This window comes from Labrus mixtus, chromosome 12 (genome assembly GCF_963584025.1).
Source record: "Labrus mixtus chromosome 12, fLabMix1.1, whole genome shotgun sequence".
Lineage (NCBI taxonomy): Eukaryota > Metazoa > Chordata > Actinopteri > Labriformes > Labridae > Labrus > Labrus mixtus.
The window spans coordinates 4,312,723-4,450,260 of NC_083623.1; the positions used below are offsets into that span (position 1 = coordinate 4,312,723).

General features: G+C 40.8%; 8 protein-coding genes across 12 annotated transcripts; 3 read left to right on the plus strand and 5 right to left on the minus strand.

Moving 5' to 3' along the window:
• Nucleotides 1-8,004: 8,004 nt before the first annotated feature.
• ttll2 (tubulin tyrosine ligase-like family, member 2) lies at nt 8,005-13,088 on the minus strand. Its single transcript, XM_061051577.1, has 3 exons — nt 11,987-13,088; nt 10,237-11,603; nt 8,005-8,862 (listed from the first exon to the last, which is right to left on the minus strand). Exons 1-3 carry the CDS (start codon nt 12,206-12,208, stop codon nt 8,532-8,534), a joined length of 1,920 nt encoding a protein of 639 aa, XP_060907560.1. The 5' UTR covers nt 12,209-13,088; the 3' UTR covers nt 8,005-8,531.
• Nucleotides 13,089-13,574: 486 nt separating this feature from the next.
• Nucleotides 13,575-20,233, minus strand: LOC132984694 (hatching enzyme 1.2-like). Of its 4 annotated transcripts, none has more exons than XM_061051581.1 (13): nt 20,062-20,233; nt 19,822-19,872; nt 17,436-17,486; nt 17,243-17,257; nt 17,100-17,156; nt 16,957-17,003; nt 16,154-16,233; nt 15,996-16,036; nt 15,782-15,896; nt 15,487-15,659; nt 14,426-14,507; nt 13,741-13,862; nt 13,575-13,653 (listed from the first exon to the last, which is right to left on the minus strand). In XM_061051581.1, exons 1-13 carry the CDS (start codon nt 20,093-20,095, stop codon nt 13,637-13,639), a joined length of 885 nt encoding a protein of 294 aa, XP_060907564.1. In that variant the 5' UTR covers nt 20,096-20,233; the 3' UTR covers nt 13,575-13,636. The 4 variants fall into 4 exon arrangements, with proteins under 4 accessions (XP_060907564.1, XP_060907566.1, XP_060907567.1 ...); XM_061051583.1 differs by having other exon boundaries at nt 16,154-16,218; nt 20,062-20,232; XM_061051584.1 differs by having other exon boundaries at nt 16,154-16,185; nt 20,062-20,231.
• Nucleotides 20,234-23,924: 3,691 nt separating this feature from the next.
• igf2r (insulin-like growth factor 2 receptor) lies at nt 23,925-81,606 on the plus strand. The gene is made up of 51 exons (XM_061051579.1): nt 23,925-24,155; nt 26,432-26,571; nt 43,629-43,747; nt 45,674-45,772; nt 47,037-47,169; nt 47,462-47,570; nt 48,968-49,073; nt 49,610-49,769; nt 51,548-51,737; nt 52,588-52,691; nt 53,087-53,251; nt 53,619-53,762; nt 53,928-54,083; nt 54,191-54,328; nt 54,937-55,087; nt 56,640-56,808; nt 57,026-57,141; nt 57,370-57,523; nt 58,783-58,959; nt 59,067-59,162; nt 59,281-59,382; nt 59,761-59,923; nt 60,409-60,585; nt 60,688-60,834; nt 61,041-61,219; nt 61,400-61,487; nt 61,806-62,015; nt 62,097-62,227; nt 63,038-63,141; nt 64,130-64,263; nt 64,406-64,602; nt 64,779-64,905; nt 65,104-65,235; nt 67,836-67,995; nt 68,721-68,829; nt 69,400-69,481; nt 69,618-69,751; nt 70,454-70,603; nt 70,697-70,855; nt 71,220-71,430; nt 72,717-72,869; nt 73,043-73,277; nt 73,790-73,926; nt 74,275-74,392; nt 75,577-75,723; nt 75,853-76,037; nt 77,646-77,832; nt 77,948-78,100; nt 78,190-78,259; nt 78,342-78,635; nt 79,029-81,606. Exons 1-51 carry the CDS (start codon nt 24,013-24,015, stop codon nt 79,185-79,187), a joined length of 7,503 nt encoding a protein of 2,500 aa, XP_060907562.1. The 5' UTR covers nt 23,925-24,012; the 3' UTR covers nt 79,188-81,606.
• Nucleotides 28,084-31,537, minus strand: LOC132984693 (E3 ubiquitin-protein ligase TRIM21-like). The gene is made up of 2 exons (XM_061051580.1): nt 31,378-31,537; nt 28,084-30,196 (listed from the first exon to the last, which is right to left on the minus strand). Exon 2 carries the CDS (start codon nt 30,187-30,189, stop codon nt 28,549-28,551), a length of 1,641 nt encoding a protein of 546 aa, XP_060907563.1. The 5' UTR covers nt 30,190-30,196; nt 31,378-31,537; the 3' UTR covers nt 28,084-28,548.
• LOC132984691 (E3 ubiquitin-protein ligase TRIM21-like) lies at nt 32,955-36,422 on the minus strand. Its single transcript, XM_061051578.1, has 2 exons — nt 36,250-36,422; nt 32,955-35,068 (listed from the first exon to the last, which is right to left on the minus strand). Exon 2 carries the CDS (start codon nt 35,059-35,061, stop codon nt 33,421-33,423), a length of 1,641 nt encoding a protein of 546 aa, XP_060907561.1. The 5' UTR covers nt 35,062-35,068; nt 36,250-36,422; the 3' UTR covers nt 32,955-33,420.
• A 1,533-nt stretch (nt 81,607-83,139) lies between the features above and the next one.
• LOC132984697 (solute carrier family 22 member 2-like) lies at nt 83,140-91,927 on the plus strand. The gene is made up of 11 exons (XM_061051585.1): nt 83,140-83,708; nt 85,627-85,730; nt 86,933-87,087; nt 87,174-87,342; nt 88,176-88,290; nt 88,674-88,774; nt 89,040-89,254; nt 89,342-89,450; nt 90,535-90,647; nt 90,768-90,867; nt 91,178-91,927. The coding sequence occupies exons 1-11, from the start codon at nt 83,307-83,309 to the stop codon at nt 91,272-91,274; spliced, it is 1,680 nt and encodes a 559-aa protein (XP_060907568.1). The 5' UTR covers nt 83,140-83,306; the 3' UTR covers nt 91,275-91,927.
• Nucleotides 91,928-94,080: 2,153 nt separating this feature from the next.
• LOC132984699 (solute carrier family 22 member 2-like) lies at nt 94,081-104,136 on the plus strand. 2 transcript variants are annotated; one of them, XM_061051588.1, is made up of 13 exons: nt 94,081-94,281; nt 96,712-96,965; nt 98,037-98,084; nt 98,819-98,922; nt 99,305-99,459; nt 100,641-100,809; nt 101,112-101,226; nt 101,349-101,449; nt 101,545-101,759; nt 102,337-102,445; nt 102,550-102,662; nt 102,901-103,000; nt 103,922-104,136. In XM_061051588.1, exons 1-13 carry the CDS (start codon nt 94,179-94,181, stop codon nt 104,007-104,009), a joined length of 1,674 nt encoding a protein of 557 aa, XP_060907571.1. In that variant the 5' UTR covers nt 94,081-94,178; the 3' UTR covers nt 104,010-104,136. The 2 variants fall into 2 exon arrangements, with proteins under 2 accessions (XP_060907571.1, XP_060907572.1); XM_061051589.1 differs by lacking the exon at nt 94,081-94,281 and having other exon boundaries at nt 96,347-96,965.
• plg (plasminogen) lies at nt 104,135-118,316 on the minus strand. The gene is made up of 20 exons (XM_061051586.1): nt 118,298-118,316; nt 117,722-117,828; nt 115,913-116,048; nt 115,165-115,271; nt 113,349-113,463; nt 113,118-113,257; nt 112,431-112,551; nt 112,207-112,325; nt 111,043-111,205; nt 110,687-110,805; nt 109,874-110,033; nt 109,035-109,228; nt 108,803-108,951; nt 108,281-108,374; nt 107,563-107,677; nt 106,851-106,925; nt 106,613-106,753; nt 105,438-105,544; nt 105,027-105,172; nt 104,135-104,535 (listed from the first exon to the last, which is right to left on the minus strand). Exons 2-20 carry the CDS (start codon nt 117,768-117,770, stop codon nt 104,374-104,376), a joined length of 2,412 nt encoding a protein of 803 aa, XP_060907569.1. The 5' UTR covers nt 117,771-117,828; nt 118,298-118,316; the 3' UTR covers nt 104,135-104,373.
• Between the last annotated feature and the right edge of the window lie 19,222 nt (nt 118,317-137,538).

The window sequence follows — 137,538 nt, forward strand, 5'->3', positions numbered from 1 at the left end:
CAACAGCAGCTCAAAGAGAAATGGGCTGGGAAGTTGCCTGCTGCCAAAGTCCATGGAAAAATCAAAATGATGACTGCAGCTACAAAAAACAAACAAAAAAAACACAAGTCTGGACGCCCAAAACCCCTGAGAGTGTGTGTGAGTCAAACTTAAAGCAACTTTTCAACATCTCCCTCACTGTGAGGGACAGCCGAGTTCCCCCCTCAGGCATGTTGTTAGTTTTAACACGTTAAAATGACCGCGCGGAGAGAGTCTTACATGTTGAAACGTTATCCTCCAACTGTTATGAAACAAAGACATGTTGTTATCCCTTCCAGTCCACGGAGTCAAGTCGAGGAAACAGTTCAGGCTCAAAGCAGGTCAAAGGTCGAAGACAAGTTACAACAACAGCAGCTTCTAGTGTTCGCCTCGACGCCTCGGAGGTGCAGCTCGTTTCCCATGCATTCCTCGGACAGAAACAGTAGTAGCAGATGAAGTGACGGCGACGGAAGGATGGATATAACCCATCCTCCCAGTGTCACCAGTTTCCCAAGCTCCCCTCCCCTTCTCCCGGCCTTGGCCCCCAGGACTCCCAATTTAACCTTTCAGAGGATGTTGTGCCAGTTAGGGAGATGGCTGTTCTCAAGGATCCAGCTGCTAAAACAGGAGCTCAGTCTTGATTGGGGCCCCAGCAACAATTATTTCCAGTGAGCATAGACTGTATAAAACATGGCTGTATTCTCAGTGATGTCACCCATTGCTTTCTGAAGAGAGAGAGAGAAGTTCTGATGAGCAGGGGTGCAAACGTGTCACCTTTCAGTGAAATTTGCCGTTTTGGATCCCAAATAGGTCATTTGTGTGTGTGTGTGTGTGTGTGTGTGTGTGTGTGTGTGTGGGGGGGGGGGTAAATCTAATTTACATAACGTTATTTTTCCATGAAAACACTGTGGAAAGATTCAAAGTCTGGTTAGCAAGCCCGCCTTTCTGTTAAACATCCTGTCTGATCATATTTACTGTTTGGTAGCCAAAGGTAAAGCGTGTGCTAGCTTGAAGGTTCATTATTATCTCAGGCAACATTAAAGTGACAGCTGATCAACACATGTAATAAGAGAGGGAATATAAACTTAATGAAAACCAGCAGGAACTAAACATCAGGTTCATATATTGATAATGTTTCATATTTAATTATAGAAGATATTTGACAATATTGTCATACTTGATGACTGCATTATGTTCTGTCAGACTCTGCTCTGAGAGATACCTGCATAGTGACTGTCCTTCACATCACCCCTTAGTGGAACATGGTAAGCCCTGTTCTGCAAATACATCCCATTTATAAAAAGGGACTGAAGGTTGGGAGCATCATGGGTTTTTCATGATTCACTGAAGCTTTATCAAACAGTTAAAACAGAACATAGATATCGACAAGCAATTGTGTTTTTCTTATTGTTTGCTTCTTTAGTCTGAATGCTAAAATCTTCTGTAAATTCACATTTTAAAGCTGATATTTAAAATAAATCTTCCTGGGGGAGCATGCCCCCGGACCCCCCTAGAGGGTTTGGATCCATGTCACCTTTTTCATCCCTGATGAGTTTGCACCCCTGGATGAGGCAGGCCTTAAGCCTCCTGGCAAACAGCTACAATGCATACACTTAAAGGTCAACTCAGACCTAATTCTGCATACCTGTTACCTTAAAAAAAAAAAAAGAAAAAGAAAGAGAACAGTTTTAAGAAATTATAACCAACAGTTTTACTAAAGAAATAAGCTAGAAAGACCAAAACTGTTTGTGTACCAAGCTGTCATAATGTTCATCTATTCTGTAAAAATGGAGATTTGAATACTGGATCATAACGTTGATTCTTTGGCTCTTGTATAGATCCCCGAGTGGTCACTTTAGGAATTGCAGTTTTTTTTCCCCTCTTTCCAATTGGCTCCATATTTCAAAACAAGAGCTACTTGGATAAAAACTCATGATGATGATTTTGATACAGTATATCAAACCACAAAACTGATGGATTCCACACCAGCGTTGACCGTAATTAGATCCAGTTGAATCCAAGAAATTCCCCAAATGAAAAGCAGATTTCTCTCTCTTGGCAACGCCTGCACGTATCAGGCCGAGGCAAAGACGGTGGTTGGCAGTCTGCAATACAATGAGGCTTTTATCGGCCTACCAATTCCAACCTCATCGAACTGATCGAAGCTCAGATTTTCTTTTTTTGTTGGATGGATAGTGGTAAGTTACAGTAGCTCCTCAGAGACCCTTTAAACACTAGAAAAAGAATCCCATATCGCCATAGTAACCAGAAAACTTTTCTAACTGAGGCATCGAAACATGGCATGCAGCTGTTTCATATTGATGCAAATAAGTTTTGAATATCTTTGGTGTACAGCCCATTCAAAGCCACATGTAAATAAACTCTAATAACAAACATTTCAGATAAAAACACTGTTCTCAATGTCAACAGAACTTCATCAACAAACCTATAAATGACGATACAGTTATTCCCCTGTATGAAGATTTAAACATAACTGCAGCCATTTTTTAAATACTCTTACCTAATTTAATTAGCCTGAAAATCAGCAACAGATAGTTACCACTCATGGAAAAGATGTCTGCCTTTCTGAATTTCTTTGCCATGGCTCAATGCTCAGTGTTTGTTTTTCTGTCTGATCAGGGAAAAAGCCTCTTCAGTATTCTACTTCTTAAATCTTCTACCTGTAGACAACATCAGGCTTTTTGAATAACCTGATGTTGGCTATTCTGCAGCCTGATGGAAAAGGATGAAAGTACCACTCGAACCCGCTCGTCCCCAGCAATGGTCACGTCTTTTCAGACGTGTCAAGTAACGAAGTACAAATACTTCATAGCAATTTTGGGTATCTATACTTTACTTGAGTCATTATTTTTCAGCCGACTTTTTTCTTCTACTCCTTACATTTTAAAATCGTTAATCCTATTTCATTCCGGCTTGTCATCGTTCAAAAAAACACACAAAAAACAAAAAACCTATCCAAATAAATCGCGCCATCCGGATAGAGTGAATTTGATTGTGGTTGGATGAGAAGTATAAACATATACCATTCCCACACGCTGTGGCACGGCCTAAGCTTTTGTCCTTAATGGCATTTTCCCCCCCTTACATTACTTTTACTTTTATACTTTAAGTAGTTTTGAAACCAGTACTTTTACACTTTGAGTAAAAAGCTTGAGTTGATACTTCAACTTCTACAGAAGTCTTTTTAAACCCTAGTATCTAAACTTCTACCTGAGTAATGAATGTCAATACTTTTGACACGTCTGCGTCTTTTTTAAAAACTACTGTCACCCTCCATGTTTACACCATGAATGCCTTCAGGGGATGGCAAGGAGTCCTCTGAGCTTTTTCGCTGGTATTTGCCTTTTTTTAAAAACTGTTTCAAGAATACAAACTCTCTGAATTCTGCTTCTTAAAAGTCGTCCTTATGCATTTTCTCAGAAGTGCGGAAGCATCATGGGGCTCTGACATGTTAGAACAGGCAAATGTGTTTTTTGTGTGTAGATTTACATCTGCTGTATCAGTTCATTAACTATCTGATACACTTTCATGTAAGCACAGACCACATTGGCCAGGAAGTCGTTGGGTGTCATTTTATCAGCGTAGTGCGAGTTTAATTTTCCGGTCTGATTCGTAATCCTTTTCTTCTAGAGAGTAAATGTGCACAAAATAATGTGAGGATCTTGACTGCCAAATGGCACTACTACTGTTCAAAATAAACCCAATGCAGTGAAAAAGAGGGACAACAAGGAGCGCTTCTGGTATCACCTCAATTACCACCGGTGCTCATGGAAGGGAAAACGTTTTTAAAAAGTTGAAGGAAAACTTAAGACCAAACAAATCATTGGTCTAAATAATCCAGATGCTGGCACTCAGGATGGTCGCACAAAAAGGCTTTTTGTCGGGGGCGCTGGTGGCTCAGTGGTTAGTGCGCGCGCCACCATGTACATAGGCTTCAAATCCCTCCTGTGGCTCCCTTCCCCACTCTCTCACTCCCTGATTTCCAACTCTATCCACTCTCCTATCTCTACAATAAAGGCACAAAAAGCCCCGCCAAAAAAAAAATCTTAAGAAAGAAAGAAAATCTTTTTCGTCTCAGTGTGTCACTGCACCCTGAAGAAGGCGCAAGCCGATACACGTTGATGTATTTTCATGTTTGTAGCTCGATGAATTAAAGGCCTTTTGTATTTTTCCAACCATCCTGAGTGCCTGGATCATTTATACCCATGTTTCTTTTGGTCTTAGGTCTCCCTTCACTTTTTTGAAACCTAATGCAGTGTTGACTTTTGCAAGAAAAGCTTTTCTGAGACTGTAGTTTTCTGTAGACCCTGTTTTATTTTGGTTTTTAGTGTGTTTTTTAACATGGGTCTTTGACTTCAGATTTATGCAGATTGGTGCCCAGAGGATGACTCCTACCACCTTTGGTGTTCCCACTGAATTTCTTCACATTTCATCTATTTTATGAGTCATTGCCAATACTCAAACACGAGTTGTTCCCACGGGATGTTTCATCTTTGAATCCTTGTTTCACTTCCACCACAGGAGGGAATAAGTGGGATCTAGATTTCTCGCAGACCACTTTGATAACAACATATTGTTAAAGGTTGTTATGAAATGTTGCTTCGATTTAACACAAAAAAAACCCCTCTCACTTCAACTTTTGACTCCAAAAATATTGATGTGGCCTTTATCGTTATTGCTTAACAAACTGTTTTAGATTTTTCTCATGACATCATCGTTTTTCTGTTTCTCAACACCACCTCTCCTGTGAGGCTGTTTACACACACTAGACTATTCCTCGTAGACACGGCAGACTCATGAACTCACTGCACTACACATATCTGTGTCAGAGCTTTTCTTCAAGTAGTAATACATACCTCCCTTTTCTTTAGAATACATGTTGCAGAACTGGTCTCACCTGCTTTACATTAAGTCGGTAAAGAGGGCTTGAATACCAGCACTTCCTTCAGTTTCAAGCCTTTCCACAGCAGCATTACGAGTTTGGAGTTCATGTGAAACTGGAATTGTACCTGTTGTTGTCATTTGTGGTGTCATAATGGTGCAACTGGCTTTTGCTGGGAATTATGTGTAATCGTCCGACTAATCCTGACATCACCTGGGTAACTCAAAAGTTGCCTGAGTTATCTCTAAATACACGTTTTTTAATCCTCTGTAAATTGAATGTTGATGATTCACACTCTTCTGAATGTTTGCACATATTTTCCTCTTAATTACTTTGTGGGTTTCTCTCTCTCTCTCTCTCTCTCTCTCTCTGTTACCTGGGCGAGTCACTGCCTGCTTTTTTCTCTCATTGTAAATCAATTGCTGCTTGACATGCTGGAAATGATAATCCCTGCATGCCTCTTTGAAACTTTATGACAGGAGGCGTGCTTAAAAAAACAACAGCTTTTTAATAGACAGCCCTAGAAACATGACTTACCAGCAGGGCCGGCCCGTGGCGGTATAGGCAAACGCTATAGGGGCGCCTGCGGTCCATAGATAGCGAGCATCCTGGCACCACAAATGAGTGAGGAAGAAAAGATGAAGATAAGAAGAAGAAAAAGAAGAAAATGTGTTTAACAGTTGCTTAATGTTATTTAATCTAATGTAATGTCCATGCTGTTATTCAGTCATATAACAAAAGAAGCCAAGAACACATAACTACATCACCTATTTAAAAAGGACCTACCTTACCGGCTCTTTGTGGGGGAGGAGGGCAGACCAGTTATCAGAAGTGAGTGACCCTGACCGTACCGATAAATATCAGTTTAAATAAAGAAAAGCTGTAAAACATAAATCTGGATGCCAGTTTTCAAATATTGTGATTGGTGGTGGAATTGGTTGTAATACAATCTTTTTTTCAACTCGTGGTCTGAGTTAAAGTCACGTTTGTCATCAGAGCAGGGACAGTACTTTTTTAACTCTGTTATATTTATACATGTATGAGTCATAACTTTAACTATATATAAATCATCAGTGATCCAAAAGAAGTTGTAAAGAGAAATCATTTCAAGTATTTGATGCTTACAAAACCAAAAGGGTTTCACTGAGCGACTCTGGAAATTGCAGGGAATCAGTGCCGGATGTTTTGTGACTCTCCTCATTTATCACTTTTGTTTTGACTCATTTGAGCTTGAAGTTTTATGGCGACTCGAGGTTTCAGGTGTGATAAGAGAGGTGTTATACATCGTGAAGTAAATCTGTGCAAACATTTACAAACAAACGCCCACGCCTCAGAGTCAACACGAGTCACACACACACACACACACACACAAACACAGCTTGACGTGCAGGCCCTCAGGCAGCAGATGGAGGCTGTTCAGCAGCAGGCGAGGAGCAGAGATAATCACTGATCTGGTGTTTGATGGAAGCTGAAGGGCAGATCAGAGCTACATCGAAAACTGGAGGAGAAACTCTAAGACACAGCGCCGCCTTGTGGCCAGATGAAGTACTGCACAAACATACACTGCTCACCGGGAAGGACACAGAGAGAGAGAGGTCAAATATACCAGCGGTGGAAAGTGACTTTGTACATTTAGTACAATTTGTATTAACTTTACTGCTTTTTATGCATTTTTTTTTGCTTCTTCTTCACTACTTTATATTTAACAGTGTATTTCTCTAACACATTTATCTGACACACTAAATCAGTTACTACTTGTCAGTAAAATTGCATAAAAAATATTGAGTATCAAATCCAACAGTAGTGTTTGAACAATTTTAATCTGCAGCACATTGACATAATACAGAATTAAGAATAATGCCAAATAATTTTACACATGTATTATTCACAACAACACCACTCAGGAACCAGTGTTTATGAATAATTAATAGTTACTTGTGCTAATGTAACATTCAGCATATATCTCTCCATTAAAGGAGAGATACAAAACAAAACAAATCTTTAAAAAAAAGAAAAAAGTCAAACTCACTATTAAAACTATGACAGTCAACACATTCCTTATACATGTTGTCGTTAATATCTTTGTAAACTTCCTGACCTGTGTGACAAACCTTTTGGAAGACTGTGAGTTTTAGTCTTAGTTTGACTTCTTCCACTGAAAATCCCTGCATGCCCTTTGTTTTTTAATGAGGCCATAAATCATCTGAATAACTGTGTAACTGTGTGTAACTGTGTATTTTCCCCTTTAGTTACACAGAGAAGGTGAGGAGGTATTTCTTCTATTGAACACAGATTTCTTAAACATCAAAGAGAGAACAAACACATTTCTGAGCTCGCTCACATATTTGGCAGTCGTGCAGTGAAGCTTTTTTGCATTCTAATCGTGAACTTCTTTCACCTTTTTGGTGAGGTTTGGATACTGCTGCTTTGACCTGCTGCCCTCCACTGGTCCTCAGTTTACTCTCTCTGATGCATGAAAGGAACTGAAGAAAAATGCTTAAAGGCTTAACATGCAATTTTTCACACTTAAATATAATATAAATCAAGTATCTCCTCTGAAAATAACTCTGTGAGTCATGACTGTCTACAATGGGTGTAACACCCGAGTCCCACTGTCTGTGATGTTTTCAGAGTCCTATCTTCAGCACACCAAGTCCGTTATTTTCATCCGAAATAGATGCAACTTGAAAAGAAATACAATCTGATATTATGTCGGTCATGTTTGCACACTGAGTCCAAAACTTTAGTCAGTTTTTATTTCTTTCCGAACAGGTTTCTGTGTTTTTTCGCATCCAGCCATAGTGTTTGGGTGGGTGTCTGTAGCGTCCCCTACCTCAAACATGCTGCCAGCCGCTCTTAAGGATCAGTCGTTTCACATAAATTGGTATTCTTCTTTTTACTGTGCAGGTTCCAGTGAAGCTAGCAGCGTATATCAAACTGGACCATCCTGAAATACAACTGCAGCTCCTTTATCAACAAGACAAAACTCTCCTTGATTGACAGGTGAAACTCTCCTCGCTCTGGTCTGGTTTTTCATGTGGAACGGAGCCTGTTGTTGTTGTTGTTTTTTCAAGGAGTGAAAGAAGCACTAAATCATCTTCACAGACGTTTTGTCTCATACTGCAAATTTTTGATATTAATAGAAAAATAAACGGTCGAAAAACTGCATCGGAAAAAAAAAGATTCAGTGTGCGAGGCCTTTAGACTGATATATTTGGTTTGTTAATAATAATTAAATATTTTGTCATGGTGAGACAGATACCCTGTAAAATACCTTAAATAGATAAGAAACAGTAAAATACGCTGCACATCTTTAAAAAATCTAATTTCTGTTATCTTAACCCGTGTTTCTATCGTTCTGAAGATCTAGAGTTCACCTTTGTGTCCGTGCTTTAAATCATGTTAGTGTCACATCATGCAGGTTTATAAAACACTGTTAAGTGGTCTTTAAGCACCCCGACAATAATTCATGATGACGGACAAAAGATGGTGTCATTACACGTCCACGCTCTGCAAGTCGATATGCTTCCTGTGCCAGATCTTGATTTCAACCTCACAGTCTTAAAAGGTCAAAATCAAACCAGTAAATTGTATAAAATAGTAACATTACCTATTGTCTTTTCAAGCACTGACTAATCAGAGGAGGATCTTTTGGCCCCCACAGCAGTGAATCAAAGTCTTCTTCTTCTTCTTCGTCTTCGTCCTTCTTCTCCTCCTCTTTTTCCGTCCTCCTCTTTTTGTCTGCTTTTGCCAGCCGACCCGTCAGCTTTCGGAGCTCCCGCGTGATAACTTTAATATCCAGTTCCTGCTGTGCGGCCCTCAGGGTGGCTGTGTTAAACGGAAACGTCCGTATGAAGTCTCCGACTCTGAGTGGAGGAACATGTTGTCTGTTGTGTGCCGTGTTCTCGTCGAAAGGAATCCTCTCCTCCTCGTGTCTCGCACTGCAAAACAATGAAAACACTTATTGATGAATAGTCTCAATCTAAAAGACATTACAAAATCAGAAAATAATTTTTTTTTTATAAAAATGGTAAAAATACCCAAGAAATAAAAATGTCCACAAAATGTTTAAGTACGATAAATAGTATCATTTGTTTCACTTCACATCCATTTTTTAGGCACTTTTGCATCACATGTAAATCTAAGTAATCATGACCTTTGACCTTCTGAAGCCTATTTTACCATCTATGAGCTTCTATTGTCTGGTGTTTTTTTTGCACTAGCTAACCGCCCAGCTAAGTGCTTGGATTTGAGCAGAATCCACATTTATATAAGACTATTTATATAATACATAAGACTATGTTGTTAAGGTGTAACTTTATCGATTCAGCCTTATTTTATTATTTTTTTAATCAGAGTATTTCAAAAACTGTCCACAAGAGAAAACATTTTGATCTCCCTCTGAAATCAGACCAATAACTTTGAAAAGCCTCCTTAAAATTTGATATGACTTGTTGAGTTGATATATCATTTCAAGCCGACACTTAAAGGACAAAAAGTTGATGTCATTTTTTCTCCCAGCTGGCTCTGTTGAAAACATCTCTCTATGGTACAGAGGGGGCATCACTTGGTCCCCTCCCCCATTACGCCTTTCCAACATTCAGATTGAAGGCTAAATGTCACAGGGGCGTAAATATCGCGGCTTGAAACGGCAGTCTGAATAGGGCTACTGTAGGAAATTACATTTTTACTAAAATAATAGCCTTCTATTTACTACAATTCTACAATTCACTGAGCAGACGCTTTTATCCAAAGCGACGTACATCAGAGAGTAAGTACAACACAAGCAAGGATCTAGAAAAAAGGGAACAATGTCAGTAAGAGCAAACGATCAGCTTTGAGTCTGATTGGACACACAGGTGCTGACAGGAAGTGACCAGAGGCAAAGCACAACATTGAGGGCAGTTCTTGAGAGCTCTAATCAGTATAGAAACCATCTTATAAGTCGTCGTTATCAAACAAAAACCATCGTCATTACCATCATCATCATCAATAATATGGAGACCATCATCATTAAGTTAGTAGGTATTCATGAAAGAGCTGGGTCTTTAGCTTTTTCTTAAAGGTGCAGAGGGACTCTGCAGATCCAATGGAGTGTTTACTGGTTATTAGTCCAGGGTGTTACCCATCTCTCGCCTAATGACAGCTGGAATCAGCTTCAGACACCCACGACCCTGAACGAAATAAGCGATTTAGATAATGGATGCATGGGATGGACATCTGTGAGCTAAGAAAAAAATCTCTAATTGATTCAGTGTATCAATCAGTATTTTCAGAATGTGAAGGTTTATAAAAACCAGCAGTCGTGTACAAACCTGTGGATGTCTGGGAGCTTCCAGGGCACAGCAGGACATCTGAGTCCATGCCTCCTCTGTGGGGTATCAAGTACCGAAGAGGAAACGTCTGCCTCTGCCGAGAGCTCATCGGCCTCAGCTTCTGTTTCAGTGTCGTCACAGTTTGTAACCTCAGACTTGAGGAGACTTCTGTTGTCCGTCAGCCTCGCAGCAAGAGCTGGGCATGCCCGTCTGTTTACCGTCGTCACATTTGTCCTTGAACGTGGGCCGAGTATCCAGTTCAGGGTCTTGTCCTTATGGTTTCTGGTAGTGATCCTGTCCCTGGTTGCCTGTCTCTTGTTTAAGTCAACTGGGGGAAGAAATCTTTGAGTGTAAGCTACAACAGAACTCTGCTTGTGTTGTCTTTTTTCAAACCGGTGATTCGTTTTAAGAACAGGAAGTGCCTGAGTTTGCAACGGCTGGGTTCCACTACTTTGCTTTTGGAATTTGGGTTTCTTAAACTTTGGGAACACGGGTATTGAAGAATTTGCGGGCAGGTTAGCGTGGAACCAAGACTTCTCGCACCCTCGTCTCTGATACGCCTTCTCCCTCAAGCCGTCGACCAACGTGTAGTTCATCAGATCGACGAGATCGCCGATCAGCCTTTTCTTCACCGCGATATCAGCCGGGCAGTCCAGAGTCAACGCCGGGCTGTAGTTGACCTCCAACAGCCAAGGTTTAAACCTAACGTCGACGAGGACGTCAAAGCCGAAGAGCTCCACGCAGTTGGGACAGGAAGGGACAGATGGAGCGATCGTGAGGAGGGACAGGGTCACGATGTTGTTGATCCTCTGCCATAAAAGATTCTGGTTGACGTCTTGGCTGTGAAGAAAATGCCTGAACTTGCTCATAGTCCACTTGCACCCTCGGCCCACTCGTTCTTTCTCCGTCCTGTAGAACGGGCCGAACTTGTTGATGCTGGTGTTGGTCAGATGAGCGTAAAAGTTCCGCAGCGATGCCAAGTCGTACTTCTCTGTGGCAAACCGCACCAGGCCTTCTTGGTGGATGTAAACCGTCAGCGGGTGGAAACTCTTCACACAGACGTAGATCCTCAGGTCAAACTTGTAGCCGGAGATCAACAGGGGGTCGCTGATGTACCTTTGCACGATCACCGAGCAGTCGTAGACCAAGTCTTTGAGGTCCTCGAAGAGGAAGATTCCCCGGCCCCTGGAGAGATCTACAGGTTTACATATCCAGTACGCCGGAGGTCCTCGGGTCGGGCGCAGTTTGTCGTATTCAGACAGGAAGCGGGTGTAGTCGTTGGGGAGGATGAAGGCGACGGGACTGAAGTCGTAAAGAGCCGAACCAAATGTGGCTCTCATCCTCCGCAGGTTGCGGGCCAAGCAGTCCTTTTAAAAAAAAATAACAAACGTTATTTTAGTTGGTGATCAATCATTAATCATGAACATGACGTTGAACAGAAGAGGTGGCAATGGTGGAAGAAGCAGCGCCGGGCCTGGAAGGGGATGGGGGGAGAGATGGGATAAAATGCAGGAAGAGGGATAGGGAGCAAGGGGGTCGGAGGGGTGTTGTTCAGGCAAGGAGCCACAGGTGGGATTCGAACCTGGGCCGCCCCCTTGGAGAAGAAGGCTTTGCTGCACACCATAAGTCAACCATAGTTTTTTACTTTATTATTTTGCAGGAATCGACAAAGCCTTTTTTAAGCCGTGCAAAAAATATCACTTTTTTCATTTTATTTTTATTTTTTTAAACACACATTTCAGATGCTCACCTTGCGTGTGATTCCAGCAGTCTTGGGATGGTGGTTGAGTCGCTGCCATGGCAACAGGTGGTGATACTCTGCGTTTCGAAAGGCAGAGCCCCTCCAGTACAGGTTCCAGTCCTCGTCCTCTCTCTCTTCTTCGTCGTATTCCTCCCATCCCCGCTCGAGCAGCACCTCCCTCACCAGCTTGGGACCCTTGTCATGAAGTCTGAACACCAGGGAGGCAGCCATGCAGCATTTTTACACTACACATAAGAGCATCACAAAAACAGGATAGTCAACATCAGATCTTTCTTTTATGTTGGAGGAGTTTTGATGAATCATCAAATTTGATACAATTATATAAAAAAAGTTACCCAGCGTTCTCTGGCAGAGATGAATCAAAGAAGGTTGTGTAAACTTCCCCTCCACCTTCCTTCTCTCCAGAGTTATAAATCCTGTTCCAAATGAGGCTGTAGGCACTAATGTGGGTCCCGACCTCACAAACATGCAGCTCTCACCGCAGCCTTGTTTGTGTGTGAGCTGTGTAAGTGTTTACGTGGTAAATCTGAGAAGCACCAAACAAAACCTGACACTTTGTCTCCCCGCCCACAGACACAGAGAGCGTGCCAGATCACTAACAAGAGACCTCATCCACTTCAAATTTAAACATGCTGCTGAGCTCTGTCGCCTCACTGCTTGGAAATATAAAAAAAAAAAAAAAAAAAAAAGGTGTGGTGCCCTTTAGGCGGATTAATAAGTGCACACAAAAATAATATGAGAGTAAGCCAGGTGTGTTGACCCTAAAGTTTTCCATAGGTTTATAATGTTAAAAGAAGGGATTTGTCTCACTTGGTAAGTGCTAAATGCACATTAACTGACGGCTGCCTCACTTTGACTCCATCAGGTATATGCATGTCCTTCACCTTGTGTTTAGGGGAAGATCTGTTGTCATAGCGCCACCTACACACGCTCACACAAACAGACTCGTACAGTCTGTAGTCTGTCGGGCAGATTCAAGCACAAAAGGCTTCTACTGTTCTGAACGATGGCCGTTAAATAAGTGAACGCCCATTGTCAGACATGTTTTATTTGCCTGCTGTTCACAGAGAGATAATAAAAACTATTCATTGAATTCACTGATTCATATTATTCAAGGCTGCCAAAACAGCAGAAGTGTCTATACAGGATGTTTAAGATTAATATATGGCCGAACTTGTAACATGATCAGGTGTAAACTTGAGTTTCATCTCTGTGTCAGTGGGCAGGGTTAGTCAAGTTTTGTTTGGGCTTCTCAGATTTACCGAAACATTTAAGCTCACACACACAAATAAAAAAATGGCATCCAGCAGTAATTGGGGATGTTACCTTAAAAGTAAAAAAAAAGTGTAAAGAAAAATAATCTGGTTTTATAAAGAAACAACCGTCCAATCACCATCCACAGGTACCTCTCAAACATGAAGGGAAAAAACCACAAACAGATCCTCGAATAGTACCAAACATCGCACATCGGTTTTTGTTAAATTCTGAAGCCCCGCCTCTCTGGCAATGTGTGTTTAGACATATTTCAACAGTTGTTATCTTGCATATCCTGAAAAAACAAATAAGAACCAGAGAGTTGGAGGTTTACAATTTTATTGCACTTCAGGGCAAATGAAGGTTAACCAACATGGTGTGGGTTCACTTCGTCCGCTCATCTGGAAGAAGAAACACACATTTGATCAGCTTGTAGATTGTAACAATGAAACCTGCAGGTGATACATATGTCAGTTGAGTGTTGTCACCACAGTGGTAGAGTTTGTTTATCCTCTGTATGTCCAGATGACTGAGGTGAGTTCTCTGACCCATCTGAACTCCAACCTCGAAGGGCAACACGGTCGGATTTCCGTCTGCACTGAAAAAATACCTTAGAGGAAACAAAAATATATTTTTAATCAATATCCAAAAAAGAAGAATTTCCTTTTGTACGTTTTTTTGCACTGGCTTAAAAAAGGAAGAATGTGCAACTTTTTGATCCAGTAGATGTCACCCCTTGAGCATGAAACCAAAACAAACTGCCACACCTCCGCTATTCTGAAGCCTCCCGTCTCCTCGAACGAGACACCGTCAACCCCTCTCCACTCGAGTTGGCGTAAAACGAGTCATCAATAAGAACGCACCATAATTACGCATCATGAAGCGCAAGCGGTGGACAAAACTGTCCTCGGCTCGAGCTGCTATTGGCGGTGTCCTGCATTGTTGTGTTAGCATGCTAATGTTAGCGCTCTCTTGTTAGCTTGTAGCTTCATATTGCTTTAAAAATGACAGAATGATCGTGATCTAAACACACTTACATGACATCAAAATAATCAGTGAGAAATGAATGTTCTTCTTCTCCAGTCCTCCAGACAACAGAGCAGCTGGCAGGACTCCCGCTCACTTTAACGCTCTTCTGTTAAAAAGTTGAATTAACTATGGGTCACGACTTACGATCCATAGTGCATTATGGAGTTGATATCGTACGGCAGATTCAGAGTGTTTCCATATTTCAGAGCGAAGTTCTTCTCTCTGCCTGCAATCAGAAATGTCCAGAATCATTTATAATGTCTCAGACTTAAGAAGCCATGCAGATAAAAATGGAAAATACAGCAGCAGTGTTCAAATATTTAATTCCAGATGTTCAGCACTTTTCATCCTATATTTTTAAAGAAACACGCCCGAGTGTTGCTGGAAGGCTTTCCCACTGCCCCATGTAGTCTTTAACTCTAGAACATGAAAGTGTTTAAGGACCTTGGGATGTACATAAGAAGTGGACGCATTGCCATTATGATGAAAGAAATACGATTTCAACTTTGAAGCCATAAGACTTGACACTTTTAGCCAAATGTGGCCACTGCTGTACCCCGGTTCAGGGTTAGCATCCTTTAGGATTTCCTGTTAACCTTTACACATTCGTTACTAAGTGCCACTTCTGTCGCCTAGCAACCTCAACAGCTGCCGCAGAACAAGTTAAACCATCCAACGTCATGTAACTTAACCGGTTATTATTATTTAGGGTGCCAGTAGGGTAGTGGTTAAGTGCGGGGAATCCGACCTGTGACTCCTTTCCCCGCATGTTACTCTCCACTCTCACTGTCCTATCTTGACAATAAAGAGTGCTAAACTTCTATCCTTAGCGAGAGGTTGCTGTGGAGGAGACTTGTCAATCACAAGATGGCCTTTCTATAACGCATACCATGTGTTATACCCTTACTGCCCATGTAGGTTTAATCAGCTGTTTGAGAAGCTAAACTTAGTTATTGAGGTAATAAATCACCTAAAAGTAAAGTCAGACTTCTAGACACATCAGGAGTCGCCCCCTGCTGGCCGTAAGAAATACTACAGGTGTAAGGTAGTTCCACATTGGCTTCCATTTTCAAACCTGGAGGCTACGTCCATTTCTTTTACACACACAGAGGTCAGAAGTGAAACCTTTAGCATACACTGTTATATTATTATTATTATTATTATGATACAGTCCATGACCTCTACAGTCAGTTTAGGTGTTTTACCTGGCTTGATACTCTCCCACTGCACGGAGACGTAATCATCCCGGTCCTTGCGTGTGTGTTCATGATGTAACCCCAGAGCGTGAATGATCTCGTGGCAGAGATTTCCGACGCTACACTTCCGGGAGTGATACAGCGGCTGAGCTCCTCCACGACAGCCAACGAACGAGGCGCAACTGGAGACGTAAAACAAGACGACTAGAGTGTCAAAAACACAAAAACACTTCCACTCTCTTAACTCCGGGTGGACGTAGCACCACTCATCCGACCTGACATTTTCCCAGAGCGTATCTCTCACCCCTTGCCGGTCTTGAACTTCAGGTAGTTATACTCGTGGGTGTGCGGCGTGAAGCGAATACACGTGTAATCCGAAATCATCTGGAACGCAGTGTGGAAGTCCCCCTCTTTATGAGCTGCAAGAAAGAATGACAGAAATCATCACCTACTCTATCTCCTTTTATTAAAAAAAAACAAAAAAAAACAACTCACCGAGTTCATCACTGATAACGTACGGCACGATCGCGTCCAACCACAGCATCTCCACAGCATTCCTCTCCTCCTGTCGGTTTCATAAAGACTTAAGTTATTTAGTTTCAACTGTTAATGTGACATTTTATAAAGTTTGATTCATACTGCGGCTGTTATGACACATCCTGGCGTTTCAAATCACACACTTTTGTACAATCTGCAGCTTTGGACACACTTCTTTATCGACTTGTCAGCTTTCACTTCATCCTGATGATCATTCATCTGTCTCAGCACAAAGTTTGAGTACCGTCTGGAAGAATGGATGTTGTAATCGTGTCATCTTTGACTTAGTAAGACCCTGTGTCCATAATAGCGTTTTATCCGGGGTCAGGAAAGCGCTGGCTGTGCGCTCTGGAGCGTTAGCATGAAGCATTTGTGCTCTGAGAAAGAAAAGCGCTGTGCATCCGTCCTGTCTCCATGACAACGGCCGCTGCTACATTACTTTTTACTGCATGTTTTTTTTTTTTTTTCATTTTAGATTTGTTTTTTTTCTCTCCCGATCAGATGCAGAGCAAAGAGGATGTGGGTACAAGACACGATCTGTAGGCGGCAAAAATACAGAGAATATCAAACATTTGGAAAAAGAGCGCCGGTGAAGTCAACAGCGCCTTTCTGAAAAGTTGAAAGATTTTCAACTCGGATACTCGGGAGAAAAGACGCTGGGCGCTTTTTTTTTCAAGGCGTCCGCATTCTGCAGCGAACGCTCTCTCCTCAATGAAAACAATAAAAAAAGAAAAAAAAAGGAATAAACGCTCAGTGGACATGGGTCATAAATTTAAAAAATAGTTTAGTTTTGAAATATAATGTGGTTATTGCTTAAATGTAGGATGCACCATGTTTTTGCCAGCTTCCGTGGGACCCCCCTCCTCCCCTCCCCCCATGTGACAAAGTCCCCAGAAAGCTGTAGCTTTTCGTTCTTACCATATTTTAAGTTCTCCATCTTACCGGCAACAAAATGTCTCCCTCTTGTACAATCATGTCTTCCTGAAGATCTACAGAAAGTCAAAGTAGAATAAAGTATTTGGTTAGTGTTCATCGCTTTTCACAAACGTCTTCTGATCTGGATTTTGGTCGTGTTTCTGATTTACCCGCCAAGGTTTCTGCACTGTCTCTCAGCGAAGGTTTCAGCTTCATGGACACCTCACCTGGAAAAGAAAAAAAAACATCCCTTATTTATTTTATTTGTAAAACAAAACAGTCTTTAATCATTAACACACCAATGAGTACACACCTGAATCCTGAACTGCTGCATTGTGGGTAACATTTAAAGAAAAATAAATTATGGTGGTAAAATAATAATTTCATAAATTTTTATGAGTTTGGATTGTTTGTTAAAAAATACCCGACAAACTCTTGTTAAATAAAAAGTTTTGTCTTTCAAGTTATTCTTGACGTTGTGAATGTTCAAACAAACGAACACCAACCTTGGGCCCCATGATCTGCATGCAGGGTGTCGTTTAACAGCACATCACCGGCTGAAAAAGAAGAATTCATGGAGACAGCCATTGACAAAGGATTTGTTATTTAATGTTTAGCAAGCATATATATGTAACGTGTCGTTTATCTAGAAGCCAAAGATCCTTGGTCGCACAGTTAAGATCTGGTATTCTCCCTCTGGCTGTTGAAGTCGGTCGATTCAAAAACATTCCAGTAGAAAACAGACTTTGAGAGATGTGTGATTTGGACGAAGTTGAAACGGAGTCCCATTTTCTTTTGCATTGTACAAAATCTGATGATTTAAGAGAATTATTGTTTCATGAAGTAAAATCTGAAATATTCGTGTGGACAGATGTGCAGAAACTGGAATGGCTGTGTAAGTTTGATGCGTTTAAACTTGCTAATTTTGTTTCAAAAGCTTGGAAAAGAAGACAGGATATTCTGCACTGAGACAGCTCTGGTTAAAGTGTTTAATGACATCCATTTAAACACAGACAGTGGCAGAACCTCAGTCTTAGTTTTACTTGATCTCAGTGCTGCGTTCGACACAGTTGACCACAATATACTACTCGACCGACTGGAAAGCTTGGTGGGAGTTTCTGGCACAGTACTAAACTGGTTTGAATCCTACTTAAAGGACAGGGACTTCTTTGTGTCTATAGGTAACTTCAAATCTGAGCAAACAAAAATTACTTGTGGAGTTCCCCAAGGTTCCATCCTGGGACCTCTTCTGTTTAATCTCTACATGCTCCCACTAGCTCAGATTATAAAAAACAATAAAATAAGTTATCATAACTATGCAGACGATACAAATATATATTACAATGTCGCCAGGCAACCATGGAACCATAAAAGCACTGGGTAAATGCATAGAGCAAATAAATGAGTGGATGTGCAAAAATTTTCTCCAGCTAAACAAAGACAAAACTGAGGTTGTTGTTTTTGGAGCAAATCAGCAATCAGCTTCAGTCAGTAAGACTTAAAACCACAGACCAGGCAAGAAATCTGGGCATAGTGATGGACTCAGACCTCAATTTTAAAAGCCACATTAACACAATTACAAAGTCAGCCTACTATCACCTGAAGAACATATCAAGAATTAGAGGACTTAGGTCCCAGCAGGACCTGGAAAAACTTGTCCATGCTTTTATCTTCAGTCGTCTTGATTACTGCAACAGTGTCTTTACAGGTCTGCTTAAAACATCAGTCAGACAACTGCAGCTGATCCAGAATGGTGCTGCTAGAGTCCTCACCAAAACCAAGAAAATGGATCACATCAGTCCAGTTCTGAGAGCCTTACACTGGCTCCCAGTCTGTCAGAGAATAGACTTTAAAATCCTGTTGCTGGTTTATAAAGCGCTTAAAGGTTTAGGGCCAAAATACATTAGTGACCTCCTGATTAATTATTAACCATCCAGACCGCTCAGGTCGTCTGGGACAGGTCTGCTCTCTGTCCCCAGAGTCAGAACCGAACACGGAGAAGCAGCGTTCAGTTTCTATGCTCCTTATATCTGGAACAAACTCCCAGAAAACTGCAGGTCTGCTGAAACTCTCAGCTCTTTTAAATGGAGGTTGAAGACTCACCTGTTTACAGCTGCCTTTCATTAAACAGCTTTAATAAGATTTTAAAACTTTAACTCTGCACTGGAACTTTTAACTCTTTTTATATTTTTACTTTATTTCAATTAATTTCATTTTTAATTATTTTATTTGAACATATGTTCAGATTGAATAATTCCAGTGATTTTTCTTTTTATGTTCTATTTTAATGTTTATTTTCTTTCCTCTGTCATGATGCTTTTGATGTCTTGTGTGAAGCACTTTGAATTGCCTTGTTGTTGAAATGTGCTACATAAATAAAATTGCCTTGCCATAATTAGTTTGACTTGCTTTTGCTTTCTCATTTTGTTTCTTGAGAATTAATATAGTTTACCTAGTGCTGATCCAGGAACGTTTTTAAATTTATGGTGTCATGTAAGCCCATGTGGGCTGGGCATATGGATGCATGTATGACACAATAATAAAATAAAAAACTAAACTAAACTAAAGTATACACAAGGGAATCTACCCTATAAGAAAATTCTTATGACTTTAGAACGCCATTCATGCAGTCATTACTCGTAATTATGCAAATGAGGAGCAAATTAATATCATTCTAACTTTATCCTACTTTGTTAAAGAAATGAGCTGCAACCGGAGGCTGTGTTAGTCACATGGTGCGTTTCATTTGAAGGCATAACAACTACTAGAGAAGAGAATTACCCTGATATCTGGGTTGTAATTCTGATACTGTTAAGAAAAACAAAACAACAATCGTGTCTAAAAGTCACTAAATGATCCACCTTTCAAAGTGTAGTTGCTGTCTATACATACCTGGAGCATGGCTGCTAGCCTCCTGTGTTGAATTTATGGGGACTCCACCAACTGCACAACAAAGAAAGAATAAAAAAAACAAAAAACTATGTAACTTGAGAATCAGAAAGCTTTTACTGCCGTTGTAAGCTCATTCAACAACTTAGTGCAACTCCATCTGGTGTTAATACAACATAAAAAACCATAGGACAGTCAATAAAAACTTAAGAATAAGAGAATAAAAAAGTAATCAGTGAGTACCTGTGGACATGCAGAGGAAAAGCAGAAGCCACATTATGCAGCACAGGAACGGTCTCACTGTTTTCTGTCCGACAGATACAATGATGATGTGATAAACCAGGTATCATCAGAGGTCTCCACAGGTGTGATCACTTCGCTCTAATTATGACTGCATCGGTTCACTCTGACCTGTAGGGGGCACTATACACAAAGTTACTGAGAGTTCAGGGGCCATATTCATAAGAAATATGTATATATATGTATATATGTATATATAATAAGAAAACTCTATTAATCGGTGAGACAGGGTCCTGGTAGAGATAAAAGTTAAAGCATCTTAGATCTTAAGGGAGCTCCTCATGTTGAAATCTGTGAAGAGCAGGGAGGAGGACTTTTAAGAGTTTCTCTACTAGAGGAGAAAACAACAAAAAGACAGAGAGATAGAAAAATTGTTCTCCAAACACTGAATGACGGTGATCTCATTCAACCCTACGGATTAGATCATGCAGGGATCCTTTATGTGGAGGATCTTTAAGAGATGTGCTTATCGCTCAAATATCCCACCCAATGCAACACATGATGAATAAATATGACCAAATAAATGATATCAGCATGTGAAGAAGTTGCTGCACAAGTAGGCATGCGTATTACAAAATGTTGGACTAGATTCTATGATTAGGAAGATTGACTTCATTGTCCTTCTACACCTATAGGGGCAGCTCTGGCTCAGTTGGTAGAGTAGGTCATCTCCCAATCAAAAAGTCAAGGGTTCAATCCCCAGGTCCTGCAGCAACATGTCCGATGTGTCCCTGAGCAACACACCCAACCCCAAATTACCTCTGCTGCTTTGTCAGCACAGTATGAATGTGTATGAATGGGATTTGTTTCTTCTGACAGTCACTTTACACAGCAGCCTCTACCATCAGTGTGTGAATTTGTAAAGGTGCTTTGAGTAGTCAGAAAACTAAACAAGCTTTTACCATTAAGCATATTATCATTTCATTTCTGTACTTTTTTGTACCAATCACAGCTTTCGAAATAATTTGTCAAATGCTGCATTCAGGTGCTCCTCGGATGGTCCAAGTTCCCGAGTTGGGAAGTCGTTCTTCAAACTTCAGTGTGTTCACGTGATTTCAGTCCGAAAAGTTGGACGTGTTGTAACAACTACAAAACAAAACGTGGATGCTGCATGTCTCTGTTTCTAGTTATATTTGAGCAAAAAGTTCATGTGCAATATGTGAATTCATAAAAAAAGTATCTTAACATTAACCAAACATATTTTTCCCCCCATGTGATGACGAATATGACGTCAGGTTGACCAGTCGGGCACCTCATTTGTTCCAGAGTTTCAAGAGTTTCCCCAATGTGTCGGACACCACATGAATGCACCAATAGTAACCCGGGTCAGCCATGCCTCCTCACTGAGATCAAAATTTCTGTTCTGACGCTTCCTGTTCAGATTTGAGATTGTTCCTGAATCTCTCCTGAGTTCAAACTCTGTGGTAAGGTCAGTCAGGAGCTCTCTAAGGGGATTCTGCCTGTTTGTGAATACAGGCACGGACAAACAGGAGATTTTGTTAGCAAAGGTAACTAAGTACTTTAACTGAAGTCTTTACAGGTTTTTCTATTTCAATGCCGAGTATAATGGCCGAATAAAACATGGAGCTACTTAACGGTGTGGTGTTCCCATTTTCTACACCTTTACACCTTCACTGCACATCAGATAAATACAATGTTTTACTTCTTTACTCCACTGGGTTAATTTAATAACTAATGTTTCTGCAGATTATCCCCCCTCCCCTTTTCTTTCCTTTACCAAATGAAGCTAAAAAAAAATCCAACCCTGCATCCCATTGCTGAGCTTTTCATTGCACAGGAGCACAAGAAGAGCAAACACATCCAGATTCATGATTAAAAAAGCACATTATACAGAATATAATGGTGGGGAAACACCTTCTAAAACACCACTGTTTATACAGCTGGACGTGAATGAATGAGAACAGGCTGCTTTTCTTTCCACAAGTGACGAGTGAGGGGTTTTGTAGTTGTCCCAAATGACCACTAGAGGGGGCAAGATGACACCTAAACAACTGAATGCATTCATTAGAGTCCGGTAGCATTTTTGCCCTGAGCTTTACCTGATAGGATAATTTGAAGCCTCGTATCAAAGGAAGAACTCACTTTAAACAAACTCTTAATGAACATGAAGATATCATTTCATATAAAATCAAAGTTTGGGTTATGTATGGAACGTGGCCGAAATATAATTGGACAACTCTGTAAGACAAAACTCAGGGCTACTCGCTTCAGTCATGACGTGCCTGAATATGAGCGATAAGGAGTGCTGCTTTCAGGAGCCACTGGAAAAACTAGTAACTGGTAGAGCTGCATACCTAATCTTTAATCGTTGAATAGATTTCTATTCAAGAACAGTCAGAGGCTGGAGAATGACTCTGTTATTATTGTCCTGTCATGCTGCATTCATGTACCACAAGGAGTCAAGAAACATGTTCTCCAATAGGTAAATGATGTAATCTGTTGCTTTAGTAATTTAGTTGGAGTAATTATTATTCACTCTGTCCATACGTTGGAACAAAGTCCATGAGTCCGATTTTTTAAAAACGTGTAAACGATTGGAGATGTTGACACCAAACCACTGGAGATAATAATGACTTGAAATGTGGAGTGTGAAAGCTGTATTTATAAATCACCTTAAGTCAAAATGCTTTTAATATAGGCCTCTCAACATGAACACATACAGGACTCGAGCCCACTCACAAAATGACGATCATCAAGAGGAATAGGCCTGATTAAGGAACCCGCTGTACCTCCTGAACCATCAATAACCCCCCCACTACACTGAAATATTGCAATTCCAGAAACTTCAGGGACTGAGAAGAGAGATAATAGTTAATACTGTGACAGCATAAGATGCAATATGCTGACTTTTAGTTTTGACTTTAAGTTATTTCCTGAACCAACTGTGCTATTTATTTATTTTTTTCAAACACCTTAGCACGTTGAATACACAGGTTTCAAGCACTACCCAGACTAAAAAAAAGGTAGGTATGAGGTGCTCTTTGGATACGGCACTCTTTTTTTAAACAATTAAAGATGAATAGATTGTTCATGCACAGTCATGTGAAAAATAGAGGCAATAGTGTCTCACAATAACCGAGGGAAAAGTTGTAATTTAACTGAAAATATAAGGTGAGCAGATGGCCAAGTGGTTGTAGGTCACGACCCCATGTACCTATAGGCTATAGCCCTCCAAGGGTGGCGACCTGGGTTCAAGTCCGACCTGTGGCTCCTTTCTGGCATATCATTTTTATACCCAACTCTCTCCCCCTCCTTGATTACCTACTCTATCCACTGTCCTATCAAAATAAAGCAAGAAAATAACAAATAAGTCACTAAAAAGGGCTCCATCACAAATAGTACACAAGAGACATTCTGCATTTAAAGTCAAGTCAAAGTCAACTTTATTGTCAATTTCAAAATATGCCAGACATACAGTGGAATCAAAATTGCGTTTGTCTCCGTCCCACGGTGCAATACAACCAAAATAAGGTAAAATAAGATAAAATAAGATGAGGTAAAATAAGATAAATAATATTTACAGTAATAAATTCTAAATTGTGCAAAAGGTACAAAACAAAATGGTAAATAAAATAAAATAAAATTTAAAGAAAAAGTAAACTTGTGCAATGTGCAATAAACTGAGTGTACTTTTGAATAGATAGCTTCAGAGTTATTAGTCCAGAGAGGGAGGAGGTTTCAACATCCAGTAAAGCTGTAGTTATGTCTTTCTCCCACAGTCCGTGAACGCAGCCTCAGTCAGCATCATGAGAGTCATGTGACGTCCTGTCATGTGCTGCAGTCACTTCCTACTGATTCGATCTGGAGCGGAGAGACTCTGCTGTATCATGTCGTCTTAGTTAAGCTCCACAGTCAGTATTTACATTAGGAAACATGTTATTTCAGAATAACTCGGGCCGCTGTTCGCCTCTGAAGCTGGTTCTTTGGTTGGTGTCGTGTTTGGGATGTTTGTTGGTCCGGTGCGGAGCAGAGGAGGGAAGCAGCAGCAGCAGCCTGTGGTACCAGGACCTATGCAGGTAATAAACACACCTCCGGGGCTGAAACACACTGCAGCTAGGATCCGATTAAACAAGGTTCCTGGTTAAAACAGCTCTTTACTTTATAAACAGAGCTTAATTAATTCAGAAATGTGTTGAGAGATGGTTTATTTGCCGGTATAAAACCAGATAATACAAGAAGGGCTCGGGTTAAATTTAGCTCATAATCGATGAGTCAATCAGCTCTTTGTTTCAGTTTTTAAAACATCATTTGAATACTGTTTGCTTTGCAGACTTACATGCGATGAAAGCTAGTAATCATCCTTTTAAATAGCTGTCTTCTTGTTGAAAAAGAATACGTTATAATCAGCGAGCTAACTAATTAAAACGAGCTTACGAACTCCTTCAAATTGTCTCGATACAAATAAAAAATAATAATATTTACTTAAAATATATTTGATAAAGAATCACAATAAAAACAAGGACATCTAATTCATTCAAATGCGTGTTAAAAATATTTCCTGTATATCCCAGAGATCGACACGTCTACTGTAGTACAATATTAAAAAAAAGACAAGCATTAAAAATAAAAATAAAACACATTATATATTATAAAATATTTATTTAAAATAACAGGGAAAAAAAACATACAACAAGAACGAAACCAAAACAAGAGTGGTCTACAAAAAATAAATTAAAAAGAACAAAAAATAAATTAAAAGTTGTTTTTGTCAGTTTATTGTCATTTGTGAGGTTTAGAATTTCAATAAAGGTTAAATACGTTTTCAAATCTGTGGTTTTAAAACTATAAAAACGAGGGTTATTTGTAAAGCCATTTCGTTTTATGTAGGTAATACTTAGCGGAAATTAGAATAAAATTAATTAAATGTGATTTATTTGCTGGGAAATGTAATCGGACTTTTTTTTGGGGGGGGGGGGGGGGGGGATTAAATTGTATCCTAGCAACGGTTAACGGTTACTTTTTTAGAAGCAGCGTCAAAACATCATCTGTGAGAAAAGGTAAGGTGCTATAACTGTCTCTTTATAAAGCTACGCAAGTACAGTTTAAAGCAACTCTTTGTAGTATTTATTTTAACCTTAAGTAGCTAAAGATAAATATACTGTGTGACCTGTTACACTTCAGTTTACCCTCTTCTACTGGAGCTCTTTTCTAGACAAGCTGCTTCGCAAATATTGACACAGCAAAAAGTCAGAAATGATAACCACATAACTCAACCTGTACAGTCAGGTTTGTTGTGTTTAACTTCTTTGTTTTTGAACCTTTTTCTGTGTTAACTCCCACAGATGAAAACAGTCTCTTGTGTGTCTCGTCAGGAATGATTCATATTCTCATTTGGGGATAACTTATCATTTTCCCTCTTAAGGACAAGTGAGAAGCAATGGATGAATTAAGCTAAAACAAATGATTCTGTCAATTCTCAATAGGATATCTTGCTTTTATAAAAGTTAAATAAGTAAAAAGAGACAGAATTAAATGCATGTTTGCTGTGGCCTCTCACAGGTTTCTCCTTAACAAACTTATGGAGCTGCTCCCAGATTTTATTTTTAGGCCGATAACCATTACACATTTATGAAGTCAAATTAACCATATTGTGAAAGATAATGTACAAATGCATTTTCTGTAACAACTGACCTTTCCGATGTGATTTGTACACTCACAAAGGTACTTGGAAGGCGTCTCTTTTACACTTCTGCTCTTATTAAAGCATGTGTAACATTGTTATACATTGTCAACCTGTTCTTTATTACACATTGGCCTGATGATATTGTCAATACTCTTAGGGTGGAGAGATGAAACCCGGCAACTGATCGATCTGATTCAACATTTGGATAAGAAAACAAACAGACTCCTAATTGAATTTACCGTTATTATGCTGGATCTGAAGCTTTTCTTCTGTGTTTTGTTTGTCTCGGTTAGGTGCTGTGGTTGTTACTTTTCTTTCTATCTTTTCCATCTTTACTTTTTTCAAGAGAATACTGTGTGTATTAGTTTTGTATGCTTATCTTTGTCTTGCATTTATATGTTCACAAATTAATCGTGCATACTAGATTCCACCCACCGTATCATTTTTGAAACACAAAAAAAAAAAGATGCAATCCTCCTGGGTTTCATTCTCACCATTACCTCCGTAAGCAGCTCTGTAAATCAGAAAGTCAACCAGGAGTGTTATTGATCTGATCCTGCGGGGCTGAGACCTAATGCAGGTCTATTTCTGTCATCGTTTTTTGCCTCGCATAAAGGTTTCTCATGACGTTCCATCTTTACCGACATTTCTGTTTTCCTTGTGTTGCAGTTATAAATGGGAGGCCATAGACCAGGATAATAAAGTCAGCTACACCCTCAAGCTGTGCGAGTCGTCACCGTTAACCAGCTGTGGCCCTGGCACCGCCGTCTGCGCCCGGGACCTCGCCACCAACACAGACCAGTCGGTCGGTGAGTACAGTCCCACTGGGAGAACACTGGGAGGCACAGTGTGGGGTTTTCACTCTGACTGAAGACATTTCTTATCAGCCACATGTGGGGGAATCATGACAGTCTGTTGGAGAGATAATGACTGGACATAATAAAGACGCGCTGCTGTTTAGGCTGCACTTTGAACATTACGTTACAGTCGCCTCTTGTTAATCAATCCTTAAAAAAATGCCGCTTTCAGCTTTTAATAGGATTTTTGCGAGAGTAATCACCATGTCACCTTTGTCCCAACAAGGATACAAACTTACATTTATAGATTTGAATAATTCCCAGGAGAAGATAGACTTTCCTTACTCATACTTTCAGAGATTCATATTTGATATTTAAATGCAATTTAACACCCAAAAATACAGTTTCCCCTTTTTCACCATTATTATCTTGCTGCTATCACATGTGAAGTCTTAGCCAATCAAATCAGGCCGCTTTTAGGCTACCCAGGCTTATCAAATTACGGCAGGCTTGTCATGAGCCTCTGGTGAGCAGCACATGTCTCCTTTACTGGACGGAGGGTTCTGCTAATGGGACAGAGAGGGCTGCATGTACAAGACAGAGACTTTACTTTCACCCATATTAAAGTAAATACATTTGTCAAGGATGTTTGTGCACCTTCCCCCTCATCCATCTCATCTGCAGTGTGGCTACTTCTACTACTCAACCTTTCTGCGCTCTAACCTCTCCGATGTTTATCCTAGTTTTACCACGTGTATGCTCGTCTAAAGTGCGTTCACAAAGCTCATAATGTGATGGTACACCGTGTCCTTGACAGTCACTTTAACTGTCCATTCTTTTTCTTCCTCCAATTATCTTTCCCTGTATGCACGCTTGAAGTTTCTATGTCAGAGGTCCCATGAGAGGTGGAGAACCCTTTGTGTGGGTAAAGCCCTAAGAGGCTTCAGCAGCCTGTAAGGCCTGTCTGTGAGGGAACTGCAGTAATCAGTTTCTTGTTGCAGTCAGAGCAGATGATGAAGGTTTAATTCATTATTCTTGCCTGTCTTGCTCACGTCAACAGAAAGCCCCCAGACTTCCAACAGGAGCAGAGTCTAATCACACTGAAATGTGAACACTTAATGACCCGCTTCTGTGGGAAAGTCAGAGAAAAACTTGCATATAAATATATTTTAAAAAACTGAATTTATTTCCTTGAACAGTCCGAACAGTTGGGGGTGATCTAAACGGATCCTGGATAAGCTTGTGATCCGTTTCACCACAACTGAGTGGCCTCAACCAGGCCTCAGATTTTGAGCAAATTCATTGGTCTGTGACTTTCTGGGGCTGCTGACATCATTACAGTAAAGGCAAAGAAAAGTGATGTAATTAAAAATCTGCGCTGTTTGAAATTGGAATGTTAATCAAAATACACCTGGGTCTGGATCCACACCTCGGTTTTGCCATTTCCTGGATAGTGCAGCACACACAGATACAAGTTTAATTTGATTGGTTTGTTCCTTACTCCCAAGTCAAGAAAAACAAAAGTTTGTTTTTGGCCACTCTGGCTGTATTTATTTTCCCATACTTCAAATACAAATGCAAAGAACACGCATGACCAAAACAGAATTTCCCCTTGCGGGATCAATAAAGTAGATCTTAATCTTAATCTTAAAACAGAGCAATCAATGACGGGTACAAAAAACTCTGATTTGAACTCTTCTGCCAAAGCAAGAATAAAAAGTGGTGAATACAATAAAAAGTTGCAATAGTTTTGTTGTCAATATGTTTACAATTTACAATGTCGGCTCAATAAATTCAATAAAATAAAGAACGTCAACAAACACATTCACCATTTTTTTTTTGTTAAGCAAGTCACCATAAGCAGGACCACGGACATCAGGTGTGTCCGTTTTCAAAATTTAAAGACACCTTCAGAAGCAACTCTTCAATGTTGGTCATCCTTTTAATGGATATCTAGACAGAAATGATCCTTCATATGAATCGGTTACTTTATTCAGTTTGATTGACAGGAGAGATGATGAGAGGGGCGGAGTTCTTACCATCATTGTTAAGAAAGGGATCAAAGTATGGGTAGAGTTTCTCAGTGAAGGAGCAGTCAGTGAAGGAGTAGATCAGAGCTGCATCATCAACGTCATAAAAAGAGACCAGACCCTCCTCATAGTCCACAAACACCCCCACCTTCTCAGGCTGAGAACTCAGAGAGAGACTAACTGAAGGGTTAGCACAAGCACTGTACTCATCTTCATTCCTCAACAATATCGTCCAGTAACCATTCTGAGGAGTCAGTATGATTGTTCCCTTTCTGTTGATCGACTCTCTGGCCACTCCCACATCCCAGTCAGTCTTCCCTTCAACCTGAACCTCGTAGTAAAATCTGCCTGTAGAGAAATTCTGCTTTGCTAAGACACAACTAGCTTCAAATCTCTCTGGAGAGTCTTCAATGGTCTTCTTTTTATCACCACATTTAACTTGTTTTCCATCATCAGACAGGATTAGTTCTGGACCTGCTGTTTTAGGATCGAGTGTCACATCCACCTCGTACTGCTGGACCCTCTTCAGCTCGGCCTCAAACATCTCCTTCATCTGCTCGCTGAGCGTCTCCTTCAGCTGGCTCACAGCTCTCACTACAGTCCCCTCATATGAAGGTGGATGGACTCTGACTTCAGTCCAGTCATTGGTAGACTGACTAGCGTTCAGAGACGGGAAGCTTTGGAGGAGTTCTAGATGATCTTCAGATCGCGAGAGCTGCTCCACATCAGCGCTCCTTTTCTCCAGCTCAGAGATCTCCTGTTCCAGCTCCTTGATGAAGCCTTCAGCCTGTTTCTCCGTCTTCCTCCGCTTCTCTTTGATTGTGTCGATGAACTCCACCTGGCTTCTCTCAACAGATTCTTTCAGAGCGGTTAAGACCTGAACACCTTCTGCCATCTCTCTCTCTGCATTCTCATCACTGAGCTCCACTGAGTGTTTGATCTCCTGAATCTTCTGTCGTCTCTTCTGGATCATCTGCTCGATTTCCACCTCTTTCTTCCCCAGCTCGGCCTTCTTTTCTTCGTATTCTTCTTTCAGAGGAACGACGTCGTGCGTCTTGTGGTCTAGCACAGCGCAGTGCATGCAGACACACATCTGGTCGTTCTTACAGAACATCTCCAGCGGCTTGCCGTGCCTCTCGCACATCCGATCCTCCAGGTTCTCCACGGGGTCGATCAGCTGATGTCTGTTTAGACGCGAAGATGTCAGGTGAGGCTCCAGGTGAGACTCGCAGTAGGAGGCCAGACACACCAGGCAGGACTTCAGAGCCTTCAGTTTAGGTCCAGTGCAGACGTCGCAGGGAACGTTTCTCGGTTCGTTGACTTCTTGTTCTGGGTTGCTGCAGCTCTCTTTCTGTTGAGCCGACCGTCTGAACTGAGCGGCCATCTCAGCGATGAAAGTGTTGACGTGCAGCTCGGGTTTTGTGTTGAAATCCTTCTTACAGTTGGGACACTGGCACGGGGCGTTAGCTTTCCAGTGTTCGGTGATGCACTTTTTACAGAAGTTGTGTCCACATGGTATGGTGACAGGATCGTCAAAGACTTCCAGACAGATGGAGCACAGGAACTGATCTTCAGTCAGCATCCAGCTCGCAGCCGACATATCTACGCTGTGAGAAATAAAAGTGTGGACAACTTTTTACTACAGTTACAACTTGACTATCTGCTATATTAAAGCAAACAAAACTAAGTGGAATTTAAAATAATGAATCATTAGTCGTGGTGTCAATGCACCACACTGTACACAAAAAGTTCTGAGAAAATAGTCAAATGCTTTTCTGTAAAATGATTATATCACTAAAGGTTTCTATAATCCTGATTAATAATCATGAAGCTAAACCTTAGTATTCACTAACATGTGTTCTGGGGAATAAAGAGATTTATTAAGACAAATTAAAGCCACATACAGTACGCAGAAAAGATCTCAAAAGGTGGAGAGAAAGATACGATACGATGCACTTTATTGTCCCCTTGAGGACATTTTTTCTTGAACTCAAACATGAGAGCAGCCGGTCCAGCAGCAGAGTGATAGTAAATATACAAATTTAACTTCAAGAGATTGAATTCACTCGTGTTCATTTGCTTTCAGTGGGTCCACACTGTTCACTATGGACCCACTACTGACACAAACACACACACACATTTGTGGATCTTGCACAGCTTAGGTTTAGCAGAAAGTCACATATAGGAAACAACATGCAGAAGATGGATGCTGCTGCTCCAGACTAAAAATGTCTCTCCCCCTGTGCTGTGGGTTAAAAATATTTCCCGGGCTGTAATCATATCTCATAAATAAACGTCATTTAGAATAGAATAAATCATTATTGTCATTGCTTTAAAAAACCATGAAAGACAGTTAGCAGCTCGTTGTCAGTGGCAGCACAGATAAAACACATGTAGAAGTGTATTTCTTTATTAAGTAAAAGATTGAAGTGCTTTTTAAAACACTAGTTTTAATCAGGCCTAAGTCCTTTTTCTTCTTTGAGAATCTTTCCTGTTTGGGTTAATGCCAAAAAAACAGGTCAAGACAAGTATCTGTGTTAGCTTTAGCTGAAGCTAGCTGTAACTATATTCAGTCTATCATTAACGAGTTGAAGTTTTTTTAACTTCTGTTTTGTGGCTCAGGTAAATGTTTGATATATGTGCTTTATATTTAAATGACTAATTCCTGTGGCATGGTGTTTTAGTAAATGGTGAAATGAAAGTTAAAAAGGCGGGGCTCAGATTTTTCTCTCCTGAACCTGAACTGTTAAGCTTGTGTTTTTTTCTCTTCAATGACGAGTGTACTCACCAGTGACGGGCAGAGGTTCTGCTCTTTAGTCGAGAAAAACTCAAATTCAGTTGTGTTTGTCTTGAGAGAGAAATGGAGAGCCGACTGTAGCTCTGCTGTTACGCCCGGACTAACTTTCACTTTCATTTCAGGAAAGAGACGTTGAAGCTTTTCCTCTTTCAGTGTAGCTCCTCCTCTCTGTGTGGCTCGAATGGCAACCAGTCATAACATTTAAAGGGATACTACACCCGTTGAAACATGAATCTGTATTGACATTGGGTCATATATGTAGTAGAAATGTGAAATACATTTTGAAGTTGGTGCCTTCTTGGTCGAGAAAAGTCAGAAAGTGTCTTTTTGGCTCATGTTGATGAAAGACACCAAATCCCAGAATGCACAGCACCGCAGGTCACTCCCACTAAGAGTGGGATAAAATATAGAATAGTGGAGCCAATGTCAATACAGATTCGTGTTTCAATGGGTGAAGTATCCCTTTAAAGGAACCCAACCAGTATCAGTAATGATATATTAGCATCTGCCCTATAAGAAACTATATTGTTACTTTGGCTTTTAGTGTTTATCAGCCCAGGTGGGTGGGAAAATACACCTGCATCTAAAAATGCCAGTTTCTTTTATCCCAAAGTGATAACCACTGGTACCTCTCTTTGTTAAAATTGTATTTATTTTTCGACACACTTTATTAATCCCCCAGGGGAAATTCTGCTTTTACAGGCTGGAATTAAACACATACACAAACAGGACCTGTGAACATGCATTCATGGAGAGATGTCAGAGATGCTACACAGGGAGCACAACAGAGCTGTTGGGGGGGTTCAGCGCCTCGCTCAAGGGCACCTCGGCAGTACTCAGGGAAGTGACCTGGCACCTTCCCAGCCACCAGACCAACTTCCATATTTTGGTCCGATTATCTTTCCCTGTATGCACGCTTGAAGTTTCTATGTCAGAGGTCCCATGAGAGGTGGAGAACCCTTTGTGTGGGTAAAGCCCTAAGAGGCTTCAGCAGCCTGTAAGGCCTGGCTGTGAGGGAACTGCAGTAATCAGTTTCTTGTTGCAGTCAGAGCAGATGATGAAGGTTTAATTCATTATTCTTGCCTGTCTTGCTCACGTCAACAGAAAGCCCCCAGACTTCCAACAGGAGCAGAGTCTAATCACACTGAAATGTGAACACTTAATGACCCGCTTCTGTGGGAAAGTCAGAGAAAAACTTGCATATAAATATATTTTAAAAAACTGAATTTATTTCCTTGAACAGTCCGAACAGTTGGGGGTGATCTAAACGGATCCTGGATAAGCTTGTGATCCGTTTCACCACTACTGAGTGGCCTCAACCAGGCCTCAGATTTTGAGCAAATTTATTGGTCTGTGACTTTCTGGGGCTGCTGACATCATTACAGTAAAGGCAAAGAAAAGTGATGTAATTAAAAATCTGCGCTGTTCGAAATTGGAATGTTAATCAAAATACACCTGGGTCTGGATCCACACCTCGGTTTTGCCATTTCCTGGATAGTGCAGCACACACAGATACAAGTTTAATTTGATTGGTTTGTTCCTTACTCCCAAGTCAAGAAAAACAAAAGTTTGTTTTTGGCCACTCTGGCTGTATTTATTTTCCCATACTTCAAATACAAATGCAAAGAACACACATGACCAAAACAGAATTTCCCCTTGCGGGATCAATAAAGTAGATCTTAATCTTAATCTTAAAACAGAGCAATCAATGACGGGTACAGAAAAACCTTGATTTGAACTCTTCTGCCAAAGCAAGAATAAAAAGTGGTGAATACAATAAAAAGTTGCAATAGTTTTGTTGTCAATATGTTTACAATTTACAATGTCGGCTCAATAAATTCAATAAAATAAAGGATGTCAACAAACACAGTCACCATTTTTTTTTTGTTAAGCAAGTCACCATAAGCAGGACCACGGACATCAGGTGTGTCCGTTTTCAAAATTTAAAGACACCTTCGGAAGCAACTCTTCAATGTTGGTCATCCTTTTAATGGATATCTAGACAGAAATGATCCTTCATATGAATCAGTTACTTTATTCAGTTTGATTGACAGGAGAGATGATGAGAGGGGCGGAGTTCTTACCATCATTGTTAAGAAAGGGATCAAAGTATGGGTAGAGTTTCTCAGTGAAGGAGCAGTCAGTGAAGGAGTAGATCAGAGCTGCAGCATCAACATCATAAAAAGAGACCAGACCCTCCTCATAGTCCACAAACACCCCCACCTTCTCAGGCTGAGAACTCAGAGAGAGACTGACTAAAGCGTTAGCAAAAGCACTGTACTCATCTTTATTCCTCAACAATATCGTCCAGTAACCATTCTGAGGACTCAGTATGATTTGTCCCTTTCTGTTGATCGACTCTCTGGCCACTCCCACATCCCAGGCAGTCTTCCCTTCAACCTGAACCTCGTAGTAAAATCTGCCTGTAGAGAAACTCTGCTTTGCTAAGACACAACAAGTTTCAAATCTCTCTGGAGAGTCTTCAATGGTCTTCTTTTTATCACCACATTTAACTTGTTTTCCATCATCAGACAGGATTAGATGGGGACCTGCTGTTTTAGGATCAAGTGTCACATCCACCTCGTACTGCTGGACCCTCTTCAGCTCGGCCTCAAACATCTCCTTCATCTGCTCGCTGAGCGTCTCCTTCAGCTGGCTCACAGCTCTCACTGCAGTCCCCTCATATGAAGGTGGATGGACTCTGACTTCAGTCCAGTCCTTGGTAGACTGACTAGCGTTCAGAGACGGGAAGCTTTGGAGGAGTTCTAGATGATCTTCAGATCGCGAGAGCTGCTCCACATCAGCGCTCCTTTTCTCCAGCTCAGAGATCTCCTGTTCCAGCTCCTTGATGAAGCCTTCAGCCTGTTTCTCCGTCTTCCTCCGCTTCTCTTTGATCGTGTCGATGAACTCCACCTGGCTTCTCTCAACAGATTCTTTCAGAGCGGTTAAGACCTGAACACCTTCTGCCATCTCTCTCTCTGCATTCTCATCACTGAGCTCCACTGAGTGTTTGATCTCCTGAATCTTCTGTCGTCTCTTCTGGATCATCTGCTCGATTTCCACCTCTTTCTTCCCCAGCTCGGCCTTCTTTTCTTCGTATTCTTCTTTCAGAGGAACGACATTGTGCGTCTTGTGGTCTAGCACAGCGCAGAGCAGGCAGACACACATCTGGTCGTTCTTACAGAACATCTCCAGCAGCTTGCCGTGCCTCTCACACATCCGATCCTCCAGGTTCTCCACGGGGTCGACCAGCTGATGTCTGTTTAGACGCGAGGATGTCACGTGAGGCTCCAGGTGAGACTCGCAGTAGGAGGCCAGACACACCAGGCAGGACTTCAGAGCCTTCAGTTTAGGTCCAGTGCAGACGTCGCAGGGAACGTTTCTCGGTTCGTTGACTTCTTGTTCTGGGTTGCTGCAGCTCTCTTTCTGTTGAGCCGACCGTCTGAACTGAGCGGCCATCTCAGCGATGAAAGTGTTGACGTGCAGCTCGGGTTTTGTGTTGAAATCCTTCTTACAGTTGGGACACTGGCACGGGGTGTTAGCTTTCCAGTGTTCGGTGATGCACTTTTTACAGAAGTTGTGTCCACATGGTATGGCGACAGGATCGTCAAAGACTTCCAGACAGATGGAGCACAGGAACTGATCTTCAGTCAGCAGGCAGCTCGCAGCCGACATATCTACGCTGTGAGAAATAAAAGTGTGGACAACTTTTTACTACAGTTACAACTTGACTATCTGCTATATTAAAGCAAACAAAACTAAGTGGAATTTAAAATAATGAATCATTAGTCGTGGTGTCAATGCACCACACTGTACACAAAAAGTTCTGAGAAAATAGTCAAATGCTTTTCTGTAAAATGATTATATCACTAAAGGTTTCTATAATCCTGATTAATAATCATGAAGCTAAACCTTAGTATTCACTAACATGTGTTCTGGGGAACAAAGAGATTTATTAAGACAAATTAAAGCCACATACAGTACGCAGAAAAGATCTCAAAAGGTGGAGAGAAAGATATGATACAATGCACTTTATTGTCCCCTTGAGGACATTTTTTCTTGAACTCAAACATGAGAGCAGCCGGTCCAGCAGCAGAGTGATAGTAAATATACAAATTTAACTTCAAGAGATTGAATTCACTCATGTGTTCATTTGCTTTCAGTGGGTCCACACTGTTCACTATGGACCCACTACTGACACAAACACACACACACATTTGTGGATCTTGCACAGCTTAGGTTTAGCAGAAAGTCACATATAGGAAACAACATGCAGAAGATGGATGCTGCTGCTCCAGACTAAAAATGTCTCTTCCCCTGTGCTGTGGGTTAAAATATTCCCCGGGCTGTAATCATATCTCATAAATAAACATCATTTAGAATAGAATAAATCATTATTGTCATTGCTTTAAAAAACCATGAAAGACAGTTAGCAGCTCTTTGTCAGTGGCAGCACAGATAAAACACATGTAGAAGTGTATTTCTTTATTAAGTAAAAGATTGAAGTGCTTTTTAAAACACTAGTTTTAATCAGGCCTAAGTCCTTTTTCTTCTTTGAGAATCTTTCCTGTTTGGGTTAATGCCAAAAAACAGGTCAAGACAAGTATCTGTGTTAGCTTTAGCTGAAGCTAGCTGTAACTATATTCAGTCTATCATTAACGAGTTGAAGTTTTTTTAACTTCTGTTTTGTGGCTCAGGTAAATGTTTGATATATGTGCTTTATATTTAAATGACTAATTCCTGTGGCATGGTGTTTTAGTAAATGGTGAAATGAAAGTTAAAAAGGCGGGGTTCAGATTTTTCTCTCCTGAACCTGAACTGTTAAGCTCGTGTTTTTTTCTCTTCAATGACGAGTGTACTCACCAGTGACGGGCAGAGGTTCTGCTCTTTAGTCGAGAAAAACTCAAATTCAGTTGTGTTTGTCTTGAGAGAGAAATGGAGAGCCGACTGTAGCTCTGCTGTTACGCCCGGACTAACTTTCACTTTCATTTCAGGAAAGAGACGTTGAAGCTTTTCCTCTTTCAGTGTAGCTCCTCCTCTCTGTGTGGTTCGAATGGCAAGCAGTCATAGCATTTAAAGGGATACTACACCCGTTGAAACATGAATCTGTATTGACATTGGGTCATATATGTAGTAGAAATGTGAAATACATTTTGAAGTTGGTGCCTTCTTGGTCGAGAAAAGGCAGAAAGTGTCTTTTTGGCTCATGTTGATGAAAGACACCAAATCCCAGAATGCACAGCACTGCAGGCCACTCACACTAAGAGTGGGATAGAATATAGAATAGTGTGTCAATACAGATTCATGTTTCAACGGATGAAGTATCCCTTTAAAGGAACCCAACCAGTATCAGTAATGATATATCAGCTATCCATATTAGCATCTACCCTATAAGAAACTATATTGTTACTGTGGCTTTTAGTGTTTATCAGCCCAGGTGGGCGGGAAAATACACCTGCATCTAAAAATGCCAGTTTCTTTAAAGTGATAACCACTGGTACCTCTCTTTTTTTGTTAAAATTGTGTTTATTTTTCTACACTCTTTATTAATCCCCCAGGGGAAATTCTGCTTTTACAGGCTGGAATTAAACACATACACAAACAGGACCTGTGAACATGCATTCATGGAGAGATGTCAGAGATGCTACACAGGGAGCACAACAGAGCTGTTGGGGGGGTTCAGTGCCTCGCTCAAGGCACCTCGGCAGTACTCAGGGAAGTGACCTGGCACCTTCCCAGCCACCAGACCAACTTCCATATTTTGGTCCAGTAGCATCAAACAAACATAAAACTCAAGAAAGGTCCTGCTGCTGACTTGAGACCTCTGAGGGTTTCTTGAAATGCTGAGTGGAGAGATGCTGCAGGGAGCTTTATCGCCACATTAACAGATCTGATCTCTGTGCTGCTGATCAGGTTGAATTTGCTGCTGCTGTGTGTCAGCAAGATCCACATCTCCGTCCTGGACCAGTGCCCCCTCACTGTAAAGCTGGAGGTGGAACACCTTTAGCTCCTCCTAACACCCAAAGAGTTTACATACATTCTCCCAGCAATAAATTCTGTTTATTGGGTTTATCGACTATTTAAAAAAAAAGTTACCTGAAGTTAGCTGGTAGCTTTAATAGCATGATGTAGCTTTAACAAAGACATGTATTGAAGTTCTTCTGGAGACTGCGTTTCGGTGCACAGATTATTAACAAATAGAAGACCAGGTGAAAGCCAAACCAACAAGGTTCACCCCATATAACTTTTGGGTTCAGGGATATTTTTATAGTTTTTCTGCCAAAATGAATCCAATAAAAACCTTCTTTCTAAGACACACAACTGTGCTGATGTGTTTACAGCAAAGAGGAAGAAAGGCTTTATCTTACTTTCTGGACTTTGGCTTCAATTGATTTGTTGTCTACACCGACAACACATGTTTGTCTTCTCTCTTGGTTGTAAATCTCTCCACCTCATCGTATTTTACAGAGTTTTTACTCTCTGGTTTGTTTATTGTTCCCACATCAATCAGATTCATTTAAATTTAGTTCCGCTCTATATGTTTTTTCTGTCTGCTGGATCACGTACCCCCCCTTCCCTCGCTGAGAGTGGCCTCTCTCTGCGGAGCACCCCACAGTTTGAAACGACAAAAATGAACTGTTTAATCAGTCCAGGGGGAACGGTTTGGTGCCTATGTTATCATCCCTTAGAAGACATGTTTGTGATGCTTCATTTTAGAGGAGGATGGTGAATAGAGTAGGAATAAGATCTTTCTAAGATGTTTCTCAATCTTCTCTTGTATTCTCTTTGCAGTTCTTTTTGTAATGGTGGCACCAGCAGAGATAGTTGAATTCTGGTTGTGGGGGCGATCAGGGGCCATGCGGTAGGAAGGTAGTATCAAGCTTTGTCACAACCTGGCGCTTGTATGAACGGAGCCTGGGTCTGTTGAAGTTAGCAATGCTAAGATATAGAAGCTCTGCATGGGGGTATGGTGGGCGGTGAGAGCTAGAATGGAGGGGAGTGGCTCTTTGGACCCCAGAGGTAACTGTCCAGCCTTTCTGAGGTGGCGTTCGATTAATTGGGCGAATCGACGGTGAAGGGAGGTTCCTACTTGACAACCCCGGTGATGTCCATTAGTCTACACGGTTGAGTTGTGGTTAGCCAAGAGGGGCCATGTGGTAGAGTAGGTAGAATCAGTATTGTCACTTCCTGGAGCTTGCATGTACGGAGCCTGGGTCTGTTGAAGTTGACCATATTGTGTTGGCTGCGGTGGTATAGGTTATGTAACTTCTTAGTAGGATGTAAGGGCATGGCTGGAGCACAGGGTCTTCATTGAACACTTGTTCTTTCAGTATCTTCTGTCTATTTGAAACTGCATGCAGCCATATATTTACTGAAAACATTTTAAGTTTTCACCTGAGAATGATCCCTTCAACACTCAGACTTTCTAGAGCTTGTTTCTCAGTTTCACTTACAGCATTGTTTTTGATTTTGACCTTTTTAAAGACGACAGGCTGTCAGACGGAGTTATTTCAGAGCCCGATAACAACAACTTGTTCTGCAGTCTCAGAGTCCCGACCTTCCCCCTCTGACAGCCTGGTATTTTCCATCTCTGTGCCAGCACGCCAAACGTCCTGCTCGGGGTTTCTGAAGACTGCAGACTCATGCTGTTGTCACAAAGGGAAATCTCTACAGTTTAATTCATGAAGAATTCCTCACTTTGTTTGAGTTATTTTTTAAAAGAAGGGAGATCAAGATGTACAGAAAGGGTTCTGGTAAACAAGGAGCAGAGTGGTCAGATGAGGTGGAGTGTAATCATTGTAGCTGACTTCTCACATGACACGGGAACACATTACCAGGCATAATCGCTCACAAATAGACACAACAGTCACGCTCTGCTCTCTCTCTCTCTCTGCTCTCTCTCTGCTCTCTCTCTCTCTCTCTCTCTCTCTCTCTCTGTACTGCTTCCTTCAGGCTTTATTAATGTGCTCTGCTTGGCTGTGCTCCGAAACAACACATGATCCATCTAAACTTTCTTGACGTTCTTGTCTCTTTTGCTTCCTCAAATTAAAATCTCACCACATTGTAGAACTGAGTCAAACGCTCCTTTTTGTAAGGATTGACAAGTTTCATGTCACAGTGATTTACAGTTCCCACATGTTCATTAACATTATACTGAAATGAGGGCTATAGCTAAAATAAGATGTTGAAGTCACTGCTGGATTTGCTCATTATTTCTTTTAGCAACAAATAACTTCCTCCTCCAAATGACAGAGGAAAGTAACAAAGTCCAATAAGATGTCTTCAAGTTGTTTGTTTTGTCCGATCTGCAGGTTGAAAAGTGATAACCCCAATTCATCTTTATCACATTAAACAAAGAAAACAAATCAATGCCTCACATTTTGATTTGATGATGGGGGAAAATGTTTGTCCTTTTCTTGTTAACGTGCTTTAATATAAGTTTGAAGCTCGATCCAAAGGCTACTGGACCTGGTTGACGATCTTGAAGACGTCTCACCTCTCCTCTGAAAGACTTCTTCAGTTCTAAACTAACTGGTGGACAGAGCTAGAAATGTTAGCCTCTTTGGATCATTAGCATGCTAACGATAAAGGATGACTCACATAGAGAGTGGTTAGCTGAGTGGTTGACCTCATCTCGCCTACATTCGGTCGTCTGTGGTCTTCGACCAAGTCAAATTGCCTTTGGATCAAGCTGATCTGGATTACTGAGAACCTCCACAGACTGCTTCAATATGAGCTATCTTGCCTGTAAGGGGGCCAGATTGTTGGTAGCCCGTCGCTAACACAAAAGTGAAACTACATACTTTGTTGTGACCAAACAATTACCTCTTTCATTTATTGAAATATACGGTAAAAAAAAGTATCAAACAAAATTTATATTTAAAATAAAGTAGCACAGTTGATGTGCAGATCTGTCTGCTGCTGATGTTGTTTTCTTCTCATCTGGTAGCATTGCATTGTGGGAAATGTATGCTGGTGTAGCATTTTAAATGATTAAACGTCCTAACCCTCGCTAGTTGGCACCAGAAGTACTCGTCAGTTAAACAAAATATTCATATGTTGGCCTGTGCCTGATAAATGTAAGGCATACCTTAGCTCCAGTTAAAGGGCCTACTCTGCACGCTCTACAACCTGGATGTAAACAAGCACAGTGAACAGAAAGCATTTCATAGGAGCAGCACAGTTTGGAAGTGTTTTGATCTATAAAATGGAGATAAGGTTGTTTGTAGGCTGTGTCAGGTTGAACTGGCATATCAACCCGAGTGATGTGTAACCACCTTCAGCACAGGCATGTGGATGTTCACCTGCAAAGAGAATCAAAAGGCTGCCAGTGCTAGCGTTGTTTACGTTAGCCACACCTGGAGAACCAAAATACATTGTCTACCTGCTGACGTCTAAAGTGCTCTCAGTTCTGACTGTTTCCTGAGAGTTTTCTCACCTTTAGAGAAGACGGTTAGTCCAATTTCTGTGTAACAGACGAGGAGATGAGTCACTTAGGAACATCCTATGTGTCATGTTCTCACAATCTGTAATATATCGCTGGAAATGGTATGCATTTCATGTTCTGGTGGTTTTGGATATGCTAAACAATGTCAGCTAATAGCTTTACATATATATAAATAAGCATACTAGTTTTGAATTTGGACACACCTTTTGTTTAATGTGCATGTAAATATGTTTAAATTAAAAGTGCTGTCAAAGTTTGACCAATCCAATCCAATCGTGAATATTAGAAGGACCAAAATTTAAAATAAGATGAACAAAAAAAAAAAAAGCCAAAAGTAATAGTGTCCGAAAAGGAGTAGGAAGAAGTAAAACTTACATACCCCTACCCCTAGTAAATATTTAACAGCGTGTTAGGACATGAAATGGGATGTAAACACATTCTCGTCTCACACTGTTTAAGCATCACAGATAACATGTTACAGAGAATATCAGACGACCCTTTAGAGCAGTGGTTCTCAAGTTGTCTACCCTCAGGACCCACCACCAACTCCTCAATGAGAAATTGCGACCCAAATTTCAGATATTTTTTTCAACCAATCAGATTTATTCTTTTGAAAAATTGTGCAATTTTTCCCTCAGACAATACAAAAGAAACTACAGAACGAGATAAAATGTTTAAAAAGTGCTTCACAAACCTTTTTTGGACACATTTAGTTTTTTCCAGGGCCAGGCACACATTTGTGACCCACTGAAAACAGCCCCGTGTTGAGAACCACTGCTTTAGAGTGAACCACTGCTTTAGAGTGAACACAAACAAAACTGCGTCATAATGAGCCTAAATATGATGACAGGAAGCTGTAATTGAATGTGATGTGAAGAGGGAAGCCGTGCAACAGGCTGGGACTTGAGCTTCATGTGAGCAGCCCGATGACTCAGACAGTCTCTGGTAAGCTGAGTTGACAGTGTTAGTGGGTCACAGTGTTACAGTCTTACATTCCTTTATGGTCTCTTTTTGTGATAACAGGCCGGCAGTAATCGGAGGGGAACAGAGGGCGCTCGCACAGAAACACACTTCAGAAAGTTTGTGCTTCACAGACTTTACAGGAAAAACTAAAGGGAGTGAAACGTTTTGTTTTTCTTCTCAACTTTTAAAGAAAGCAGAGAAACAGAAATAAACACAGAGGGAGTAGAAATAAAGAAAGCAACACAAGCACAGTACTTTACAAAGAGGGGTTGAGGACAGTTTTTGATCCAGACTTTGCTTGTCTTGTTTTCTACATTTTTAACTCGTCAAGAAGAAGAAAACAGATTACTCATTGCCTTTTTGTGTTAGCTGTCGACGCCAAAAAAAAGAGCAACTTCTACCTTTCCTTTGCTGTAAAAGTTTGTAACACATTTACAGACATAGCCAACTCTTGCAGTGTTTATTTGCCTTTCTGACCCGCTGCGTGTTTTATTATGAAATACTCTCCGTGGGCTCCACATGCAGAACATTTCCCACTGGCCTTCTGTTTTGATTCAGATGATAAACGCTGACTGTGCTGACAGCGGTGTCAGGGGTAGATTGGGATATTACGGCGGCGCGGAGGTTTATCTTGTGGTGTTTGTGAGTTTGCAGGGCAGTGGGTCAGCAGAGGTGGGTGGGACGAGACGTTAATCTGCCAGACTGTCTGCTGCAGACACACGAGTCTGAAAGCCTGAACACGTCTGTATTAGTGCACATTCATATTTATACCTTTCTTTCTTTTATATTTAAATTGTGTTCATTAATAATCTTTTTAAGTCGTATAGAAGAAGAAGATGATGTACTTCATTAATCCTGTGAGGGGAAATTCAGTTAGAAAAACACACCATGCACAAACAGGATCTTAAAGACGCTTGTTGGGGGATTTGGTGCCGTGCTCAAGGGCACCTCTCCAGCTACCAGATCAACTTCTAAGGCTTACTCCGCAGCGGGACTTGAACCTGCGATCCTCCTATTCCCAACCCAACTCCCTACAGACTGATCTACTGCTGCCCCCTGCGCTACGGTGCAGTTATTGCAGATTAGGTCAAGCAACTTTTCAAGCTGTTCTAAACAACAACTTGCACATTTAATTTAACATTGTAGACATGTTCAATATGTATTTTGCTTTTTAGTTCTCTGAAGGCAACAGACTCAACAGCTGATGTGAAGCATGTTGCCAACAACATACCTGTCTATCCGTCTGTTTAGTCCTGGTCTACAGATAATGGGTTAGGCTGTGATTAAAAACCAAGCCAGCTGTTTGTGTCTCAGGTGTTTGCAGCGCCACGTTCTCTGACATCCAGTTTAGTAGAAGCGAATTGTTTACCTTGTTCTCAAATAGCAGTGACATGTTACTGAGTAACACTGGTAAATCTAGATAACATTGACCTTAACATGCAACATACAAGACTGTGTGCAGAGAAAAAGAAGCTGCACTTTCCATTCGTTCAAATGCATGTATAAAAGTCAGTGTAATTTAAAATGTTGACTTAGTGAGTGTGGTGATATATTGTACATTTCCTTAACATTTTAAGATTTATTTTTGGGCTTTTTATGCCTTTATTAGAGAGACAGGACAGTGGATAGAGTCCGAAATCAGGAAGAGAGAAGGAGAGAGTGGGGAATGACATGCGTGAAAGGAGCCACAGGTCGGATTTGAACCCAGGCCGCCAGATTGGAGGACCACAGCCTCCAACTACTCGGCGCTCCAAACTAAACATTTGAGAAGAAAGGTTGTAGAAATATGTTCATTATCAGGAGTTGACTCTTGTCTTTTTGTTTCACACAGGGGAGCTGTCCCTGCAGAGACTCACTGGTTTGGTGCTGGATTTCAACAACACAGTAAAATGTCCCGGAAGCAGCAACAACATCCAGACCAGCATCAGCTTCCAGTGTGGGAAGACCATGGTAAGATTTAAACACACATGATGTTTGCTGTTGAGGAGTTGAGTTAAGGCTTTTAAGGTGTTAATTAAAAGGTCTTCATTTCAGAACAGAAAACAAACAGCGTGGTTTTCTGCCTTTTTAGCTGTTTGTAACTGAATAAGTAAGTAGAAGATGATTTTTTGGTTTTGTAGCGATCAGCACAATCCAGAATATTCTAAGACCGGGCCAGTCAGAAAACCCATCAAGAAAATATCAGTTCTCAAAAGAAAAGAAAAAGCCGTCAGGGGAGGCAGCTCTTGTGTGATATGCAAGAAACAACTGTGCAAAATAAAAAACTTCGGTTTTAGTTCCATCATTAGAAGGCAGTTTCATGATTGTGCAATATCGAGGACATGTTGATGTGTTGTGAAGGCCGGTTATACTTCAGTTCATTATGACTTGATAAAATTAAACCCCTCCCATTATCTGTGAGCTTCTATTTGACTCATATTTTAATAATCTGAATTAAAACCTGTGATCTTTTTCTGAGTCGATATAACCAAGCTTAAATGACAGGTTTTTAAAAAAGCAGAAGCAGTTGTTAAGTAAAGGAAATAAAGTAGGACAATGGCAGTCAGCTGCTGTGTATTTCTGCTCTCTTGACTCAATAGAGAACGTCTGTGGTTTCTGTGGCGGCTGAGAGGTAGGTTGACATTAACTCGTGTCATTTCCTGACATGTAACAAAGAAGAGTTTCACAGATGACAAGCGCTTCTTTTTTTCAGTTTACAAAGTGTGAAGTGCAGAAATGAAAGTTGCTTTAATGGAACTTTTTCAAAAAAGTCGTCTTATGATTGAAAGCAGAAGTTCTAAGAGTTAAAGACAGTATTAACAATAATGATCTGCTGCTAAAGGGTGGAGACCTAATGCAGTATTTTCAAGACTTACAGATATTTGTTTTTGATTTAAATTCTTAACCCTGATCCCCTTTCCTCCCCTCTGGACACGGCCCTGATGTAGAGAGTATGTTCTTATGTAAATATAAATAAATGTATACTTCAAGTTTGACAGGAAAAAACTCTAAATTTGGTTTGTCAGATTTTCAGAAGTCCTTTGTTGAATCTATAAAAAACTACAATAATGTAGAAAACAGTCATATGACCTCCACAAAGTAACTTAAGTTCTACAGCTGTGTTACAAGTTGTTGATATGACTCTTAAATAGCTGGTCAAATGTGAACAAGTGTTTTTGAGAAGCCCTTGAGCAAGCACTGAACCTTCAACCTCTCAAGGAGCAGTATTCTGTAGCCGTATTCAGTCCGCCGTTTTAAGGCGGGATATTTACATCCCTGTGATGTTTCCCCTTCAAGACTGTTGTGATGAGGGGACAAAGTGATCCCCCCCTCTGTCACCGTCTTCAGAGATAATAACAGAGGAGAGACAGGATCAGCTGATCAGTAGCGCAGAGCTGTGTGTGTGCATTTTTTATTATTTTTTTTAGATTCATTTTGGGCTTTTTATGCCTTTTAATGTAGAGATAGGACAGTGGATAGAGTCGGAAATCAGGGAGAGAGAGAGAGTGGGGTATGACATGCGGGAAAGAAGCCACAGGTCGGACTCGAACCTGGGCCGCCTGCTTGGAGGACTGCAGCCTGCACACTAACCACTGATGCTGATGACAGCTGCTTGCAGAAAAGCTAATTTTAAAGGGACATAGGTAGTTACTGGTTGTTCTGTGAATCCTCTATATACATGTCAGCTAACATTTGTTTTTAATACAAATGAAAAAGTTGTATATATTTTACATAATGTTAGAATAAATGTGCATATTTCTCAAAAACCTCCTAATCCTTGTCATGTTGGTCTTTATGCTCTCCTCAGGTCAGAGCTGCTCATTACACAATAAGGCCTCATCTCAATATTTGTCAGTTTGAAAAATGACCTCTGCTCTTTGTTTTTGCCTCCTGCAGGGGACCCCAGAGTTTGTCGCTGTGTCTCAGTGTGTGCATTACTTTGAGTGGAGGACCTACAGCGCCTGCAAGAAGAACAAATTCAAGCCCCACAAAGAGGTACGTGCTGGAACTTCAGACGGGCGGATGACTCACTGATGAGAAGGTTTGAGGTGTAAGAAAGACTGAAACTGACGCTGTGAGGGTTTGAGGTGACGAATCGGAGAGGTGTTTCAGAGGAAATCTTCCCACTGCTGTGAGGATGTGTACGCCAGCATGTGTTTACTCATGTAGAGGTCTCATGTTTCAAACTGCTGACATGAGCTCAACATGAACTGATTGAAAAAAATGTGTGAAACTGATTAAACATGCTGTTCAAGCAAAATACATCAACAATCTGCTAACACATTTATGAACATTTTTTTTAACTTTATACCAACAAAATGTAAAGTATTCATAGTTTATTCTGCTTTGTTAAATAGTTCTTTAAATGAAGTTAAAAAAAACATATTTACTGAAATCCAATAGAAACAGAAAACAGAAATGCTAACACTATTTTCATACCTAACTAACATGTATAACTAATCTAAGGTTTGCATATCCTTCATTCTTTAGCAGATAGCTTATCACCCTACATACATGATTAAAAGCAGCACCATGTAGTGGCATTGCTGGTGTCTACTGACGCACATGACAATAAGCTGATATGACATTCTTTGAGTCTTAAAAAACCTCCAAGGAGAGTTAAGATTATTTTAAAGGTCACATATTATTCTAAATACTCTTCACTATGTTTCTATATCTCTAATATGTGTCCCTAGTATGTCTACAAACCCCCAAATGATGAGAAAAGTCCATCCTCTCCGTCTTTTGCCTGCTCCACTTTTCAGAAAATGTGTGCTCAAACAAGCCGTTTGGAGATTTTCCCTTCATGACATCACTGACAACATCAGTGACACTCCCACAGCTAGGTGTTTGTTCTGCCCTCTGAGTCTGCCTTCTCACCGTAAACAATAGGGCATGGAGCGAGAAAGCCAGAGCCACCCAAGCCCTTCCAGAGAGGGGGCGTGGTCAGACACAGCTCATTTACATATTTAAAGGTACAGACACAGAAACAGCCTGTTCTGAGCAGGGCTGAAATAGAGGGGTTTATAGGCATGATCAAATACAGGATCAGAGTGGATTTAGAACAAGAAACTTCACACACATGTTTTGAGGAGCTCTGAGACTTATTTAAACTGGTTGATGAGGAGGAGAATATGTGACCTTTAAAAAGCCTCTACAATTAACCTCCGCCTTAATTATCCTTAAAAGTTGCAGCTTAACGATGATTGCAGTGAAAATGTGTGAGCGCTGCAGCCTCTCCTGCCTCCTCTGTGTCCAGGTGCCCTGCTATGCGTTTGACTTGGACGGTAAGAAGCACGACCTCAACCCTCTGATTAAACAAAGCGAAGGCTACCTGGTGGACGACGGCGACGACACCGTCGACTTCTACATCAACATCTGCAGAAGTCTCAGTGAGTGACCCGGGCGAGGCTGAAGGGACGAATGAGTGAATGCACTTCTTAAGGGAGTCATTACTGAGCGGTGTCACTAAAGTTTGGAATTAGTGGTTTTTTACATCAGTTGACTTGAAAAATGCTTTAAGAGAAGAAGAAAAGTGTGAATTAAAGTGAAAATCTGATAAATCTCAAATTGTATTAGTTAAAAAAGGCAGTAATGGTATGGCACTAAAACACAGTATTTAAGGAGATACATTTATATTGACAAACTCATTTTGTATTCATTTTTTTTTTATCTATCCACCAGACCGTGCAGATAAATGCCCAGAGGGCTCTGCAGCCTGTCTGGTCACCACTGATGCCTCCTACAACATGGGCTCACCTACCGGACCGCTGCAGCTGCTGAGCAACGACAGGTATCGTCTTTGTCACTGCTTATCATGCGGGTGACTCCCTGTCTCGCCCTGAACTTTACATTCATTAGAATTAAACTGTTGAAAGTGTTTTAGAAGTTTATATGACTGTTGGAGCATCCAGAGTGTGTTTGTGTTTAATCTGCCCTCCTGCAAGCAGCATTAATAGAACCCCTGACCCACCCCCACATATGACACAGACTCTCATCTATCCTCACAGTCAGATAACATAACATCAGTGTTAACTCTCAATCCGGTCTTATTTATTAGATTTAGTTCTAGTCCACACGAAGGGGGGTACTTTTGAAAACACACAATCGGCATCTTAGGTCTCTGAAAACTCACATTTTGGAAAACTCCTTCCAGGGTGAAGACTTTCAGAAACTCTCTTTTTAAGGTGTTAATCTGCACATGGTTATAAGCTCGTAAAGACGCACTGTGCTCCGTAGGGTGGTAAAGATTAATCATGAGGCGGTTAAAAATCGATTCAAAGGTGTCAAGGTTCAAATCTGTACTCTGAAAAATGAATCGCAGTAATATGGTGATCGTCAGCAGCTGTAGAGCAGAGGCGGTCGGCTGTAACGAGCAGGCGTTATCGCGGCAGCTGCGGAGGCAAAACAACACTAACAAGCGGGTTTGCAGCCCCGCTCGCCCAAACGAGAGCAAGAGCCAAAGAGATAACGAGGTGCATTTATGTGTTAATGAAAAAAATTAAAGGAATCTTTTTCAGTCATCTCATAATTTGTCTACAGTCTCAATTTGTAAATTTAATCGTGAGAGAATTGTATCATGAACCCAGTATCATGAATCGTATTGAATCGTGATTTGAGTGAATCGTTACATCCCTAGTGCGCCGGTTTTTCCTCCATTTGACGTCATTGTGCGACGCTGTCACTTTTGTTTTCTGATTAATGCGATGTCAGACGTCACCAAACTAGTTGCTGGTGTTAACGATGCTAACTGGACTCTTTACAAACATACACAGTTACTCTTCCACTATGTTGACGATCATGTCCTTACAGGGGAATTGCGAGAACATTTTTCTCATGTCAAGGACACCGTTGTTGACTTGGCAGCCTTAACAGTGCCTTTTTTTGCATTTTGAAGATGTTTTTGAGAACTTATCACGTGTGGACAGGATCCTCCTCCCGTTTAAAGAAATACCCGCCTACGTGTGGACTTTACCCACACTACACACTGTTTACACTGCACCCTGTGTGTCATTTATACTGTTAGATATTTACACTCTCCATCATCCTGCAGAACATAACAGCTCCTCTATTGCACCTTTTGTTTAGTTTGGAATGAAATTAATGATAAGCTACCTTTTAAGAAGAGAAAAATGCAATGTAATCAAAAAAATGTACCGGTAAGTTAAATGTTTATTCTCTCGTCTCTAGACTGAAGTTACAGTATGAGGTCGCTCCCGGTTCTGCTCCAGAGATCTGCAACGGCCACAACCCTGCCGTCACCATCACGTTCATCTGTCCATCAAGCAGACTCTCGGTAGGTTTCACACACTCATACGTACATTGTTTTGTACTAATCTGGGCCTTTAGTTACATTTACTGCAGAGGATTTTTATCTGAAGCTGGCGTCTATTCGAGAAAGGCTTGTTTCTGATTTAATCCAAATGTTCCAGACTTTTTGGCAGTATTCCTGTAGTTGTAATAAAAGTGGCAGAAATCCATTTATTGTCATAAAAAGCTTTTTTTTTTAAAAATGTAATTCCAGGACAAGAAAGAAGATAATCTGCTGCCTTCCTTTTGCTACACTTGTCTTTGTATTTATTTTGTTAGTCTAACCCTAACCCCCTCAGAACAAAGAATAGGAACAAAAAAAATAGGATTATCATTTTTTCAAACCATATTTTCTGCTTTTTTTTTGTTCTACTTGAGTGAGAAGCTACAGTCAAATTGACACTTTTCACAATTTAATATCAGTGTGTTTTATTCTAAACTGATTTAATTGCCTTTTTAACGACCACTTGCAGCAAAAGTTACTGCTCCACGCTTTACTACGAGTGTCCTTTGGTTTCACAGGGAAGCACTCCGAGGATGACGGCGGAGTCAAACTGTCGATACGAGGTGGAGTGGGTGACTGAATACGCGTGTCACAGAGACTACCTGGAGAGTAACACCTGCAAACTGACCAGCCAACAACACGACCTGTCCATAGACCTCACACCTTTAACTCTGAGATGTAAGTCGCTCGTTCTCTGAACTCACAATCGCTCTCGGCACTTTCCTCTAAATCTACAAATACACAAAAAAACAGGAGTACCAGGGGTCTCCCGCTCAAAAAAAAAAAAGCTTCTCTCCGTCTGCTGCCCAGAGTGTGTGTGTGTGTGTGTGTGTGTGCCAGAGAGCTCTCCCACCTGTCTCCTCCAAATACCCCTCCTCCTCCCTGAGGGCAGATAGCACTCAGGTGTGCAGCAGGTCGAGAGAGGATGGAGAATCAGGAAGAGAGAGAGAGAAGAGATCCACCAGTAATAGCTCCTTTGGACGGAGATTTTGTTTTGTTTTAAATTTTTAATATTTTCATGTAGATGTCGCCTTTAATTTACCAGAGACATTTTTTTACTACCTTTCTGCTTGTGAAGAATTTGTTGTTCAACCCAGGCGCCCGATAGACATGCAGTTTTTTTGCTCGCCCCATTTATGGAGGCTACGCTCCTCGTCGCAGTGGCCTTGAGTTTGAAAATCTGACATCATCCCTTTGCTGCGTGTCATCCCCCCTCCACTCTCTCCTCCCTACACTTCCTGTCTCTCAAAAAGGCAGCCAAAAGTTTTATTTCTTCCTATTTTATTTTCCCCCTCCTTCCTCCTTGTGCTTTGTGGCCTCCCACCGAGGAGAACAACATGGCAAGCCTTGTCTATCTCTCACCTCCCATTTTGACGCAAAAGTCAAACCTCGTAAGGAACTTGAGTAACTTTTGGGAACACATCCTCGTTTCTCAGACGGGTTCATCTGAGGAACAGGAGTTTCAAACAAGCATACAGTCTTCTATACGTATGAAGATATGAATTACAGAATAGTTGTTAAAAGCTCTAAAGTACTTCTCTCTTTAAATACCCATCATGACATTTTGAACCTTAAATAGTTATTGGCTCATAATGTCTTCTTTAACCACCATGAGAGGAAGTTGCTCTGTGAGTAAAGCATGCTGACCTTCCTGTTTTTTTCCATCTCATCGTTAGAAATAGAAAAAAAGTTTTCCACATATTGTACATATTTATGATTCATGCCAGAGTGTGCAGTGTTACAAGAAGTGCTTTATCGTGCTGCGTTTATACCAGTGGAAATATTAAAGGTCACATATTATGCAAAACACACTTCACCATTTTCCTCTAACACTAACATGTGTCTCTAGTCTGTCTACAAACCCCCCCAATTATGAGAAAAGTCCATCCTCTCCGTCTTTTGCCTGCTCCACTTTTCAGAAAATGTGTGCTCAAACAGACCGTTTGGAGATTTTCCCTTCATGACATCACAAAGGGCAGTAACCCCTCCCCCAGGTGGGTGACACTCCCACAGCTAGGTGTTTGTTCTGCCCTCTGAGTCTGCCTTCTCACAATAGGACATGGAGGGAGAAAGCTCGAGTACACCAAGCCCTTCTAGAGAGGGGGCGTGGTCAGACACAGGTCATTTACATATTTAAAGGTACAGACACAGAAACAGCCTATTTTGAGCAGGGCTGAAATAGAGGGGTTTATAGACATGATCAAATACAGGATCAGAGTGGATTTAGAACAAGAAACTTCACACACATGTTTTGAGGAGCTCTGAGACTTATTTACACTGGTTGAAAAGGAATAATACAGAAGTCTTAAAGATGCCCACATTGGGAGGATCTTATTCAAACATGGTCTATAAGAACATACAGGATGATAATAATGATATCTATTAGTTCAGTGATTATATAGTGATATTATGAGATTTTTAAACCCTCCGATTTCGTCTTGTGTTTGTGCGTTTAGCTTCAGACCCGCCGTACTACGCTCACTCTGGACCGGATTCTGGGGACGAGAGCTACATCTACTACCTGAACGTGTGCGGAGTGATCCCGACCAAGGAATGTGGCGAGGATCCGTTTATATCTTCCTGCCAGTTGAAGACGACGGGAACAGTGAAGAAAGTGGCCGGAAAATACCAGAACCAGACGCTACGGTAATCATGTGTGAATCAAAGTCGGCACGTCAAGGCTTCATCACATTTTTACCCAAAAACTCACCAGGACAAGAAACACCTGTGAATGAACTATATCTTTTTGTAAAGTGATTTATTATGATTTCAATTCAACTCATTTATCTGTTAGGAATGAATGTATACACAAAAACAGAGCTGGACGGACAAAAGAGAGTTGAAATGGGGCGCCACTAGCCTAGCGGTTCTGTTGCACGCCCCATGTATGGAGGCTGTAGTCCTCGTCGCAGCAGCCTTGGGTTCAAATCCAACAACGGCCCTTTACTGCATGCCCTCCCCTGCTCTCTCCTCACAACATTTCCTGTCTCTCTTCAGCTGTCCTATCCAAAAAAAGCCCCAAAAATATTTAAAAAAAAAAACTTCACAAAAAATGGCCATGAATTAATAAATCTAAGGGCTTGAGTAGACAGACTAGTTCAGGTCTTCATGAGTTTTCTGGACGTGTGCACAAACCTTGTCAAGTCGAAATTGGCGCTGTACAAATACTTGAATCTTGATAGATTGATGAAGTCCAACAAATGTGTCCGTTGTCTTATTCTATCAGTTGACATGTGCCAACTAGAAAACACTTAAAGAACATAGAGGGCAGAAAGAACTCGGGATGATTGAGATACTGTGTCATTATATAGTTTGTCCCACAGATCACACTCTGACTCAGTAGTTCTCCGAGCTCTGTGTACAGCACATGTAGCAGAGAGTCACAGCAGAACAGATGATGGTGGTTAAAACTACACTTTTTCAGATTACACCGTTTCTAGACTCTTCCTCCTTCACACTCTTTTTCTGTGTGTGTGTGTGTTTTGTCCATCTTTAGTTACTCCGATGGAGATCTGACTCTGATCTACCCAGACGGCAGCCGATGCTCCAGCGGCTTCCAGAGAATGACCATCATCAACTTCGAGTGCAACACAACTGCATGTGAGACAGAGAGCTGACTCACTCTCAGCACATAATCATCAAATACATGTGTTTCCTTTGACGACACATAAGATCATAACTTCACATGAGAGCATAATACATACCCTGTATATGATTATTTTTAATTTCTATCATACAGAACCCTTTTTTTTTCTTCTAAATTCGAGCAGAGACTCCTCCCATTTTCTTCCTGTGCAAAGTCTCCTCCGTGATTTGCTAAATGATTGATTTCTCCTGCTGCATTTTTAATGTAGCTCCTCACGGGATGACTCGGCGATTTTATGCATTTCTACTAGATCATTGTTATATCGTCCTGTATATTCTGCATGTTTAGAATATTTAAACCTTAAGATGATCGTTCATTCCTGCTTTTGCCTCGTTTTTTTTTTCTTTAGCCAACGGTGGGCGAGGAGCTCCGGTGTTTGCTGGCGAGAGAGACTGCACGTATTACTTCGACTGGGACACGGCTTTCGCCTGCGTCAAGGAGAAGGAAGACCTGCTGTGTCGAGTCACAGACGGAAAGAAACACTACGACCTCTCGCCGCTCACAAAATACCCCGGTATGTTTACACTGGACTGTTGTTATGTTCATAAATAAATCTCATGATACCAGGGAGTTTAAAAAAAAGTCCAGTTTAAATGTAAAGATCTTTATTTAAACTTAATAATAATAAAATGATGTTTAAGTAGAGGAGTTAAAGGTGAACATGTGCACGGTGTTTTAAATGTTCTTAAGCATGTGTGTGTGTGTGTGTGTGTGTGTGTGTGTGTGTGTGTGTGTGTGTGTGTGTGTGTGTGTGTGTGTGTGTGTGTGTGTGTGTGTGTGTGTGTGTGTGTGTGTGTGTGTGTGTGTGTGTGTGTGTGTGTGTGTGTGTGTGTGTGTGTGTGTGTGTGTGTGTGTGTGTGTGTGTGTGTGTGTTGCTACAGGGGTAGAGATCGAGGGGAACTGGGAGGCTGTGGACGCCAAATCTCCTGAGCCGGACTCGCGCTACTACCTGAACGTCTGTCACAAAGTCCTGCAGACGGGAGGCGCCGTCGGCTGCCCGGTCAACGCCTCCATCTGTGCCGTGGGTAAGAGCTTCTACGAGGACAAAGATCGATGGAGAAGGAGTGCTTCAGATCTTTTTTTTTTCCATAAAAATGTAGATGTCAGAAAGTTCATCTGTGGTCATCATTGATTAGAAATGCTTTCATACATTTTGCTATGGATGACATATTCTTTTATAACCTGAACAGGTAAGACGGGCAACGCCATCAGCCTGGGCAGCTTCAGCTCTTCTCCCCAGAAGGCAAAAATAGGAAGTGATATTGTCCTGGTCTACACTGACGGAGATTTCTGCAGCGACAAAAAGACGAGGATACAAACCATCCTGACCCTCAAGTGCAAAACAGGTGAGTGTAAACAGCACCTTAGATGTATTGATGCTCTCAGACGGATTTTATAGTTTGGTTTGTTTATCAGACATTTGAGTCACTCGGTCTCCTCCCACTTCTTGCAGGAGACCTGGAGAGCGCCCCTATCATCCGCAGCGTCTCCGATGACGGCTGTGTGTACGAGATGGAGTGGTACACTGCTGCCGCCTGCGTCCTCTCAAAGATGCAGGGAGACGACTGCAAGGTGGAGGACCCTCAGGCCGGTAAGAGGAAATGAGGATTTACTGTATATACATGAGAAAGAAATAAAAAAAAGTCCCAGGTTTACAGGAATGCCTCTTAGTGGAAAAACTAGCATCAGCACAAATCAAAGTCTGCATGAGATCTTTAGATTGTTGGAGGGCTTTACTGTCCAGGCTGCAACTCAACAGCATTCCTCATTTAATCGAACATTTTCTTGATTTGATTAAAGGAGCTTAAAAATGCGTAGAAAAGACGAGGAACTCACCAACAACACCAAACCTCTGTGTCTGTTTTGGTTCTTTAAAGTTAATATCAATCCACACAATGATAAAGCATCATAAAGTAAAGTTTGACTGTAAAATAAAACCTTCAATCATTCACGAGATCATGTGTTTAAGAGCTGTGTTTCCCCTTTGACAGTAGAGTCACAGGTCACACCTTTCTGTCACATGAGGCTTGTTGACGTCTGATGTTTAGAATCAAAGAACCCTCTAGTGCTGCCATCTAGCTGTCGCTGCAGGATCTGTCCCTCCTCCATTATCATCTCTGTACCTGTCGTCTTGTCTCTTATCTGTGTCAGCGTTTTATCCTCCTCTCTAACAGGCCTCTCTCTCTCTTTCCTCCGCAGAGTTTTCTTTCGACTTGTCGCCTCTCACCAAAGCCAACGGCGGCTTCTACAACCTGTCCAGAGACAGCTACGACTACTACATCAACGTCTGCGGTCCGGTCACAGCGGCCGGCTGTCCTGCCAAGGCCGGAGCGTGCCAGGTGGAAACGAGGTAAGGAAGAAAGGAGAGTCAGAGACGAGAAGCACGAGTTCATTTCTGTAACGACTGTGTGACCATGTGCTGACCATGTGCTGAACATGCAAAGCTGCATTAGATCAACAAATACGGTCCTCATTAGGACAGTTAGTTTCAAGTTACATTGTCAAATTAATATTGTCATGATAGATTCAATCCTGAAGTATTCATAATGTGTTTGTGGGGTGCGCATGTCCCATGTATGGAGGCTGTAGTCCTCCAAGCAGGCGGCCCAGGTTCCAATCCAACCTGTGGCTCTTTTCCCGCATGTCAATCCCCACTCTCTCTCTCCCTGATTTTCATCTCTATCCGCCGTCCTATCTCTCCAATAAAGGCACAAAACCCCAAAAAAGAAATCTTAAAAAATTGCTTAATTTACTTAAATTGTCACACAGATTTAAAGGTCTCATATTCTCCTTTTCAACCAGTTTAAATAAGTCTCAGAGCTCCTCAAAACATGTCTGTGAAGTTTCTTGTCCTAATACTAATTTTAAACCCCTCACTCATCACTGTTTGTTGTATGAACGTGTTGGATGGACTTCTACATAGACTTAAACATTTGTGTACTTTATTCTACAAGTCTATTTAAGGTCTGCTTCCTTTGTACCTTCTGTCCTTCATCAGTCAGAAGAGTACAGGGACTTATAATCTTCGATCTCAGGACCTTTTCTTTATGTCTGTTCCAAAAGTCCGAACTGAACTGGGGACAAAGTTTAAGTTTGCTGCTCCCTTTACTTGGAACGAATTACAAAAAGAGCTGAAACTTAATGAACTTCTCTCGTTGGATGCCTTTAAGAGGAGGTTAAATGACTTGGAGGCGGACACATCTGGCTGTAGATGTTCTTCCTGATTTATTTGTGGATGATTTTTGACAAACATTTTGCTGTTCGGATTTGTTATTTGTGTCTTTTAATGTGTGATGTATTTTGTATTTGAAAGATTGGCTGCTCGTTGTCCGTGTGAAACTCTGTAAATGTTTTGCTGCCTGTCTTGGCCAGGACACTCTTTTTTAATCTATCTATTTCTATCTCTTTTTTTTTAAGATTTTTAATCTCAATGAGTTTCTTTCCTGGTTAAATAAAGGTTTAAAAAAAAAAGAAATCCACTCTGATCCTGTATTTGATCATGTCTATAAACCCCTCTATTTCAGCCCTGCTCAGAACAGGCTGTTTCTGTGTCTACATGTGAGTGTTAGGGCGCACTCACACTAGGCAATCCGTACCGTGCCCTAAGCACGCTTCACCCCTAAAGTCCAGTTCCTTAGACTAGTGTGATCTGATCCAAAGACAATTGTTCAGTTTTTCTGGATTTAACATCTGGTTGTGCTCTGACTCATGAAAATGTGGGACCTTTAATGTGACTGAAAATAATAATTAGCTGTCACATGAAATCCCATCTGAAAGTCTGCTGATCAAAATTTGAGTGTTAACCAGGATGTCCACATTCATGAGTTTGTGATCTCATGTGATGTAAATTCACCCCCCGTCAACAGATGATGTTGCTGATCATTTTCCCTCTCCCACTTCAGCTCCTGGAGTCTCGGCGAGGCCAACTCCCGTCTGTCCTACTACGACGGCCTGATCCAGCTGACCTACAATAACGGCTCGCAGTACAACAACCAACAACACACCCTCAGATCCACGCTCATCTCGTTCCTCTGTGACCCAGAAGCCGGAGCTGGAAAACCTGAATTCCGGGTAAAAAACTCCTCCCTTCCTTTTTCCTTTTGTTTTTTTAAAGTGTGTCTCCTCCTGCTGTGTGTGTGTTTGTTTATATCTTAACAATGTGTGTGTGTGTGTGTGTGTGTGTGTGCACTGTTGGACATTTTCTTTTGTTGTTTCATATTTAAGGCAAATGATGAAGATTGCATGTGCATGTTTAAATTTCAATCTTGTGTTTGTTTTCTGACTCCAGATTGAGGACAACTACACCTATAACTTCCGCTGGTATACATCCTACGCATGTCCTGAAAGGCCTCATGAGTGTTTGGTGACGGATCCCAAAAGTCTTGACCAGTACGACTTATCCAGGTAACAGCTGATGTAGAAACTTTACATTATCAAGAGGCAAAGAAAGAAAATCCAAGAGATTCAGTTCAGTTTTAGACACTTCTGTGACCAACACGCCCTCATCCTTCTTCTTCTTGTTCTTCTTCAAACATCTACAAACATTCTTCTTCTTCTTCTTCTTCTTCTTCTTCTTCTTCTTCTTCTTCTTCTTCTTCTTCTTCTTCTTCTTTCTTCTTCTTCTTCCTGCAGCTTGTCTCGCTCCTCCTCCAACTGGGTGGCCATGGATATGACCGACACCCAGAACCTGAAGAAGTACTACATCAACATATGTCGGCCAATCAACGCTGTACCCGGCTGCGACCATCACGCGTCCGTCTGCCAGATGAAGTACACATCGGGGCAGGTCTGTAACGCCCAGTGAACGATGGCAGGAAAAAAACAGAATCGTGCCTTGAAAATTAATCTCAGTAGAACTTTTTCTCTGCGCAATAACTGCACTTATATGTACTTTAATTAAAGGTTCACTGTGGAGTTTTGGTGGTGAAATTTGGTGAAACTATTCTATGCTTTGTAACTGAATACAGAAACTTTACTCAAAGAAAGAATGAGTCCCTGGAACACTGTTTGGATCTAAAAAGCTACCAGGAGAGTTACGGTTTCACTGTTGAGGGCCCACCAGCATAACTTCTTGCGTATCATTTTATCTTCAAACACTGTTACAGGGACCACATTTTCCTTCGAGGACAGTTTGTGTATTGAGTTACGGACATATACCACAGAATCTGTACGTTTCTTAAAGGCTTAAAATGCGATTTTTCACACTTAAATATAATAGAAATCAAGTATATCCTCTGAAAATAACTCTGTGAGTCATGACTGTCTACAATGGGTGTAACACCCGAGTCCCACTGTCTGTGATGTTTTCAGAGTTTTCAGAGTCCTATCTTCAGTTTGTTTACATCGCCGGGACGACCAGCTGACTCCTCCCCTCGTGTATAAAAGTTGTTTAATTGAGGGACTAGAGAAAAGAAGAATAACATACTGTACTCACTGTTTAACTGTGTTTCTAGATCACGCTCATTTCAGGTAAATTTACATGCAGTGTGAAGATACGAGCATAATAAAGATCGCTAGCATTAGCATGCTAACACAACAATGCAGCGTGAGTTGTTTTGGTTTCATGCTGGTGCTCGAGGGCGACATCTGCTGGATCAAAAAAATCACATATAAAGCCTTTAAACTTTCAAATTTCTCTTCCAAAACTTAGTGCACCTTTAATTAATTGGATCTATGTTATACCTTAAATGAAAAGCAGAGGAGTCATCCATCACAAGCTGTTTGTTTAGGCTGCCACTGAACAAAACGATCTGCACCTTTCTCGTATTCAAAGCTGGACTACAACCCGTCTCGTCAGCCAGTTAGTGACATGAAAGAACTGTGTTTGAACTGAACTTTGACATATCATGACCTTTAAGTTGACATTTCCAGTTTGTCAGCAGTTTAAAAAGTGTCTGGTCTCTAGACTTAGGCCTGTGCTATAAAGCGACTTCAGCATATCTAGCTTCACTAACTCAGTCTAAGCTCTATAACTGTTTGTCATGTGGTCAGTTCTTTCAAAGCTGGTTTTGTTGTGTTTTTAAATGAGCTGTCCCCTGTCCTCAGAGCTCTCCAGCAGAGGTCGTATCGGTCAGTAACATGGGAATCTCCAAGCGAGGGCCGATCATCGAGGGGCGGGACCGCCTGCTGCTGGAGTTCACAGACGGCTCTGTGTGCATGTCAGACGGCCAGGAGCTCAGATACATGACGCGCATCCACCTGGTCTGCTCCAGAGGCTCTGTGGTGAGTCGGCTGTGTCACAGAGTAGACTGTGTAGTTCACTGAAACATGTTGGTATCAAATCTTCTGCACACACTTTTTTTGAGATGTGACCCTGTTTGTGTTTGTAGTCCATGAGACCTCGATTCCTGATGTACCAGAACTGTACCGCCAACTTCATCTGGGAAACCAGGGCCGCCTGTGCCATCAAAACCACCAAGAACAACGTAAGTCTACTCATATCTAATCATCACATCCTTTGTTTACAGTATGTTTGAACGTTGATGAGCTGCTAAATGTTTATGATTAACTATAATAAAAACATGTGATGTCTTCTTGTTTCAGAGCTGTGCTGTGGTGGATCCAAACACCGGCTTTGAGTTCAACCTTCAGCTTTTGGCCTCTAAGACTGGATACAGGACAAATGCAAATGGAAAAGACTTCCTGGTAAGATTTGAGTTTATCAAAGTAGCTGCCATTTATCTTTTTTTCAATCAACAAATAAAGAGACTATATCGCAAAAAAACAACTTAGCACAGAGGGTTTAGCTGTAAGGTTTACTATGTCTGTTTTGTTGAATGAATGGATTTAACTATCCACCTTTTATCTGTTCTTGATCTCTTAATCATGAGTCTGAGACTACTTCTAAAATAATCCTTCAAGGAGATCTATCATCCTCACTTTCACCTTTAATTATGTCACTCTGTGAAGCTATTGAGTAGCATTTTCAGAACCGATGTGTATCTTTCCCCGAGGTTCAGAATGGACATCCATCAGATCCTCCTTTAAAAACTTAACTCGAGTATTCTCCCTCGCTCTGTGCAGGTGAATATCTGCTCCGACGCGCCAGAGTGTGGACAGGGCATGGCCGGCTGTGAGATCGACGAGGGGCATCCGGTGAGCCCGGTGGGGGTGGAAAAGACCCTGCAGTACTCCACAGACAGTCTGATCAAACTCACATATAAGGGACCCCTGGACACTCCCACAGGTTGGAAAGACACAAAAAAAAAACCTGTTTTAAGTTTGCAGTTATTGATGGCTGTAGAGGTTTTGATGACCTGTGATCAGCTTTGGTGAATTTGCAGCACCTTTGTTTCTCAGCTAGTTATGAAAAGAAAAAATGATTCAGCTGTGGTGCTGACTGTTAAACGTTTAAAAAAATGTTACGGTTAAACAGCCAGTTTACACGTTTATCAAATCAGAATTATCTGTTTTTTATAGATTTCTTTTCACTTAAAGGTCGATTCCTTGAGATTTCTTCTACACCAGATTCTTATTTTTATAAAATGAAAAGCTGAGCAGAGTAACAATGCCATGTCAGGACTCAAAATGAATTCATAAAACGACCTTACAGTCAACCAAAATGTGATTATCCTTTCTTTGTTTTACCATTCTCAGTTTGATTTTTAACATCCAAACATTGATTCTGCTTTTTGAGCCTCCTTTTCCTTTAAAACGTTTCTTCTCCATCAGCGACTCGAGACACCTTCACCATCAACTTCGTGTGCAATCGCACCTCTCACCCCGGCTCGCTGAAGCTGCTTGAAGAGGAGCTGAGTACTTTACCCCACCACGTGGTCCACAACGTGCTCTTTGAGTTCTCCACTCCTCTGGTCTGCATCCCCGCTCCGGTCGACTGCCAGATCATCGGTATGTACACAACGTTACACACATTACACACAAACACACAGCTGGTCACCTTTAGGAGAAGGTTCATGTTCGGGTTCTTCTTTTTCTTCTGTTTACCTGTAGATTCCCACGGTAACGAGTACGACCTGAGTCACCTGATCCGGGATGCAGAGGACAGCCCGTGGGTCGCCATAGAGACCGATGCAGCCCAATCACGCAGCTTTTACATCAACGTCTGCAAACCTCTTCCTCAAGTGGGAAACTGCCCAGGTCTGTGTTTTAGGATTAATACTTTTGTTTTTTTAAGATCTATTTTTGGGGCTTTTTGTGCCTTTAATGGAGTGATAGGACAGTGGATAGAAAAAATCGAGGGTTTGATTCCCAGCTGCTGCAGCCACATGTCCGATGTGTCCTTGGGCGAGACCCTTAACCCCAAAGTGGCTCCCGTCTTTAATGTGTTGTATTCTTCTCTCCAGAGGGTCCTCTGGGTGCTTGCGCCGTGATCGACGGAAAGAGTTTGAACCTGGGGTACGTCCAGTCCAGCCCGCAGGCGGCAGAGGACGGCTCCATCAGCATCGTGTACCAGAACGGGGATCAGTGTGGTCCCACGTCGCACTACTCCACACGCATCATCTTCCAGTGTGATGACCACCCTGTGAGTATTATTAAAGGAGGATCTGATGGAGCATCCACTCGACCCACGACCTAAAAACACACACCGTGCTCTATCTTCTATCTGACCCTAAATGAGAGCTCCACTCACATACTGTACCTTTAAACACCTCTGCCTTAAATAAGACACTCATAATGTGATGTGATTTGTGTCTGTTTGTAGGGCTCTCCCATGTTGGACAGTAAAGATGGTTGTGAATATGTGTTCATCTGGAGGACGTCCGAGGCCTGTCCTATCAGGAAGACTAAAGGTGAAAGAACAAGTGACTTTAGTACATAAAGAAATAAACTCTCTTAACACTGATGAATAGAATAGAATAGAATTACTTCATTGATCCCAAACTGGGAAATTGTGGTGTTACAGCAGCAGGTTATCAGAGCAAATAAAACAATATAAGAATAGATACATAGTAAATAAGCACTTCAAATATAAAAAAATAAGAATAAGAAGAGATTTATACATCAAGGATTTAATTTAACATTCTTACTGGTTAAAAAAAATGAAAAGTGAAATACAACATTTATTCAGGCCAAGGTGAGACTATAATCCATTTTTCTGATCCGTCCAGGTGTCGACTGTAAAGTTCGAGACCCGCGGAGTGGCTACGAGTTCAACCTGAACTCTCTGAAGGGCAGAGATTATCCCGTCAGAAATGGAAAGTACAACTACCACCTGTCGGTGTGCGAGGGGCTACAGAGGGGCATCTGCACCCACAGAGACACGGGCATCGAAACTGTGTCCTCCTGCCAGGTGGACGGAGACAACCATAAGATCGCAGGTACAGGACTGTGACACTCCTCCTCCTAGTTCTTCTTTGTTTACACGTTTGGTGTTTTACATTTGTGTTGTGTGTTGGCAGGAATGGCAAACCAAGTCTTGAGTTACGTGGGCGACCAGCTGATCCTGAACTACACCGATGGAGACACGTGTCATAAAGTCTACAAAAGATCAACAGAGATCCACTTCTCCTGCCACCCGGACCGCCATCCTGTGAGTTTAATTATTCCAATCACACTCGCACATACTGATTCTATTTGTAGTAATGAGCACTATTTAGTTTCCTTTTCACTTCCTTTCTTCTCCTACCTCACTTCCTTTATTACACTTCCTGGTTCCTCCCTTCCCCTCATTCCCCTTGGGTGCTTCAGAATTGCAAAGTCCCTACACAGTCTGACAGTAGACAGTCCCTTCTATTAGTGCTGTAAACTGTTAGGACCTGCTGTTCAGTACGCAGATATTTGTTCCTACTTCGTCTGATTCATTCAGTGTGGAAGTGACATCATTAGCCCGCCTCGTGTTATTGATTCTCCAGTTCACATGTGATCTGCACAATGTCTCAGTAAATAATTCAAAACTTCACATTGCATGTAAACAATTGAACAACTTAACATTTGAAAGGCACTTTACCCGAACCGGCCGCATCCATCCTCGTTTGTTTTTTTATTTTTTTTTCATCCTCTTTTGTTTTGATTTGGAGGCGCACGTAAAGTAACGTATAAGGTTTAATTTCGCACAGCATTGTGGGAGTTAAAGTACAACTCATTTCCTGAAAGGATACATCCAAACCACCAAAAGTGTCTTGTATGAGTGTCGGTTTAAAGCATTTCTAAAAGGGGAGAGCTGTCAAAAAAGTGTCAATAGTAAAGAGAAATGTCAGCATCAACATCCATCCCCTTAACTCGTTTTGACTTTGACAGAAGAAAACTTCTTTCCACTGAATGTTAAGCTGTTTATTCTACATTTCTTTATGTCTGAATCAAAGGTAACTCTTTGTGTATTGTGTTTATTGGCTTGTCTCAGGGAGTCCCAGAGTTTCTCAACGAGACTTCAGACTGCACCTACCTGTTCAGCTGGCCCACAGCTCTGGCCTGCATCCCGTTCAAAACCACCAGCTGCTCCTACAAGTAACAAAACTCTTACCTACTCCTCGACATGTGACAACTTTTACTTTTATTTCTCCTTATTCATTTTTAATACACTCAACAGGTACACTTCAAAAAGTGTTGCAGGATTTGAGTGACACCTGATTACGTTTTTTTTTGTTAGTCCATCATTCAATCGAGGTGTATTTTTATTACCCCTTTACAGATAACTGACCAGCCATCAAAAAACCTGAATACAGACAATTATAGTAAAATATGGCATAAGAAAGAAACAAAATACAATACAGTTTAATACAGCTGGGACAGTGCATCATACAAACATTAAAATTGTCAGACTAAAATAAGTAAGTTGTGTATTTGAACGTTTCTGTCTTCAAACACACATTAGTGTATTTTAAGTTTAACTAAGTTTACATTGAAGCTATTGCCTCTCCCAGATGTTCTCAGATCCTCATGCAGATGTTTTCTTAATGTTGAAATCCAAACAAATCTCCGGTTCATTAGGCAGATTAACCCTCAGGCATCAGTTTAATTTACTACCCTCTTAAGTCACTAAGGACAAAAATGTCCATGCCAAAAAACTGCAATAAAAATAGAACAGATTGATATTTTTTTTCATTTTTTTTTCATAAATCTCTTAAACAACTCCAGCCCTGCTCAAAAATATCAAATATTGAGAATTTAACCCTTTAAATGCCAGTTTCATTACATGATTCTGGCATTTAAAGGGTTAAATTTGTCAAGAGAGAGTCTTTCTTACAGAAAATGGTGCCATATGCACTAACACAGACAAAATGATGGCCAGATGAAGAGGAAAAATTTGACTAAATGGACAGAAAGGTCCATAGTGATGCATGAGGGTTAACATACTGCACACTGCATGCAAGGTTCAGTGTTGTTAAAAAGAATCAACCGCACAAGTCAGATGATTTCGATGAACGGCAGCAACATTTTTTTTATTCCTGTGCGAGGTTACAGTCAGAAATCTTCATGTCTCTTGTGTTCTCAGCGATGGTCAGGGCAACTCGTACGACCTCTCCCCTCTGGCTATGGAGTCTAGAAACTGGGTAGTGGAGCCGTCTACTGAGGACACAGACAAACAATATTACATCAACGTCTGCAGGTCGCTGGTGCAGCAGGGAGGTCAGTGTGCATGCTTGTGCTCGTCATGTTACCTGATTGAAAGACAGATTTCTTTAGTTCCCTTTTGATTTTGAAGTGTAAGTAAGTAAAAAGAATATCTGATAAAAATCAAAACCGGACTCTGTGTTTACTCTGTGCATAGGATCGTGGAAGTGTCCGTCCACCGCCGCGTCCTGCGTGAAGGTCAGAGATGAATATGTGAACCTGGGCCAGGTGGAGTCCGGTCCCACATTGGAGGGAAATGTCCTGAAGCTGCAGTACAGCAGCGGCCAGGCCTGTCCCGACAGTAGCCGCAAGAAGACCAGCATCATCCGCTTCAAGTGTGACAAAGATAAAGTGGTGAGGAAACACACTCAATATTTTTTGTCTGTTTCTTTTGATTCTATAAAATTGTACATAAAGAGTAAAAGGTTGGACTTTACAGAAAAGGGGCAACAGGAAAAACTGAGAACATTTGTTTTTTTTGTGTGTTTTACATAAAAGTAAACATGTTTTTTTTTTTCTCCCCCATCCAGGACTCGCGGCCTACTCTGATCTCTGCCATCGAGGACTGTGTGTACACCTTCCTCTGGTTAACAGCTGCTGCCTGCCCTCTCAACACCATCCAGCATGATGACTGCAAAGTCACCAACCCTTCTACAGGTCAGAGGACTCCTGGACACCTTGTATTTACTGTACACATACAACACTCCTAGAATACTTCTTCATGGACTGTCTAGTGTTTATAGAAGCAGGGAATATGATATCACCCTTACAAAGATGAGGTGGACATATCAGTGTTAGTATTTCTGGAACCCTGCAGCTGTCCAACGTTTCTAAAATAAATCCCCTCCCCTGCAGGTCACCTGTTTGATCTGAACTCCCTGACGAAGGAGGAAGGCTACACGGTGTTCGATCCTCGGGAGAGCAGGAGGATGTTCCGCTTGAACATCTGTGGAAACATGACCAACATCGGGTGCAGCCCTGAAACAGGTATGGAGATCCATCAGGTGATCCTTCTGGTTGTATCGTAAGAGTATATAGAAGTTGTCTTCAGCACAACAAATACCACCACCACTCCTTCGTTCTCTGCATTACTGTGAGGAAATCGATTGTAGAGTCATCATTCAGTCTGACTTAATTCCAATGAACTGTAGCATTTGGAGGACATTTTTACACTTCTGTCTGGGGATGATTTATCCCTCAGCTAACACACAGGGACATGATAGACTTCTAAAGCAAATCCCTAAAGGTTCAAAGGGGGGGCTTGCTTAAACCATAAACATCTTCAACATACGCACTTCAACTCCACTCAGATCAGTCTTTAACCACGCAGAGGGAAATCAGTGTTGCTATAAAAAAAAACTGAAGCTCGAGGGGAATCAACCATTAACTTTAAGAGCTGCAGATGAAATGACGTCTCCACGTTCACCCCTCCCTGTAATCAGAGACGTGTCGTACCTCAGGATAGGATGGGTTACTGACTGATACCTCAAAGGTCATGCATTTGTGGAGGACATTTACTATTGGGTATTGGATTGAAAAGGAGAATAACCAAATATATATCTCCTGTTTGTTTGTTTTTTTAAAGTTAGCCAGTAGTCACTTCTTCCATTTTGTGTGGCCACACACAATTTCTGCTGTTTCAATTTACCTAGTGTTCAAAATGAGTACTGCAGTCCAAATCCAAAACATTAAAGAGAGCTGTCTCCCCCCGCCCCCCCTCCTCTCTAGAGTCGATGCTCACACAGGTCACCATGTGGTGGACTCTGAAGCTTCAGTGTTTATCCAGCTCTGCATGGGTCTGTAAACCTTTCTGTGTTCTAACCTCTCTCCATTTTTCAAAAGCATCTCCAATATTGATCCTAGTTTGAGCACGTTTCTGCTCGTGGAGCTTATTAGAAACATGCAGAGGCTTTTTAGGTCGGGTACAATCACTTCTATCTGAACCACTTCTCTTGCCTGCTTCCATCGCTGCAACACCTGTTGACCTGATAACTGCTCTCATATCTGAGCACTTCAACATAGCATGTTTCCTTAATGTCTGATGATACAATAAGGTCATGTTATTAATTAATTCAGTAGATATCTTACGTTTTAGTCCTGTAAGCAATTCTTTTTTTTTTTTACTCCCCTCAACTGTTTTTTTTTCACACAAAATCTTTGCACGTGTCATCTCGTTGATTTCCTCTTGGTTACTTTTTACCTCGTCAGATGTTTGTTTGGTTTACAGCACTGGAAACATAATGAGAGACCTCAAACTTTTTTACTTCTCTAATTATTGACCGCTGTTTCGTAGGGCTGTAGTAGAGGATGACCAGGGAACTGAGAGAAGCTGAGTGTGCACTGTCTGACATCGATATCTAATTCTAAGTTAACTCTGCATCGAAATACACAGGGAAAGACAATGTTGGTACACATGATTCTTTAGAGAGCGTCAGATTATTTAAATTATTGTATTTGATGTTGATGGAAGTGGAAGTGGAAGTGGAAGTGGATTGTTCAAAAGAGATGGTCCCCTCTTTTTATGAAAGAACGTCTGATGAAAGTCCTGAGAGAGTGTTTTTGATTTGAGGTGAATGTTGGAGGAACACTTTTTTGGAAACGCTACAGTGGGCTTGTCTTGAGATAATGTTGTTTTTATGCATAAAAACAAATTGTAGAAACAAAACCTACAATAAAAAGTATGCATCATAGAGGTTCTACTGCTCTCTTTCACACACGCTGTTACGATCTCTAAATTAATGACTCGTTTTACAGGGAGTCGAACAGAAATCAACCAGTCAGGTTAAATCAGTTCAAGAAAAAGGTTTTATTTTTACAATCTGAAATTGTTGACAACATAAATAATTGACCAAGAAACAACAAAACTACAAGCTGGAAGTCTGGTTTACAAAACAAAACAAAAAGGAAAGGTCAGTCACCCAAGCCAGCCCACACAGAGCCGTCAGACCGGGCACTCACCCTCTACCACAAGCCACAGGATCCCTTAAAACACTGAACAAAAGCCACGAGAAAGGATAAACCCTTCACCAGATTACTCTGCCAACATTAACACACAATAGACATTTTGTTGTGACTCTCAGGATACATTTTACAACCAGCAGAGGGAGACAAAACAACATACAACGTAACACATGCACAAAACTCATTAAAGTTTGGCAATATTTACAGCGAGAGTTGCATGAACACATTCTGCCACACTCTTCCAGCCCCCTGAGTAAAACTTCTGACACAAGTCGAGGTGAACTACTGTGTGAACACTGCAAGAAACATTCAGCAGAATTCACCACAAGTGAGCAGGCTAAAGTTCACCTTCAATATCAAGCTCTTTGCTCTTTTGTTTTCTCTGTGGATTTACCCAATTACGAGCAGTTTTATTGTGAAGGCAGAACCTGTCATCACAGTGTCAGATGTTGCTTTGTCCGCCATCTTGTATATGTTGTAGACATTACAGACGTGTCAAAGAGCAACAGGAACTCAGGAGTGCATGAGTGAAAAGTGCCACAGTCTTTGGGTGGAAAAATATTAAAACTGTAGAGTTTCTTAACTTTGAAGCATTCTAATATATCTTAATGCGTTTTGTGCTCCAGCTGTGTGCATCAAGGAAGGAGCTACTGTAGTGAGCGGGGGTCAGGTGAGCAGGAAACTCTCGTACACGGATCAAGTTCTGGAGCTGACGTATGAAGGAGGAAGTCCCTGCCCAGCAAACCCCACACTCCAACACAAGACCATCATCCACTTCTTCTGCAGGTACTTACACCTCTACACTGAGCGCTGGGTTTTTATCATGTACTCATTTTTATTTCAGTGTGAAGGAGGCGTTTTCATATCCAACTATCTCTAGTGTACGCACGTAAGGCCATCAGACTATCACTTTGAAAATCCTGCACACTACTCTGGCTCGGCATTTATTAGAAAAAATCACAACATTTAGGTCCGTCTGAACTTGTGTACACACTTGACAAAGGTTCAGAGGGACCCAGCTGTTGTGACTTTTTCTAACAAATTGTTGAGGCTAAGCAAGAGTAGTGTGCTGGATTTTTTTCCTTTTTCTAAAGGATTTCTATTTTATTATAAAATGAAAATCAAGGGGCGCAGATGACCTCAAGGTTAGTTCACACCCCATGTACGGGAGGCTTTAGTCCTAGATAGAACTGCCTATCGACCCGGGCAGGTGGCTCTAGTCTGAGTCCCGCCTGTGGTACCGTTCCCTTTCCCACATGTCCTTCACCACTCAATTTGATTTCAGTTTCAATTTGCAATCTTTATTGGAATGACTGTAACTGACAATATCACCAAAATGACAAACGGGAAAGAAGCCACAGGTCTGACCCAAACCCGGTTATTGTTATTATTATATATTAACCAGGTTAGTCCCATTGAGATCAGAGGCTGAGATTAGCAGCAAAAACACTCAAACTCACCCAGTACACATTTCATCATAAGAAAATCATTCCGTGTTTTTTTTTTTACAGGCCACCTACCATGAACTCGTCTCCTCCAGAGCCGGTTCTCATCGACTCAGAAGCTCAGACCTGCACGCACTACTTCTCTTTCCAGACCCCTCTGGTGTGCGAGCAGACAGTAAGTATGTTTTATTTGTTCTCAAACAATGCCAGTAAAGAACTATCACCAGACCGTCTGGGAACACTTTGGCTTCAGAAGGTTGAGTCACTCAACATAAAGACGACGTTTCATTGAATACTTTAACAGGGTCTTATTTACCTGAAGCAGCAAGCTCGAAGTTCAGACGGGCCTAAAAAGTTCCTCTTTTTAAAGAAAAAAACGTAATAATAACTAAGGAATATGTTTTAGTTCAATGTTCTTGGTTTACTTAACAACACCTTGTAACGGTTTGGGTCTCTACCTCTGGGTTAAGGGCGCGGTCACACTGGCCATCTGTACCATGCCGTACTACAAGAGCTTAGAGAGTACAAACACTAGTTTTCAATTTCTAGAAACAATTTTAAAAGATTTTTACCTTTAAACCTTTAAAAGGTTGTGTACTAAAGCAAACTGTTCACATTTCAGCCACCAAAAAATGTTCTTTGCCTCCAGATATGTTGGCTTGGTGGCCCTGTTGGTCCAGAGTCTGATACGATAAGCATCGAGCCATCACATGTGTTTTTATTCCTTTTGATGGATTTTTTCCAGGTGAGGTGTTCAGTCCAGAACGGCTCTGCTCTCATAGATCTGACTCCTCTGATTCACGTTAACGGATTCTACGCAGCAACAGGTCAGTGAGCAAATTCTGAACTCCCCTGAATTCATGATTTAAATGTCTCTACTTAATGCAGCTCTAGAAAAGAAGCTATTTTTGAACATAGCAAGGAGCATATAGATGAACCGCTGTCTTGTTTTCCCCCTCTCAGATGATGCAGTGGACCAAAGTGATGATTCTCCAGACTTCTACATCAACATCTGTCAGCCTCTGAACCCCATCCCGGGGGTCACCTGCCCCCCTGGAGCTGCTGTCTGTATGGATCCTGATAATGGACCTCCTGTGGTGAGAACCTCACAAACACTCATGTCTCACTGATGTGATTGTTAACCTTATAATAAAAACCAGAGCACTGGCCTTAGAGGGACGTCATGCAAGATCATGGGAATGTGTGCCCCTCTTACCCCCCAGGATCTTTTTGAGCAGGCTACCATCACACAGGCCAAGGGCATTTTATTGGACACGTCCCATGTATTGCACTCTGAATATGTTTTATTGAACTCAGGGAGAAGGTTCAGGGTCCCTCTGTGTAAACACAACCGCTTTAAAAACTCATTAGTCCCTTTTTCAGTTAAGCTCATTAATGAGCAAAAAATAGAGGAGGAACGGAAAACCAGGAGGCCCCCAATGTACCGATAACTGTAGACATGTTGAAACTGTCTGGAGTGGCATGTGTATATGTGCACAGTGTGCATGCGTCTGTGACTGTAGGAGTGAGTGTGTGTGTACTGTAGCACAGAGAAGTTAAATGTTTTACATTGTAATTACTGTTTTTATGTTGTTTTCGATGTATTGTCCATGCAGCGATTTCCCAACATCCTAGACAAATTTCTCCCTAGGGAGACGAATAAAGAAACCTTGACCTTGACCTTGATGTAAAAACAGTTGATGGAATATATAGATGCAACTTTTTGTTTGTACAGGAGCCCTTTGGTTCCAACTTCCAGATTCTGTCACTGCACATAACAGTGTGTCTGTCTCTTTAAGGACATCGGGCGGACCACCAGCGGGCCTGAGATCAATGCTGCGACAGGAGAAGTGTCCATCACCTACCACAGCTCCACCAAGTGTGCAGCCGATCCCTCCCAGAACTACACCTCCACCATCATCTTCACCTGCCAGAGAGGCCTGGAGCTGGTCAGTCCAAAACTTTTAATTTCCTCCAGACGACACATACCTAACATTTAAACTCTCAGTGTTCCCATAGCAACCGTTTCTGCCTTCACACAGGGCTCTCCACAAATGCTGCGGCTGCAGGAGTGTGTGTACCTGTTCGAGTGGGCGACCCCCATCGTCTGTTCAGACGCCACGCACACCAGCGGCTGCCGTCTGACCGACTCGCAGCTGCAGTTCACCTTCGACTTGTCGGCCCTATCTGGTGAAGTCCAGGTGAGCTCCATGTAACTCTGACCCCCTAGTGTTCAAAATGAGTACTGCAGTCCAAATTCAAAACATTTTAGAGAGTATTTCCTTTGTGTTACAAAATAAACAACATTTTTATTTTTAAATAAAAGTGCAGCAAAGTGTCCACATGGGGGTGCCAAAATCCACTCTCAATGAAAGTTCCTCACAGTCGCTTTAAGTTATCTCATCCTGTGGACTCAATTCTGCCATCTCTAGTAAACATTGCTATCAATTTTTATCTGAATCAGTTGCTTCTCCCCTCATCTAATCTCAGATCTCATATATAAATATCTGATGTTTGAGGGCTGCGAGTTAAACATTGTTCTGAAGATGAGTGTCTGTATTTCAGGTACCAGCGGACTCCAGCATGTACCACATTAACGTCTGCAGCTCGGTGACAGAGCCGGCCTGTAAGAAGAGCGCCGTCTGCCGGGCGTCTGGCTCGGGTTCAGACAAGTCCGCCTCTTCGTATGGCATCAGCAAGGCCATGACGATGGAGTATAAACACGAGGAGCAGGCCGTACTGATGCAGTATGGAGGAGGAGATCCCTGCCCACCAGGTGAGTCTGCTTACCCCCTTCAAAAGACCTCCAATCAGTGGTTTAGCTCGAGGACTAATTCCACCTTCCAGTTAGCTGGATTTGATGAGCATTTGACAAAGTCTAGATATCACTTTTTTAGATGCTTTAATCTTCTCCTTTACTGTCGATGCAACTCAAGACAAACCTGCAGGAAGTGAAGCATGACGAAGATTTTCTTTGGAGAAAACTCAACGCATTGACACATTTTAAGATTAAAAAAAGTTCCTTTCTAAGAGTAAGGATGAAATGTTTTTTTAAATGTCATGATTGAGTAACAAAACAACTAGACTTAAATCTCTCAACGGACCATTTTCATTGACTTAACACAGAGTTAGTGTGTTAATTAAAGTGCTAACTGTCCGTACAAAGCGTTTTTACTCGGCAGGTCACACCTACACACTCACACACTGATGGAAGAGGCTGCTGTGTAAAGTGAACCATCAGAATGAGCTAATCCATTCATACACATTCACACCCTGCCAACAAAGCAGAAGGAGCAACTTAAGGTTGCCCTAAGACACATTGGATATGTGGCTGCAGGAGCTGGGGATCGAACCCCTGACCTTACGGTGAAGAGACGACTGACTCTACCCATTGAGCCACAGCTGCCACAATTTTTGGTCTTTGCCACTAATTAACAAATCATCCTGCTTATTGCTTTCAAAGAAACAAAACTTGCCTCAAAAAATCGTACATTTACAAAACATTTTAATCCGTTTAAAGACTTTGATTTTTAACACTTAAATATAATATAAATCAAGTATATCCTCTGAAAATAACTCTGTGAGTCATGACTGTCTACAATGGGTGTAACACCCGAGTCCCACTGTCTGTGATGTTTTCAGAGTTTTCAGAGTCCTATCTTCAGTTTGTTTACATCGTCAGGACGGCCGGCTGACTCCTCCCCTCACGTATAAAAGTTGTTTAATTGAGGGACTAGAGAAAAGAAGAATAACATACTGTACTCACTGCTTAACTGTGTTTCTAGATCACGCTCATTTCAGGTAAATTTACATGCAGTGTGAAGATACGAGCATAATAAAGATAGCTAGCATTAGCATGCTAACACAACAATGCAGCGCGAGTTGTTTTGGTTTCATGCTGGAGCTCGAGGGCGACATCTGCTGGATCAAAAAAAATCGTATATAAAGCCTTTAAATCTTCACAGATATTTGAGTCAGCAGATTTTCTTTAATGTGAGTAAGTTAAATAACACAAATGTTCCAAATCACACAATCCCATGTGTTTGTTTGTGTGTGTTCCAGTGACGGACAGAGGCGAGGCGTGCGTGTTCCCCTTCACGCACATGAAGAAGTCGTACACAGAGTGCACCATGGAAGGACGGACCGATGGCAAGAAGTGGTGTGCCACCACCGCGAACTACGACACAGACAAGAAATGGGGATTCTGCCATGAAGGTGCCACATCTCATATCCGCTGTTTCTTATACTGTGAACTGCTGATGTTGGAAGTGAATGACGAAACTAGAAAAGTGTTTATAGATACTAGCTCTTTTTCGTTGACAGGAAATGACTCTTTTATCTCGCAGCACAACTTTACCATGTATGACCCTGTTTTCTCCCTCGTCCAGCCTCAGGTCAGCGACAGTCCTCCATTCTGTTCTACTGCGACCAGTCTGCAGGCCACGGCTCCCCGAAGCTGCTCTCGGAGACGGAGGGCTGCTCGGCCACGTTCCAGTGGACGACCAGCGCCGTTTGTCCGCCGAAGAAGATGGAGTGCAAACTGGTCAGCCAGCATCGGACCTTCGATCTGAGAACTCTGTCCTCCCTCACCGAGCCGTGGAAGTTCGGCCACAAAGGAGATTCGTAAGTGACAGCGCAAAACCGAAACCTCGGTTCATTTTTATAGTATTCAATGTGAGCTCGTTTTTCATCCTCCATAGATAGAAAGACACAGCCATAATGTTAGACATGCACCTGAATCTCAAACACAAGATGAAATACAGTTAATACACAGCTTTTTCAGGATAATACGTCCTAGTATTTCTTGCTTTTCAACAGAGTTAAGCAGAAGATGAAAAACACACAGGAGCCTTGTAGGTGGAATAAATTATAAAAAATTTAATTTTTGAGATATTTCTTCAAGGCCTTAAATTCTTCTTCTTGCTTCTATCAATCAATCATAACAATTCATAACAAAATGCTATCTGGAGACGCTTTACAAAAAGAGTATCATGGGATAAGATGCAGGAAGGATTTTCTCCTTTTGTATTCCTCTCGTTCCTGTTGTCCACACTTCCTTGCCGCTGAGCGGGAGGTCGGAGCAAGCCGTGCTTCATGCAAAAGCTGAAAATATCCCTGTTTTTTAACGTCCTCAGGTATTACTTCAACCTGTGTCAGGGTATCCACGGTGGACTCCCAGGATGCCCAGAAGGGGCGTCGGTGTGCAGACACTCTGCAGCGGGACAGACTCAGGCGCTGGGCCGAGTTTACACCCAGGCGATGAGCTACACTGGTGAGGGAATCAAGTCCAACACTTTTCATTTTTGCTTCACGTCTGACTCTTTGAGGCTGTAATAAAATCTGTATGGCGTTTATAACTTCAAAGGATCTAAAGTTTGTGCAGCTTTTACTGCTTCATTGTTCAGAGGAATATGACTGAATCCAATATGTCTGAACATAAATGTCATTAGAAGAATTTAACTAAATCAGTGTAGCCTCTAAAAGTCACATTCATGTTCAATCTGTCAACCCTGGATGACTTTAGAGGCCGTTAATGAGCTCGTGTTTCCGGCTGCGTTTGACTCTCACAGCTGTGTTTAGACTGTATGAATTCATTCTAACACACAAACTTCTCGTGCAGACGGAAAGATCTCTGTGAGTTACTCAGCGGGAGACGATGTCTGTGGTAACGGAGTGAAGGCCAAGACTGTGATCCAGCTGAGCTGTGGCACCATCATGGGACGCCCGGCACTCATCAGGTAACACAAGTTAAGTCATTTTCAACCCAGGTGTAAAAGGCGCTTTTTTAAAAATGTATTCCACAGACAAATCTACGTCGTTTCCCTCCTATGGTTGTGTTATGTTGACCCTGAAGTGTGATGCTGCAACAGACCAGAACCACACTCTCCAGTAACACTCATTTACTCTTCAGTTTGTCATTTCTCACACACAGTTAAAAAGAGTGTTTGTATTTCAAGTTAAAGTTCATCTTCTTGAAACCTGATTTGTGGGCGGAGCATTGCCAAACACTCGTCTGTAAAAATAATGTTCGTCACTGTCATTTATCAGTCCGATGTTCTGGATGAGTGTTTGACTGTTTCTCTGTGTAGATCACTCGGATAATATCTGTCAAATATTCAACATTTTTAAAGGTGCATTCACTGTACTTAACATTATATAACCTGCTTTACAAGACCAAGACAGACCAGGCAGAGCTTGTGTTTGATTTGTGGGTGAGGCACATGATTGGCCGGCGGATGTTTTCATCTCTCCACCACCTTGACCTATGACTCAAAAAGTACATTTTGTACCCTGTTTGCATCAATAACATTCATTCTAGCACTAAAAAAAAACATATATTCTTTAGCAAAGGATCCTGTTTAAGGACATGTGTTGTGTTTGTTGAGGTTCTTTGGTGTGGTGTCCCCGTCTTTTAACGGTCTGATCAGGAGTAGTATTCATAACTTTGTTGTATATGTCATCAATGTTTGTAATTCTAGTGTAGGGTTAGAATGTCTTTTTAATGTTTTGTATTATTCTGTCACTTTATTTACTCTCTCCCCCCCCCTCTCTCTCTCTGTCCCTCTCTCTCTCTTTCTCTGTATCACTCTCTTTCTCTCTCTCTCTCCCTCCCTCACTCTCTCTCCTCTCTCTCTCCTCTCTCTCTCTCTCTCTATCTCCTCTCTCTCTCTTTCTCTTTCTCTCTCTCCCTCTCTCCCTCTCTCCCTCTCTCTCTCTCCCTCTCTCTCTCTCTTTCTCTGTATCGCTCTCTTTCTCTCTCTCTCTCTCCTCTCTCTCTCACTCTCTCTTTCTCTCTCTCTCTCCTCTCTCTCTCTCTCTCTCTCTTTCTCTCTCTCTCCCCCTCTCTCTGAAATATTTCATCTGCATCCATCTTCACAGTAAATAATCACTTCATGTTTTTGTGTGTTTTTGTCTCGAGCAGCGTCAATGAGACTTCCTGTGAGTTTGTGATTGGCTGGGAGACTCGGTCGGCGTGTGCGGTGAAGCCGCGTGAGGTGGAGATGAAGAACGGGACGATCCAGGTTCCTGACACGGGAGTCAGCCTCAGTCTGGGAGATCTTTACTTCAGGTAGCCCAAAGTGCACACTACACCTGTCCAGCTGATTGTGATAAAACGATAAAGAGGACTTCTTTATTTCACTTTCTCTATTTGTTGATCTTCTTTAAATCCTCTTCCTCCTCCTCCTCCTCCTCTCAGCCACCATCAGGCGTCTGGAGACATCCGTCCCAACGGCGACCGCTACATCTACCACATCCAGCTGTCCGGCCTCACCAACATCTCCCTGCCCAGCTGTGTGGGAGCCAACATCTGCCAGGTCAAACTCAACGCGGCCTACAGGCGCAAGATTGGCTCCTCCAGCAGCGCCAAGTATTACATTAAAGGTGAGTCACTGCTCAGTCTAATTACAAGAAAGAGGCTGCTGGGGTCAATAATCAAAATGTTGTCATGTCAGAGGCCCCTGTGTTTGAATCACTGATGTTTAACATCCACACTAATCACATGACCATCACTCCTGGATCAATTACAATTACAGTCTTCTATTCAGAGATAGAAGTTCAAAATGTGCAGGGGCGCTGGTGGCACAGTGGTTAGTGCCCTCGTCCCATGTACGGAGGCTGAAGTCCTCCAGACGGGGCGGCCCAGGTTTTAAATCCAACCTGTGGCTCCTTTCCCTGCATGTCATCCCCCACTCTCTCTCGCTCTACCTGATTCCTGACGCTATCCACTGTTCAGTCTCTCCAATAAAAGCACGAAAAAATCTTAAAACAAAAAAAAATAAGAAAAGCAGTAGTGGGGCGCCAGATGGCCTGGTCGTTGTGTCGAATGCCCCCTGTCTGGGGGCTGTGGTAGGGCTGGGAAATATATCGAGTTTTTAAGATATATTGATATATTTTCAAACAAGATATACCGTAAAATCCGGTGTATAAGACGCACTTTTAATACCTATTTTTTCGTCTAAAAAGTCGGCTGCGTCTTATACACCGGTGCGACCAATACACCAGTATAAAATACTGAAACACGCGCCGTCATTACAGCGGGTGCAGCAGCCCCTATCACTGCGACCTGATGCGATTAAAAACCCATCCCCATTCATTGTGTATTGAAAGCTGAGTGCACGCTGTGCTGGGAAAGACAGCGACACAGACCAGGCTGGCTACGCGACTTTTTCCACATCTTTTCTCCCTCACGAGGTCATAATCATGACTTTACAGAAACAGTGGTATATTGTTCCGTAAATTAACCTTGTGGAGTGCTCTTTTGATTGAAAGACTTCTATATTAAAGTTAAAGAGTGACCAGCGGAGTCGCAAACTAGGAGTCTGTGCCTCTGCCAACTTTCCCTGCTGAGAGCTCAACTCTGTAGCTAGTAGGAGCGCAAACTCCACAAAGTGAAAACAGACGGAACTAAAGGAGCGACACAGCTGCACAGAAACTGCACGTTGTAGACATCGCTGAACACTATATAAATCCTCACACAGGAAAACAGTTTAAAGTTTTTTTTCTCTCTAAGAGACCTTAAAAACAGGGTGCGTCTTATACACCGGTGCGACTTATATTCCGGATTTTACGGTAGTTTAAGACAAAATCGTTAATATGGATATAGTTTATGTTGCATTAAAATAACGTTATAGAGGTGCCAGGTCACCTTTTTCTGACTGTCTGTCCCTCTTCACCCTGCTCCTCCTCTCTCTCTCTCTTTTATTGTATTGAAGGAACATTTTTATTTTATAATATTACTTTTTAAATTCACAAACAGGTAGTTTATCGAGCCCTAGGCTGTATTCTTTGGGTTCAGATCCAGCTTCAGCCATTTGCAGCATGTCATCCCCCCGCTCTCTCCTCCTTGCATTTTCTTGTCATGCTGTCATTTTGCTGTCATTTCTAAATATCTGAAGTGTAGTGATTCAACACAAAAAGATGTTTCTTAATGTGTAAAACCACATATCAACACTAACGTCATGTTGACCACATCTCGTCTTTTTCCATCAGGAGGAAACCTGGATGTGATGGTGCCCTCCGAGTCCCAGTGTGGACGGGAGAAAACGAAGATGGTGTCCTCCACCATCATGTTCCACTGTAACCCCTCAGCAGGCGTCGGCATCCCAGAGTTCATGAGCGAGACGGACGGATGCCAGTACCTGTTTGTGTGGCACACCAACGCCGTGTGTGGTCTAACGTGAGTTAAAAAAAAAAAATCTCATTCAGGTTTTTTTTTTTTTATCCTCAGACAGTAAAAAGTCGATCTGAGAACTTGCAGATTGATTTGTGTGTTTTTCATCATTGCCGCGCAGAACCGTCGACGCTCAGTCGTTTGACGACGACGACGACAGCGACACTCCGGCTCTCTCCAGGCGGACTCAGGCGATGGGCTTGATGCTGACTCTGCTGCTGGTGGGTCTGGTGGTCTGCCTGCTCGGGTTTCTGCTGCACAAGAGAGAGAGAAGGTGAAGTCATGATCGATGAACTGAGAGGTGCTGGCAGACTCTTCTGTCAAGTGGATTTTGATGAATATCATTTCTCCTTTCTCTAACAGAGATCTGGTGATCCAGAAGGTCGCCGGTTGCTGCAGGAGAGGAAACCAGGTCGCCTATAAATATTCCAAAGTAGGTTCATCTAATACATTTTACTATAATAAATTCTTCAATTTAAGGAAATTAGATTTTAAACGTGTCTCTCTCTCCTCAGGTCAACATGGACGAAGAAGGAGGCGAAGAGGAGATGGAGTGGCTGATGGAGGAGCTGGAAGCCCCTCCTTCATCCTCCTCCTCCTCCTCCTCCCACAGGGGGAAGAGTAACCACGGCAACGGCCACATCAAGACCAAGCCGGTGAACACGGACGGCCTGCGCTCTTTCTCCCTGGACGAGCAGGACGACGATGACGACAGCGAGGACGAGGTGCTGAGCGTCCCCGGGGTGAGGGTGTTGAAATCCTCGGGACTCTCCAGGCCCTCCACCGTCCACCGCAGCGCCTTCCTCCAGGTGAGCGTCCGTCTCCTCCGATACGAGGAGCCCGGAGATATTAGCAACCTCTGATGATGAAAAATGGAGCCAGTGCAGAAGTGCAAAAAAAAAACTGCAGTTCCTCAAATCTCCACGTGAGGCTGACTCCAAAAAGTGGGCGTATTCTTGTTTTTTGGAGCCAACCTGAGGTGGACACTTGAGGAACTCTCACTTCCACATTGGCTTTATTTATGTCTACCAGAGTAAAATACAGATCCTGCTTGACGAACGGCAAAATGACACAACTTCCAAATCACACCAAACATTGTTTTCTGTGTTAAATGTTCTATAAAACCACATTTCAGAAAATCAAATTTGCCGATTCCAAAAAAGTGTTACATAGAAACCTCACAGACGTTTGTTTCGTTTCAGGAGGAGAGCGATGAAGACCTGGTCGGCCTCCTGGAAGAGTCGGACAGGAAGCGGAAGGGCAGCAAACCCCGCCCCTCAGGCCGCAACCACGACAACAACGCGGCAGCCAACAGGAAACGGGACGAGGACGACAGTGACGAGGACCTCCTCAGGGTGTGATGTCACTTCCTCCTCCTCGTCTTCCTCCTTCTTTCTCTATCCATCCAATCTGAACTCTTCTCTCTCAGCGAATGTCTCCGACTCCGACGAAGCAGAAACCTTTCCTCTCTCTTTGGGATTATCTTTTTTTTGGTTTGGACTGCACCTTTTACTCGGACTCTCTACAGACTGTCGATGTAAGCACATGGGTTCTTATTTATTGATAGCTGATTATTTAAATTGTTTTCTATTTTTGCATATTTTCTCTGAAACTCTGAAAGGAAATAATCCGCATCTCTAGAGTTACTCTTTTTACTCGATACACTCCTAACAGGCCGGCTGGGACTCAACACATCGAGGCATGTCGGTGTAACGATGTTTGATCAATTTGTACGACGTCTTTCTTTTTTCTTCTAGAGGTTTGAAATGTGGCTGTGCCATTTTGCTTTAGCACTTTACTGTAGCATCGATTAGCCGAGGAAACCCCCACTGTCGACACGCCTCGTCGCAGAGAAAAGCCACATTTTGAGTTGATTCTTTGTTTTATTTTGAAAGTCCCTCGGCCTGTTAGGACCGTATCCTGTAACTCTGTAGAGATGTAGATGTTTAAGAAGCTCAGTGGGGAAACAAATTGAGCAGATTTAAGAGAGAAAATCATCGGCTAATGAAGAGAACGAAGCCTGATCGGAGTCCGATTGTGTTGTTTCTAAAAGGGAATGAAGACAGCCGTTTGTCTTCTTGTTGTTTACAGTCAACACGGGAGCAGTCTCTCTGTTTCCCCGTCGAGAGAAAAGAGAGAGAGCGATGCCTTCCTGGCTGAATCGTTGTCCGGCGACAGATTGATTTTTGTCTTGTTTTGGATCCGAGACGTTGTACATAGGCGACCGTGTTCTATAATATGGAAGTTTTTTTGTTGTTTGTTTATTGTTTGTCCGTTTGTCCTCACTGGTGAGTTGCTCGCACATTATTTTGTTTTTATGATTATTTAAACGGTTGCTTAACGAGCTGATTTATCGTGCCGATCTCTGTTGTGTGTGTAAAGAAAGGTGGCCTTAAGTGTGAATGGACAAGTCGACGAGGGCGGAGGCTGAAAGTCGATGTTAGTTTAGGATTTGTTTTGTTTTGAAGTCCTCCCTCCCCTCCCCCCTCCCTCATTCCTGTCAAAGCCATATCTCTACAGCCGCAAATGTAGGGACTCCCACCCCCCCCCCCCCCCCCCCCCAACGCTTGCACATTCTCGTGCGTTAAAAAACGTTTCTCTGCGCTCCAGATCTGTGATCATGGATGCACCAAACACTCTCAGTAAAGCCAAGTTTTTGTAGTGCCGAAATCCGCCCTTTTTTATTTTTTTTGAAGCCAAATGAACGCGATGATGACGACAAAAAAAACAAGGAAGTGATGCGTCAAAGTGTCAAGAAAACAGGAGATGAACTCCCATTTCACATCCAGTATAACCTGCCGCTGTCTGACAGGATGCCAGTATTTCTAAAAATGAAGTCAAAGCTGAATCCAGGTGTTTCCACATGTTGGGACTCAGCCCGTCACAGTATCAGCACACAGAGTATTCGGGGTGGCGTCGTTCTCTCCACAGACGTAGTTTGATGTGAGGTCGGAGGTTTTAGTTTTGTATCCACACATTAAGAACTCAAATTGGTCGATTTACAAACAGACTCATTTGAATGTCGCTTTTGCTAAAATGTCTCTCTCATCGTTTTAAGGTCGTGGGCGCTAAGAGAAAAACTGTCGCTGTAACTTAAACTGAACACGGTGGACCGGCCGGTGCTTTGAATTTATCTTCTCTGAGAAACATGTCAAGGGTTTGGAAAGCGGCAACTAGCAATTTTTTTTTTTTTTTTACTTTTTCTTTATTTTATTTAAAACATCAGTAATTATGTTGACTTTGCAATGTCAGAAAAACAGTGAAAATTCTCATCATGACATCGATGTGACGACTAAAGAGCGTTAGAAAAAAGTCAAATTTTCTTTTCAGCATATTTTTTTTAATAATCTTTGTTCAGTTATCGACTTGAACCCCGAAGAAGAAACATCTGGATGTCGAGGTTCTAGTGTATGTCAGTAAAGTTTCCTGCGTCTGCCTGCATGGTACCGTCCTGAACCTCCTCCTTTTTCTATCCAGATGTGAACAGGTGTTTTTTTTTTTTCGTGCAGTTTTGGGCTACATGACACTAAATCAGGGAGGAAGGAGTTAAATTCAGAAGCGGGCAGACACAAACGAACGAACGAGGAGAAACGAGTGACTTTTGGGAAAAGCACAAGAAGTCTTTCTGTGATGATTGTGTTCTTCGGGGAGATCATCGTTCTGTTTGCGTTGGTGTGAGTTATGTTGTCTGTTTCTCAGCTCTTTGCCTGTTTTCCTATTTAAAAAGCATCGATGTAAAAAAATACGACATTATTTGAATAAATAAGATCTGCTGTTTCATCGCTGCTTTGTGATGACTACACTGTAAAAATGTTGTGTTTTCTTGTACGGTTATCACTTCCATATGATCCCAATCTAGCAATATAAAGACCTGATGATTTGTTACCACGGCAACAAAAATAGTCGTCCTAGAAACCCAACATTTGGACATTTCTTGTTTTCAATCATCAGAAATTGCAGCAAAACTTCTGAACACTTTCAAATCTCACAGAAAATATTGGCAACATTTCGGTAGATTTAGCTATTTAGACATTTCCTGGGGTTTGTCTGTTTTTTTACCTTTAATTAACCAGGTTGGTCCCATTAAGATTAAGAACCTCTTCTCCAAGGAAGACCTGGACGAGACAGGCAGCAACACAAAGTTACAGACTGAGACACAAAAGGAGACACGAAACTTATATTAAAAGAGAAAAAACATCTCTGAGTCCAATCCAGGAGTCAGTAGATCGAGCAGACGAGCTATAAGCATCGATCATCCTGTAGAACCTGCTGCCTGGACTTTCATTTTAGATTTAAAAACCTTTAAGGACACCAGCTCCTCGAGCTCCTCGATGTTTAAGTCATTCTGCTATAGATTCCAGGCTGAGGGTGCAGAATAGCTAAAAGCCCTTTTTTCCAGATTTCTTGTCTGAGCGTTTGGGACAGAGAGCATGAAGAGGTCCACAATACCACGTTTAAGATAAAGTATCTATGTATCGAAAATGAGGTCAACCTTCATTGCTTGAAATAATCATGGCATTATGTTCCTGTAATCCAGACGTAATCGGCCCCCGCTTAGATCAAGATCTTCCTCATGTTTTTGGACCAAAGTTATTCCGATCCTGCTAAAAAGTTTCAAACAACGCACACTGGACACAAAGCCAATTCTTAAGATTTGATTCAATGAATCAAGAGAATGAATAAAGAACGAGCCAAACGCCTGTCTCAACACTCGAACATAATGTCACATGTGCCTCAAACTGTTAACATAGAACTGTTTTCAAAGACGCTCAAAACTACCTCACTGTGAACACAATGCAGAGACGTGTGCTTGAAATGTAACAATGCTCAAGAAACACTTTCAAACTTCTTAAAGAATCAAAAAAAGATCCTCCATCAAGGAGCTCCTGTTTTAAGGATTTATCAACAAGCAGCGTTTGGAGTCGACATGCTCGTCCTCAGACTTTCTGCCTCTTTATACGCTTTTGTTTGATCCAGCACCCATTTAGAGATGTGCATGTCGTCTTTGATTTTTCACATCTCTAACTGAATCTTCTTTGAGGAGGGAAAGCCATTGGACAGGACAAACCCTCACACCTCTTCTGAGGACGTTCATGATTATTAAAAGTGTTTTTTTAAATCGTTAACTTCCTCCAAACTAACGTCAACCCGAGTGATCGTCACAACTAAAACCCCGTGTTTATATTTCTCTGAGATCTTAAGAGGACTACCAGAAACCATTTTAAATGTTAACAGATTGACGACATCACTGACATCCGTCTGACGTCTGACTGTTTTAATGCTTCACTGCACGAGTAGAGGGAGAACGCCTCTCTGAGGACCTTTGCTCCTGCTGGTCCTGTTAAAAACCCAAAAGGATGGGGGCGGCATGTCAGTGGTCAGAAGGAGGCCTCAGGGTTCAAACAGAAGTAGAATCTGTGATTGAGACGAGCTGTGTTTAGTTTGACTTCAGAGGAGAAAGCAGGAAACTACACTCAACCATGACCACGTTTGACGACATCTTAGAGGAAGCTGGGAATTTCGGCCGCTGTCAGAAGCGCATCTTCGCCCTGTTCTGCATGGTCTCCATGCCCTGGGCCGGCGTCTACGTCGGCATCGTGTTCCAGGGCTACACCCCGGACCACTGGTGTCGGGACTCTGCGGTGGTGGAGAGGAGGCAGGAGTGCGGCTGGAGCCTGGCACACGGTCGCAGGCTGACGCTGCCTCTGGTCAACAGCTCTGGAGAGCAGCAGCAGAGCAGCTGTGAGCAGTACGACGTGGACTGGAACGCCACGGCGCTCACCTGCGACACCGTCGAGCTGGACCTCGGGAAAACTCCCACGACCGCCTGCAAGAACGGCTGGGAGTACGACTACGAGGGGAGGCAGTCCTTTGTCACTGAGGTGGGTAACACAAAAAACAGGTACAAGAACTAAATGACACTCTAAAAGTCCCTCTGCACCTTTAAGAAAAAGCTAAAGACCCAGCTCTTTCATGAATACCTACTAACTTAATGATGATGGTCTCCATATTATTGATGATGATGATGATGGTAATGACGATGGTTTTTGTTTGATAACGACGACTTATAAGATGGTTTCTATACTGATTAGAGCTCTCAAGAACTGCCCTCAATGTTGTGCTTTGCCTCTGGTCACTTCCTGTCAGCACCTGTGTGTCCAATCAGACTCAAAGCTGATCGTTTGCTCTTACTGACATTGTTCCCTTTTTTCTAGATCCTTGCTTGTGTTGTTCTTACTCTCTGATGTACGTCGCTTTGGATAAAAGCGTCTGCTCAGTGAATTGTAGAATAATTTCAGTTCTGCAGAATGAAGGATTCCCTTCCCTAAATTTTAAACCAATGAGTGTTGCCTTTTAGCCTCGTCTGTGCTCTTCCCTACGAATGTCATAATCAGATAAAATCCAAAAGATGTTCTAATAAATACTTAAAACATTAAAAGCAACTTTTTATCCACTTAAGAATAGAAATCATTCCATAGAAACATATTGCAGACTTGGAGTACTAGAATATGAAAAACATCTTTAAAAGAAAAGCTGCAGACAAAGAAGGCGTTTTGTCATCATGTACAAATGTAACTATGATCATGCAGTTCTTAGACAACTTTCAAATACAGCCTTTTATAAACAATTCAAATGGGAACCAACCAAGAGATATCTTAAAGAGCTACAGATTTTACTTGAAGAGGGTTTTCTTAATCCTCAAAAAGAATCAACATTCTTGTTGAATGAGTTTCCTCTAAAAGCCTTTTTATATATTTTATACAAACAGCCCCCCTGGTAGCCCTCTTGTCTCAGGAGTTGGATGTCCAACAGAGAGAATCTACATTTTTTTCTTCTCACATCAAATACTTTGTACCCACTTTGACATCCTTTTTTTTAAAAGACAGCTCCGAGTTCTTCAAAACACTTCCACCAAATATATTCAGATAAAGTCCCAGAATGATGACGTCGAGTTATCTAAGACACATGGTGGTTATTATCAGGGGGTTATCAGGGTCAACAAATTCTCCAAAGTTTTTCTGTCGTCCTGAAGGATTGTCGGCAAAATATGTAAGATGGTTTGAGAGATCAGATTTTAAATGATCACATAGCTGTCGAGCGAAGTCTTCTTCTCATGAAAAGTCAAACTTTTTCTCCAAACATCTAAAGCTCATTTCCCTAAAAAAACTGCTGAAGCATAGCTCTATATTCCTACGTCCCTGAACGTGGCTCTGCTTTTTCTTTTAAAGACATTAAAGAATGAAATAATCTGATCGTAAACTTTGCACCAACCTCCACACTTTCTCCCACAAAGTTAAAAAAATTGATTTTAAGGAAGCAGTCTAGTCAGCATTAATTTGACTCCATAACGTTTTTAATATATAGCTCTGTGTTCTTCTCTCTTATGAAATGTGTGTGTGTGAACGTGTGTGAAGATGATTGGTTAATCTGTATTTTACTTAATTAAACTACACATGTTTATACGTCTTAAGTTTATGACTTTAATAGTCCGAGGTATCTCAGGACAAAGTGGGAAGTAGCGTAAGGTAGAGCATAATTGAACAGAAAAGAAAGATTAGATTTTTGTTTCAAACATGTAAGACATAAAAATTATGATCAGACAGAAATGAACAGATAAATATTTAATGATTTTATTTAAGATTTTCATTTCTAGTTGTTTTTTTAAAGCTGAATCCAGCCTGAAGTGAAAAAAGGGTTCTCGTGAGGGAGATTATGATCTTGAAGAACAAAATAAAAGTCCCACACATCCAGACTAAATCACATCTTTTATTGACCTTATTCGTCTTTGTGTCGCCCCAGTTTGACCTGGTGTGTTCGGATGCGTGGTTGGTGGACATGTACCAGGCCACTCTTAACGTGGGATTCCTGATCGGGAGTATCGCCATCGGCTACCTGGCCGACAGGTAAGTGTGTCACAGGTTTGTTAGGATGGGTTTATTGTTGACGTGATGAGAGTTTTGTTCTGTTTCAAAGGTCTTTTTTTTAAAGTTGAGGGTCAGTTATGAAACAAAACAAGAAAAGTCAAATATTTGTCTCTGCTCCTCCCTAAAAAAAATAAAAAGTAAGCAGTCACATTTTTTAAAAGATTGATTTTATGTGTTTATTGTAGAGACAGGACAGAGGATAGAGTCAGAAATCAGAGACAGAGAGAGAGAGGGGAATGACATGCAAGATAGGAGCAACAGGTCGAGTTGGACCCAGGTCGCCTGCTACGGTGGCTGAGAAGTTCAAAACAAACTTAAAAAATGGGACACTCTCTTTGTAAAGCTTGAGACAATTTTACATTTCAGAAAACAAATTTACAAGATGCACTTTTACAAGCGATGATAGAAATGTACAAGTGGCAGAAACTTGCCGGAAAGGGAAGTACAAAATGCCAGAAGTGACTAGAGCCCGACCGATTAATCGACCGGCCAATATTAGCGAATCAAGTCAATATTGGTATCGGCTTATTTTGTCACAGATATTCGCCGATATTTGTAGATTTTTTTCACCAGTCAATTAACATTTCATTTGAGTTTCAGTGTTTGCAAAAAGTGTGTTGCACTTTGTAATTTTGGTTTGCACTTCCCAGCCACCGTACTAGAGTCTGTACATGGGGCACACAAACTAACAACTAGACCACCGGCGCCCCCAGCAGTCACATGCAAGAACTGCAAGAATGGATAGGATATAGAATGACCCCTTCACCTGGACCAAACCTCTCCCAAAAATAAACAAGTCAAATGAAATCAAAATTTGGAAAGGATAAAGGCAAATGAAAAAAAAAAATTAAATATAAAGTAGATACAGATCAAGAGAAACTGAAGGTTGGTATAAATTCTCAATCTCAAAATCTGCCACAGGACAAAAACAAAAGATGAAATCAGCGTGTAGAGGTTTAAAGGTTTGGCTGAGTTAAGTTAGTCATGTGACAAACCTTTTAAAGAAGGAGTTTTTCCCTTTATCACCGCCGTGTTCTCGCTGGTTTTGTTGGTTAAAAACAATCTGACCAAAGTGTGATTTTAAAGTACGAGGTACATCAGAGAATCACTGCTTCAAGCTCTGTCTTATAATTTTATCAAACTTACTCATGGCCTCAAATGTCTCTTCGGTACGTCTCCAGGTTCGGCAGGAAGATGAGCTTCCTGATGTCCAGCCTGCTGAATGGGATTGCAGGAATCCTGGTTGCCATTGCACCAGATTACGTCTCTTTGCTGGTGTTCAGGACGCTGTACGGGTTTGGAGTGAAAGGAGGCTGGGTGGCCGGATACGTGCTGAGTAAGAAGAATCACATGTGACCTCACAGCCGAGATTCTCAGTCCCATGAAGTTAAAATAATTGAAACGTTACTTCTTCTCTGTCAGTCACTGAGATCGTCGGGGTGGAGTACAGACGCACGGTGGGCGTCCTTTATCAGATGTTCTTCAGTGTCGGCATCCTCCTCCTCCCTCTTCTCGCCTACTACATCACTGACTGGCGTTGGCTGCAGGTCGTCATAACGATCCCCTACATCGTCTTTCTCTCCTACTACTGGTGAGAAACTCTTTATTATAAGAACTTTAACCTTTGACCTGCACAATATGTTGCATATTCAGGTGTGTTGGATATTATAGTAGCATTTCAATGATGCAAACACATTTCATATGAAGTATTTTCTCCCGTACAGTTCAAGTGAATTTCAGTAAAATTGGATTTGTTCACTTTTCTACTTTCCCAATCGTTCCCCCAAACATATGACACTCTTACTCTTCACACAGACTCTTCCAGATCACGTAACAAAAACAAATATTTCTGCATTCAACACTCAACTCGTCTACATTCCGCTTTTTTTTTTAAAGTAAGTTTCCAGTGCAGAATCATGAAATAATGAAGATTTTTCAGAAGATACAGGGTGTATATAGGTTAATGTCTTTGTGTCTATCCAAAAACATAAAGCCATACTAACCTGGATGTGCCAGCTGTGTTTAAACTGTACCTATGCTCTATCATTACGCTGATGATACTGTGATATTTCTCTCTAAGTAGGGACACTATGGAACTTTTTTCTTTTTTTTTGAAGGACCTTTCATACATAAAAGCATGCTGCCCCAATATGCTTCACAAAAAAAGCTGACACTGATGGCGATAATAACATTACACAGAAATTAAATGCACAGTAGGCTTATCTCGATTTCAACGCCAAGGGGGCTCTCAATCAAAACAATAACAAAAGATGACGTTGAGGCTGGCAGGGAATCATGGGAGCGCTCTCTGCTAATTCACAAACATCTGTACAGCAGGGATCAACTCCAGTCCCCCACAACCCCCAAACATAAAAAAAGCTTCACATTTGTTTTCTTTGCTTCATGAATATTTTCTGGTTGCAGGTTTATCCCAGAATCTCCCAGATGGCTTCTCTCTCAGAACAAAAAGGCGAAAGCGGTAGAGATCACCGAGGCCATGGCCAAAGAGAACAAGAGGACGCTGTCCAAGAACATCGAGGTGCCTGCTGGTTCAGCTCATTTTGTACTGAGTTGTTATGTCTTACAGTGGTAGCTTTATTTTTATAAGAGTTTCTAAGTAGTTGAAAGAATGGGGGGTGACTGGATGCTCAATGGGGTCAAAGTAGACAAAAGGCATCAGATGACCAGGAACTGCAAGGATGAAAACTGAACAAATGAAGAAGGATGTACTTAAAATTCCACTGGCTTAGTTAGCATGGATATTGCCTTGGTTGCTTTGTTATGTGAAGTTAGGTAATTATCTGAAAGTCTAATAGTTAGCTAGCCTGTAATTTGTCTATTTGAGTGAGACAGGTAAAGCTAGAGTAACGAAGGAGTTGATCTTTTTAATCAGCGAATGCCTCTCTATGTTTGATGCTACAGACTCTAGCAGATGATAACGCAGACTCAAACACGGCCTCCTTCATGGACCTGATCAGAACTCCAAACATGAGGAAACACACGCTCATACTCAGCTTCAACTGGTGAGTTTGTTTTAGTGTAAGAAGTGATCAGTGTCAGACTGAGGATTTTGGTTTCTTTCCAACACTAGTCGCTCATTTTGAGTTAAACCTTGTCTGTAACTGTTTTAAGATTTAGCAAACACAATAACAGCCCCAAAAAGATAAGATACTGGTGATGGAGAATAACATTAGGGACTTCCTCATTTAAGAAATATTCCACAATGACTCATATTCAAGCATCTGCAGTGGAAATTTTACAACAATTTCTCCTCTTTGTCTCTTCCAGGTTCGTCAGCGCTGTCGTCTATCAGGGTCTAATCATGAGGCTGGGCATCCTCGGAGGAAACGTCTACATCGACTTCCTCATCTCCGGCCTGGTGGAGTTCCCCGCCGCCTTCCTCATCCTCTTCACCATCGATCGTATCGGCCGACGCCTTCCCTTCGCCACTGCCAACATCGTAGCTGGAGCGTCCTGCTTCATCACTGCCTTCATTCCTGACAGTAAGACTCAGCCGACAGACGGAGAAGAAGATTCAGATCATATAGTTTCCTGAACATGTTTGAATACTTCGCTCTCCGTCCCTGCAGGTATGTTCTGGTTTAAGACGGTGGTGGCCTGCATCGGTCGGCTGGGGATCACCATGGCCTTTGAGATGGTCGTGTTTGTTAACACTGAGCTCTACCCAACCTTTGTCAGGTAATCATGCAAACTGTACAAACTCCTAAATATCTGTTTTGGAGGGGTTGCAGTTCCAGTTTGTTGTTATTGTTTTTTTATGTCCTTGTCTTTCTACCAAGTTTAAATGACCTGATATTCATTCCACCTCAACGAGCTCACAGAACGACATGGCAACAGTATTATTGGGCTGTGTCTAAACGAAACCAGGGATAAAAAAATAAGTTAACAAGCCGCCATCATCTGTTGGCTAAATTTGAGCTGTTCTGTTTAGTGAACTGTTATCTACTTTTACCATTACTTTCTAGGTAACTCTAATTTGACCACAATGTGAGGGACATCAGGAAGAACCGGGGCAGATCTCAGCTGCTCTAAAAGTCATAACAAACTTTAACTTTGGAGTAAAACAGGGAGTGCACAAGTCACACTCTATATGAGAACGGACACTTTAAGTACATTTAATAGCCATGCAGAACTCAGGAATTCTTCAGAGGAGGCTCAAGAATATCATACTCATCCTCTCTATGTGACATACACTACAGATGGTGTTTTGTTTTCCATCACCATGCCATTAATTAATGATCTAATATATGACTTTCCTCTAGTAGTGCGCAGTCAGTGAGTAGTAAGAGCTTCATGTCATCATTAAAGACCAGCTGCATTCACATGAAAAAAAGAAAACACATGGTTTATGAATATCAATAAACATTTTTCACAAAGCTAACTAGTCTGTGATGATGTAATGCAGATTAGTAAACTAACTTTTAACTATCTAGGGGATATATTCAGTATAGAATTAGCCAGATAATGTTGGTATTAAAGCATACATACAGTGGTTTGTAAGGAAGTTCATGTTTGCATTTATTCCAAGCTTTAGTACAGCTAGGTCTAACAAGTACAGCTCAGTTTATTGACAACTAAAGTAAGTCATATGGAGACAAACATGTTAAATTCAAGAAGTTAAATTAATCATAATAACAATGAAAATTAATCTCCAGTGTCAGAATAGCTCTCTGACATTGTCTGGTTGGAGCCTCTGTGCACATGTGCATTTTATGTGTGAAATAAAAAAAAACCGAATTTGTTGTTGTTCATTTGTGTAAAGGAACTTTGGAGTGTCCGTTTGTTCGACTCTCTGTGATGTTGGAGGCATCGTAGCTCCGTTCCTGCTCTACAGGCTGGCTGTCATCTGGCTGGAGCTGCCACTTATCATCTTCGGTTGGTTTCATATCCAAAACAATAAGTTCTAGATGTGATTAAACTGAACATGTCTAACATCAGCCGTTAAAAATCTGCTGTATCATTAAAGTTTAAAACATGTTTTATTGTGTTTCGCAGGGTCCCTTGCTTTCCTGGCCGGTGGTTTGGTGCTGCTGCTTCCTGAGACCAGAGGTGTGCCGCTGCCCGACACCATCGATGACATCGAGTTCCCAAACAAGTAAGTTTCCAGTGCAGAATCATGAAATAATAAATATTTTTCAGAAGATACAGGGTGTATATAGGTTAATGTCTTTGTGTCTATCCAAAAACAAAAAGCCATACTGACCTGGATTTCCCAGCTGTGTTTAAACTGTACCTATGCTCTATCATTACGCCGATGATACTGTGATATTTCTCTCTAAGTCCCATATAGATTAGGGACACTATGGAACTTTTTTCTTTCTTGTTGAATCTACAGACCTTACTCTCCTATCACTGATTGTTCTTCCTTTTAAATTCAATAATTGAATGTTTGTTTGTTTGTTCAGAATGAAAGAGAACGCAGAAATGAAGAACCAACAGCTGGACAACCTGCTACCTCAAAACAACGGCATAACGACCAACAAAGATCCAGAAATGGTTTAATATCTGTGAGAAAAGTATTTATTTATTGTTTAACACTGAAGCCTGTGGATACACATCGGCTTTATATTTAATAATAATAACAATAATAATAATAACAATAATACATTTTATTTATAAGCGCTTTTCAAAAACTCAAAGACACTGTACAAATAGTTAAAAACCGAAAGAACAGCACAGTAAGGACAGACTAACAGACATTGCAACATTACACACAAATCATAAAGATAACAACAATAAAGGTAAACTACAGAAAACAGAAAATACATCACAATCATACATTAAAAGCTTGTTTAAAGAGGTGAGTTTTGATAAGTGATTTGAAAGTAGGAGGGTCGGTGCAGTGTTGAATGTGTGTAGGGAGTGAGTTCCAGAGGGAGGGGGCAGCTATGGAGAAGGCTCTGCCCCCCCCAGGTTATTTGTTGTATTTGTTTTTGACTGTTAGTTAGTTAGTTAGTTAGTAAACTGTTATCTGTGTCCCTTATTATCAACAATGTGTCTGGAGTGAGATGGCTGACATTGGGCGACTCTTACAATGAGAGGAATTGAGTCCAAAGTACCAAACTGAGAGAGAAAAGTGTTAAGCTTTTGTGTATGTTTTAGGAATTATTTCAGAACTACATTATTACATTATTAAAGCGTTTTCTTCTACTATATTTTGATTCTTTGTGTTTCTTTATTTTCTATTTCTTCTCATATACTTTTCCTCCAACTTAAAAACATCCAGTACAGTTTAAGTCAAGGTTGATTTTGTATGTTTAGTTTTTAGATATTTGGTATCCTCTATGCATGTGAAGGTAGTTTGAACAAGTCACAGAAAAAGTGGCGACACTGCCGCAACCATGAAAAAAGGTGATCAGAAACGGTTTCAATCATGGAATTAAAATGTAAATGATTGTAAATTTAACTTACTTTTCAATGGCTTATTTAAACGTACAATATGTAGAATTGTATTAAAATGTTAACATTAAAATATCTAAATTAATAAAAAATTGGCTAAACCTATGTTATATCTTCAAGATTCAAGATTACCATTATTTGTCTCACAAAGTGAATAAATTGTCTTGGGCTCTTCACCCAAGCTGCAGCCATTAAAAAAAGACAACAATCTACATAATTCACATCAAACATAAAACAATAAACAGTATTTAGTAAAAGTTAAGTATATAAATAACATCAGGTTCTTAAAATACCAGTGCAAGCACGCAAAGACAATTCCAGTGCCTATCAGTCTTATTTGCCACTATTTCAAAGTTTTATAGACACAAGGATAAATTCATTTTCAAACCTCTGAACCTCCTCCCAGAGGGCAGCAGCTCGTACTCTGTATGTAGAACACGGGATGAGTCACTGACAGTCTTATTGGCTTGCTTTAGAGAAGCCAGTTCAAAAATAGTCTGCAGGGATGTGTGATGTTTACCTCCTCTAATTTTCCAAGCAGTCTGAATCAATCTGATCGGACAGGTTGCCAAACCATGCTGTGATACCATACATGATTAGGCTATATGTTGTTGTTGAGTACTTACATTCCCTCAAATATGTCAAACAGTTATCAAAGTCAGAGAAATCCCTAATTTTATAGTTGTAATAGGCGGCCACCATGACAGAGACGACATGTTTACCATTGCCATGGAAACACTGCATGTTACGTCAAAGACAGCTACACATGAAAGTGGGAAATAAACAACTAGTTGTTGGTGAATATCATGACCGTATTTTAAAGTGACTTTCCTGACATTACTTTTACAAAATAGAATGAACATGTTACCTTTAATACATTTTTGTAAATTTAATTATACAGAGCACATTTCATGATTTCATTCAAATCCATAAATACGATTAAGAAATACTTTGGGGCCACAGTCAACATCCCTACAGATGGAGTAACTGCGCCCGGATAATATAGACATTTTCACCTTTACCAGCCCCACGTGAAAGTGATTTACAAATTACTGGATCAATAAATACAAACACAGCCACAAAATATAATATTATGTTTGAGTGAGACATTCCCTTTAGTGAATAAATCTACCTTCGGTGCTTCAAGTATAGTTTTTACTCTTATTTGCCCCGTCTCTCTGGAAGCAGAACAGTAAACATACTCTTAAAAATAAGGAGCTTTTTTTGTATCAAACTGGAGCGGTTGACTTTGATAACAATGAAAATAAATATATGAAGACACTTACATAGATTTTTATTGAAACAGAAATGCAGCTGACCTGAAGACTTTTTTAGTACAGTAAAAATCTAGGATTCATTCATGTCCCTATCCTTCTTCCTGCATCTCCCTCTATCCCATTTTATCTGTTCTTCATGAGTCTGGTTCTGCTCGAGGTTTCTGCCTCTTAAAAGGTTTTTCTTGCCAATTTGTAATATTACAAAGAGTAAGGTCTTTTACCTGAAAGTGTCTTGACATTTATCATGAATTGGCGCTATACAAATAAAGATTGATTGATCATGTGTTTACCCCCAGGAGTCGTACAATAGCTAGCTCAAGTAAATGATTTGTAACCTCACTGCAACGTTTAACTTGGAGGTATAGTTCACTGATTATCATGCACAAGTGCTGCTTTGAACAAATATTCTTCAGATAATCAAATATCACTGTTTATGTAAAGTCACACAGGTTAACTTTATGTGGTTAACTTTATGTTTTGAAGTTTTAAACACTTCAATTATACAGAATCTGTTTTGGCTTGTGCTCAGCAGGTCCTCTAAATAATTGCATCAAGCTGCTGAGTTTTCTCTGTTAAACTCCATCAAACAGTAACGAGGTCACCTTAACTATTTAAAAGAAGCTGAGTCGGACCAGTGCCAGTCGGTGAAGAGGAGCGTAGAGTAGCTCCTGCTAAACATTACAGGCTTTTTTCATACTTCTAAAACTGAAGATTTTGATATATTTAATTAATGATTGCAACCTTTGATGACCTCCTGGAAGAGGCGGGGGCTTTCGGCCGCTGTCAGAAGCGCACCTTCGCCCTGCTCTGTATGGTGGGCTTGCCCAGTGCAGGTGTGTATGTCTCCAATCTTTCACCTCTGATCACTGTTGACGGGGGGAAGGAGAGAAGCTGGCCCCGCCAACTTCAGCGGGACAGTTATAATGAGCACTAATTAAGAATAACAAATGTTTAAAAAAGGAAAAGTGCAACTAATGTGAGAGCAATGCTGCAGAAAATGATCGTATTAATATGTAAACTAAGATCTTTAATCTATCCTCACTGCCTCCAGCCGTGGAGTGAGGCAAACGATTTCAAGAGTGTTGTGTAAGAACTGTGTTTCGGTCTTTGCCCGTCTCTCGGTTAGGAGTACACTGAAACCCCTTTGGTATTTGGCCATGTCAACATCATGTAAAACAGTCTTGGCTTGACATAAGAACCAAGCCTAGACTGTAAGACTCTTATTCTGTCAATGTATGAATGATCTACTGTCTGGACTTTAAAGGGTTAATATCACCTAAAGCAAGATGGTCGAAGACAAATGTATGAAGCTATAATTGTAGCAAAACTATTTAAAAATGCATAAAATAGATCCACATATGTGTGCACAGATCTGTAAACAGATACACACATGCTTAAAAATGTTTTGGACCAGTGTACACATTTGTGAATCTGAAGCCGTATTTAGACTGCCACTTCAAGCTGCCATATTTACCCCCTTGTAACAATCAATCTGAAATCGCGGCGGTGTAATGGCGGGGGGGGGGGGGAGTGATCCCACCTCGACAGGCATGGCAGACAACTGCTTGGGGCCCCTGATAGCTCACAAACTTAAACCTAAGCAGTGGCACAAAATGTGCAAATTTAGCTATGACAGTAGGAAACCTCCCTTAGGGGGCCCCATCTGTTGCCCTGCAAAGTGTTGCAAGCACGACTGATGTGGTGAAACCAAAGTTTGTCAATCTAAGTCACCAAAGGAAAAAAAGGAATTCTTTGTCTATAGGAGAGAAAAAATAAAGAGGAAAAAAGAGGAAGAGGAGTCAGCGTTGGCTGGCAGACATAATGGTGATGAACGCTGGTTGATTTTTGCCTAGGGCCCCAACAGACACTTCTCTTGAATCGCCCCTGTGCGTATGTGTCAATCTGGAGCTCTCACAACGCTGAAACACGATGTGAGTGCACAGACTGTGACACCAATATTACACCGTCGCGGAATCAATATGAATGAACAAAGACGTGATGACGGCTGAGCTTGGTTACAGCAACTTGACGACAAAAAGCAGTCTGAAAAGAGCTTGTGAAGGCATTTGTGGATCTGTGTACACACACAATACCTGAATCTGTTTATGCATTTGCAGGATCTCTAAACAGATCTATAAATTGTAGTTTTACAACAATAATACCTCTATACCAGCAGGTCAGATGTATTGCATCTCTAACTGTAGCAACACATGCAATACACACAATAATTTGTATTTATTACTAATGTAACGCTTCTGTTCAACACATTTGCAAATATAATACATACTCCCAGAAGAGACATTCATATAGTTTAATGAGAATATGACCATGAAAGAATTAGAGAAAGATCAGATTTGTACTGCTGCATTCATTAAAAAAAACCTGCAACAAAACCTTCTCTGATGCAGGTGAGCAGATTAATCCAGCCAATTTACCTCAATGCAGAGACTTTAATGTCCCTTTATGTGCAGAACTCTTTGTTGCACATCAGCTGATATTATGATCCAAAACTCCTTAACTGGTGACATATTCATGGCTCACATAAGGTCATCCTGTGATCCTGAATTAATGGCGCACCACAGGAGTACATGATACATCCTGAACTCAGTCATGCATTAAATCACCAGCAGTCATAAACTACAAAAGAACCTCTTAATAATATTCTTTGAACCCTCTTTTTAAAGTGACACAGCAAGTTTCAGTTTACTCATTTTTATGCCAAAGCTGCTTTGAACACTATCTTCAGATAATAAAAGATAGCAGTCTGTGTGTTAAGCAGCAGTCTGTGTGTTAAGCAGCAGCTGTGTGTTAAGCAGCAGTCTGTGCGTAAAGTTGTGTTGTGTAACCCTTGTACACTTCAAGCATACAGAATGTGTTTTGGCTTGTGCTCAGCAGGTCCATTCAGTGATTGCATAATTCTGCTGCCTTCCTCTGTTTAACTCCATCAAACAGTAACGTGTTTTCAGCTCCACTGCAGATTTAACTATTTAGAAGAGGAGCTTGTTTTTTTTTTGGTTTTTTTTGGACTTTAGCTTCAGATTCACTTACATTGTGAAGAGGAGAGTGAAGAGTATCAAAAACTCTACCACTTCAATCTGTGGTTTGCTGAAGAGCACAGACTTTGACTTCATACAGTAGATCAAAAACCTGGATACACTTAGTGATGGCGACCTTTGATGACCTCTTGGAAGATGCAGGGACTTTCGGCCGCTGTCAGAAGCGTATCTTCGCCTTGCTCTGTATTGTTTCCTTCCCGTTTTCAGGTGTGTACCTGGGCATCGTCTTCCAGGGATACACCCCGGATCACTGGTGTCGGAGCTCTGCGGTGGTGGAGAGGAGGCAGGAGTGCGGCTGGAGCCTGGCACACGGTCGCAGGCTGACGCTGCCTCTGGTCAACAGCTCTGGAGAGCAGCAGCAGAGCAGCTGTGAGCAGTACGACGTGGACTGGAACACAACGAAGCTCACCTGCCTCACACAGGAACTGAACCTGACCAACCTTCCTGTTACCGCATGCAAGGTGAGCTCTCTGAGACTGACTTCAGTAAATGCTTTCTCACTATTTATGCTAAAGATTTCAGATGTTTCAGTGGATGATTGGTCCTGGTTTCATCTACACACAAAAACACCTTCAAATTCAATTATATGCAAAATGAGCATCTTCAGTTTTCATAACCAACTGGAAAATCGCTAAATGCAATTTAAGCGACTGGAAATGGTAAATATTCTGAAAGATAGTTTTACGAAATACTATTGTTTGCAGGGAGGGTTGCAGGGAACGTTATGAGAAGACGAATGCCTCTCTTCTTGTCCAGTAAATATGAATCAGCTGTCATTTGCTGCTTAGCCTAGCCTGGCTTAGCTTAGCTTGGCTTAGTGTAGCTTAGTTTATTTTAGTTTGGTTTATCTTAGCTTTTTCATTTTGCAGAGTCGCAGGAATCAAAGATTAACGTCCAACCTGACTACGCTTAAATAATCAATAATTTTCCTGCTGAGCAAGACTAGCTGCTAACCCTGTGCAAACTAATGGCAAGGCTAACCAGTGCTTATCAGTCCTACATTTGTTTTACATTGAAGAGTTACTCTCTGACAGAAAGCAAAAGAGTGCGTTCCCTGTCCTTCAAAACTACAGGAGTGGGTAGCGTTTGTGATTGTATTCTCGATGATATGAATTGACTTTTTGATTCAAACCAAAAGCGAGCAAGTTAATCTTCAATTTGTTTATATTTGTTTTTCGTTTGTTGAGAAGGGAAGTCCACTCAAGTGACCTTAAAGTTGTATAATGATGTTTTTGTGGCTGTGCAGCTGGAAAAACAGCTCTCTCTGGCCCCCCTGAGATGTAAAAAAAAAAAGTTCTGGCAGCAGTGTGTGCAGATTCTCAGAAGTTCAGAGACATAAATCAGAGAAAGAGGATTCAGTGTGCAAAGGCACTTCTCATTTTTGTTCAATGAGTCACACCAGTTAGAGTTGTATTTCTATCTGATTAAAAGGATGTTTTTATTAGTCACATGTGAGCATATTTAAGAATTTTTGTCTTTATATGAGCCCTGTCTGATTGGTCTTAACAGTTTTGTTTGTTTTTTTCTTTAAGGATGGCTGGGAGTATCAGTATGAAGGCAGAAAGTCCTTCGTCACAGAGGTGAGAAAATAATTCAATGCATTTGTATTTACATAAAAGGTTAATTTCAGAAACATTTCTATCTGCTTCAAATTTAAATAAAACATGTTTGAGGTCAAGTCCCGTCTTCTTAAAGGTCACATATTATACAAAACACACTTTATCTTGTTTTTCTAACTCTAATATGTGTCCCTAGTCTGTCTACAAACCCCCCAAATGATGAGAAAAGTCCATCCTCTCTGTCTTTCGCCTGCTCCACTTTTCAGAAAATGTGTGCTCAAACAGGCCGTTTGGAGATTTTCCCTTCATGACATCACAAAGGGCAGTAGCCCCTCCCCCAGGTGGGTGACACTCCCATAGCTAGGTGTTTGTTCTGCCCTCTGAGTCTGCCTTCTCACTGTAAACAATAGGACATGGAGCGAGAAAGCCCGAGTACACCCAAGCCCTTCCAGAGAGGGGGTGTGGCCAGACACAGCTCATTTACATATTTAAAGGTACAGACACAGAAACAGCCTGTTCTGAGCAGGGCTGAAATAAAGGGGTTTATAGACATGATCAAATACAGGATCAGAGTGGATTTAGAACAAGAAACTTCACACACACGTTTTGAGGAGCTCTGAGACTTATTTAAACTGGTTGAAGAGGAGGAGAATATGTCACCTTTAAATTGAAGAGAAAGCAGTTTAATATCATACTGTACAGACATGAAGTCATCCTGCATGTAGACGTGTAACCTTTGTCCTTTTTGCTCTCAGTTCAACCTGGTGTGTAAAGATGCATGGTTGGTGGACATGTACCAGTCCACTCTCAATATGGGCTTCCTCATTGGCAGCTTTGCTTTTGGATATTTTGCTGACAGGTGAGGCATTCAATTATTTTAGTACAACCACATAATCTTCTGTATTGGCTACATTTGTACTTCTATTAGTAGCAAACCATCAGGAGGATTGGAAAGAGAAGATTTAATGCACAGCAGACAACATGGTATCAATTTTATAAAGAGTCTATAACTGTATTCTAAGTAGTTCTAGTTACTGTAGATTATAGTTAATGGTTAGTAACCTCTATCATATGCTTTTGTTTGACCCCTTTTTATCAATCCTCTCCCTTTTTAACATCAGCCTAAACTCAGCTGACATGCACTTTCTGTTTTGTATTTTAACGATTTCCAATATTTTCTAACAAATCCTTCCCTCGTATGCGTAATTCTTAACCATTGTATCGTCTCTTCTTTTCTGCAGGTTCGGCAGGAAGATCAGCTTCTTGATATCCAACATACTGAATTTTGTTGCGGGGATTGTTCTGGCTGTGGCTCCAAACTACGTCTCCATCCTCGTGATGAGGATCATCTTCGCATTTGGGGTCAAAGGAGGCTGGATGGCTTCATACGTGCTGCGTAATGATGATTTAAAAAAAAATGTTTTCCCCACAAACATCGCAATAAGCACATCTACTGTAACTAACTTACTGGCTAAATAACACGATTTGTATTTTTGAACTGTAAACGCACAAAGTGGACTCTCAGACAGACATGCTACATGTGATTGGACACTACAGCATAAAAAATGTGTTTTTGAAAGTCTATCTAGTGGTCACAGTTAAAATTTACCTCTGGAAATCCAACTTTAAGAAAAACTTATGAACACAGTGAACCATTAACTTTCAATATAAGAGTCACGTAGAGGCATATATGACACTGCACAGCCTTGCTTAAAGTTATACCTGTTTTATGTTAATCCATCTTTAAGAATACTCTTTGATCTGATTTCAACAAAGCACACAGGGAAACATTAACTACTTAAAGAAGTGGCTATATGACACTTTGTGGCCCTTTCTCTTCTGCAAAGCCCTCCTTTATGGCCCTACATCACAATACATCCTAAAGGGCACTAGGGAATTCCCAAAGAAAGTTTTCTCCATTAAAGGGCACCTTAGTTGGCACGCCATGAATTTCCTCCAGTAGAAGGGAACAGAGAATGTCATATTTTCTCCCCCAAAAGAGCTCCCTTGCTGGTATTGGATCACATTTTCTCCACTTAAAAGGCTAGCTAGAGGCTACTTCTTTACATTTTCTCCGCTGGACGTTGTCACATTTTCTCCACTAGAAGAGCTCCCTAGAGCAGATGTTCTCAACCTAAGGACCCACCACCAACTCCTTCTTGAAAATCTTGACCCAATTTTCTGATATTTTTTCAACCAATCAGATTTATTGAATGGAAAATAGTGCAGTTTGGACCTTAGATGGTCCGAAACATGACGGAACAAAGAGAAGGAACAAAACCAACATGTTTTGCGACCCACTGAAAACAGCTCTTCGACCCACTTTTGGGTCCTGACCCACCAGTTGAGCACCACTGCCCGAGAGGACACTGAGAGATTCCCCAACTGAAAGGTCACTCTTGATATCATTTCTTCCATTTTGGGACCCTAAAGAGCAGAGCGCTGGGTTTTCTCCACTAACAAAAAAAACACCTTGGATTTCATATCACACTTTCTCCACTAGAAGGTCACTTATTGCTGCATTGTATTATTATGTATTCACAAGAAATATAATCCAGTGTCCTGTCTGCCTCTCAGTCACAGAGATCGTTGGGGTGGAGTACAGACGGACGGTGGGCATCTTATTTCAGATGTTCTTCAGTGTGGGAAACATCATCCTCCCTCTGCTCGCCTACTTCATCACTGACTGGCGTTGGCTGCAAGTCATTATCTCTGCGCCTTACATCTTTTTCCTGTCCTACTACTGGTAAACGAGCCACATTTGTTTCAACATACTTAGACAACCATCAACTTTAATCATACTTTCGGTAATCATTAGGCTTGCTTGTTTGGTTTCTTGTAATCCCAAAAAATGGATAGTGGATAGAGACTGAAATCGGGGAGAGTGAAAGTGAGGAATGACATGCAGGAAAGAAGCCACAGGTTGGATTTGAACCTGGGCCGACCTGCTTGGAGGACTGTAGCCTCCACACATGGGCCACACGTACTAACCACTAGGCTAACGGCGCCCTGGAAACGTTTGTTTGTTAACTTTTTTTTGTGTTGCAGGTTAATTCCAGAGTCTCCGAGGTGGCTCATTTCTCAGAAAAACACCTCTAAAGCTTTGGAGATCACTGAAGCGATAGCCAAAGAGAACAAGATGAAACTCTCCAAGACTTTTGAGGTGAAATGGTTCTGAATTCACATAAAAATTAAACTCTGCTCTAAAAAAATTACAACTTTTCTACCTTTTTAATGATTTGATTTATAACTTCAAATCATTTGTGTGATGATTTTTCATTCCAGACACTGACTGAGGATGAAGGCGACTCCCCCTCTGCTTCTCTAATGGACCTGGTCAAAACTCCAAACATGAGAAAACACACTTTCATCCTCATGTTCAACTGGTGAGGTTCACTTACTGTACCACCAAATATTTGTGGTTCAATATCTTTGAAATGAAACGTAAAAAGATATTGATTCTTGTTTTCCGTCCCTGCAGGTTCACCAGTGCTGTGGTGTATCAGGGTCTAATCATGCGTGTGGGGATAGCAGGAGGAAATGTCTACATCGACTTCCTCATCTCAGGACTGGTGGAGTTCCCCGCTGCCTTCCTCATCCTCTTAACCATCGAACGAATCGGTCGACGCCTTCCCTTCGCCTGCGCAAATATCGTAGCCGGAGCGTCCTGTTTCATCACCGCCGTTATCCCTGACAGTAAGAAGAACTTCTTATCCCTTGAATCAGTTTTTTTGCAACAACAATAATAATAGACGAGAAGCTTTACAAAAGAGCATCATGGGATAATATGCAGGAAGGATTTCTCCATTGACCCATTGTAAAGTGTCTCTCCTCCATATTAAGGTCTAGACAAGCTTCATTCAGTCAACTATTATTTGAGTGAGAACTGACAGATAGGGCCCGCTTTGGGAGGTCTCCTACTGTCATTGCAGAATTTGCACATTATGAGCTACTGCTGTGGTTTCATGTGTATCGGCACCCCCTACTGGTCTGGGGCCCCAAGCAGTTGACTTCCTTGCCTGAAGACAAGCAGCGCCTTGGGACGTCACAGTCCAATGGTGGTTGCTAGGCGTTGTTTCTCGCTAATAGAGCCGCACCATCCAAAGTGGGATGGATGCTGTCTCTATCCAAACATACATTCATTAGAAAGACTTTCTGTGTCATTTGAATTCTGTTTAAAGTCATTGTCAAACTAAGGTGTTCTGTATACAAAAAGGTTAAGCTTTCTAACTATGCACACAGTTCAAACGCAGCGCTGTCTCCGTCGCTGCAGGTATGTTCTGGTTTAAGACGGTGGTGGCCTGCATCGGTCGGCTCGGGATCACCATGGCCTTTGAAATGGTCGTGTTTGTTAACACTGAGCTCTACCCAACCTTTGTCAGGTAATAGATCAGTCCGAGTTTCACATTCATGACACAATATTTTTTTTAATTAAACAGAGAAATCGCTGAATTTTGGGGTTGTTATATACTAAACTTGTCTACAGGAACCTGGGAGTGTCAGTTTGTTCGACTCTCTGTGATGTTGGAGGCATCGTAGCTCCGTTCCTGCTCTACAGACTGGCTGTCATCTGGCTGGAGCTGCCACTTATCATCTTCGGTGGGTTTTCTTACATTGTCCTTAATGTTGACTGTGATAGTGATATACTAGACATCCAAAGGAACACTCTTATTATAACTTAGAGATGATTTTCTGGCGCTACTGAAGTGTTCTGTCTTCAATTTCATTTGTCCATTTGCATGCATGTTCTTTAGTTGCAGTGTTATGACCTTTCAGGGGCAGCAGTATGTAACTAATTCAACCACACTTTTAAATCTCAATGATATCATTCATACAGGAGCGGTCGCGTTCATCGCTGGAGGTTTGGTGTTGTTGCTGCCTGAAACCAGAGGAGTGCCTCTCCCAGAGACCATAGATGATATTGAGTTTCCTAACAGGTGAGGTATCTCCCAACTCATCCAAACATTTATAAGAATTTCTTTCAGTGGTGGAAAATATGGAGGAATAGATAGTGGCAGACGAAATTCAAAGATCTTATACTTGAGTAAATATAGCATTAAAGAGGCACAAAAATATCCATGGTGCCCAAAGATTTTTTTTAAAATAGCACCAACTTTGCTTATGATAATGTATTCAATGTGTTTGAAAAAATAAATAACCACTTATACAGCACCTCCCCCAGAACTTCACTTGCGCTTATAGGCAAACTCTCATGTTATGCAGATGATACTGCCTTCTATGTGAATGGAAGGGGGAGCATGATAAAGTTATTCACTGCTTCATAATTGACTTACATTTAAGAAGAGAAAAACAGCTATTAGGTTTCTTGGCGCTGCAATCTTCTATCACTACTTTCTAGTGTTGTATTACTCTAGATCTTGGTCTTGGTCTCAAGACCACGTCTTTCAAGGTCTAAGTCTCATCTCGGAATCACCAGCATTTTTACTCGGCTTTGTACCAGTATCAGACTGTATATCAAGACCAGTCAAGACCACCACTCAAGGGCTATTTTTTCACATCATTGTTGTGATTGGAAGTATAAAGCCCCTTTCTAAAACAACAAATAACTACAAAAAACTATTTGTAGTTTGGTTTGCCCCCTCGGTAACGACCTTTGGAATGACCTTATAAGTCCTTATTTGTAACATGACATGATATCAGCGGATCACTTCTGAGTGTTTTAACTTTAAATATATTTGATCAAACAGCAACATTTTGGAATCAATAGGTTAACAAAGTGAAGTATAACAACCTCAAAACTGGACAGGCATCAAACGTGATGTCTTACTCAGATAATGTATGAAATAATGCTGATCTGTTTTACGAACAGTTTTAATTCAAATTTCTATGATTTCCAGGAAAAAAGAGGATGTTGTGGAGAAGCAACAAAAGACGAAACTCCTAAACTCTGAGCTGACAAACAACAAAGAAACAACGACTGTGTGACTGTCTTTGTGTGCATGCGTGTGTGTAGTAGACTTTCATCACTGGGATACTGTACTGTATATGGCCCTCTGTAAAAACAAGGAAGTGTTTTTAATATATATTTTCCATAAAGCATGACTTCCCTGTTTCCTTTGTATTACATTTTATTTTTCCACTCTTACACAATTATTAACAAACCAGATCTTACAATCCAACATTAAGATGAACTGCTTCATATGTTCCCCTGCAGGAAACAAAACACTCGTTTATACAAATGATACCAGGCAACAAACATGTTAAAGAGTTGTCAAAAAAAGAAACGAGCAGTATTTCCTTGTGCCTGTTCAAATTCAAAACTACTTTCCATGTTAAAGGTGGTTTGTTGTTAATTGGCTCTGATGGTACTTTCTATCCAGTCGATAAACTTTGAAACTCGGGCGTAGACACCGGGTTTCATGGCATTGGCGCATCCCAGACCCCATGATGTCACCCCCTGCAAGACAAACTTGTTCTGGGCATTGCACACCAGAGGACCACCGCTGTCACCCTGCAGGGAGGCAAAAAGATAATATTATTCATTTCAACCGTTACAAAAATCAGACTGAAGGAGCCATTTTTACATATGCACTCCTTGACAAAGGTTCAGAGGGACTGAAATGCTGGGATTTTTTTTAATACATTGGTGACGGCGTGCTAGAGAAGTGTGTTTTTTCTTTTCAATGTGACAGTTTTATGTCCTACACACCTTCAAGATATAGTTAGAAGTGTGAACATCTCCTTAAATACATATGCAAAATAACATTTCAGGCAGATTGCCCAAGAAATCTTATTGAGTTGGTTGTGAGGGAAACTAGGGCTGAGGGAACATAGGGCTGAGGGAACATAGGGCTGAGGGAACATAGGGCTTAGGGAACATAGGGCTGAGGGAACATAGGGCTTAGGACACCTAGAGCTGAGGGAACCTAGGGCTTAGGGAACATAGGGTTGACCCTCTCAAATGCCCGCCAGCAAACAGCATTTTTTTTTCTTCCTTCTTACCTGGCAGCTGTCTATGCCTCCCTCGATGTTTCCAGCACACATCTCGTGGTCTCTGACTCTGCCATTCAGGTAGGACGGACGATTACAGATCTTGTTCTCGATCACGGGGAAACCAGCTTCCTTCAGGACGCCATCCCCTCCCGTACCTGCGACACAACACACCTCCCTGCAGTTATCCACCCATACTCCTCTACCTCTATCATCATTACTCCCCTGAACTCAAGTTTTCCAGTATGGTTAGTTTGCAGGAAATGTAACGAAGTTTACAAAAAGATGTTCTGCACGCTTAATAAATTAGACTTCAAATATACATCCCTTTGAGTCTGAAACATTGTTAACTTGTTAACCTTATTAACATATAACATTACAATAATTTAAACAAGTCATAAATATGCACATGAAGTCCTGTACCTTGAGTTTCACCCCATCCAGTAACGTAACACTCGGTGCCACTGGGGACAATGTAGTCCTTCTCTGGCAGACAAGCTGGCAGGACTCTGTCATTTATTAATGCAGGGCTGAAACACACAAACAAAAACATTTGAAATCAATTTCAGCTGTGATTATTTTATTTTTTAAAGCAACAATATGTCACTTTTCCATCTTGAAATAGTCGTTTCAAAGTCGATCTAGTAGCACAAAAAATGTCAACAGGCAGAATAGCTTCTCTCCATGTCCATGTCCACAGATCGCCCCGGTTACCTGCTTATAGCTCTATTATGCTGTATCGTTTAGAGGGTCGTCGTTGTCTCATGTTTAGCAGCTTTACCGGGTGCAGAAAATCATCTAACCCGAGTTATGTCTCCGACTTGCATACAAATAAATAAACAAATCCATCTTACACAGAAAGCTGTCTCTACAACGGGATGTAGAAGCTAGCTGTCATATTTGTGCAATATCCGGTTATATAACCGTACGTTGTCGGTCGACATGGGTTTTTTGACTTCTCACATTCCTGCCCCTCTGCTTGTCAACAAATGCATGTTGTCTGTGCGCCAAAGCGTACCAAATTCCTACATACTGTTGCCTTTTAAAGGTTTTATATGCGATTTTTTGATCCAGAAGATGGCTCCCTTGAGCACCAGCATGAAACCAAAACAACTCGCGCTGCATTGTTGTGTTAGCATGCTAATGCTAGCGATCTTTATTATGCTCTTATCTTCACACTGCATGTAAATTTACCTGAAATGAGCGTGATCTAGAAACACAGTTAATCAGTGAGTACAGTATGTTATTCTTCTTTTCTCTAGTCCCTCAATTAAACAACTTTTATACACGAGGGGAGGAGTCAGCTGGCCGTCCTGGCGATGTAAACAAACTGAACATAGGACTCTGAAAACTCTGAAAGCATCACAGACAGTGGGACTCGGGTGTTACACCCATTGTAGACAGTCATGACTCACAGAGTTATTTTCAGAGGATATACTTGATTTATATTGTATTTAAGTGTGAAAAATCACATATAAAGACTTTAAACAGATAAAACATAATGATAAATAGCAGACGCGTGTTAAAACCTTATCAGCCTCTTTCTGTTTAAATCTTATTAAACTGGTTTTCGGTTTTGTGTTCAGTCGTGCACTCACGTCTGCAGTTTCAGCAGAGCGATGTCAGCTCCGTTGGGTTCCAGCACCAGTTTCTCCAGGTTCTTCTCTTGTTTAGCCGCCTCACTGGCTCTCTCTGTGTGGACACCCAGGATGACCTTGTAGGCCCCGGGCCGCCTGGACCTACATGAACACATTCATAAACACACACTAGTTTATCAAGTGTTTCTGTGGTTACAGGATTTTGGTTTGTGGATATTTTCGGTGGTTTCTCGCTGACCTCTCCAGACAGTGTTTGGCAGTCAGGACCCACTGAGGGTGGATCAGAGTTCCTCCACAGAAATGAATCCCAGTACTGGAACAGAGATGGACAGTAATGCATTACATTTGACACAACAATAAACCAATTACAACACTATTAACATCCACTTTTATTTCAAAATCTACTGATAAACAATTTGAGTTTGAGCATTTCGGCTCTAAGGGATAAATAAATAAAGGGACAAAAAATTTTGAGCTAGAAATCAAATTAAATATATTGATTCTTTGACATGAGCTAGAGAAAGTGTACTCTTATATGGTTCCTTTACTTCTATAAAAGTACACATAAATAGAATGTCAAATATTGTATTGATTATTCCTACATTGAAACCTGCCTTCAGGTCCTGAGCACTTACAGTGTTAAAGATGCAGCGTCCACAACCTAGATTTCAGAGCGCTTCTCTTCAGTTTTTATCGTTCCGCTTCCCTTGGTAGAGCCCATTTTTAATCTGTCTGTATGCCTCATATATGCTTCATATCAAGAAATAGATTTCTAACCCTAGATGTGGATTCTCCGATGAGGGAGAAGGCATGTTCAACTTTTTACAACTGATGTTGCAGACACACTGTCTGAATACACTTTTTTCCCCCAACACATACATTGATGTTTAAAAACCTTAATCCTATTTGAAAATGTAGGAGTCATATTTTCTAGTTCTCGCTCTACTCACTTGGTGCGGAGGCTGATTTGCCAGGGCCACGAGTGAGGTTTGGACACGCAGCCTCCAACGATCCGGCCGAAACAACGCTTTGGTTTGGTGACGGGAGATCCGCACTTCAGACCGGCTGAACGGCAAAGATCAGAGTTATGAATTTAAACAAGTGAGAGGGGGGGGGACCTATCATTTAAATGAATATGGTAGTTCAATCTATTTTTTATGCTGAAAGATAGTTCTCCAAGCGGACGGCCCCAGCTTGAATCTGACTTGTGGCTCCTTTTCCCCGCATGTCATTCCCCACTTATTCCCTCCCTGATGTCAGACTCTATCCACTATCCTAGCTCTACAATAAATTTTAAAAAGCCCAAAAATAAATCTTAAAACAGCAATGAAATTCTCACTTAATTTCAGATGTTTGTGAAAGTTGCAAAAGAATATGTCCTAGATGTTTTGTTCATTGCTAAATCCTAAAGGATGAGTTGAAAAAGTGTTTTGGGTAGCTGGTTGTTTTGCTAATTTGAATTCCCTTTAAAAAAGAAAAAGTTGAATTTTCTGAGCTGCAACAGAAGGCTCAGAGTTCAGAATGCATGCCATGTATATTTTGAAAAACTTTTATTTATACATTCTTGATTAACTTCTTACATTAGACTAGATGTCCAATATTTTTAAGTTGGTCAAAAAGTTCAGTTATTAATCGTCATGTTTCTTCACACTTATAACGATGACGTACCACAGTCAGGTATCTGACAGTAGTCCCACTTCTTGCTCGGGTCAGTCGTGTAGCACCACGGTCCGTTCACGTCGTTGTCTGGGTTTCTGCAGCTCTGGAAGTGACACAAACGTAGAAAATTAAAAAGACATTAATATAATATATACTGTCGAGACTTACAAACATTTCTGTTTCTTTAATCTGGATCAAAATGATCAAATTCATTCAGTCTACTGCTCACTTTCCTATCTGTTATTTGCTCCCGTCCTCTAAGAGAATTGTCCAAAATCGGGGCCCTTAATTATGGCAGATGATCTGACATTTTTTGTCAGATATCCGGGCGAGGCTCAGTTGGTAAAGTCTCATTCTGTAGAAAATAATATCTCTAATTAGACACTAACTTAGCATTAGCAACCCCCTCTCTACAGCTCCACCCTCTTGTCCAAATATGATCACCTGTGGCTACAAATCAAACAAAGTTTACTGCCCGGATGAAAGGTTTTAAAAACTGCAGACTTTCAAATGCTGCACACAAATACTTACGCTGCCTTCCAGACCCTTGTCTGGGTGGCTTTGTGGGGTGAAGCTGTTGTGTGTGTGAGGGTTCTGAGAACTCCAGGCCATGCAGGTAACGCCGAGTATGGTGATGGAGGTCGGACCTCTGTACGTACCCCCATTTCCAATCTTACAATCTAAGACACGGGCAGAGAAAAGAAACTTCAAAGAAAGCTTGAATCTGTAAAAAGAGGCACATTCTATGAGGTAGTGATTTTACCTTCCGTCGTTGGGCCTTGGGTGGGGGAGGACGGGGGCTGGGGTTTGGTAGCTGTACTGGAGGATCCTCCTCCAGAGGGACTGGTGGAGCACTTCTCCAGGTTGCAGTACTCCCAGCGGGTTTTGGGGTCCGTTGTGAAACACCAGGGAGCCTTGTCTCCATCAGGGTTCCTGCACAGATTCCTCCTGAGATCCCTGTTGAGAGAGAAACCAGAAACAAGACATTTCACAGCAGTTGGAATAGAAAATCCAGTTTATAAAATGTTTTACAATAAGCGGAAGAAAGTCTAAACTGCACATTCTTTAGAAGTTGCATTTGGGTTTTCTTCTAGATCCAATAGCTGAAAATGACAAGTTCACACATCAACTACACTTTTTAAATTTCATTTTTAATTTCATTTTGATTCTGGCAGCAGGACCTCAAACTGAAATTAGATTAAAATCAACAGACTCATCAGATTACCCACAATTCACTGCAGTATAACCTGCTTTTCAAATGAACAAATATGTTTACGAGCTGACACAATTACATTTCATTGGATGAATTTATGTTAGTAAGTCCGAGCTCATAAAACATTTTAATGGAGCTACAATCACTTGTGAGGTAATTAGATCAATGAGATGAATAAAATGTTTTTTTTTTAATATCTGGGAAATCTTGAAGTAATCAATTTATACGGAGTAAAAATATTTGTCAAACAGAATGAAGCCAAATGTTTTGTTTGATCATCAACCTAGATTTTCAACCTAGAGTTTAGACAAGACTTTGTTATTGTTTGCCATTTAAAAGTGCGTTGTCATGGTGATTTTAAAATCTAAGAGACACTAGTTGATGCTCACGCGTTGGGGAAGGCCTGTGGAGTTTTCTGGTGGGTGTGAGGAGTCATGGAGGTCCAGGATTGGCATCTTTTCCCGCTGATGGTTTCTGATGTTATGCCTCGATAGCTGGAGCCGTTCCCCTCGTAGCAGTCCTCCTCCTCTGGTGGAATAACGGCGTCATCTGCAGGAGGAGGCGAGAATCAAACCTCAGTCATTGACACCTTCTTCATTTATATACAGCTGGAGGAGGAGCTCGATCATCACTGTTGTTTTCTGAATTATTTATCTCTTATTATTATGCATACGTCATTATACTCAACTCAGCTTTATTTATATTTAGTTAACTTCCATTCATACATAAAAACATGCAGCCCAAAGTCCTTCACTAAAGAACAGAAAGAAAATAACAGACATTGAGAGCAATGGAAAAAAAATCACAAAATTAAATTAAAACAAGAAAGAAGATAAAGAAAGTTTAAAAAAAAAGATGACATAGAATAAAATAAGATCAATATATGAATAATTTGCCATTACACAAGGAATGAAAAGAAATGATTAAAATAGCCTAAATTGATAAGAAATAAATGATAATATGACCTTATATATATATATACAAATTAAGCTTAGAAACTTCAAAATGAAAGACAGAGTTTGTAAAAGCAAATTACCGTAAAACTTCAAAATAAAAGCTCATCCCGATTAGAGGCCCAGGCCCTTTTACTGGCCGGGTGTTGACACACATTTAGGTTATTTTATTGCGTTTTTTTTCTCTTATCATAATTTTATTAATCACACAGCTGATTTTAATGCCCTCGTCTTTGATCACCGTCTTACCCGGGTCGGCTCCACAGCTCGGCACTTTGCAGTACTCCCAGCGAGTCTCAGAGTCCGTGGTGTAACACCAGGGCATCCTCTCGTTGTCAGGGTTACGACAGTAGTTGCTGTCTAGGCCTCTGACGAGCAATCACACAGTATTAGTGTTAAATGAAGGTAAAATGAATCAAATGATAAATGAAACATTCATGTTATTATGTTTGTGTGTTTTTAACAACAGGATAAAAAATAGAAGCTCACCAAAATAAAAGTACTGCGACTAAATCCTACAATATAATAACTTAGATGTCAAATGTCAACTAAATGGATTCTTCTTCAATGGAGAAACATCTTATGGGTGTTCCTGCGTTCCTTACTTGCAGGGGTAGTTGTCTGGCATGCGGTTGTGTTTATGTGGCGTCTGAGTGGACCAGCTCTGGCACGTTTTCCCCGACTCTGTCACAGCTACCGTGCCTCTGTAAGCTCCACCTTCACCAGTCGCACAGGTCAACTCTGGGACGATGGTGGGGGGCTCAGATTCTGAGCGGAAGAGATGGCATGGATGGGGTTGATGAACAAGTCAAGATGATTTACTTCTTCCTTCATTTCTCATCTTTTTAGCCTCTCAAATTCTTTTTATAATGTCTCTATTTGTCTGCACTTTATCTGTTTTCAGCTGCAGCAGCAAGGCTCTTACTTGCGGGGGAATAAAGCAATCCAAGAAAATTAAAGGCAGGGTTGGTTGTTTTCTAAAACTAGCATGATTTTGAAAGTAGCATTCCCCTCAGTGCTGCGTCTACACTGAGGGGAATGCTACTTTCAAAATGCATTGTGTAGAAACTACGTCGTCTCATGTCTCATTCAGCGGTAAGTAAACTCACAGTATAAACTCCTAAAGTCATCTGTGACGCGCTTTGAGTGTGGGCTAGTGAAGGCAAGGAGTAGAGAACGAGCAGGGAGACAGGGAGGCGCCTGATTGGTTCATCAGATTGGTACCTCGTGGCAGACATTGGTTAAAGTTTGTACACGCTTACAAACTGCTACAGATGACGGCTTTTCTTTGTTCCTTTTTCAGAGAACATGAGGTATTCATTTCAGTCAGGACCTAAAGACAATTTCAACCAAAATCTGCAGATAGAGATTGTTTCACCATGTTTTAGGATCTCTGTGCTATGGTAAAAAAATATTATAATTTCTTCTTTTTCCCTCAGGTCAGCCTTTTCACTTTTAAGGTCCTGAAGCAAGAGGAAGTTTAACATCTTACTTGAGGCAAGGTTACCTCTGTGAGTATGATCCAGTGACTGAAGGAAGACATTTGGTTAAAGGGTAAGTGTACATATTTGAATAGCTACAATGAATGCTTCGTAGTCTGTTAGCACATGTAGTAGATGCATGTTCTTGTCATTCAACCAAGACAAATGTTCTCATACTTTTTCTTAATTCTTCTGTTTCTGACTCTCAGGGATTGAAGCGGAGGCCGATAAAATGGTAAAATTGGAAGAAGTAAAAGACACATTATGCAAACTGAAAGGTGGACTTACCACAGCGGGGTATTGAGCAGAAATCCCATCGTTTGGTCGGGCTGGTGGTGAAGCACCAGGGTCGAGGGCTACCATCTGGGTTTCTGCAGTAGTTCTCCTCAAGATACTTCTCTGGAAGACTAGACAAGACAGAAAGTGGAAGTAAATCTACTACTGTTTGTTTCTAGAGAATGTTTATGAAATAGTTGTTAAATTCTGCTTGGTGAGCTGTTGGGAGCTCTTACGCGCTGGGGTTGTAGCCATGGTTGTTGGGTTTCTGGGAGTCCCAGCGTTGGCAGGTGTAGTCGTTCTCTGTGGTGGCGACTTTTCCTCTGTAATCCTCACCGCTGCAGAGTATACAATCCTCTGTGAAGGAACAAGCACACGTTCATCACATCACCTCTCTGCGGTGTTGGGCTGCCTTTCCATTTATTTCTGTTGTGCAACATTTGTGCAAAGGCATTTGTTGTGTGCTGTATTATCACAGAAACATATCACACAGGGGGAACATCTACCTCAATATTTCTAATGGATTTTTGTGTTTCTGTAGTGTCAATGCATAGGTCCTGTGAATGCATGAATGTCTTACATAGCTTATATTGTATGTTCCTGGTTTTGTATCACATGACCTGTCAGGGGTTATATATATATATATGGAGGTATGTCTACTCACTTGTTCATGTCTGATGAAGAGCGAGGGCCTGAGACGTTACATGTGATGAGATTACCATTAAATTCAATTTAACTGGAGCAGCTTCTGGTGTGCAGACTTTTCTATCTTTGGATGTTTTTTGATCAGCGCCCAGTACTTGAGTTTTGTAAGCTACATTATTGGAACTCCAGTATGCTCACAAAAAAAGTCTACTGCCATTCCTAAAAAACTCACATCCCTGATAATACACTCGACATGGACACAATCATTTAAATCCTACCAGTGCAGCTTTGTACGTTGCAGTGTTCCCAGCGGGTGTTTGGGTCTGTGGTGTAACACCAGGGTCCTCCTTCGTCTCCATCAGGGTTTCTGCAGAAGTTGGACTCCAGGTCTGCTAGTGGGTGTGTCTGCGCCCTGAAGCTACCATAGACACATTTCCAAAAAATATTTAAATCTATATGCTGGGTGTGAAAGTATTGTGTTCAAAAAGACATAATATGTGAGTACACACTTTGGCTTATGTGGGTATTGTGCTTCCCATCTCTGACATGCCTTTCCTGTCTTCGTTTTGGACTTTGTTCCTCTGTAATCTGTTCCTAATCCATTTACACACTCCAGTAGGTATCCTGGAAAACACAGAAAACCTGATTAGATCACCAGAATGAGAGATGATGAAAATACTTTCTGGTGGACATAACTGAGCAAATCAAAACTCAGGTACAGCGTCATCCCCAAAACAGATTACAACATGTTTCCCTCTCCTCACTGTGTTTGTGGTTCATCAGAACATGACTGATCGTGCATCATAGGCTAAACATTAACCACAGTGTGGTGAAGGTTAAAAAACAAACAGAATTGCTCCGTCATTACAGTACGAGTGAAAAATAATAGGAGAAAAAGATAGTGTTGTAGTCAAGACCACATTAACTGAGACCAAGACATGCCCAAGACCAGAGTGGTCCTAGACCGAGACAAGACCAAGACATTTAGGGATCCTGACCGAGTCAAGACCAAGACATTTAGGGATCCAGACCGAGTAAAGACCAACACATTTACGGATCCAGGCCGAGTCAAGACCAAGACATTTAGGGATCAAGACCGAGTAAAGACCAACACATTTAGGGATCAAGACCAAGACATTTAGGGATCCAGACAAGAATAAGACATTTAGGGATCCAGACCGAGTAAAGACCAACACATTTAGGGATCCAGACCGAGTCAAGACCAAGACATTTAGGGATCCAGACAAGACCAAGACATTTAGGGATCCAGACCGAGTCATGACCAAGACATTTAGGGATCCAGAATGAGTCAAGACCAAGACATTTAGGGATCCAGACCGAGTAAAGACCAACACATTTAGGGATCCAGACCGAGTCAAGACCAAGACATTTAGGGATCCAGAATGAGTCAAGACTAAGACATTTAGGGATCCAGACAAGACCAAGACATTTAGGGATCCAGACCGAGTCATGACCAAGACATTTAGGGATCCAGAATGAGTCAAGACTAAGACATTTAGGGATCCAGAATGAGTCAAGACCAAGACATTTAGGGATCCAGACTGAGTAAAGACCAAGACATTTAGGGATCCAGACCGAATCAAGACCAAGACATTTAGGGATCCAGACAAGAATAAGACATTTAGGGATCCAGACCGAGTCATGACCAAGACATTTAGGGATCCAGAATGAGTCAAGACCAAGACATTTAGGGATCCAGACCGAGTCAAGACCAACCATTTAGGGATCCAGACAAGACCAAGACATTTAGGGATCGAGACCGAGTCAAGTCCAAGACATTTAGGGATCCAGACTGAATCAAGACCAAGACATTTAGGGATCGAGACCGAGTCAAGACCAAGACATTTAGGGATCGAGACAAGACCAAGACATTTAGGGATCCAGACCGAGTCAAGACCAAGACATTTAGGGATCCAGACCTAGTCAAGATCAAGACATTTAGGGATCCAGACCGAGTCAAGACCAAGACATTTAAGGATCCAGACCGAGTCAAGACCAAAACCAAGGCAGGGTGAGACAGAGACAAGACCAAGACAGTTTGGGAATCGAGACCGAGTCAAGACTAGGACCACAATGAAAAATCATCCTCTTGTGAAATAAATCAAACTACAAATTAACTGAAGTGATTTGTTCTTTCAGAAAGGGGGCATTTTCCTTCTGATCAGAGTCCGCCGAGTCTTAGACAACACCAAGTAGAAATGCTTTCAATTCCCAGACGAGACCTTCAAAAAGTGGTCTCAAGACCGGTCTTAAGACCAAGACCGATTTTGAGTAACAACAGTAGAAAAAGACAAATGTACTTACCATTTTTCTCGTACAAAACGGTGCTGGTTCTGCGCAGGACAGTCTCTACTTTGGAGTTTGCAGCTGCTGTCCAACACTCTTGGTCCTTTTCAACATATATGAAAGCTCTGTGAAAACAAAGCAGGTAGACGTAAGGTTGGAATGCTGAGCAGTAAATTAAATATTTGAATTGTTTAAAGGTCCCATATTATGCTTTTTCTGGTTTTATATGCCCTTTAGTGTATTTTCCAAGTGTCCTGTGCATGTTTAGGCACATCTATGTGCAAAAATTCTGCGGAAACGCGGCTTCTCCTACGTCCTCCTGTTAGCTGTAGCATTAGCCGCATGTAACCCTCGGTTCTAGCCCCCCTCGATAAAAATGTGTCAGTGCGGCGTCATTGTCAGTGTGAGATCACTGATCTAAGCCCATTGGCTCGTTGTGGCAAGCCCTGCAGCTCATGTTGAAATTTCCTAGACGCGTGCTGAGCAACTGACCAATAACGACAGAGCAGATCGGCAGACCAATCAGAGCAGACTTGGCCCACGTGGGGTCTAACAGTGTGGGCTCAACAGAGTGTAGCTGACGGACTCAGAGCGGAGAGGGAGCAAGGAGGAGCAGTACATGAAAACAGACACTTTTTTCGGACTTTAGCTATTGTGAACGTACAAAAGTAGGAACATAGATTAAATATACGAACCCCAAAAAGGGCGTAATATGGGCTCTTTAAAGTGCAAATGAAAAAGTTGGATTTCAAAATCCTGAAATTACCTGCACGTGAAAGTCGTTTCAGCGTCACATTTGGCAGAACACTCGGCCACAGTGTTTACTGAGTACTGTCTTTTCTGCAGTGAGAGGATCCATGCTCCTCCAGTTCTGGTGTAGCCGTCCACTTCATCTCCACTTACTGAAATCAGAAACACAAAAAATCAATCTATTGTCAAATATACAAGCTGACCATCATTCACTGCATGAATACATTTTGTCCTGGACTCCAAACCGGGTTATGGTTTAATGATTTTAAGTCCCTCAATTTCAAAAGAAAGAAAATTGTGTGACTAAAAACTAATTCATGTTGGGACACAAAAATGTTCCTAGTTGAATCATGCAACAAGATTCCCAATTAAAATAGGTACTAAGACAATGGTTCTCAACTGGTAGGCTATGGGTTCGGGACCCACCACCACCCCTAAATGACCAGCCCAATTTGGCCACTCAAATTTATTAAAAAAAAAAAATAGAGCAGTTTTGACAATACAAAAGATCAAAGAATGCCGATTTAAAAACAAACAATGGTTTAATGACAACCAAAATGACCAGCAGGTGGCAGCACTGAAGAGGAAAATATTCCCTCTTCAACTCAGTTAGCAGCTTTTTTCAACAGAAATCAACCAAAAAAGTGTATCATATTAAGCATGCTCTTGGTTTTGTGTTTATAAAAAAAAGGATGCTTGTCTCCTGCCACATTTGCCTGAAGAAGGCCCCCATTGGGGGCTGAACAGTCTGACGTTTCTCTTTTTTTCTGCAGTTTATACTTTTTGTCCTGCACCTTTATGCAATTTGCTTGGATGTGCGCACACTGGTCTTTTTTCTCTGTTTATTCTACTGGCCATAGGTCATGAGCGTTCCCTTTTTTTAAGTAGGTAGAGTTGTGTATCATCTGCATAACAATGGATTATACATATTTGTGTCATTGTTTGTATTTCAGGATCAGGTTAAGGCTTGTGTACAAAAAAATAAAAAGACCAAATATTTCTCCTGTGGTACTCCATAAATTATATATGATCTAGGTTTCAACTTGTTAACAATGATTCGATCAAACCCAAACTTAGCAGATAACTACGACACAATCACATTTCACTACCAACTCATATATATTAGAGCAGGTGTTCCCAAACGTTGGTCATTAACCTCAGGCAGGGACCCCCTCTAGCAACTTCTTAAATTCCTTGGACATTACGATGGAAAAAACCTTGAGACCAAGAACACATTTGGTCACTCCACTACACTTCTTACTTCATATATTAAAGACATACTTTTTGTGTGCTGGCTCATAATGACACGTTTTTGATGCCCAAGTGGCATTCAGTGATGTTAAGGTTTCCTGGTGGTCTTTTCTTTTTAGTAATGTTTCAATAAAACAAGGAGGCTGGTAGCTGTAGTTGTCAGTGGTGCAAACATGTTTCTGATACATCGCACATAGCGGCTCGATTGTGACTGGCTGGAGAGGTGTGTGTTACTCTTTTTTTTACAATATGCTCAGGTGTAATTCATATCAGATCAGCGCTTGGCTAAAAATTTAAACAACAATGTACAATTAATTTACTCTTACATCTGGATTATTCTATATCTACAAATTGAACAAAGTACCTGTATCCTCACACGTCTTCTTGTACATACCAGCTTGTTTAAATAACGAAATCAGCAATGAAAATACATTTCAATCAACTTTGACAGGCTTGTCATGATGGCGTAGCTTTGCCGAGAAGAAAATTATTGTCTGTTTTTTAAAAACTTTTTTACTTGTTAAAAGAGTAGAAATAATCTGAATTTGAATGTTAAGATGCTTCCATCTCTTACCTGTGCAGATCAAAGCTCCCAGGAGGAAAGCTATTTTGTACAGGTCCATGTTGAGGCCCTTTTCCTAGCAGCTCATAGTCGATTCCTCCTGGTGTATTATTGGGCTCCTTTTAGCGTGTCGGGGAAACAAATAGGACAGCTCAGTCAATCATTGGCATGACAAGGACGGTAAAAGATCAACAGGTCAAAAACCTCTCCTCTAGCTATTCAAAAAAAGAACACTACATAATGCATCACAATCATTTAGACCACATCATCAACCTTTTTCTGTGATGAATATTATTTCCTGTTTTTGAATGTAGCTGGTTGCTGTCTTAATAATAATAATAATACCTTTAATTTGTAACGCACTTTACATTTTTGCAAAAAAATCTCAAAGTGCTACAGGGAAAAAAAAATAGAAATAAAAACAAATTTCATCAACTAAGCAACTAACGAAACTAAAAGCACAAGCAGAAGGCTTTGTTAAAGAGGTGGGTTTTTAGGGCCCTTTTAAAAGCATCAGCAGACTGTGGGGCCCTCAGCTGCTCGGGGAGAGAGTTCCACAGACTGGGAGCAGAGGAGTCGTAGTCTTACCTTGTTTCACTTGTGGAACAGAAACTCATGTGAGGTTCTTTGTCTCTGCTGAGATGCTCCCAGATGTCCTCAGCTACACTTCAACAGCTACAGCACTTTTAGGAGACTTGCACAAGCATGAGCTTTGACCTCTTTCCATATCATTTGTTTTGCTTTATCAAGACGCCAATTCTTATCTTGATTACTTCAGAATTATTTGTGTCCATCCTGAACATGCTTGTATGTCCTTTTGTGGGGATAAGAGGGACACTAAACATAAGTCAGAGGCTTTATGTTAAAGGCGGGGTGACTTTGACAGTAGTTGTTCGTGCGGGCGTTTTACTGTTTTGATATAATGTCGACTTGATTTTCATTCACATTGTGATTACTATGTGTTCTGCATCAAAAGAAATCAATATGTTTAGTTAATCTTCAGCTAAAAGGGACCAATGTCCTCGACTGCAAACACAAGATTACAAAACAATTTACTTTAGACCGACCAGTGTTCATACAACGTAGGAGTGAATTTGTTCTGTTATAGAGAAGCCTGCTTAAAAAAATAAAAAAAATCACCCTTTAGGACTGCTTTCTGTTCAAAAATAAACATTAATGACGAGCTTTATTATGAGCTTAGTGATGTGTAGTTTTCATTTTGATAAGCCCTGTAGCCCAAATTTAAAAAAATCTCAAAATAATTAGTGGCCTTTACCCAAAGCTTTGATCACAACTATGACCATAATGAAGAATTGCGTAATTGAAAATTTCTTCTTCAACCGGAAAAAAAGAATCTCTCACAGCAATTCAGTGTAAAAAAATCAACACACACTCATCCTCAAAATTTTGCTAAATGATGAAATAAAAAAGTATTCCACTTTTATAGAATCACTTTTTAAGTTTTTTGCGTAGTTCACATTATTGCATGTACTGCTTGGTAAAACTCATCTCCAATATTCAGTTTATACATTTTCAAATGTGAGTTAAACATGAATTAAGAACTTAGTAATTTCAGTTTATTTATTGGGGACCTGATAGGAAAAGCCTTTATAGGCAAATAATAACAAATAATGATTGATTGTGTTATTTATTACTGCAGTTATTTTTACACAAACTTAAAGTATTGAGAGCGTACCGTCTGTTTCTCCCTTTCCCCTCTTTTATTTTTTACATTCATCTGTCATTCATGCTGTCCTTTAGGTAAAGGTGTAACTTTCAGCTTTATCTGCATACAAACCTTCACAGCATGTTCATACAAACCGCACACACACACACACACACACACACACACACACACACACACACACAGTACCTCTATAATTGGTCATCTTGATCTAAATGGCATCAAAATGTAAATCCATGTAATGAGAAAAAACTGCCAGCAGAGGTCACTGTTGATCACAAACGTGGAGAAGTTGCACCCACCAAAGAATCCATGATTTCTCCACCTCACCTGCTTTAACATTAGAAGAGGGTGGAGGTAGAGACCGATAAAAAGCCTTAATTGAATTGCATTAAAACCTAATTACAAATGCTTTGCTAGTCCTGCTACGTAATAATTTTAATACTTTTAGACAAACTCCAGCCTGCAGAGCTGATGATGCTCACTCCATGATGGAATAAAAAAAGAAGGTGCAGAAAATATAAGTGCAACTGGCTTGAGACTTTACATTTGCATGTTCATTACTTCATATAAGAACCTGCTCAGTAAGTAAAATTAAGAAATTAAAATCTGCAGACTATAGTTAAATAAATTTATTACACAACATGTAACTAAACATTATGGCAAAAGCAACTTCAAGATGAATGAATGAATGAAACCTTTATTGCCCCTAGGAGAATTTGCCTTGCACTGAGAGCATAAAACACTACAAACATGTACAGCACAGCACATAAAAAAACATTAATGGGGACATATTATGAAAAATCCATTTTATATTTTTGAACATATATTTTGGTAACCTGAGTGTCTACAGACCCACAACATGTGAAATAAATCCATCCATTCCTTTGTTTGTGATCTGCATAAGTCTTACAACACAGAGAAAAATGCTCCATTTCAAATTTGCTCCTCTTGTGATGTCACAGTGGGATTGGTTAAAAAAATCCCCTCCCCTCCCCTGATATCTCCACCCATGGACTCCACCCCAAAACTAGAGCAAAACTTTTGTGCAGGTCCACCATTTTCATTCTCCCTACAGAGGAGTGATGTCTACCTGGAAAACTCAGGAGGGGCTCATTGCATTTAAAGAGACACACACACCAAAACGGAGCATTCTAAGAGAGCTGGTTTATACAGGGTCACAAACCTCCTCTGGTGCTTGATTCATGTTATATTTTGACCTAAGCACAGCACAGATGTTTCATTTAGACCACAGGGGACTGTTTGAAAAGATGGAAAAGGGGGATAATATTTCCTCTTTAAATTAGTCCGATTGGTTGTAAAATATATCAGAAAGATGGGTCGCGTTTTCTCATCAAGGAGTTTGTGGTGGGTCCTGAGATTAGACCAGATGAGAACCACTGCATCAGATAAACATTGAAAAATTTGAATTAAATCAGTTTTTATAATTTCCTCTTTTTTAAATATCAACAATAAAAATATCTTCTCATCTCATCCCATGTGTTTGAATCGTGAATGACCTTCTACTGTTTTTTGGTGCTTTTATTTTGAAGCACATTCTCATATGAAATGCGCCAAGGATAAGATAGCGTAAAGGATTTGAAGTATAATAAAGCTATTAATGATGATATCCCCAATGAGAATAAACTTTTCAGTGTATGCCGAGGATTTGTGCTCCAAAGGTTAAAGTCGTAAATAGCTTTCATACAATAGTCGTCATGATATAATTCGAGTCATTTGACAGGGCAGGGGTAAAGATGTTGGTATTTTAAATATAATGTGTGTTTTATTCTTAACGTATTTTCTGCTTTCTTTAGAGGTCAGCGACTGACACTCTTTTGAAAAAGTGTTTTGAGAATTATTTTATTGAAAACATCTTAAAGACGTTTTCATCCGAGTCCTTGGGAGATAAAAGATACTTTACAAAACTTTAATCAAGGAAGCATGTGAGGCAGGAGAAGAACTTTAAGAAACTCTAACTCTACAATCTCAAAAACAAAATTGTAAGAAGTTTTGTCAGTGGTTCTGATCTCCAGTTTGAAAAGTGAATGTATTGGCTGCCCCCACTGAGTGGCTCATGAAGACAATATAAGTTAGTTCATGTAGTTGCACATCTCTCTAGTTTGTGAAGTCCCAATGTTAAGACTTCTGTGTGCCAGGAGTCCTTTTATTCCACCAAGGCCCTCGTCTTTGTACTGCACCTGTGTTGACCGCACCTGATTCTGAAAGTCCCTTTTAAGACCCTGACACACAGAGAAGATTGTCGGCCCTCGGTCCATGTTGGAATATCGGTGAGCGGTCGTTGCCCTAGTTTTTGTGATGTGTCTGGCACCATCGCTATACCCTTCACCCCCCGTCTGCCTTTTTTTGGCCGATTTGACATGTTGAATTCTAAATGTTGAATTCTAAATGTTGAATTTGACATGTTGAATTCTAAATGTTGAATTTGACATGTTGAATTAGAAATATTGGATTCGACATGTTGAATTTGACATGTTGGATTTGACATGTTGAATTCTAAATGTTGAATTTGACATGTTGGATTCTAAATGTTGAATTTGTCATGTTGAATTTGACATGTAGAATTCGACATGTTGAATTTGACATGTTGGATTTGTCATGTTGAATTTGACATGTTGAATTTGACATGTTGGATTTGTCATGTTGAATTTGACATGTTGAATTTGACATGTTGAATTAGAAATGTTGGATTTGTCATGTTGAATTTGACATGTTGAATTAGAAATGTTGGATTTGTCATGTTGAATTTGACATGTTGAATTAGAAATGTTGGATTTGTCATGTTGAATTTGACATGTTGAATTTGACATGTTGAATTCGACATGTTGAATTTGACATGTTGAATTCGACATTTTGAATTTGACATGTTGAATTCGACATGTTGAATTTGACATTTTGAATTTGTCATGTTGAATTTGACATTTTGAATTTGACATTTTGAATTTGACATGTTGAATTCGACATGTTGAATTTGACATGTTGAATTTGACATTTTGAATTTGACATGTTGAATTCGACATGTTGAATTTGACATTTTGAATTTGACATTTTGAATTTGACATTTTGAATTCGACATGTTGAATTTGACATGTTGAATTCGACATGTTGAATTCGACATTTTGAATTCGACATGTTGAATTCGACATGTTGAATTTGACATTTTGAATTTGACATGTTGAATTTGACATGTTTGACATGTTTGATTTGACATAATGAATCGGTGTCTGTGAGAAGAATCTCTCTGATTGGCTGTGGAGGTTTCATTCATACAGCTTTGCAGCCGTATCGATTCTGTAACATCTGCATCGATGCATGTTTTTCAAGGAGTGCATGACGATATATTGCCATATCGATTTTTTAACTGTCCTATAATTGGGTTTAGGACTAAGCTGCTGTATTTGGTGAGTCTGGGGGATGACCAGGTTATATTTTGGATAGGTACCATGGCTTAGAAAGTGAGCTGTCTGAGTAAAATGGAGAAATTACCAAAGATTCTTCACTGTGACAAAGACAGATTACATATATATGACTGACAAACGCACACAACAGCAAAGTTGTGTGTGCCCCTGCCTGCTTGAATGTGTAACCCCTCCTTGACCTCCCTGTTCAAATGCTCGGCAGAATGAGTTCACATGGTGTTTTGAACTCAGATTAGCCAATTCCACTGAATGTAAAATCCATCAAATGTCTGTTCAATGGACTCCTCAGTTCTGAAACAACGTTAGATAATAGGGACGTTCAGAGAAATAATCCGTTCAGTTCTTTTTTTACCAACTCGTCTTATTGTTTCACACAGAGACTAAGTGTATCTGTTGTATTGTGTGTTCCTACAAGTTGAAGGTCAGTCGCTTCCATAAAGTGGGGCCCTCAACAATACTTCACACAGAGATGGCGAGCGAGAGGTGTGGGCTCTGTGGTGTCCAAGGTTCGCCGCTCAATCAATATCCCAACGCCAGACCTCAATTTAGAGATGTCCCTCTATACTTAAAAAAGGAAGAATGGATGCTTTCTGTGGCTGCATCGCTCAAGGTTTCAAGTCTTTCTTTTTTTTTTAATTAATCTTTTTTTTTTTCCTGAATTCATGTACACAGTTCATCACAGCTGTATGTGCTTCTACAGCGTTACCATGACTATTGTATTGCTTTTAATTTCATTTCGTCTTTTGCTTCAGCTTCAGTTCGGGAAATTATTTTCGCCATCTTGGCCAAAATATCCTTGAAAAACACATTTCAATTACCTTGGACTGTCGTTTTCTAAGAGAGGTCAAACAAGATTCAACATGCACTCCATCCTGGATTAATTGTAGTTTCTGTACAGACAGCAAATTAAAAAAAAAAAAAACAAGGGTCGCCCACATATGAATACTGTGATATACTCACTTCATTTACGGATTCAATCATTTGTTTTTTAGATTTTATTTATAAAACATTTTTGATTTTACAATACCCAAATACAGACAGAAAAGACAAACACAACAACAACAACAACAACAACAACAGCACAAGTCAAACTGACACCTTAAGAAAAGAGAGGAAGTATGTGTCCATGTAGTCCAAATGTAGATTACATTGTCCTAAGATGCATTGATGGTCAGGGATAGAGTCCAAAAAAAAGCAAGATAAAGCATGACTGAAGGAAGGTCAAGACCAAGGCAAGAGAGCCAGGATTACAAATAAAATAAAAAGTAATACAGTTTAGGATATCACAGCACATTACATAGCAATATAAAGCATTAAAATACAATCAGTTCACAGTTTGAGTTCTCTCCTTCTTAACATACTCAATAAAAGGTCCCCAAATATTAAGAAACTTGTGATGCGTGTTTGACAATGTGTACAGAATTTCTTCAAGATATAAACAAGACACCGTATCGTTCAGCCATTTTTTAAAACAAAGAGAGGAGGCTGATTTCCACTCTCTCAGGATAACTCTTTTTGCTACAACCAGACCAAACCTCAATGCTTGTTGTAAGAGGATTCAATCATTTTTTGTCCCTTTTTCTCTTCTCTGAGCTGCACATTTGCACGGCTGAGCAAGATGATGAAGCTTGAACAAGTCTCAATCATAGACTGTAAATATTAATGGACGAAGCCTGAGTGACGTCGCCCATCTGTTCCTGCAGGGTGGCTCTGGAGTTCCATCGATGGCGGTCTCCGTAAGTCTAAAGCCTTAAATCGGTCAATCAGGTCAGCTACGCGCCTTATGTGAATAACGCTTATCCTTCAAAAGTCAAAACAGATGAGTCACCAAAAAGTGTGTAGATCGCAACATTAGCTAATTTGGAACCAGGCTGTACTTAACATGTTTATTTCTGCTGTAAAACAAGCTTTGTTGAATCGGGTGTGTTTGTGATTTTAGGTGCTTCTGCAGTTAGCCTCAAAGCGAGCACTCGACAAACTGAAGGAATTTGCACTTTCGATGGCTTCATTTTTCAACACCAGAAGTTGCCGCTTGGTCTCAATGGGCGATCTTTTTTCTTTTCTTTTCTTGTTTTTTTTGATTATGATATACTTAATTAGTCCCTGAGTGGAAATGATGGGTTTTACACTCTGTTATTTTAGAGACATGCTTCTCACACACATTAGTTTTGAATCACACACATGCACAAACAGGACCTGTGGACATGTATTAGTGGAGAGATGTCAGAGTGAGGGGGCTGCTACACACTGCTACGCAGGGAGCACACCAGAGCAGTTTTTGGGGTTCTGTGCCTTGCTCAAGGGCACCTCGACAATGCTCGGGAAGTGTCCTGGCACCTCTCCAGCTACCAGACCAACTTCCATATTATGGTCCGCATTGGGACTTGAACCGACGACCCTCTTCTCCTGTTTTCAAAGACGCACAGAATGGATGAACATTTTCACAGTCAATTGCATTAATAAACGCAAACGGAATACTTTTTCACACCGACTTGATCCGTCTTTTTCCTGCCAGCCCCCTTTTCAAATTTCTGTGAGAAGTCGTGGTTAGTCAATGTGTGAGTGCAGCTGATGAAAGTCATGGAATACCACAGCAGGCAAGCAAGCGGAGATGATTATGTTTAAAGGTGCACTATGGAGGTTTGGTAGAGAAATGTGAAAGTTGGAGAAATGTACCCAGGGACCCATTGTTTCCTTTGAATAAAGTCTGTGTGTTCAGTGTAATGATCTCAATTCAATTTTCTTCCTTTGCTCATATACATTTCCTAATTTGCAGATTTATGAGCTCAATGAAAAACACATTATTAATAATCATTATATTTTTTCCCCTGGTTTGTCTGAGAAAAACAAAACCTCATCAGCTGGACATGTAATCAAGTTTGAGTTTTCCTTCTGACCAACAGCCCGATCAAGGCCTTTAACAGAAGAACCCTTTCACAGCCGTTTGGTACTGTAGGATTGTAGGAGAAAGCCCTCGTATATTCTCCTCCAGAATGCTGCTTTTTGTGTGTTTTCAATTATAAACTCTTTGGACAGAAGGTCCTGAAAAACATGTCAGAATGCTTGTACGCTAAAGCTGACTATAGTTAATTATCCAACACTATTTTTTGTTAACATTGTTCCTTAAGTTGAAAGCATTTTTCCTTTGATTAAAGCACTGCTTAAGTGACTTGCCCTTGACTGGACCATTGTATATCTCTGAGGTTGTTGCAGGATGTGCAATGTAACACACATACATCTTAAACTACACACACTAGAGTTATTTTATGCTTTGTGGATTTTACAACTGTTGCACATGGACGTGAAAATAGAGTGAAACCGGGCATTCAAACGGCTATAACCTTCATCTGTTTCACGTCTGCACTAATTTGTCTTGTTAGATAAAGTCATAATTAACACTTAACGGGTTAGCTTCATTGTGTCATACTTGCCCTCATTATTAACCCTTTTTATTATTCTGGGTGGCGCCCCGTAGTCTTCTTGACTGTAAATGGAAATATTTAATTTTTGGCTGAACCTTGGAGAAATCATTTTTAGGATTGTTCAGCTTAATGTAAGAGAGAAAAAAGACAATTATTACAAAAAAATTGAGTTTAAGTCATGAGGAAAGATTTATTTTTGGAGATCACATTCCAGGTCATATTGCACCAATTTAAACCGGCAAACCCTAATCTCGCCTAGGGCACCAAAATGGCTGGAGCCGGTCCTGCAGTAATTAATATGTCTTGTATGGAGGCTGTAGTCGTCCAAGCGGGCGGTCCAGGTCCGAATCCGACCTGTGGCAAATTGTCTATCATAGGTAGCCAGACCCTAAAGCATGTTCTCTTTTATTGTGTATTTAACTCCTAATGAGACCAGAATTTACAAAAATGTACATCATGCTGTTCTGAAGATTACGTGAAACTGGAAAGTAAGCTAACAAGAAAAATGTTGATGCAATGAATAATGTAAGAAGTATGGTTATCGCATTTGATTCTATGCAACCAAATATTTTTTAACAAGCATGGGAGTCGCCCCCTGCTGGCCATTAGAAACAATGCAGGTGTAAGTTACTTCCACACTTCAGCAACCAAGAGGCTGTGTCAACTTCTTATATTCAATTCACGCTGTAATTATATCACCTAGAGAGTAACAGTTTGATTATTTGGGTGTTCTATAAAAGCTTTTAAACCTAATTGGTAATCAGAATACTTCAATTCATTCTGCAGCCTCACTGTCTCCTCATTGCTTCATATCTTCTGTAACACAATGCATAGAACACAATGCATCTCCATATAGAAGAGCACATACTGTGTACAGTGCTGTGCAAATATGCACACATGCACACACAGAGTCCAATGTACTGGGTCCAGCTGTCTCCGTCTCTGCCATTACTGTAAGAGAATACCCCCGGCAAGCGCCCTAACCCACTCCATCAATCTCTCTCTGTTTGACAGGAACTATGCCCACCTGTTCTCCCACAGTCCACACGCACACACTCAGACGCTGAAACACAACGTGTGACTTTAGGCTTCAGGTTTGGGTGGATGGAGATCGAATAGGGGTTAGTGTGCTGTCAGTGTTCACGGTGAATAACTGCAATTATGTCTTCAATTGTTGAAGCATCACCTGCAGGGTTTCAGGTCTTTTTTGACTGATTCAACATGCAGTGATTGTTTTTTTATGCTTCAGCAGTCAAATACTGCTACAGTAGTTTACTGTGTTATTGTACATTTGGAGAACTCAGTGTTACGGCTCCTAAACTACAATTTTGATGAAACTATAGTAACTTTTACTAGCCAAGGGACAGCTGTAGTTACTTCTGAATCAGAACTTAGGAAAGTTTAAGAGAATATATTTGGTACAATCCAAATTTTACATTTATTGCTGATGCAAATATTTCTTCATTTCGGAAATGTCAACTACTCATATTTATCAGTATGTTAACATGATGTTAAAAAAATCGATTTATTATGTTAGTCTTACTAAACCTGGACTTTTAAATACATATAAACATGGGAGTCAATTCACTCTTGCATACAGCTCAATCGTCGCTAAACTGGCCTGGGCATTCTGCTAATTCTTCCCAGTTCCAACATCGGCTTTGATTCAGAAGTTGAACAGCGTAAATGCATAGAAGAAAGCTGTGAGGAAAACAAGAGAACAATATCAACATGGGCGTAAGAGTGACAACTTGTGAGATGTACGGAGCTGTATTGTTGTCCAGGTTTGCCTGATGGACACACAAACACTTTGCAGCTTGTTATCTCGTTTATCGATGTTTGTTTGTTTTTGACGTAAGAAGTCCAAGACCGAGCTAGCTGAAAGAGAGCAAATCACCACCTACAGTAGAGGAATCTGACAACCACATCGAGTTGCCCTTGGTGCTTGTAGACTGGGAAAAGGAGAATAGTCCAATGAAGAACTATAACTGTAGCTCGACTTAAATGTGTATTTAATCATTCTGGTCCAAAAGAGCCAGACAACGAGATATGGAGAAGAATCAAGGGAAAGTTTTGTCTTGATCCCTTTTTTTAGAAGCATTAGGTTCACTCACTTTCATTGGATGTTAAGCTTTGTCATTTTATTTATTTTCCAAAGGCATTAGTGCCCGTAGTTATAATCTTTCCAATTCTGCTTTTAACCAATGTGAGCTAACCCTGAGTGATAGGCGGGTAAAGATTATAGAAGAATGGCCTCTAGCTTAAACAAATGAAAGGTGGACAAGCAAGCATGATGATTATAAAGTAATAAACAAAGTATGGATTCAGCTCAGTTGTGCAGCAGGAAAGCAAAGAAGCACTAAAATTGTGCCTTGAAAATTGAATCAATCAATCTTTATTCGTATAGCGACAATTCATAGCAAATGTTATCTGAAGACACTTTACAAACTGGAGGTAAAATACCTTACTCTTTGTACCATTATGTAACAAAAGAGCAGGTAAAAGACCTCGCTCCTTGTTATATCATCTACAAGGACCCAAGATTAATCCTTCATGAGCACTAAGCAACATTTAACAAAGCTACTGTGGCAAGGAAAATAAATCCTTTTAAGAGGCAAAAAGAACCAGACTCATGATGAACAGCCATCTGCTGAACTTTGCTGGGCTTAAAAAATGGGATGCCGGAAGAGGGAAAGGGACTAGAACCTCATTTTGATTAATTTCTACAATTGTTTCGCAAAAATTTGAACCCTGCAAACTAGTATTTCCACAGCTGTAATATCTTAAAGACCATTCTAAGCATTTAAATTGTGACTCAAACATTCTTTGAGGATGTGGGATTTGCAGGACTTGATCCCATGATCCTGTGATCTCTAACCTTTAGGCTCCTGCTGCCCTCGTCTATGTAGAAAAAATACTCTAGACAAAAGAGAAACCAGATCCTTTTAAACTCCTCCTTTGACTCAACCTTTTTTTTCTTCTACTCTTCTTCTCACGGCCATAGATCACCTGTCCAACTAGATTTGCTCGTCTTCACACCTCACCAATCACTTTTCATCCCCTCCTCTGTCTCTCCCTCCCCCTTCCTCTACCTGTTTGGTCCTCTAAAGTACACACACACATACACACAAACACATGCCCTGAGGCCGCATGGTACTTGCTAATGCTTGTGGGACTTGGGCAGGAAATGTTGAGGTGTTTATTGGGGAGGGGAGCAATAGTGTTAGGGGGTTCAAGGTGGTTTTCCTCTCAGGTTACCAGTCCAGGTAAGTCTGTGTTTGTTTAGTGTTACCTCCCAGTAGTCCGGAGGTCCGGGTTGAGATATGGAGAGCTCTCTGTTCAGGTGTGTGTGATGTTTTTCTTCTGTGAGGCCCTATTCACGTTTGGAAGACGTGATACTTAATCTGACTATTGTTGAACTCAAAAGTTTGCCTTGTTTCTCTGTTATATTCTCAGCTCAGATTTAATAACCTGAGAGTCAGTCCACCGAGCAAATGGTTCCTCTGTAAGTCTCTTCAAAAATAAAATGATAGCAATTGATCGGACCTATCAGCTGTCTAAAATCAGACTTGTCAGTGTAATGTTGGCAGGGATTCAGGCGCAGTCAAGGCCGAGCTTTCACTGCCTCGGAGAAACACACAAACAGCTGAGCTGGTGGAGGGCTTGCTGGGTGCTTCATGTGAAGATGAATTTGTCAAATCCTTCATGAAAACACTTGTGGTTCTTGTCTGTTTGGGGGAAGAATCCAGGAAAGTCTTTATACTTGCTCCTCTTGACCTTCGGCATCTGTTTGATCGAGGCAAAATGCACCCTTGCATCAAAATGGATTGCTGTTTTATTGAAACTCATTAGTAAATGTGTATTGAGGTGATAATCAAACATGCGAGAGTGGGAGTTTTCTCATCTGGTTCTATACAATCAGACTTCTTTCTTTAATCTGTCTCTTAGTGTAACCAATCCTTCCTTGGACTACTTCAGGTGTTCAGACTTTTAATTGGCCCATTTATCATTTATCCACTCTGATCCTGTATTTGATCATGTCTATAAACCCCTCTATTTCAGCCCTGCTCAGAACAGGATGTTTCTGTGTCTGTACCTTTAAATATGTAAATGAGCTGTGTCTGACCACGCCCCCTCTCTGGAAGGGCTTGTGTTGCTTGGTCTTACTTGAACCATGTCCTATTGTTTACGGTGAGAAGGCAGACTCAGAGGTTCAGAACAAACACCTAGCTGTGGGAGTGTCACCCACCTGGGGGAGGGGCTACTGCCCTTTGTGATGTCATGAGGGGAAAATCTCCAAACGGCCTGTTTGAGCACACATTTTCTGAAAAGTGGAGCAGGCAGAAGACGCAGAGGATGGACTTTTATCATTATTGTGTTTTTTTTTAGACAGACTAGGGACACATAAGAGTGTTCCGAAAACAATTGTTAATTGTATTATGAATAATATGGGACCTTTAAAACTAGCAAAGGTTGGTGGAAATGATGGGCATTTTTTTTTTTAAAGATTTATTTTTGGGCTTTTTGTGCCTTTAATGGATAGAGAGGACAGTGGATAGAGTCGGAAATCAGGGAGAGAGAGAGAGTGGGGAATGACATGCGGGAAAGAGGCCACATGCGGGAAGCGGACCCGGGCCGCCCGCTTGAGACGACAGCCTCCATACATGGGGCACGTGCACTAACCACTGCGCCACCAGCGCCCCGAATGATGAGCATTTTATATAGATTTTTAACAAATTTAATATTTACCAGATATTTGGGAAGACAATTCAATTCACCAGACTCAAAGAAGAGTACCATCTAAACACTGAAAGCTCCAAAAAAGGAAAACACCAGAACAGCAAGGCCTTCACATTTGTGGATACACTGATTGACTTGTGACCATAAAAGGTTACACTGTTTATGCACAAGTTTCTTAGGTGTGCATGAGCTTTGTTACAGATTTGTCCTATGATCTGACTAAAAAGGGAAAAATAAGTATCAGGATGTATTGCTAAATTTACAAGTTTCAGCTCTATGTCTTAAGGAGCATTTCTGGTCTCGTCCACTCTACAGTTAGTTTCCACTTCTCCTCTGGTTGGAAATCAAGCATGTGGCAGGTAAACAAACCTCAATAAAAGTCAGGCAGTGTGTGCTCAGCCACAGGATTTGTGGTCCCCACAGCTGACAGTTCTGGCACTGAGACCCTGGATAACGAGGAGCACAGCTGTGTTTCCACCCGACCACAGTCCTCCACTTAAACAGAGAACTCATTTGGTTTGTTCATTGTGGGTTTATGACTAGCAGATCAACCTTTAAAATAATGATTTAATGCAGCACATTGCTGTGTGTTTTGATGCAAGTTTTGGCCGAAAGTCTCACCTGACAATTTGAGAATTCAAACAGACTGACAGATTTTGTCACTAACATTTTTTCCAGCATACACTCACTTAAAACATTGAATGCTGGTGTTGGACTATTGTGTTGGATATGTTAGGTGGATATTTTTAGCGACACACATATCTGGTAATATAATATAAAATTGTCTGTTGTTGACTACACTTTGGAAAAATGCTTCATGTAATGCTTGCATTGCTAAGACATGTTTCCAAAATCTTGTATTAAGTCTTGTAGCTTTCATAGCTGGTCACACTAACCTTCTGCTTTAATATATCATTTTAACACAATGCATTTAAAGCTATTTGAACAAACCACCAAGCTGAGACTATAGTCAAATGACCACAAGACAACAGGAAAGGTTAACCGCTGATGAATCATTGTAATGTTTTAAACAAGCCACCAATTCCTTATATTTGTTACCCTTTGACGACAACATTATATTTTCTGATATGCATAGAAAGGCTAATGCTAAATGGCGGAAGCAAACAGCTGTTTTGAGCTTATTCTCATTATCGTCAACAAACGTAGGACAGACACAGTTCCTGACTTACTGGTGAACAAAGTGGAGCATTTTACACCTTTGGAGAGATATTTCAACCAGGAGTTGGTAGAGACCAAACCATGAGCTAAAACAAAGCTAATACTGGATTTACATATGGACACAATGGAAACATGAATTCCAAATAAACGTCCATGTTGCTTCATGCTGGATGTGTTTATGAGAAGCTAACAAGTCTGATTTTAAAAAATGTGGTGAATATTGTGTTTGAGGCCATAAAATATTCTACAAAGTATTTCATTGTGGACAAAAAAAAGTAAAACCAGATTATTGTGTTGTCCTACCTTGTGCTACTGCTAACTAGGCTAAAGCTTTAATCAGGTATTGACTTATATATCAGTCACCTTAAAGAAAAAAAGTATGAGTTTAACTGAACTCTGTCTAAAATAGTTAACAGTGTACATGTTTATTTTTCCTTTTAGTGTGTCATCCTTTTCCCTCCCTCCACAAGTTGTTTAGAAAAAAAACCGTCCATCACTCTCTCCCTCTTGTCTTTCTTCTTGCCACAGGAACTGTTGCAAATGGAGGAAGAAATGTGGGGAATGTTGCAGAACAGAGCGGGAGGATTCACTCTGCATTGTTAAAGGGCTGTTCCGCTCCATCTCACCTGTACACAGTTGTCCAAGGGAGGAGAAACCTGATAGCTTCACTTAGCTCTGATCTGCTCTTAACTGCAGAGATCACACACTGAAGGTCGGAGGGATGGAGGGCGAGTAGCAAACAGGTATGGAGTTAGACAGAGAAGTAAAGGCAGAAGCTCCTCTTTTACTTTGAATGGATGCTTTACGTTGTCATGTTAACAAAACGAACGTCAGGCACATACCAGTTGCTGCATCAATTGTACAACACAACTGTAAGTGGTCTTTTATTGCACTTACAGACATTTTTCTTTTCTATACATTTCATAATAACACACTTTAATCTTTATGTTTGAAAAAAACACACAAACATATTGTAGAGACAGAAGTTGAAATAGCAAAAAATTCAGTCATTAGAATTTTGTTGGACTGAAATTTGATTTGAGTTAGACGCACAAATACAAGTGGACTCCAGACTTTATTTAAATATTTAAAAAATCTTGGTAAATGTCTCTACTGAGCATTAATAAAACATACACAATAGTTATTTATATTTTTAATATGACAAGGATATATACACTGATAAAAGAGCAAAAATTATAACTACAATCCTTTATTTTTCTTAGCTTAAAAAAATATAAAAGAAAGTGAAATTCTAAATACACACACACACACACACACACACACACACACACACACACACACATATATATATATATATATATATATATGTGTGTGCGCATCTACTTTCCCCTCCCCCCATCTGCACCTTAGAAACACAGCTGAACAAGCTTGAACTTGCCCCTGGTTTTAGGACAAGAAGGATAGTCTTTGCTGAAAACAGCTGCCGTGCTGCTGCTGCTGGAAACACAGTTGATGACAGCAATCAGACTGATTCATAAAGTAAATGTGGCGGAAAAGCAAAACAAAGAGATAAAGGAAGCTGATAAAGTGAAAGTGTCAAGGTTGTTGATAAAAATTATTTATTTCATGTAACTTTTATACACTTAAAAAATTAGTTTATTTTCTAATGAAAAGCGTTTCCAGCTTCAAATGGGTTTATTACTTTTTTCCTTGAAAGCAATTATTCTTTTTGGGAGAGCTAAGGAGAGAAAACTGGATTTTGCGAGCTGCAGCCTTAAGTGTTAAAAAAACAGTTTGTTTTAATTATAAAGTTCATAAATCTGAAGCTAGGATTTAATGGCTTGTAACCCATGATGTAAAGTCAAGCTTTTTATGAGCCTTTTAAGTCCTTTTCGTCAAACAGCAAAAATATCTCTTGGGCTGTTTTATGAACACATGAAGGATACTTAACTCAGACATTTGAAATATTTTGTGATCAGAAAGAAAATGATTCCTTTGTGGTGAGAGGAAAACATTTTAAGTGATTATTTCAGGGTAAAAAAATGTACCACAAACAAGAAGTTATTTTAATCTATTTTTATTGTTCATTCCTAGAAGTACACTGCACTTTAACTATTCAGTTTAATAAAGAGTAAACAGTTTAATAAATTAACTGATGAACCAAGCAGTCCTCTCCGTGCTTTGATTCAAGGGTAGCTCTCGTCCTTAACCTCAGCCCTGTTTTTTATACGATTAGCACGGCTTCACACACCTTCCTATTCTGCTCTAGAGATGAATAAACTCTCACATCTTTGTAAAAAGAGAAATTATTTTTTTTGATTGCTTCAAAGAGAGAGAAAAAAAGATGATGAGAAGAAAGAATTTAACATACATGTGTTTTTGAGTTTTGACAGTGATAGAGAGAGAAAGGGAGACGGCACCTCTCCATCCTTTTCTTGTCTGTCGTCACTCAAGTCAGAAGCTGAAATTAATCTACAGCTGTCTCGCTCTCAGCTGAAACAAGTTCACACACACGCCATTGAGCTCCTGAGAAATAGAGCATATGGCTGATATTTAATTGTCTTTTTTTTTGTTTGACTGTATATTGTTCTTCTCTCTTGGCGTATTACTTTCCTTTCTTTCCGTGTATTTATATTAAAGGATAGGTAAACATTTTTTGCAAGTATTACTCATTAGAATTCTCCGAAGTCCAGTGTGTGATTGTCAAAGTCTGATATTAGCTTTTTAAACAGTTTTGCTCAAATTAGTGTTATTACTAGGGGTGTGATCACAAATCACAACACTGGGTTCATGAGAACAAGATGAGACGATATTTTAACACTGCTGTTAAGAAGACTTTGATTTCAAAATATATATTAGGACTGGAAAAATGCTATATTTTCAATGTGACAATAATACAAGCAGTTAGATAAACCTGAGCTCTTTTTTATTTAGTAAGTGCTTTTAAATTTTGAGTACAATTGGCTATAAAGTCATACACGTCTAAAATGAAACGCTGCATTCTTTTCACAGAGACTCTGCGTAAGGATTTAGTGGCAGTACATTTGTTTTATACCATTCTACAATTCACTTATCAGACTCTTTTATCCAAAGCGACGTACATCAGAGAGTAAGAACAACACAAGCAAGGATCTAGAAAAAAGGGAACAATGTGAGTAAGAGCAAACGATCAGTTTTGAGTCTGATTGGACACACAGGTGCTGACAGGAAGTGACCAGAGGCAAAGCACAACATTGAGGGCAGTTCTTGAGAGCTCTAATCAGTATAGAAACCATCTTATAAGTCGTCGTTATCAAACAAAAACCATCGTCATTACCATCATCATCATCAATAATATGGAGACCATCATCATTAAGTTAGTCGGTATTCATGAAAGAGCTGGGTCTTTAGCTTTTTCTTAAAGGTGCATGATGACACATCTTCTATTGATCCGCTATTTCTATTAAAGATCTGTGACAACATATTACCATAAGCCAGAAAAGAAATTCCAAATTTTAATGTATGAGCGCTGACATGTTTATAAAAGACAGATGTGAGGAAAAAAATGTGTTGTGTATTTGTGCAGGGAGGAGGATATGAAGGGCTGTCACAGTGAAAGCTTAAAAATGTTCAATGGCAGATGGATGAACTGTCGCTCTGAGCTACGGTATCACAACATTAAAAAAAGGACAAGAATTCAATAAAGGTTAGGTTAACGCTAGCTTGAATTGAGGAGATACTTGAGTTTCAAGTGTGAAAAAACATTGGTGACCTATCTCGTACTTTCATTGAACAGCTTATTTCTGTAAGGGCCAAGAGCTGTCAGACATCCATCAGCAAACTGGTATTGTGAGCTCAAATAGTTGAAATGAAGTCAAATAATTGTAAAAAAATGTGTTCACATTAAATTCAATTGGATTTCACTTGTTTTCACTTTTATTATAGGCAAATGACCATAAAGAAATGGTGAGTCTTTTTTCCTGATGGTTGTTTGCTTTTGTTGTTCATAGGGAGGCATGAGTATACATTTTTGTCTTTTTCATAATCACATAAAAAGTCTCACAGTGAGTGAATCCTCCTGAATACAAAAAGGTCAGTACTGACTTTTGTCACAAAGGTTTTTTTGTGGTTCAGTCAAAAAAATATACTTCCCTTAAAAGATATTCAGTTTGGAAACAGTGTTGTCTGTAAAAAACATAATTAAGTCCTAGTCTCTCTCCATACCTGTACAGTATGGAATCCATTCAATGTGTGTCAATATGATGAACTAATGATGAGGTGTAAAGAACCAGACATAATGACTCACAGGATCTCAACAGCCCACAACCATGAGACAAGGACTAGTCCTACACTGACTGATGTCATTCTGCTCATGTGTCCTTGATAGCGTCCATGATGTACTTACCTCAGTTACAAGAAAGGGCTTTTGAGCCTGGTAAAACTCAAAAGAGATCAGGGAGAATGAATGAATAATAATATTTCAATACATTCTTATACTGGCCAAAGAAGAGACAGCTACTGTGTAGAAATCTTCCTGCGCTCAGTTCCTGTACTGCTCAAAAGCTACACCATATATCGCAACTGAATCATACTTTTTTTTTGGGTGATATCCCCAGTATTTTCAAACTGCGGTCAAGAGGAGCGTGGAAAAAAGGGGAGAAATAATCAGTCCAATCCAAGGACTTAATAAGCTTAACGTGTGGCTATTGGTATTTGTGAATTCATTGTAGAACAATGCATATAATCGATCAATAAGTCCAGTTATTTTCACTTCAGGTCCTATACTCTGGGAATAACAAAAGACGTGAAAAAGTGAGAAGAGCCGGAGGTTAAAAGACAAAAAAAATATACAAACTCTACACAATTGAAGATGTCGCATGATGAAAACACTTAAAGGAACACAGTTTGGGATACTAGATATAAAAATATGTCGATATGATTATTTCAGCGTATTAGTTGATAATGTAACAGCTGTGTTGGCTTAAGAAGGCTACAGAGTTTATTGTAGCCAAGCACGAAGCTCTAACTTTAGAATCTTTTTTTTTACGCTAGAGATATAATTTTTTTTTTTAAATAAAAGTAATTTCCAAATCAATTAATTGTGTCATATTATTGCATTTCTTTCACTAATAATGTAATAAGGGTATTATGTACATAAGTGGGTTGTTATGATGGATTTGTAAAGCTGCTGGGAGATGAATTCTGCTAGAACAACATGCTCACTGTGTGTTATCCCCTAGAAATGTTTGCATGATGTCAAATGATGTTAACACTAGAAAATAAACATAAAACTGGAGTAACAGGGTGCTAACAAGTAGATGTTAGTTTGTTGGCTTTGCTTGAACAAAAATAAAGAAAGAATACCATAAAGACATGTCAAGCACTCTCGCAAGAAGAAAGTTTAGAGGAAAAAAAAACCTCCCT

Excerpts from the sequence above, each read along its gene's own strand:
- plg (XM_061051586.1), bottom strand. The coding sequence starts at position 117,770 with ATGGACCTGTACAAAATAGCTTTCCTCCTGGGAGCTTTGATCTGCACA. Across the intron at positions 110,034-110,686 it reads GAGCTGTGGAGCCGACCCGG|ATGACGCCGTTATTCCACCA; the intron begins GTAAGACGGTGA and ends CTCCTCCTGCAG. Across the intron at positions 106,754-106,850 it reads GCCAAACACTGTCTGGAGAG|GTCCAGGCGGCCCGGGGCCT; the intron begins GTCAGCGAGAAA and ends GTGTTCATGTAG.
- LOC132984691 (XM_061051578.1), bottom strand. The coding sequence starts at position 35,061 with ATGTCGGCTGCGAGCTGCCTGCTGACTGAAGATCAGTTCCTGTGCTCC.
- LOC132984693 (XM_061051580.1), bottom strand. The coding sequence starts at position 30,189 with ATGTCGGCTGCGAGCTGGATGCTGACTGAAGATCAGTTCCTGTGCTCC.
- LOC132984694 (XM_061051581.1), bottom strand. The coding sequence starts at position 20,095 with ATGTGGCTTCTGCTTTTCCTCTGCATGTCCACAG. Across the intron at positions 17,004-17,099 it reads CAGTGCAGAAACCTTGGCGG|ATCTTCAGGAAGACATGATT; the intron begins GTAAATCAGAAA and ends GACTTTCTGTAG. Across the intron at positions 16,234-16,956 it reads AGGGAGACATTTTGTTGCCG|ATGAATGATCATCAGGATGA; the intron begins GTAAGATGGAGA and ends GTGCTGAGACAG.
- LOC132984699 (XM_061051588.1), top strand. The coding sequence starts at position 94,179 with ATGATTGCAACCTTTGATGACCTCCTGGAAGAGGCGGGGGCTTTCGGC. Across the intron at positions 94,282-96,711 it reads GGTGGGCTTGCCCAGTGCAG|GTGTGTACCTGGGCATCGTC; the intron begins GTGTGTATGTCT and ends TCCCGTTTTCAG. Across the intron at positions 102,446-102,549 it reads CTCTACCCAACCTTTGTCAG|GAACCTGGGAGTGTCAGTTT; the intron begins GTAATAGATCAG and ends ACTTGTCTACAG.
- igf2r (XM_061051579.1), top strand. The coding sequence starts at position 24,013 with ATGTTATTTCAGAATAACTCGGGCCGCTGTTCGCCTCTGAAGCTGGTT. Across the intron at positions 54,084-54,190 it reads GACCCTCAAGTGCAAAACAG|GAGACCTGGAGAGCGCCCCT; the intron begins GTGAGTGTAAAC and ends CACTTCTTGCAG. Across the intron at positions 62,228-63,037 it reads GCCACCCGGACCGCCATCCT|GGAGTCCCAGAGTTTCTCAA; the intron begins GTGAGTTTAATT and ends GGCTTGTCTCAG.
- LOC132984697 (XM_061051585.1), top strand. The coding sequence starts at position 83,307 with ATGACCACGTTTGACGACATCTTAGAGGAAGCTGGGAATTTCGGCCGC. Across the intron at positions 87,088-87,173 it reads GGTGGCCGGATACGTGCTGA|TCACTGAGATCGTCGGGGTG; the intron begins GTAAGAAGAATC and ends CTTCTCTGTCAG. Across the intron at positions 89,255-89,341 it reads CACTGCCTTCATTCCTGACA|GTATGTTCTGGTTTAAGACG; the intron begins GTAAGACTCAGC and ends CCGTCCCTGCAG.
- ttll2 (XM_061051577.1), bottom strand. The coding sequence starts at position 12,208 with ATGGCTGCCTCCCTGGTGTTCAGACTTCATGACAAGGGTCCCAAGCTG. Across the intron at positions 11,604-11,986 it reads CTGCTGGAATCACACGCAAG|GACTGCTTGGCCCGCAACCT; the intron begins GTGAGCATCTGA and ends TTTTTTTAAAAG. Across the intron at positions 8,863-10,236 it reads AAGCTCCCAGACATCCACAG|TGCGAGACACGAGGAGGAGA; the intron begins GTTTGTACACGA and ends ATTGTTTTGCAG.